The 137,749-nt window shown below is 25.3% G+C and overlaps 3 protein-coding genes across 9 annotated transcripts; 1 reads left to right on the plus strand and 2 right to left on the minus strand.

The window, feature by feature from the left end:
- Positions 1 to 5,695: 5,695 nt before the first annotated feature.
- LOC145837998 (uncharacterized) lies at positions 5,696 to 25,749 on the plus strand. Its single transcript, XM_082945513.1, has 16 exons — positions 5,696 to 5,785; positions 9,397 to 9,523; positions 9,803 to 9,973; positions 10,068 to 10,289; positions 11,893 to 12,011; positions 12,370 to 12,518; positions 14,236 to 14,495; positions 16,496 to 16,604; positions 18,649 to 18,794; positions 19,028 to 19,180; positions 19,590 to 19,678; positions 20,432 to 20,501; positions 23,493 to 23,638; positions 23,991 to 24,064; positions 24,132 to 24,252; positions 24,582 to 25,749. The coding sequence occupies exons 1-16, from the start codon at positions 5,718 to 5,720 to the stop codon at positions 24,682 to 24,684; spliced, it is 2,127 nt and encodes a 708-aa protein (XP_082801639.1). The 5' UTR covers positions 5,696 to 5,717; the 3' UTR covers positions 24,685 to 25,749.
- An 8,046-nt stretch (positions 25,750 to 33,795) lies between these two features.
- Positions 33,796 to 42,810, minus strand: LOC145838198 (alpha-1,3-mannosyl-glycoprotein 4-beta-N-acetylglucosaminyltransferase A-like). Of its 2 annotated transcripts, XM_082945757.1 has the most exons (8): positions 42,660 to 42,810; positions 40,800 to 40,862; positions 39,512 to 39,670; positions 38,157 to 38,339; positions 35,753 to 35,971; positions 35,259 to 35,408; positions 35,073 to 35,188; positions 33,796 to 34,752 (listed from the first exon to the last, which is right to left on the minus strand). In XM_082945757.1, the coding sequence occupies exons 1-8, from the start codon at positions 42,792 to 42,794 to the stop codon at positions 34,698 to 34,700; spliced, it is 1,080 nt and encodes a 359-aa protein (XP_082801883.1). In that variant the 5' UTR covers positions 42,795 to 42,810; the 3' UTR covers positions 33,796 to 34,697. The 2 variants fall into 2 exon arrangements, with proteins under 2 accessions (XP_082801883.1, XP_082801884.1); XM_082945758.1 differs by lacking the exon at positions 40,800 to 40,862.
- A 12,534-nt stretch (positions 42,811 to 55,344) lies between these two features.
- LOC145838494 (multiple PDZ domain protein-like) lies at positions 55,345 to 93,238 on the minus strand. Of its 6 annotated transcripts, none has more exons than XM_082946097.1 (48): positions 93,041 to 93,238; positions 92,833 to 92,959; positions 88,866 to 89,011; positions 88,312 to 88,447; positions 87,848 to 87,963; positions 87,442 to 87,689; positions 87,081 to 87,181; positions 84,468 to 84,554; positions 84,250 to 84,356; positions 83,463 to 83,573; positions 82,102 to 82,180; positions 81,888 to 81,970; positions 81,632 to 81,726; positions 81,342 to 81,465; positions 80,865 to 81,039; positions 80,269 to 80,369; positions 79,580 to 79,754; positions 79,299 to 79,390; positions 78,967 to 79,125; positions 78,733 to 78,853; positions 78,428 to 78,510; positions 78,151 to 78,202; positions 77,997 to 78,042; positions 76,999 to 77,093; positions 76,623 to 76,790; positions 75,879 to 76,077; positions 75,603 to 75,769; positions 75,044 to 75,116; positions 74,862 to 74,964; positions 74,221 to 74,301; positions 73,802 to 73,921; positions 73,108 to 73,167; positions 71,425 to 71,452; positions 71,095 to 71,203; positions 70,629 to 70,805; positions 70,278 to 70,327; positions 69,918 to 70,069; positions 69,605 to 69,668; positions 62,582 to 62,781; positions 62,085 to 62,272; positions 60,714 to 60,812; positions 60,422 to 60,569; positions 60,094 to 60,291; positions 59,802 to 59,918; positions 59,439 to 59,546; positions 58,075 to 58,187; positions 56,621 to 56,805; positions 55,345 to 56,338 (listed from the first exon to the last, which is right to left on the minus strand). In XM_082946097.1, exons 1-48 carry the CDS (start codon positions 93,221 to 93,223, stop codon positions 56,247 to 56,249), a joined length of 5,841 nt encoding a protein of 1,946 aa, XP_082802223.1. In that variant the 5' UTR covers positions 93,224 to 93,238; the 3' UTR covers positions 55,345 to 56,246. The 6 variants fall into 6 exon arrangements, with proteins under 6 accessions (XP_082802223.1, XP_082802224.1, XP_082802222.1 ...); XM_082946098.1 differs by having other exon boundaries at positions 77,997 to 78,039; positions 78,151 to 78,205; XM_082946096.1 differs by having other exon boundaries at positions 78,151 to 78,205.
- Positions 93,239 to 137,749: the final 44,511 nt, after the last annotated feature.

Here is a 137,749-nt window from a genome sequence, read left to right on the forward strand (position 1 = left end):
CCAAGCAAAAGTTTATTTTGTGTATTTTAGTTCTTTATATATATATATATATATAATAAGGTTATTATTCAAACTTGAACAGCTTCTACTGAGCCCAATTGAAGGGCTTTTTGAAAACTTTTGCATCTTTGTTTACCAAAGTGCTTTTTATTTTAAATTTGAACTGCCTGGAGATTAAAGAAAATCTTTTTTGTCTTTATGAAACATATGTTACAGTATTTTTAAAATCGTACATTTCAACAAATTATATATATATATACAATTATTAAATAATAATTAATTTACTCTGAAAATAAATAGAAGAAAAAAGAAAGCTACATACAGCTTTTATTATTATTATTATTGTTCTTATATTGATTTTAAAACTTAACTAAAATTTAAACTTTACCTAAAATTCAGTCATAATATTAAAATTTGATTTGTTTAGTTTCTTAACTAAAAATAATGAGTAAAAATTTGTTTTTATTTTAACTGTTTAAATGCTATTTTCCATGACTAAACCATTATTTTAGAATGTGCTAATACAAAATAAATAACTGCTTTATTTTTAGGCTAAGATTTTCTAGGCTAAGTTTTCTAAAAAAGGTTACTATAGGTCAATATTTTGACTTACTGCAGGCAAACTTTTTTTTAGCCCAATTATTGGTAATAAGCTAGTTTATGCAGGCTAAGGTTATTTTAAAAGCAACAAATTTTAATAATAATTTTTTTAAATATTTTAAGTTATGATATAATAAAAAGGCTTTCAAAAAAAGATTACTTTTTAAATATTTTAACTTATAATGAATAAAATAAGCTTAAGTTTTGTAATTCTGTTTAAATTAAATTATGATTACTAAAAGAAGAGGACAAAATAAAATTTTTTTAGAGTTTAATTTGCTCTAAAACTAATAACTTTTAAAATACCTTTCTCAAACTTTGCATTAATGCTATAAGAAACAATTGAAACTTTATATGTTAAATTAGGGTTCAAAACAGATATATTGCAAAACTATGATTCTTTTTAACTAAAAACATTAATTTAAAACATTGAAACTTTGTATTTGATTCATTGAAGGTTTATTTTATGTGTATTTCCTTCTTTATGTCATTTTACCGTTTTATAATGAGCCATGACATTTATAGTATAGCAACTCATCGTAAATTTCAGTTTTTAGCTATATATTTTCAAAAATAGAACACTACATATGTATAACTTAAACATTGAAATTTTATATTTGCATTCTTAAAGGTCTCATTTCACACGTACATTCCTTACTTTTGTCATTTGATGACATTTCTAATAAAAAAGTTTTTCAATGCATATTTCATTGTTAAAAACAGATATACACTTTCAAAAAAAAAAAAACTAAACTTATATTTTTAATGGAACTAACTGGAACGGGTCTAACATATGGAACGGATCACTTTTTTTTTTTTGGGTAAAGGGTCAAATATGCACAAAGAGACACTTTTGCACAAAAGCTCATTTTTGCAGAGAGTAAAAAAAAAACAAAAAAAAAAGTTTAAGATAAGCAAGAAAAAAATATAAAAAGATATTAATAAAAAAAAAAAATTACCACATTAACTAAAAAAGTTATGGTAGTGATTGGGGGTAGCAGTGATAGTAAAAAAAAAACTAGAAAAAGTAAATAAACTAATAAAAAGTAAAAAAAGTTACTGACCAAGGTAAGGGTTAGGTTAACAGTGATATAAGTAAATAAATATATATATATATATTTAATAACAAAGTTATTTTACCTGAAAACTTAACAAAAACTTAGGAAATAAGGTCCACCAAAAAAGGTTTTGTTTTTGCAGATAAATCTCACAGCTTATACAAAGTTAGTCCGGATAAATAGAAAAAAATAATTTAGAAAGTATTACATCTACATACAAAAATCGGAAAACAGTCTCATTGAAAATATTAATAATGAAGCAGAGGTAATAGTTATGAAAAACAAAATAAAAGGTAAAATTCCCAAACTATCTCAACAACAGAGTTACATTATTTTAAAAGATCATAAATCAAACTTTTCAATCAAACTAAGCTGTAGAATAATTAGTCCGGCAAAAACTTATTTTTAAACATGCTAAAATTTTTTTGATAAGATCCACAATTTAATAAGGTCAGAAAGTAATTTAAGACAATAGAAAATTACATATGAGGTATTCAACTGGTTCAATAACTTAAGTAATAAATTAATTTCTAGGTTTATCAAATTCGATATAGTTAGCTTTTATCCAGACATCTCAGCAACAACTTTAGAAAACTCCTTTAATTTTGCTGCAGGCCTAACTGAAAGCACGGAAAATGAAAAAGAGTTGGTCAGACATTGCTGAAAATCAGTACTTTTCCATGAAAGTGAACCATGATCAAAAAAGCATAATAAGAACACTTTTGATGTACCAATGGGAAGCTTCCATGGTGCTGTGTGACTGTAAAAATCAAGAATGCCCAGTAAATGGAAGTTGCCTAATGGAAAGTATTAATTATAAAGCGACTGCCATAACTAAAAACCAGACCAAGTTTTATGTTGGCTCTACTGGACTATTGTTCAAGAATTGCTACACAAAACACAAGTTCAGCTTCAAACATGAAAAACATAGAAATGCAACAACTTTATCACAGCATATTTGGAAACTAAAAAATCACAAAGTTAATTTTAAAATTCACTGGGAAATATTAATAAGAACAAAAAAACAAATACAGTTTAAAAAATGGATGTAAATTATGCAATGCAATAAAATTGAAGTTTTAAATGTTAAAAAATCAGAATTTCTAAACAAAAGAAATGAACTACAAACTGGCTGTATACATTACCAAAAACAATTTATTTAAAAATTCAGTAAATATTGTCTGAAAACAACAAACTATTCTATTAGAGAGTAATACTTAATTTTGTATAATTTTGTTGCTGTATTTACAAGTTGGCTTTTCATTGAATAAAATACTTGACTGAAGACGCGTATATTGAACGCAGAAACAGCTGTCCCAAGCAAAAGTTTATTTTGTATTTATACTTATACATACTTAATAAAAATTATAATCAAAAAAAAAAATATCAACAAGGGTAAGGGTTAAGCAGGGTTGCCAAAAAAATTAGAATAACCTAGAATTTGACAATTTAGGCTAAAAAACCTGGAATTTTTAACAATTTTAACATTGTAAGTACTTAAATTTTAATTTTTTATACAAAAATCTAATGTATAAATAGTTTTTTTTTCATCATCAAAATAAAAACACTTATAAAACAGCTTTACAGTATCTTTTTAATGTTTTAATATTAATTAACACAGTTTCTTACCCTAAACATAACTTTAAACTAAAAATAGACCCTAATGTATACTTTTAAAAACCTGTAGGAAATTTTGAAAACCTGGAGAAAACTTGCCAAAAACATTTGGCAACCCTGGGTTAAGGGTGATAATGATAGTAAAAAAAAACAGTAAATAAAAGTTAATAAAAAAACTAAAAGTTTTTTAAACTTGTGCAACATCTTTTGTGCATATTAGACTCCTACTTCCTACCCTATTATAAAATATTTAAGCACATTATTTTTTGCTATTTTGCAAACTTTGAACTTGTTTTTAATTCTTTGTATAACCGGTTTTCTTTGTTTTTGCTCCTTTTCTCATTTTTAAAACCAGGTATGTTGATTGTATTAAAAGTATGCAACTTACTTATAAAAGTCAGCTTGCAGTTAAAAAATATAAACTTGTTTTACTTATTGAGTGCAAAAGCTATGATATATAGCATTCAGTTTAAAAATTTTTTAGAACTATGGCGTAACTATAAACTGCTTGCTTACTTATAAAAATTGAGTTAATTGTGTATTTATAGTAAAACATTGATTTTATTTTAACTTCAAATTTTTAAGTTCTACTACCAAAATAATAATTCACTCATTTAAACAATTTAAATAAGATTTTCAGTTGTTAATAATATCTTATCAAATAAAAACATTGAATATAATGTGATATATATATTATTCTCCTTACTTTTAAGTTGAAATTTTTTATTGTAATCTTAAAATTTGGAAATAAACAAAAAGGTATGATTTTAGCTGAATTAAATAAACCTGCTTCTTGACCAAGCTGGATAAGTGATAAATGAGGACCGGATAAGTGAGGAAGCACTGTATTTTTTTTATTAGATAATTTATTTTGGTTCATTTTTACTATTACTGTTACCCCTAACCCATACCATTGGATGGTAACTTTGTTTTCTTATTGTTTATTTTTTTTTTTTTCTGCTTTTATAACTTACTTTAATATTACTTTTTTTTTACTATTACTGTTACCCTAACCCTTACCCCTGGTTGTTAATTTATTATATATTTTTTCTCAAGAGCTTAAACAATTACCACACTTTCTCCCTTTACTAGGGTAGAACAAGAAATTGAATTTATAAAATATAATAACCTACCAGACCAAAACAATGTGCGATCCAGTCTAAAAACACCTTTGCAGAGTTGCAAAAACAATGTTCTAAAAAATAAAACAGAGTTACCACACTTAAGATGCTCAGGATAACCTAAGGTATTTATATTATTTTAAAATCTCAGGGTGACTCAGGACAACTGAGGATATTATGTTTTTTAAAAAACTTAGGCTAACTATATAAATTAATATTTTTATAAACTTATGTTTTTTTTGAATAAAATATTCAGGATAGTTTTAAGATTTCGAAAAAATCTCAGGACAGACTTTTTATAGAATTTGAATAAGATTTAGTTGATCTAGTTTCTATATTTTGTTGTTTTATATAGTTATATTTATTAAAACATCATATGTAGGGCTTTTATTTCAATATTTGGAAGAAAAAATTAACATTAGGTATGAGTAGTTTGCGCCAGAGGCAAAAAAATTTTTTAAAAATTAAAAAAACTTGGATGAGTCAGGATAGTTATTTTGACTTAAATAGTGATAACCCAAAGAAAATAATCATTTTCAGTTGTGGACCAGTCTGGTTGTAGAATTTTCATTCTTGTAGTATGTAAGTATTTTTCTTGAATAAAAGTTATATTCAATAATGATAAACTTCTTAACAATTTTAAGAATAAATAAATCATTTAACACAAATCTACAGTTCATCTACAATACTTAGCTAGGAAAATAAATCTAATTTTATAATTGAGATGATTTTACATTGTTAATCCTGAGATAACTTCCTGTAGTGTTTCTCTAATATACTACAAAACTATAATAAAATACGTTCAAGTTTTACCTCTTTTAGAAACGAAAATACAATCAAGTAACAATATTTTTTATAAAAATAAAGTTATACCTTGATAAAATTTAATTATTTTTTTGTTATAATGTATCTTGTAATATAGTACTGGTTCTTGCCCTTTTAAACCCTTCTTAAAGAAGCCTTTTAAGTTCAAAATTTTTAATTTTACATTTGAAAAGATAGTTAAAATGTTATTATTTGTAAACAACAACTACTAAAAAAAAAAAGTTTAATAAAGTAATTAACCAACATTAAGATTCACCTCTTAGTATACCTAAAATATTACTTAATTCCTCAAAAATGTAAATGATATTTTAGTCACCAAAAGAGTTTATAAACTTATAAGTTTTGTAATCAAGCACACATTTAAAAATTTTGGATATACAATTCAATAGAATATTATTTTTGAGTAATACTTAAAATAGTTAGCTTGTAAATTGTTAAATTTAAAAGATAATGGAGTTACAAATTAAATTTTTCAGATTTTTTTAGATATTAAAGGATGAAGTTTAAATATTTAATTATCTTACTTCTTTTTTTATGTAAATTTTCAAAAGCAAATGATTGCAGGTGAGATTTTATTATTAGTGTATAAAGCTTTACTTAAAAAAAGTTGTATGCAGGGTTGCCACTCGGTCAGGAAAAGTCAGGAAATCTGGAAAAGTCAGGAAAAATTTAAAAAATAATAAAAATCAGGAAAAAATGGAGGGTTTTGAAAAAAAGTCAGGAAAAGTCAGGAAATTTGATAAAATTTCAAAAAAGTCAGATTTTGTCAGTTTAAATTTACAAAATTCCTTGTTTTCCAAAGTCTTCAAATGGTAAAAATTAATTAAAAGTCCTTTAAAGTCAGAAAAAACTTTTAAAAATTTTCTTAGAAATTTACAAACATATTTAATTTTATTTCCAATGCCTTCACCTGGTATAAATTAGTAAAATATCCTTTAACTTGAAAAAATTTTCTATTAACATATTGAACAAGCAGATTTTGTAAGCTTTTTAGTATTGATGATTTGTAGCTAGGACACTTCCATAGTGAAACTGTGATATATACACAAAAGATTATCTAGCATAATTTTAGAATTAAAGTGTTTTTTATTTAAATAATTGAGTTATTTATAACTAAGCAGTTAGTTTAGTATTTTATGTAACAAGTTAATGTGTATACTTTACATCTTTATAATTTTTTTAAAGTTGTTTAAATTTATAATTTAAGTTATAAGAGAGGTATATGCTAAGATTAAGTTTACTTATTATTTGTTTTTTTTTTTGTATAGTAACTTAAGTTTTTAAAGTAAATAAGAATTTATTTATTTGTTACAAATTTTGTACTAAATGATAAGAGGAAGTATTTTATACAACAGATATATAGATTACTTTTTTATGTTTTTTTTTTACAGTTACTTAAGTATATTCTTTTTTAATTGATTTTTAATTTAAGGGTTTTATAACAAATAGTTCGGGTAGTATTTTATTTAAAAGTGAACAATTTATATAAGTAAAACTGATTTAGAAAAGTCAGGAAAATTTTGGTAAAAAGTCAGGAAAAAGTCAGGAAATTTTTCTTAGCTTGATCAGTGGCAACCATGTGTATGTTTTAGGGGAATTTTTTTACAAAAATTAACTTTAGTTCCTATATAAAAGCATGAAGTATTAAGTACAAGCTAATTTTTATAGAATTTGAAAATTTTATTGAACAATCGATATACTGTAGTTTTGTAAAAATTATTCAATACAAAAGTATTGACCCAAACTTTTCATTGTTAATTTTCTAAAAAATTTACAAAATCACTAAAAATCTATCTTCTCCTTCATTTTTTGACCTAGAGACCTCAAATTTTGACAAAACATTCCTTAAATATTTTAAAAGATTTTGAATGTTGAATTTAAATAATTTAAAATTAAACATTTTAGATATAAAAACAAAAAAAAATATATATAAAAAAAAAGAAAGCCTTTTTTAATTTACATTTTTTGAAATTAAAAAAATTCCTACATTAAAAATATTTGGCTATTAGTAATTAACTTACTGTGAAAGTTAGGAGAAGACAGATTTTTAGTGAAACATCTTTTTTTTTGTGTTTTTAGTTTGCGCCTTCTATTAAAAATCTTTTGTTAAACCAACTTAGATTGCTTATATCTCAGAAGTTGTTTTGAATTTTGTTAAGCAGTTAGAAGTCTCTGATAGCCGAGATATAACTTTTAAAATAAGATCAACTTGTAATAAACAAGGTGGACTCCTATGCCCTTAATGTGTAAATTTAAAGATTTTTTATATACATATAAATATATTCTAACAATTAAAGCATAATCAGGGTTGCCACTCGGTCAGGAAAAGTCAGGAAATCAGGAAAAGTCAGGAAAAATTCAAAAAAATGACAAAAGTCAGGAAAAGTCAGGTGAAAATGGGTAGTTTTGAAAAAAAGTCAGGAAAAGTCAGGAAATTTTATAAAATTAAAAAAAAATTCAGATTTCGTCAGTTTAAATTTACAAAATGTCCTTGTTTTTCAAAGCCTTCAAATGGTAAAAATTGATTAAAAGTTCTTAAAAGTCAAAAAAAATTCCAACATTTTCCTTGAAATTAACAAAAATATTTAATTTTGTTTCCAATGGCTTCATCTGGTATAAATTAGTAAAATATCCTTTATAAAACTGCAAAAATTTTTTATTAACATATTGAACAAGTACCCTACTTGAACAAGCAGGTTTTGTAAGCTTTTTAGTATTGATGATCTGTAGCAAGGGCACTTCAATAGTGAAACTGTGATGTATACACAAAAATTGTAAAAGTTCCTTATATGTCATTTGTTTATCTAGATACATTTATGCCAGGAAATGCTAAAAAATTGTGTCTTTTTTCAGACAAGCTGTGTTTATAAGGTGATAAATACAAGTATTTTGCTGATAGACCTGTTTATTACAAACATAAATCATACACAGATGGTTTAAGTGATGTACTGGAAGTTTCATAGAATTCAGCAAAAAACTGTTGTTTTTAACCTGTATTAAAATTAGATTGAAAGCTTTATATAGTTTCAAGTGTTAGATTACGTATTTTAGAATAAGTTTAATTTAAGAGTTTGAAATAGAAAAGTCAGGAAAATTTTGGTAAAAAGTCAGGAAAAAGTCAGGAAAAGTCAGGAAATTTTTCTCAGCTTGATCAGTGGCAACCATGCAAAATACTTATTTATAGAACATCAATTAAATAAAAGCTTAAAAAAGAACTTATTTAGTTAAAATTTAGATAAATAGTCATACAATAAAAACACATGTAAGGTTTAAAATTGGGATTTATATTTTATTTTTTAAAACTGTTCAAACTAAAAATATTTTAATTAGTGCTACGCATTTTTTTTTTCAGAAAACATACTTACAGAGTTTTATAAACTTAAATTTTAAGTTAAAATTATATTTTCTATGGTTAAGTATTCCAAAAAGTATTATGGTAATTAGTATCAACTACAAATATTCTTAAACACATGTTTTTAGAATAGTTGAATCTTAGTTTATAAACTTAATGTGTAGTTTAAATAATATTAAAGTGTAATTTGTATTATTTTTAATAAAATGTGTTATATTTTTGTTTTAGTGATATCTACTTGTGTTTGTAGTTTTTGTTAGTTCCAACTTAATTTTATGATTTAAAGTTTTAAGTACGAGTATTAATAATGCTTACCTTAAGTAGGCATTGTATTTAGATTGCTAATTATTTACTTATTGTAATCAGGGTTGCACCTTTACCTTGAATCCCGGAAAAACCTTGAATTTGACAATTTAGGAAAAAATAACCTGGAAAAACCTGGAATTTAAGAAATTTTGAATGGAAAAACCTGGAAATTTGAACAAAAAACCTGGAAAAACCTAGAACTTATAAGAATTTTTACATGTTCAGTAGTAAAATTTTGATTTGACTCCAAAAATTTATCATATAGATAAAAAAGTTTTGTCATCACCAAAAATTTTTTTGTTAAAAAACACATTTTAAGTTGTTTTACAGTATCTTTTCAATATTTTTATACTGTTTAACACTGTTTCTTACCTTAAATTTAACTTTAAACTAAAAATAAACCCAAAAATGTGTACTTTTAAAAACCTGGAGGAAATTTGAAAAACCTGGAAATTTTTTTTTTAAACCAGTGGCAACCCTGTGTAATACTCATTTAAATTTTTATTTACTTCTTAAGGTCTAAGTGTGAAAATCATCAGAACTGTGATTGTAGTAGTTTGGGACTAACTGAATTTCCTGATAGAGTTCATGAAAATATAAGGCAGCTTAATTTATCGAGTAACAAAATAACAACACTAAATACAGTATGTTTGATTTTGTGCTTATAATTGTTTAAAGCTAAAAACAATATAAACTATATACTACTTATCTTGTCTGTGTGTACTAAGGTATTTTTCAAAATAGCGAGTAAAAGTCTTTAGAATAAAAACTATCAAAAAAAGCTTTTTAGCCACAAATTTTATGGTTTGGTTATTTTTTAAAATCTTGAGATTTATTTTATTGTTACAGAATGTATTAAATTTAACTAAAATAAAATATTTAGTACTGTTTTTTTTTACTAAAGTTTGTTTGAATACTTACAGATTAATTCAGTAGACTCACTAGAAAAGCTTGATTTGAGTTATAATGGACTTAAAGAAATGTCTTATGATGCATTTGACAATTTGGACAGCTTGAAGTATTTGATGTTGAGTCATAACAACATTGAATCAGTAGGAGATGATATTTTTGAATGGAATCCTCTGGGTTTAAAGGTTATTTTGTCTTGAAAAGTTACCTTTGAAGTTAAACGAACTTCTTACTACTATAAGTAAAAGTAAATTAAATTAACATGGTAAAACTTTTTAGGTAATCCACTTAGACAACAACAAACTAGAATTTATTCAACATTTCCTTTTTTATGATTTAGACGAACTTACAGAAATAGACTTGTCACATAATAAGATTTCTTTTATTCATCCTCATGCATTTGGAAAGCAAAATAATTTGATGGTACTAAAGTTAAATAGTAACAATCTACACACCATAAATCCTAGCTGGTTTGCTCCTTTTGATAAAGATACTTTTAGTGTAAGTTGGTTTGATTTACATCATACTACTCTTGCTTGAAAACAAAATTTACTAGTTTAATGAATATTATAGATATAAATAAACTAGTTTGAAATTATGTTTAGTAATGATTTTACATATGTTCTATAATAATTGCCTTATTCTTACAATCTAAACTCAAAAGTTTGCAGTTTCTCATAAATTTTCTAAAAATAATCTAAAAAGTAGATATCTTATTTTTTGTTTACAAGTAATTTGATTTTTACTTTTTTTTTGAAATTTGTTATAAGAGATTTTTATAAATATTGCAGGAATCATTTACTGAAAATTTGAGGTATTTATCTCAAAAAATGTTGGAAGTGGTAGTTTTTTAGTAAAATAGTCTTTTGCTTTTTTAGTTTGCGCCTCCCATAAAACCTATTGTACTCTTTGACTTTAACTTGCTATATCTCATAAATTATTTTGGATAAAAAATATATTAAAAGTAACTTCTATTTTAGTTTAAACTCTACTAAATAAGATCAAGTTGTTAAAAAAGTGATTTCACCCCTAGGCTTATAACAAGTTTTTAAATTTAATTTTCTTTATAGCTTAATTATATACTACTATTCTATTTGCAGATACAGTCACTTTTAGCGAATCTACGCACTCTCGTTTTGTTACGCATTTTGAAACCCAAAAAATAAAAAAAATACTCAAAAAACCTCTAAAAATCTACAAAAACACTAAAAAACCTCTTAGTTAAGTTATCTTCTTTAGTTACGCACTTTTTCTGTTGACAGAATGTGAGTAGATTCTCGAGAGGTGACCGTATTTTTACTCAGACATATATAACTAAGCTTTTAAACATTTTTACTAATGGGATTATATTGCATAATTAAGACAGTAGTTGTAAAACTGAAGAGGAGAGATAAGCAAAAAGTCTACTATGGCAAAATTTACAATTATTATTGTTTTATTGTGATAAAAGGCTGCTTTACACTCTTCTTGCGAAATCACAGAAATGCAATGCGAGTTTATAACTGCTATATAGTTATTTATATAAAATATATTTGATTTATTGAATAGCCTGTTATAAAAAATTTCATTTTTTATTAAAAATATCTTAGCCAACTCAAGTTCAAAGCCTAGTGCAACTTTGGTGAAAAACTAGATCAGGGTTTTCCAAACTTATTTTAATCAACATCACCCTGGCAAAAATTTAGAAACAATTTCCTCTTAACTAGTTAATTACCCATTTACTTTTTACCACCTTACTAGTCATTGCCCTCTTATATCCAAAATTTTTCTAAGGGTGCGATGTTGCCCACTATAGGAAAACCAGTCCTAAGCATTTAAGTTTTTATCTATAGTTTACTTAAGCAAAAAAAAAACTTCTTTTTTTAATTTTACCCAGTATTTATTACTGCCAAAAGTTTTAAAATGACTCTTTTCATCCCCTCACTAGTTTTTTTGTTAGAAATACTAAAATGACCAAAAGGGGACAATATCACCCCGTTTTTAAACCCTGAACTAGGTTTGAGTATTATTGTGTATAAAAATGTATAGCTTAAAGAGTTGGTTATGTTATATTAAAAAAAAAGTAAAGTTTCTATAATATATATATATATATACTTTTGAACAGTTTTTAGATATGGATAAAAATCCATGGTCCTGTGATTGTGAGATGGCCTCTCATTTAGATAAACTTAAAAAACTAGACAAAGTAACAACTGGATTTCTTGAAGAATTAGTTTGTTACAAGTAATAGCTGTTTTTCATAAAATAAACTTAAATAAAACTTACTTAAAAGATAGTCAAACAGCAAAAATACTAACATATGTTTTGTGTAGTTTTATTTACTTATTGTTTTTTACTGAATGTTTGTTAGTCTACAAGTAACAGCTGTAATGTTTAAAATGTTTAAGTATGAATTGGTAATAATTTTAAAACTATACATATATTTTTTAGCTTTAAGCTTACAGATTAGTTAATTACTTTTGTTGTTGGTGTATTAAAATAATAGATAAAATAACGCTGCCTAAAATTAAAACATATATTAAATTTTAAGTCGTTTTTTTATTGCTACTTAAAAAAAAACTGGAATTTTTTGACTTTTTAGGGCTCATGATAAATTTAATCAAACAACAATATGGCTATTCGATAAAGATGAAATGAAAAGTGTTTGTAATAAACCTGTTATAAAAGGAATTTCTGAAGGTGCAACAGTAAAAAAGGGACAGACATTGAGACTTAAGTGTTTATTGGATGGTAAGTTTCATGAATTTTATTAAAGAATTTATAGTCTTTACTTAGAGATCAGGGGTCAGCAGGTATTTGGTAGTCGCAGGCTAAATTTCGATAATACAGATATTACCAGCTGTCAGTTGTAGTTTTAGTTTTTACCCTTCATAACAAACCCAAAATGTCTAGTGTGAGTTTCAACTTACCCGTAAATTGTACTTAAGACCTTTTTTTTCTCTTTATTTTAAGCCTCAAAATATCTAGTATAAGTTTCAAAATGTATAAAAGATTTAGCTTTAGTTAATATAAATTTTTTAAAGGTTATTCAATTATGAAAATAGAAGAAATTTTCAATTAATTATATTATAGGTATAGCTACTAGTTTAGATAGAAATTGTTTGAAGTTTTTATAAAAGTATATTTCAGAATATGATTATTACTGAAGAGCCATACAGATCGAATCATTGTTTTGTAAAAAAAAATTCTTTTAAATATTAAATTCATATTTATCTCATTGAGTTTAAGTTAAGTACTCCAATTGTTGCCTTTTAAACGTATACGTTTAATGTTTTTTTTAATTAAAAATTTATTTATTATTCACTGCTTATTAGGAATTATTTAAAAAGCAAGAATTACTACAGTAATCTTGATTTTATTTTAAATCTTTTTTTAAAAATAAAATCAAGATTACTGTTAAAATATAATAACTTGAATATTTTAAAATATAGCTAGTTAAAACAATAAAGCTAGTAGCACATATTTGTGAAAATATCATCATGAATGGTAACATGCAATTTAGTATTTGATACTAGATTTGTTTTATATTTATAAAAAGTAATTTTGTATAATTATTTTTCTGTTGAGTACTCACTTCTCGTTTAGTAGGCGCTTTTATCATAAAACTTAATATTGAAAATACATATTTGTATTCAAAAAGTTCTACTTTCAATTAAAAAAATTAAAAATTCAAAGAAACAATTTTTATCTAAGTATGCTAGTATTTAATAAAGCCAAGCAAAAATATAAACAAGGCGTGTAAAAATACTTATAAATAAGCATTAAATTCCTAAAAGGATAATGCGGTTTACATTTAAAAAGATAATGATCCAAAAATATAAACAGTTTCTTTATTTAACTTTAAGGGACTGAGCCATGAAAAATTAAACTTATACACGTTTCTATGACAAACTTCTTGAAAAACTAAATAATCTTAAAACCTATTTTTTGTTTTTTATGTTGTAAAGACAATTAGCAATACATATTAAAAATATTCAATTAATTGGCTGTGTTAATCTTGATTTAGCTATTCATACGATCATTTAACAAACTTACAGTTAGAAGATACAAAATATTTTAAATGTTTTTTTTACAAGTTAAGTAGATAATATGAGTATTTTTTTAAATCCTACAGTTTTTAATAGCTATAAAAAATTTATTATTGAATTTGTGATCAGCTCTTAACTTTGGTGACTTTTAACTTAATTAAATTAGAATTTTTTTCAAAAGTTTTAGAGCCGGACTTCTTTAGTTTTCATTTTTAGCTGTGTTCTAAATGCGTTTTCAAGAGGAAGACTAGTGTAATTGATGATTTAAGTTTTGTTTTATATTTATTAAAAATAATTTTCTCACACTTGATCTTTAATTGTATGTTCTTTAAATCGTTTTCTCAAGTCACCTGGAGCAGGACATAATAATACAGTTGTGATACTTGCATTGCAAAATGTTGTATGTGTTATTAAAACAGATACTAAGCGTCCTTGGGCGTCAATATCTTGGCGAGCACCGAACAAAGACACTTACACCTTCCACAATGCTGACCAGTTCGATGGAATTGTGGCTCATCCGGACGGCTCGCTTGAAATTCAAGATTTCAAAAAAATTGACAACGGAACTTACGAATGCATTGCTAAGAACTACCAGGGACAAATCAAAGCAAAAACTGAAATTAAGTACAGTGAATCAGCAGAAGAAATTACAAAAGATACAGAAGACATTACTTTAGATGTTAGACTTTTACTCTATTTTTTTGATAAAACTTACATTAGTTCCACATTTACTCAAATATTATTTTTGAAAAGGTCGCTTTTTTTTTCTGTAAAATCATTTTGATTATAACCATACTAACTTTTAAGCTCATTGTTTAGTTAATTAATTAAAACTAATTATTTTTTTTTGTGTTATGAATATCAAAGTCCGAAATAGTTTTCAACACAGCACGATCCATTTTTCATATCACATAAAATTGATTTTGATAATCTAAGTACTTTTGAAAGTTATTAAGAAATATAACACATGCTTACAAAATATTTTTACAAAAAACGGAAAACTTGAGCTATCAAAAATTCAAGGCAACTTTGAGAATTAATGTAAATTCTGACTAGTTTAAAAATTTTCCTAAAGTTTGAATGAGTTGATTTCAGTAGTGAATGTTGTTATTAACTATTACTGTTTTACTACATAAGTTTCTAACTAACTGTCCATTGATCTCGTGAGATAAGCTACCTAGTTATTATTTTTTTGCGGGTAAGTTTGAAAACAAGGTTGATGTAGTTGTCAAATATGGCTTAGAAAAATGTATTGAAATCTGTTATAATTAAAAATGATAAATATCGTTCTTTATCAACTATGATGGTCAATTTAAGATGTTAAAAGTATTGTTGTTTAAACTTGTCTATTTTTTTCACACTAAAAAATAATTATTTTTATATATATTTTGCAAACGTAAGTAGTGCAATTTACAAATACTATTTATTTTATATAAGAATTTAAAAATAAAGTTTCTAGGTGCAATGCACATGAAAATTTTAAGTATTGTAACGTTATGATAAATTAAAACTTCTATTTTGAGACTTAATTTATTTCATGGAGCTTCTACATACATTTTTTGTTGTTGTTTAAAATGTTTTATTTTGTTATAATAATTAATAACAGTAGTTAAAAACTTAAGTTGCTGCTTTATTAGTTTTTTTTTACATTCTGGCTCACTCGGATAGTGGTATTTAAGTGTTGCATAAGTCAGGCTAATTTAAAGTTTTTTTAAAGCCCAGTTCAGTCTTTCAATTAAAATTGTTAAAAGTTCTGTTGTTAAATTGTTTTTAAGTGTCAAAAGTAGTATTCTACTGATCCGGCCGGATCTGACTATAGCTTGCCTAGATCTGGACTTAACAAAACTTCAATCTGAAAAAAAAAATTCTGGTCCGTGCTCGATCTTGATTTAAAAAAATGGTCTTATCTGGTTCTAGTTGGATATAGACTTTGATTAAAATTCTGGATCCAGCAAAGCTCAATTTAAATATAAACTTAACCGGATTCGGATCTTTAACCTAAACTCAGGACTCTACCAAAACCAGATAGAACCATTTTTTAAATCAAGATCGAGCAAGGGCCAGAAAGATTTTTTTCAGATTGAAATCCAACCGAAACCGGATTAAAACTCATTAGAAAAAATAAAGCCTGTTTAGATTCAGAACTTGGCAAGCTATTGCTAGATTCAATATTTGGATCTATTAGAACACCAGTCAAAAATATAGCGTATCCAATTTCTAGTTCATTAAATTTTGATAAAAAAAAACTTAAATTGATGCTGACTGAATGTTATTTAATTTTTTTAATTTTTAAAATATATAATTAAGATCGTAATAACTCAGGCTATTTTTATAAACATTCAGTGTTACCTTGGTAAGAGAACATAATTTAAAGTTGTTTTTAATAGTTATTTTGTTGCAGTACATTTTTTTTACATATTTTCCATAATACCTTGCAACAATCAAAAAAATAACTTTATAATGAGAAAGTTTGTTTATATCTTATTCTTAAGTAATGGAACTTTTGTTTATTTGTTGTTTAGAAATCTTAGATACATTTACAAATCTACGCCATGTGAACTGAAAATCATATTTGTTGTTAAGATATTTATTGCTATATTTATACATTTTTATTGCTAAGATAAAAGTTGTTTTTTACATAAACGTTTTAGTAAATTAAATAATTTGCATTTTAAACAGAAAAATCCTAACACGCAAGAACAAGAAGGCGTAATAGAAGATGCACACTGTCCAGACCACTGTTCTTGTACTGCAAGGTCCGTTGACTGCGCCAGAATCAAGTTAACATGTAAGTAAAACATGTTTATTTTGCTACAAATTTTAAAATGTTTAAACTTTTTATACATCATATTAGTTTTTCAAAATATTGAATATGATTTTTATAGCTTAATGTTTTATTCTTAAATTTATTTTTCAATATATTTTTTGTGTTTAAATGATTATTACTATTATCTATTATTACATATTTGAATAAACTTACTTTTATAATTTTTAAAGTACAAAATTAGTTTTGTTAATGCTGTATATACTTCATAGTAAGGTTTAAAATTATTTATTTTTGTTATTTAACTAAACTTAATTAAGCTAATATTTTTTAAATACTTTCTGTTTGTATTTTTATTGGGTTTTAATATATGTTAGTTAGAAAATTTCTGAATTTCAATGTATAGTTTAGTTTAAAAATAGTTATCATAACTTACTACAAAGCTTTATAAGTACTTTTATTAGTCTCCATAGCTGGCAATTTATTCTTAAACAAAAAAAGTTTACTTTCCATTTTGTTAATATTATTTTAATTTGTTAGGTTTTTTTTGAAAAATTTAAACAATTTTTTATTGTTACTCTTTAGATATGTACTGAAACTGGTAAATTTAGTTTATTTTTTCATACAGGTATTTAGGAAAGTTTATAAATTATAAAATGTCTGAAAGTTGAATTATAATATTTATAACTAAAAAGGCTGAAGTTTATTTAGTGTATATTATATCTTGTTTTAAAAAGTTTTAGATAAACTTAAGAGGCTTGAGAGAAGTTTGCATTGATTTTATAAACACTTTAATAGTCATATAGATAATTACAGTGACAAAGCTAATTCTAGTATTTTCTGTATTATAACTTTAAATCTATTGTTATTAATAGTTTTTTAGTCATGCAAATCTTAAAATCACCTATAAAAAGTTTATCAGATTAATGTCTTCTAACAAGTTTCATGTAAACAATATATTAGATTAACAACGTTATTTATACTTTTCTCACAACTTGGAATTGTCTTCAAGAAAATTAAGTTAACTTGCGCTAAAAATCTTACAGCAAGTCGATACGATCTTCAAGTGTTACAATTAGTTCGTATTTAGTAGACTTGAATTTTCTCCTGATAGTAGCCTCAGGCTCGTCACGCCACGCTAATCACAATGCTCGTCAGTATATGTGGCTTTTGTGACGTCACAGATTTCTTGTTTGTATTCTTGCGATGCTACTTGAAAAAAAAAACTAATAAGTTTTTAAGTTTTGTAAAATGGCATGGATTACTGTTTTTAGGTTAAGTTTTATAAAAGCTATCTTAAGATTTTACGTTAATTTTATGCTGTCTAAAAAAGTGTTGTATATAACACAAAGTTAAAGATTAAAATTAATTTACAGATTTGCAATAATAGTGTTTTCGGTGAGTTTTTTTTTATGCTTTTTTATTGTTGTAAACACATGCAGTTTTTATCTACTTTTGCTACGTTTAATTTGTCACAAAATTTGTTCAATTCATGTTGTGTTTTATTTCACGATTCGATTGTGGTTTGCGTAAGGAATGATCATTGTCGTTTTGTAAGTTTTTATTCGTATTTAGTTATGATTCTCCATAATCTTAAGTTCTGTGAACATTTTTTTACATATTATCAGTACTACATCTTTATTGCCCTTTTTTACATTCAGTAACTAGTTTAAGTCTTTTTATATTTGTGTACTGAGCTTAGTACTTTTAAAAATTGTTTTGTGTTTTTAAATTAATATATATAAATTAAGATTTTTTCAGTGAGTAGAAAAACAAAATATTGAAGTATAGCTAGTTACATACTTACTGTTCACTGTGTGTAACATTAACTCACTTTCAGTTTGTTTTGTGCTGTCTATTAGTATTAATGTAATTTTAAATGTTTTAATGAGTTGTGATAATAATAAAATAAATATTTTTTAAGGTCAAGTTTTAAATTTGATATTTAGAACAAGGAACACTTAAAGCAGTTTAATCTATTTATGCAACAACTTAACATTAAAGTCTGTAGTTTTAACTAAATAAACTAAAAAGGTAATCAAATAAACTAAAACAATCTTAATTTCAGCTATTCCGATTGCTCCACTTATTACACGTACTTTTAACTTGGAAGGAAATGAAATTACTAAGGTTGAAGCCACTAAATTTCAAGAACTAGGTGGTCTCACTGAACTGAGGCTCGATGAAAACTATATTGATACTATAGAATACGGAGTATGTTTTGCTTATATTTTTTAGTTTGAACGTTGGAAAGCAGTGATTTAAAACAATTACTAACATTTTGTTTTTAGATTTTACGATAAGAATGATAAACAGATAGCTAAATCAAAAAAAAAACTTTTTATTTTTTAGTAGATAGTACAATAGTTAAATGAAACTTTTACCAGATTTTTCCAATACGATTTTAATACTATAATTTGATTATAAAGTATATTATTTTTGCTTAGGCCTTCGACAAGTTAGTAATATTGGAAACTTTGTCACTTCGTCAAAATTTATTGACAAGTTTACCTAATGGGCTTTTCACTAAATTGAAAAATCTAAAGAAGCTGATATTAGATGATAACAATATTAAATCTCTGGGTCCTGATGTGTTTCAGGTGTTTTGTACAACTTATTTTCTATCAAACAATAATAACAAACATTTAATTTTTTTAGCTACCCCTAGATATTCTTATAACATTATTGAAATGTTAGACTTTTTGTTGGTTTGTTTAAATAAAGTTACCTATTGCAACTAAGCTTTTTATATATAATATAAATTGTAAGTTATTATCTCAATGGAAAAAATAATTAGACTAAAGCAAAATGTTTGAAGTTTTAATACATAACACAACTTGCTACTTTTTTGAATTTTTCACTTAAAAATTATAAGCATGAATTAGCGTTTAAAGTGTATATGTTTTGCTATGTAACTTTCAAATATTTAAGTTTGGTTGTTTTTATGTTTTATATTATTAAGTAAGTTTTTCAGATTTAATATATCTTCAGTATACTTTTAATTTTTAGGGTCTGCAAGATGTCGCTTGGTTGTATATAAGAAATAACCAACTTTTAGAAATAAAGGAGTCTTCGTTAATGGGTCTCAACTCATTACAGTAAGTAAAACTATTTAATTTTTTGTTGTTGTATGTAGCTGTATTTCTAGAGAACAAAAAATAATATAAAATTTATAAGATAAACATTTCACAACAATGTTTCTCTAATTATATTCGTTTGCACAAAAATGTGCATATAAATTTTGTAACTCTTCACAAAAAGTTTTGACTGGTATTGAAAAAAAGTGTTACTTCATACTTTAATAAAAAACCTAATGATAACAATTATAAACAACTTTTAATATTTATATGCTATTATAGACAAATAAACCAAAATGAGGTTAGCTTTTTTAATAAAAAAATAAATAACCGCTGTTAACCAATTTTTTTTGTCGGCTGTTTTTATCTTTAGTTTTCACATATTGTTTACAAAACATTTGTCTTTCACGTAAAAAAATTAAATTAACTTTTATTTTTATGAAAAAAAATGCAACATAATTGCTCATTTCCTACAAGAATATTTATTCTGTAACTTGGCTATCAATTGTATTTAATAATTGCAAATGCTCTGTTATGAATCACTCTTATTGTAGTAGTGATAAACACCAACAAACTAAATCTAAATTAAGTAGTTATGTTATATTTATATATATTTCAAAACAAAATGTGAATCTTTTTGTTTTACGAATTTTAAGAACTTATGTTGTTCGTTCAGTTAAAAAAAAAGAGTTGAAAAATTGTTTATTTTATACAGTGTATTTTCTTACAATGACCTTAAATAAGTCGGTTTGATTTTACTTGTGTTAAACATAGGTTCCTTCACTTGGAAAACAATAATCTTCACTATTTTCCAGTTGGTGGACTTAGAGAGCTTACTGTTGATGTTAGTACGATAGTTGTTCAAATAAAAGATATTTTATATTTTAAGTAAAAAAAAATTATGGATTGTTTATTTACTACAATGTTTTGTTTAAAACATGAGAAAAAGTTTGATACGTTTTTTGAATAGTTTAACCTCTATTATTATTAAGATTTGTTAGTTTTATTGTAACAGGGTTCGTGCGCGTCAGTCTAAATCAGGCTAAGTCAGGCTAAATCAGTTTTTTTGAAAAAAGTTTAAAAACGTCAGGCTTAATCAGTTTTTTATTTAAAATTTTGATATTCTCAGTTTTTCACAGTTCAAATGCTTTAAAATTTTTGACTAAAATAATTGAGACTTTTTTTAAAGATCAAATTGAGATGTGAATTTATTTTTAAACAAAGATTTAGTTATTAAATACAAAATTAGTCAGTATTTGTAAAAATAAATGCTTAAAAGCTTTAGTTGAATCTTTAAAAAAAATTAAGAATCTTCATTATTTTGTTTTAAGTAGATTATATACATCATAATTATAAAAATTCATAAAAAAATACTGTTTAAACATTACAGTTTAGTTCAACAACTTAGCTGTTTGTTTGAATATGTTTACATCAGCTATGTTTTTCAGAACTTAGTTGGTTGAACTGTTTTAATTTCTATTTAAAGGGTTTATACCAAATACTTTTTAGATTAAAACTCTTAGCAGTTTATTCATATATTTTACTGTTTTTTAAAGTTATTAGAAGTATTCACAACACTAAAACTTAGCTTTAAGATATAAGTACAGTAGACTACCGCTTAAGTACGCACTTTTTTTGGTACGCACCCCGCCTTAAGTACGCACTCATCCAGAAAGACAAAAAAATTCTAAATGTTTTATAAATTTTTCATGTATTTATATTAATTTAAATAAACAAATAGCCTGAATAATTGCTTTTACAAATTGCGAGAATTCATTCTCATTTCAGCATTGAAAATCCTGAGAAGTTCCCTCATATTATCACGGAAGACATATATGTTGGCTTTGGTTGTGCAATTTTTTTTTATCTTAATGTGACATAATATAAAATTAGTTAACCACAAAAACTATTTACAAATTTTATAAAGTCAAAATAAACATATAAAAAGAAACAACAACAACTTTCCCTCTAACAAAACAAAATATAGAAAATATGGCTTAATATTCTTTTTTATATTACTGACTGACATTGACTTTCTATATATGATGTATGTATTAATTATATGTAGAAACATTTTATATAAAAAAATAAATCATTTTAAAATCTATTAAAAAATTTTGCAGATTAGAATTATGTATTAAATGTTATTTAAAACAAAAAGACTTGTTTATTTGGCTTAATTATTTGGTGGCTAGTTGTAAGAAAGAAAACAAACAACTAAATTTCATATTATACTATGTCGTCAAAAAGTACGCACTACCCGTGCTAAGTACGCACTTTTTGGTCGGGTTCAATTTGCGTACTTAAGCGGTAGTCTACTGTACTAAGTTTTGTAGGAGTACAAATTTTAGCTACAATTAATTTTGCTTTACAAGAACAAAATATTACAAGTTTTTTTAGATTAAGTGTAAGCTTTTTTAAATCTGACATGACATCAACAATCACTGTATTTATTTAGAGTTTATGATTTATAATGATGTATCAATTTTAAGTAATAATCAAAATACTATAATAAACACTTTTTAATTATTTTAATACCCTTGTAAGCGTTTCATTTTGAATATTAATAAAACACGACAATGCACGTTTTTTTGTTATAAATCTTTTTGTTATAATGTTTTTACTAAGTACTTAATTAAATTGAACAATTCTGTTTAGTAATATATATTACATTTTTTCACTAGTAATAATATGATATAACACTTACTTTAAAACTTATCACCAAATTTGTTATGCTAAGGGCATAGGGGGGGAGGGTTCAATCACCTTTTTCACAATTTAGTCTTATTTTATTGAGTTGAAACTAAGCTATGAGTTTATTTTTGCAGATTTTTAAAGCTCAAAATATTTTTGAGATAAAGCTGGTTGAAGTCGGAGACTACAATAGTACTAATCAAGACTCCCCAATACCTAAAATGTTTTCTAAAGGGGATTTTCCTTACTTTAAAAAAATGTCAGGCTAAATTGATCTCAGTCAGGCTAAATGAAGAAAATTTCGCGCACGAACCCTGTTGTAATAAATCTTGAATAGTAACAAAATTTTTAACAATGCAGTTTCCACTCCTAGCTTGAACCCATAAAAAGCTAGTTTGTAGTCACTTCTTGACTAACTTAGTTTTGTTGTTTTAAATGTAGGTATTTCTCGTATAAGGTTTTATTACTAGACATTACAATTTAGTATTTGAAGCCTTAAAGCAGAGGGAGGGATTGGAGAAATTTTTTCGACAAAAAATTAAATTGGTTCTTATTTGAAAGCTTCAAATATGAACAAAAAGTAACTGTTTGTAAATATAACAGTTTCATTATTCCGACCTTTATTCATTTATTCTAAAAAGTTGTTTGTTCAAGCATACAGGCGGTAATTGTTTCTTAATTATTTTTTAGGAAATTAAAAAGTTCACTGAAAGTTTGTTATGTATAATTGATTCGAGCTAAAAAAAACTAAAACTTTTAGCGAATATTCTTCAAACTAATTAAAAATACTTTTTTTTAATAGATTTAGTTCATACTTGTAAAAAACTAAACAAATTAGCAGAGTATCAATTGTAAAAAATTGAGATGATTAGAGTTATAGATTTTAGGAAGGTTAAGCTTTTAATGAATTAGTTATTCTTCGAATTTTTAGTTCTTACCTTCTATACGATAACTGTTGAACTCTACAGCTTTGAACACTAATATCTAAAAGCTTTTTTGAATTCAATAAGCTGTAAAAAAATAACCAATATGAAATTATACGAATTAAGATAATCTTTTTGAAAACAAGAATATCCATCCTTTAGCTTTAATTTTGGAATATATAAAAATTAAAAATGTTAGTAATCTATTATTTATTTAGAGAACACATTCTGGAAGAATAAATATTGAAATCCAGCGTATATTTCTTACGGGCAATCAATTTTACTGTGATTGTCGTACGATAGATTTGTGGAAACTTATTCATTCCAATAGTACTATTACAGATGTTTTTGGCGGAGAATTAAAGTTAGTTTTAAGTTGAACTGACTGTATTTGTTTTTCTAAGTTTTCCAACTTAAAGCCCTATAAACAAAACTGGTATCACTGTTTACATAAGGTATACTAAAAGTTGCGGTTCTTATGTCGAAGTTGCGTTTTTTACGTCGATTATTAATACAAATTAAAAAAAATACACATTTAAATAAAAACTCTCAAAAATGGTATATACCTTTACTAAATATGTTTCTCTTAGAAAAAATAATTAAAATTCATAATAATCAAATAAAAAATTAGGTTTTGTGTCTGATCTGATCATAGCTAATTATAATATTTACTTTTACATGCAATACGTTGCTAGAAAGAGTTTAATTTTTTCCAGATGTGGATATCCTGATAACCTTATCAATAGAGATCTGCTAAGTTTGTCTGTTGACGATCTAAAATGTGACTCAGGTTTTTGTTGACAATTATTAGTTTTAAGAATATTGAGAAAAAAATTCAAATGAATAACTTGATACAGCGATAACGGTGCAAACGCAAACTCAATCGTCGCTGACCGGCCTGTGGTTCGGCGGAATGATACTTGGAATTGTTTTGTGCATTGCTGCCTTGTACGTCCTTCAAAAGAGAGGAAGGTCATGGTAAGTTGGTCTGAATGAACTTTTGTTGCTGAAATATTAGTTTTTGTTTGTATTTTTATTTTATTTAATTACTTTGTTTCTCAGTAGAGTTTTATAGTAAATATGATTTTTTTTAAATGACAACTTTTTTTCTGGATTCTTTTTTATTTTGTGTACTAAACATGTTTTTGCTTACTTGAATAATGAATTAAAAAAAATTACAAATTTTTGATCTAGCTAAGTTATAAGGAAAGAACTATTATTACTTTTGTATGTAAAGAGTTATTGTAAATTATTCTTTTTTATTTTTCCGAGAGTTTTACTATAATTTTGTATATAAATTACAACAGCTTCCCGCGTAGAACAACAAACTACGCCAGTTTAGGAGATTCCGACTACAATTCGCTCGTTCAATCGCAAGGGGGCGGTAGTGGCACAGAGGCGTTTGTCTGAAAAACTGCAAGATTCTCTAAAATAAAACTAGATTTGCAGTAGATTTGGAAATCAAAGTTCGCCCTAACGAACTAAACTTTGTTATTTCATTGTTCAATTTTCATAATGAATAACTAACTTAATTACTTAACAAATTATTTGATTAAAATCTACATTTACTACAGCTGTACTGTATACAAGTGTTTAGTTTTTTTAAACATAATTTTAAAGTTTTAACTTACAAGTATAGTAAAAAAAATAAAACAAAATGCATATATGTGTTTTTTGAAGTTTATAACTGATAAAATCTTTAAGAATTTTAATTACTAATTTTAAATTTACCTTAAACTTTACAAGTTACTTTTATCAATCAAGATACGATTTTCGTACGGTTCATTATTTTTTTGATAATTTGTACGCAATTTATTGTTTTTTTTTTGATTTTTCAATCATTTCTAATTACTCTTAGTTTCATTTCAATTGAGTAAAAGAAATTACTTATATTACTGTTTTGTACAGAATTTTCATCAACGTGTCATTGTTTAATTATTTCAATTAATATTTGCACCATTTATTTAAAACACAAGCTTGTAAGAATTATTTTGTGCTTGAATAATTGTATTGTTCTGCTTTTAATATTATCCACAAATCTATTTGGCTTTATTATATCGGTTTTAATTGTAATTAAGTCATTCGATTTTTTCTATAATAAACTTGCTGTAACTTTTTGCACTCATTACTATGCATTTAATCCTGTTTGGTTTCTATTGTATTAACAGTTTGGTTTTATAAATTTCAGCTATTCTTAAAACTACTTATACTGGTTTTACTAGTACATTAATTAGCTTGAGCTTTACATCTATTTACTGATTTTATTAAGAAAATTAACTTTGTTTATTTTTGATAAACTCCTACAAAGTTAGAATTCCTTAAAAGATACTCACTTATATACAATTTTGAAAACAATTGAATTTTGTGAGTTTATCGTTAATTCAATTAGTTCTAGCCTTTTTTACGAATGTTTCTTTTCAACGGTACAATGTTGCTTAATAAAGAAGAAAATGTTCCTTGTTTTTAGTAAAAGTTGTTTGTCTAATACTTAAAGTAAGGCTCTTTTTATTACAAATATTAATTTTTAAAGACTATAACTGAATGTATTTAAGTTCATGATATTACTTTTGCACAATAAGACAGTAATCTTGCTTCAAAGTTTAAGCTATAATTAACCATGTTATATTGTTAAAATTATTGCGAGTTGTTCATGACGAAAAAATAAAGAAACAGCACATAAAGTTAATAAATTTAGTCTTACTTCATGTTTTTACTGCATTTATAAATATCAGTTCGTAAAAGAACTCTTTAGAATGGAGCTAAGCTAATTACTTATATGAATTATAATCTAATTAGAAAATTTTATAGTATGCGTTCTGACTAAATGATTGAAATAGTGATCACGTTCGATATCTTTCTACATAACTTTTATATAAAATTTTAGAAGTGTATAGTTTTTGTAATTATTTACCATCAGAATTTATTAATAGGAAGAATCATTTTTAAGAATAAATTTGAAGAGCCTATAGTATTATATAATATAAAACTTGTTCTATTAATAATGTTTACGCTTAGTTTTGTACAGAACAGTTACCTCCCGCGAATTTACGCGCTCGTTTGGTTACGCGCTCTCGTAAAATAAGTTCTCAAAAATAGTTTCTCAAGAAATACTAATCAAAAATATCTGTTATATTGTAAATTTGGTGCAAAATTTATTGAAAAACTACAAAATGAATTTTATTCAAGGTATGCTTTTTCTGAAAAAATTTTCAGCTTCTATATACAGTTGTTTGGTTCGAATATATTTTAAAATGAGTTTTAATTAACGCATTTAAACTGATCCTTTGTTGATTAAGCTCGATCTTAAATAAATAATTTATTTCTCTAAGCGCAAAACTCTTTACTATGTGTTAATTAACATAAAATAACAGCTCTCATCTTAATTAAAGTTAGTAAATAATATGTTGCATTAGGTTATTATTTTACAGTAAGTATGTAAGCTTAGCAAAAAGCTTTAAAGGTTTAACAAATTTTTAATACCTTTATAGAAAAACATACACAAATGATTGAAGTATTAAAAACTAAAGCAACCGTGAACTCACACTGCAAGTAAGAAGCAAAACAGAAATAAATAAAGTCAAAAGTAGTTTACAATTGTACAAAGTAGTATAACAACCAATATAATAGGTTTGTTTTCTACCTCTCGTTTAGTTACGTTCTCTTGTTTAGTTACGAACTTATGACGTGGACAAAATGTGCGTAGATTCGCGAGAGGTGACTGTAATCAAAGTTTTATCTTTTAAGCTAAAATAAAATTCATTTAAAATGCTTATTTGTACACTTGTTTTAAAAATTAATTGTTATTTAAGTTTCAGTGATTATTTTTCTGTAAAACGTTTTATAAAAGCTAATTCTTCATGTTAGTTTACAAGTACTATTTTTTGTTATTGTCTGATTAAAACTTTTGAATTTATTCATCCCAATGTATTAAAAAGGGTTCCTAATATATATACTTTAGTTGTGGCATAGCTTATTTTTTTAGTATAAAAGTTTGGTTCCCAGGGTTGATAAATTCTTTGTCAAGCTAAATCTTTTTTTTTTCAAATATCAGTTTTCGTTAGTTCAAGTACTTTAAAATTTGTAAATTGTGAAAATTAGTTTGAAAAAAAGTTTATTCTGAGTAAATAAAAAATTATGAAAATCTTTCTTAATAAAAAGTTGTTTTAATAGCACTATATTTTCTAAAATTAAGACCAAATTAGCAAAACTTAAGTAATTGCTAGTACACACAGTTTCTGAGATTCCAAAGAAAATTAAGAACTATTTTAGCTTTTCAAAGATTTTAAAATTAGGAATTTATTCTTAAATTAGTATTTGGTTTTTGTAACTAAACACTCTGTGAGCTAGCCCTTTGACTGTAGTGGTTACATGATAATTGAAGTTCATACAATGTCGTTCAATAAGCTACAGAGTAAAGTGTGTAACATTTAAACATAATTTAAGGAAAGCTTCAATTATTAAGTACGAAAAGTTATTGAAGTAGCTCAAATTTAAGTAGCACACTTTTCAGATACAACTTTTAGAAAGTTTTATTTATGGAAGTTTTAAATAGTATTTTCTCTACCTTTAGTTTGTGTAGTTTAGAAAAAAGAAAAAAAAAACTAAAGAAGTATTTTCTTATTAAGTTTTAGTCACTTTTTTATATGTTGTATTTTTAAAATTTATTTAACAAATTAATATTTAGTCAAAAATGAAATACAATGTTATAATTAATATTAGTCTGTGAAATTAAATACTGTTGGAAGTTTTCTTGAACAAGTTATTTTGAAAATTAATAAACTTGTTTAAATGAGTAACTGTTTTAGCACTTATATAAAACAAAACGTCAATTTTGTTGTGAATCAGTTGATAAAATATTACACTAATTACAACCCCAAACGTTTACTTGAGCTTTAACGAGTAGCATTACCTTATAAACCAAACGTAAAACAATTCAACATTATTGTCCTTAGATGCAACTTTTGTTTTATACTTTAAACTCAGCTTTCATACTTTATTTAGATACTTTTTGTTTTTTTTGTAAGTATTTTTAAATGGCTTTATTAGAAAAACAGTTATAAAAGTTAACTTTATTTTACAACAAAAAATAACTCTTATTTTTAATATTATTAAAAAGTTGTTATTATTCACTCATAAACACTTACAGTTTAAGCAAATAATATATAACGTAACGGAAATAACACCAAAAGAAAACAAAAACATCTTATACTTCACACCTAAATTTGTTTGTCGGTAGAAACAAGAATCGGTAAACGATTACTGGAAATCGTTAGCCGAAACGTTTCCCAACGCGCCCGTACCATAACAGAAAACTGTTAAAAATTTTATACTCGTGTATTCCAAATATGAAGATTCAGATAATGTCTCTTAATCGCAAAATGTTAGAGGTTAAAGTAGAGGAACGAAATCAATGCAACTGCAGAGATAAATGTATGGTGGATGGCAATTGTTTATTAACAGATGTTATCTATAGAGCGACGGTAAAAACATCAAAGAAAAGTAAGAAGTATGTTGGATCATCAGGTTTATCGTTAAAAAGTAGGTATACACGGTATAAATGTTCCTTTAAAAAGAGTAAATATAGACTAAAAAGTACGCTTTTGAAGTATAGTTGAGACCTGAAAGATAAAAATGAATATTTTAGCGTTAACTGGGAATTTTTAGCACGAACAAAAAACTAATTCAATTTAAAACATGGCTGCATTTTCTGCAATTTAAAAAACAAGAGATCTCTAAATTAAACTCAAATCTAGCTGTAAGTAAACTAAACGAATTTTTAGTAATTGTAAACATTTTTCTACACTTTATTTTAAATAGTTTTTAATGTGTACGCAAATTTAGTGTCTTATATTATTTTTTGACTTATTTAGAGAATTAACAGTCCTTTTATTTTTTGCTTAATTTCATGTAAATCTTGACTTCGTGTAATACACTATTGTAATAAACTAACTGAAGAGCTGTTCTACCTAACAGAACAGTGAAACATTTGTATTAGTAAAACGTAATGTTTAATAAAAAATATTTATTTATTTATGATGACAAACTTACACAGTACTGTTTCTTTATTAAACTAACACATGTTTCTGTCGACGGAGCTCTGTAAAAAAACAAATACTGTAAGGAAAGAATAGAAGCTAAAGTAGGTGTCTGTATGTGTTTATTAAAAATAAGAATAACTGCTACAGTTTATTGTAGATTTATGATTAATTTTAGATACATAATATAATTTTAAATCCGAATGTTATAAAACTATATAGTGTTTGTAATTATTTAATCTAATCAAAATTTAAATTTAATCGTTTGTTAACAAAAGATCCTAGTGAAACAAGATCACTGGAATATGTAATAATAACAAATTTTACAGTATCCTTCTTTTATTACAATAACACATGTTTCTGTGCGTTAACGGATTAACACACTTCAACGTAGGTCTGTAAAAAAATAAAGACTGTAAGGAAAGAATAGAAGCTATTCTTTATTATTTAGCTTCTATTCTTTATTATTTAATATATTTATTATTTATTTATAGTTTAAGATAATTAAAGCTATCTAAACTTGTTTTAATGTATATCTATAAAATTTTAATGTTGTTCAAGTCTAAATTATAACATAAATGAAAATTAAAATAACTACACAAGATTGTCAGATTTCTTTTGGCAGTATTTGACATTAAGAGGTATAGTACCAAACCAGAAATGGAATGGAGCAATAACAACATCGGTGGCGCCAATAAGACTTGCCAAATATGCGATCTTGAACGAGTGGCAATTGCAGCAGAAGTTAGTAAACAATTATTAAACAAAAGACATGACATTTCAAAAAATGTGTAAACAACCGACGGTTCTTCTTCAAATAATATCTTGGTGCTTTCTTACCTTTCATTTTTCTTTTACATGAACACACTCTTTTCATATAGTTGTATATCTTAAGTTAATATATAAATATTTTTAATTTTTTTATACAATTTTTTTTATACAGTTATTTTTTAAATATCACTTTTCATTCTTCTACCTGGTTTCTGCCTCTTACTCAACTATAAATTTCCTATTTTCCTTTATGTGTTAAGTTCCAAGTTTAAATGATAGCCTGAATTAAAATAACAGTTAAGCCGTGCTTTTTTACCTACAACGCCCAATAGATTGTTGCGAGTTTTTTTATACTGCAGGTTTATACTTAGCACATAACCACCTTGCCATTTTACATTTTACATTCATATTATACATAAATTCGTAATTTATTATATTTTTGTATATCTGTATAAGATCTATTGAGTTATAACACTCGATTGCTGTTTTCTAAAGTAAAGATTAATTATCTTCCTTAACATGTATTGTATATGCAGTTTAAGTCGTGGTGTTTTTATGCACGGTGTTGTAACTTAATTATTGATCAGGGTTTAGAATAAATAACAGTTTTAGTTTTGTGCTTTGGTGTGTTTCTGGTCCGTGTGTAAGTAATTTAAATTTTTAAATGTTATTTTAATTTTCCTTTTACTTTACTTATGTTATAATTTAGATTTAATCATTATCAAAATTTTATATATATAAACAACCCCAAGCTTCTATAGCTTTAATTACATAAAACTATAATCAAATTATAAGTATACAGCATTTCGTAGAACTTCAATTTAAATTTGTTAATTAGTATGTCAATTCAGTAACTAATGTTTGTTGTTTTACTTCATTTTATTTATAATAAATAGACTTAATAATAGATTTTCTTAACTTATTATGTATCTGAAATATTTGTGAAAACTATGTTTAATTAAAGTTCCCGGCTGTTTTTATCCTAGAAATAAAGAACAGATTATCTATTTTACTGTACCGCTTACGCGGTAATTGTCTCTTTTTTACTTTCTTCTTTTTTCTCAAGCGAGTATAAATTCAATAGTCTCGAGTAATAGGGGGGCTTTTAGTTTCTACTTCATGGCAGCAGTGTGAAGTCAGTGCAGCTTTTCGCTGCACTAAAGTTTTAATGGTTTCAATCTTGTTGTCGAATTGATTTCGATTTTAGAATACTTTTTTAGTTTGGTTTAAACATTTAGTTTTTAGTTTCTTTTATTCGAGTATTGTCGTCTTTTAAAAGAATTGATAATTTGGTTTATTAGTGTAATGTTGTGCAGTTTTTTATCATCTTTTCGTTTCGCAAATTCATTGTAAATATAATCATTATCACAGATTCGAACTCAGTTTAAATTAGTATAAGTAACTGATTTATTAAACATTTAGTAAATAGTAAGTAGTTCATATTAGTTTATTTAAGTCAACTATAATTTAAGCGTTATCTTGGGGCATCTACTATACAAGTTAAAGCGCACGTTGCGTTGTAAACCAGGCCACTAAAAGTGTATAAGTAGAAACCTTTTGTTGATAGCGACATAACAATATATTTAAAGGAATTTATTAAATGTTAATGTATTAGAAAATAGTATCGTGACGTAAATGGTAATTAATTTTTTGCGAATACTTAAAGACCATTTAGTCTTATGAATTAGTATTTCTTCAACTTTCATGTAAGTAGTTTATACTTTGATTTGTTATTTTGTTTTGTATTTTACTTTACTTTATTAAAAATTAGGTTTAATAATTACAAATATTATTAAGCTTTATAACAGTCGGATTTAACATTATATACTGTATCTATTATTAACCATTAATTTACAATAAACTGTAGTAGTTATTCTTATTTCTAATAAACACATACATACACCTACTTTGGCTTCTGTTTTTTCCTTGCAACATTTATTTTTTACAGAGCTCCTTTGAAGTGTGTTAACTTGTTAACTAACAGAAACATGTGTTAATGTAATAAAGAAAGAGTTCTGTGTAAATTTGTTATATATATTCTTGTGAACTTGTTTAGCTAGGATCTCTATTAGCAAACAATTAACTTTATATTTTGAATAGTTATATTTATTTATATAGTTCGCTTAATGAGTACTTATTTTAAAAAATATATATTTAAGTATATTACAAAATGCCTGTACTTGTACCTGTACTGCACATTTAAAAATAAAACTTTGTTTTCTTTAACAATCATACAAAATAGCAATTTAATTAACAAATTAATTTATTAATAGTAAAGATTAAATTGGTATATAAATTTACTTCTAATAAACTTGGATATTGGGTCTATCTAGTTAAGTGCTAATTATGAATCAAAATAAAAAAAAGTTATGATTTAATGGCAAAATATTAACTTCTAATTATTTGGTTGACGCTTTTTTTAATAAATACCGAGTTTTTGCTGATTTTTTATTGATATTTATTATAAATTTAATCTGTTTATCATAGAATGTTGACAAACATTACTTTAAACGTTATTAAAAATTTTTAAATACAAAAACTTTATTTATTTATTTTTATATTTTTGATTATAGTTATTTGAGCTGTAGTTTTGAAGTTTATGATGCGGTGATAATTTATGTTAGAGTTGATTTTAACTAATAATAATGATTAATGATCTATATTTTATTTACACTTAAAAGTACACATTGATTATGTTGATTATTTATTTTATTAAACTTTAATTACTTCTATGTTGTTGTATAATTTAAAGTTTGTTAATTTTTTATTTAAACTACTGAGGAAAAAAGCAATAAAATGTACTTTTTTTTCGATGTAAATTTCCTCGATCAGGTTGTTTAGTAACTATAAACTAACTTAAAACTTCAAACTTAACTTACTCATTAAGTTATAAATTGGCTATACATTACAAGACTTTAGTCGTTAAAAAATGATCAATGTAATTTACTATAAAAAACTAAACATAGCTTTTACTAATGGTAAATTAAATAAAAACATATTAGAATTAATTTAAAATAATTTTGTTTTAGTTTATTTTTTCAAAAAAAAAACTCCGCTGAAACGACAGTCTTAAAGTGTTAAAAAGACATGTCATCTTGAACAGTTTACGAAAGTTTGTACTTAAATATCAACTAGATTGTTAAAAAATGTCTTAAGTTTTAAAACTATAAAAATTCAACCTATAATTTTAAATAACAAGTTTCGTAAGCCAGAAAAATTGGTGATTTAAAAGTAAATACTTGTCTTTTTGTTCTTGAATTTTAGTGAACAAAGCTTCTCAAGTTATTAAGTATACAAAGACTATTTTTAGTATAAAGTTATAGCAAAATTTGACACTAAAGTACTGTTTTTGAAATTTTAAGTTTATTAATAAAGTTATCAAGTTCGTTATGTAGCTGCATGTAATTTAAACTAATGCTAAATAACCTACGAAAAATAGTTTCAATATAAAAACGGTAAAAGAAACAAATAAAATTAAAATTTAATTTCATTCAAGTTTTAAAAGTGACTAAACAACTAATAAGATCACAATAGAGTTATGTCTTTAAATGTATTAAACTGTAACTAATTATTTTTTGTTTTTTTTTTGCCAAAAAAAAGTAAGAGAAAAAAAATTATAATAATAATTGTTTATTATTTTTTAACTAATAGTAAATACTATCAATCTGTATGTCATTAATTACATACCAACACATAATAAAATTTAGCTGCAAGTTAAAAGAAATAATAGTTAAACTAAGAAATGTTAGAAAAAATATAAGAGAGGCATCACATAAAAACTTTAATTTAAAAGTTTTAAAAAAAGTAGTACAATAATTTTATTTACATATGATCGAAAAAGAGACGAAAATCCAAAAAAGTACACAAGTTCAAAGTAAGAATTAAAAAAACTTAGCTAAGTAATTAAAAACGTAAGGCATTATTATTTTAGGCATTAACGAACAGTAGTGAGAAAAAAAAAACTACAACGTTTGTAAATTTAAAAATTGGTTGTTACTTTGGAACTAACCTGGTAGACTAACCATTTAAGTAAGTTCCAATTTTTTTACTTTGCTTAAAAACAAGGCTTTAGTAATTATAAAGTTTATAAAGTTTTAAACTAATGTGAAAATCGAAGAAAATAAAATAATCGAAAACTAAGCTTTATTTTATTCTAAAATTTAATAAGTTTTACTACTATCTATTTCGATAAATATTTCTAATACTGCATTTTAAAGTTTATCATTTAAAAAGGATATATGAGATTTGAAAACTAAAGTTTTAAAAATAAAATGTAAAAAGGGATATTTACTAAACGTTAGAACTTTTATAGACTAAAAATATTGCTCACAGTACATCATATAAAATAAAAGTTTTGAAATGTAAAAAATAAAGTAAGATAACCAAGCTTCATAATAGTCAGTATAGAAGTTATTCGTAAAAGTATTAAGTTTTACTTATCACTAGAAACGTTTTATTTTTTTCCATATACAAAACTCTCTATTTAAAGTATAAAACTATCCTCAAAAAATGTCTTAAATATAATAACTTAATTTTTTGAAAAACTGTGACATGTTAAATGTTTTCCACTATTTAAAAATAAATAATATAAACACAATTAACTTATTTTTACAATACTTATCTAAAGGAATCATCCACCAAAAGTTGTTCTTTTCCTTCAAGTGAGGATACTCTGTATAAATCTTATAAGTAAAAAATGTATTGTAAAAACTTAATATAACACTTATTGTAAAAATAAGTATTTTTAAAACCTACTATACAAACTTTATAATAGTACATCTTAATACTTAACTCTCAACTTTTATCATTTTACCCTTGAGTTTTGGTATAGAACAAGTATCTACAATCATTAGTCCTGACACTCTTAAAACTTTTAGTGACAGACTATTGTATCTTTATACACCAAATCACAGACACGTTATTTATTAAAGGTTTTAATATCATAAAATTCAAGTTTTTGAGTTTATTAGTTGCAAATAATACTAAACGTACTTCCCCATATGTTGAAATATTGCTGGTCTTCTTTCTACAAGCCTGCTTCTTAATTTTTTATTGCAAACTTCACAATGTTCATCATAACTACATACCTCATTTGCAGCAAAACTCCACTTTAAAAAAAATAAATGTAAAAACTACTAATTTCCACACATTATAAGTTACGATTATATATAAACTAACTTGTAACCAATCTAATGGTTTTCTGTTCCAAAACGTATGAATAAAGCCACAAAAGTGCGGCAATGTTTTTCTTTTAAATAGTTTTCCTATAGATCCTAACTGACAGTATGAGAGGTAAAAGTAGTCTTTGTTTTCATTCTCATATGCAAACTGAAAGTTTAAATCATTAGTAGTTAAGTAAGTATTTTTTTCTAAAGAAATAAAAGTAATTTAAGTAAATGTAATTAATTTTCTAAGTAAAATATGTTTTTTGGTATTCAAAAATTCTAGCTTTATTAAAACAAAAAACATTTCATTCTATCATTTTTTTTTAACTTATACCCGTACAGTTTTTAATTCTAAGCATTTATTTTTTAAACAATTAAACAAGTTTTATTGAATAAATAAAACTTAAATAGTAAATTTTAATAATTATATACTAAATAAACTAAGTAGACTTACAATACAAAAACTAATCGAGCTTGTTAACCATCGTTAGTTTAAAAAAAACTTACTTCCATCATGTCGTCAACATAGCCTCTTTTAGTGATGACGTCATCCTCCATCATTAGGTAATAATCAGGTTGCAAATTGTATGCGTACATCATAAGATATATCTGGTCTAAATTTTCTTTACTCCGCCATTTAACTCTCGACGGTGGGTCACCAAAAACATCAGGAAAAAGTAGCGACTGGCTCCAGTTTGGATAAAACTCGGGTGGTGGTGCTATAATCTATGTAAATAAAAAACATTTTTTTTTGGCTAGCTGATTTTCGTTACATGTTTCTTTACAAATTTTTACAAATTTATCTTTAGAAATTTATTTCATTTAAATATATATTTTTAACGTTTCATTTTGATATCACGAAGTCTATTCGTGATACAAAGATTGTTTTTTCAATACTGGTTTAATTTCTTTTTTTGAAAATGAATACCAACTTAATGTTTACAAATATTTGTAGAAAATTCCATGATTATATATACTATAATGAAAATTTTTAGATTAAAAAAAATGTTTAAACGCTTTAGGGCAAATTTTATAAAAGAATTATTAAAATATATTCAATAGATAAAATCGAACTTTTTAGCTATTATAATTGATTATTTTATATTTATTTACTTTATATTTATTGATTTACCTTATACATAGTTGGAATAAGTTTTACTTCTTTATCAAAAAGTTTACATACGTAATTTTCATTTATTTTTTGGGTTATTATTGTAAATAAAACTTTTTGATAGTTTGAAAAGATGTGTTTAAAATTTATGTGACGCTTTTACATAAAGAAAAAATAGTAAAAAGGAAAACTGTTTATTGCTTTTAAATTAAACCAGATGTTTTTTAATTCAAATGATTTCTTTATGTTTGCAAATAATATGTACGATCAAACTTTGTTGAATATTTTAGAGAACTATGAGGAAGTTCATGCTTTAAAGCATTAGGTTTTATTTTCAAGTTAACACCAATTTTAAGTAGCAATACACTTTGGAGTTTTTGCACTGTAGAAAAAAATATATATATATTGTAATTTTGCTTACATAACTTTATAATTTAAAATATTGTAACTGTAGGGTTTATTAATATATTTTATTTGTTATTTCAATAGTTAACATACTTTTATGCTTGATATTGTATCATATGAAATAATTTATGTCAAAGACATATTTAAGCAAAGATCAACAACTCTTTGTTTATTAGATATATCTCTATAACAATTCGTGCAAGAAAAAGCTTACTCTTGTAAGCACTGTATAGTAGGACCGATACAATAACTAAATTATTTAAGTTAGATGCATAACATTGTATAAAAAATTAAAGTAAATTTATTTAATGTCAAACAAAAACTATTTATGTACCTAAAATTATATTATAATATGTATTAAGGATACTGGAAATTAATATTAATTGTATAAAAATAACCTATATAACTACTATCGTCTTAACTATTAAAAAAAAAATGTTTTCTATAAACTTTGTATCAAAATTAGAGTGATTTGTATTTTTTTTACAAGGATTACAGTTTTAAAGTTTAAGACACATTTATACACCTATGCATATTTAGTATAAACAAATTTAGAAACATATAAAAAAGTCTATAAGAAACATAATCATATACTATATATGCTTTCAATTGTTTCATTGCTATCACAGCTTCTTTAAGAAATAAGAAGTTTATTTTGAATTAATATTTACAGATATATATATATATGTATCTAATTTACAGATATATAAATAACTTAATTATATATATATGTATATATATATATACTATAGCAATGACGTATATAACACATAAATTAATAAACACAAGCTAGCTTTTTCTGAAAATTCGTAGTACAAGTATTTAAAAAACTTATTTTGTGTTTTGATTTGTTTTTTTTCATTTAATCCATTAAACAGTTGATACAACTTAATCGCATAAAAGCACTCTTAATTCAAAAAAAAAGCAATATGTAATGTATTTCTCTTAAAAACCTCATTAAAATGCTAAAATTATTTCTTCAATTAATTTTTACATATATAGCCATTTAGAAGCACCAGTTAGTTTATACAAATGTTTGGTAAACTTAAAAATTAATCATAAAAGTATATGAACTATACCTAACTGTTTAAATATAATTACAGGTTTTAGTTCAGTTTAACTAATGCATTTTTTTAAATTCAAAGAACAGAAATTGATTAATCTTCGGCTTATTCTTACAGCTGTAATGCATAATAGTTTTAGATAGAACTAAAAAAACAAGTGTATAACTTCTTTAACTTTTTATCTTAACTATTAGTGTCTTAAATAAAAACATATTTAATAAGTTTTAGTTTTGTGCTTACATAAAAACAACGGTTTTCCAAAAAATCAAGTGCATTAATTATTGATTACTATAAGCATTACTATTTAAAAACAACAGTTGTTTAAACTTACTTCTAGTAGATTGCTCTCTACTTGAGAAGTAAAGTCTTTGCTTAGTTGTTCAATTCTTTCTTTTACGTAAACCTCATCAGTTTCAGCAACAAAAACAATAAATTTGATATTGTAATCATTATTAGGGTTAAGGTTTGTAAAAAAAGAGTTCAATGTTTCTTCCAAATAAGAAGCGCCGACTCGCTGTAAGTTCATAGTTTTAAATTAACTTTTTTAAGACAGTAGTACTCGCCTATAAAAATTAATGAAGTGAAAGTTTAGAGGAGTAGTTTTCACGGTATGCACATGTGCACACTACTGTGCATTAAAACTATTTTACTGTGCACAGAAAGTTTAGTAAAATGATAAAAATTATTAATTTAGATGGCGTTTGTATAGTCGTTATCTATCAGAAAAAGTTAAGTATAACATAAATTAAAAATTCTAAATGCGTTTTTTATATATTACGACACTTTATACATAATATTTTTTTAGTCTAGTGTGCACAGAGTTTCATTAACAGTAATTTATTTTGAATAGCTTTGGAAAAAGTTGAAGACCACAAAAAATAAAAGGTACTCATTTAAGGAAATTTAAGGAAAGAAAAAATATTTGAAAACGCAATAATTTATTCTTAAAAACATCAAAAATACGATTAAAAATATTTTTGTAAAAAGCTTGATTTCATTTGTTTTCCACAAACTTTTTTTGAGTTAAAGTTACGTCGTGGCCATAAGTTTATGCTTGATATACCGGATCCAGCCAGCGGACAGTACGTTTTCTACCCATAATCTAGGTTGTGAATTTTTTTTACTGGCTGGCAAAGCAAACTAACATTTAAAAATTTAGTTTTAAGGAGAAAAAGTTGAAAAAAGTACTATATTATTGTAAAGCTTCTTAATTGTGTAGTTAAAAATATCCTTGCTATTGAAAATAAAAGGGTTGATCATATCAATGCGATCATCAGACCACAAATTTCGGTAGACTGAGACCGGTTTCGTCCTTATTAAGAATCATCAGTCAGTCACTAACTTTCGGTCTGATGATCGAATTGGCATGATCAACCCTTTTGTTAAACTTGAGCTTGTCTCACGGCATACGAAAGTTTAGGCTTCTGCTCTGCAGACTTTCGCCGGTGTTTTTATTGAATTTATTAAAGTTTTTGCTATTAAGCATAAATTCTAATCTTAATTTTGAGTACTTTATTTAATTTCATAGTTTATAATTTTCATTAAGAGTCATTTAAAAAACAAATGCTGTTTTACATAACATACTAAACAACTTTAAATCAAAGTTTCAAACCGGTAATTCAAATATTAACAGTTTGTTTTTTATTTAGTTGTTGTGTTTAAAAATTACTCCTAACTTTATCTTACCTTTACAGTTGGTATTCCAATTACAACATCAGCTCCTTTCTCAATACTGCCTTTTTTGAAAAGAGGTTGTGGGTTGTCTAGTCCCCCTGACAAAGGTCTTTCAGAGTGATAAGGCAACTGTACTATTCCTTTTTTAGCATTTTGTCTTTCAGGTTTTTGCTATAAGAATAGTTACAGTAAATACCACAAAATTTGTTTTAAATTTCAACATTTAAATAAAAACTTTTAAGTAATACTCTCTTTTTTTTTAAATACAAAATTAGTATATGTCTTATTATAATTGTTTGTTGCTAATTAACTTGATTCTTTTTTGAATGATTCATTTTAAATATATAGTTTGTATGTTAGTTTGAGTACTTTACCATATGTTTAAATGAGCATATACTTTTTTGTTCTAAAATATACAGAGTCCTTTTGTAAACTTAAACAATTTTATATTGTGTGTTGAGTAACTAGAAAAGGGCATTGCTAAACAAAAAGTATTTTTACATTGTAAAATTTAAAAGTAAATAATACAAACAGCTTTCATTTAAAAACATTTTTATGACTATTATAATATTTTATAAATGTTAGCATCAGTCTGTCAAGTTGCGAATAAAAACTATGTTACAATTAATATTGTAAATAAGACATTTTGTTTAAAATCGTTTTTTATACTTAGTTTTTCTCAATTACTACTAAAAGTAACATAGGTATGAAAGGTTTTAAAACAGAAAATAACTTAAAAATAAAAATTTAATATTTTTATTACAAAATACTACGACTACGATTTCAAAAATCTGTTTTCATATTGATATTAAAAATTTATCATCAGTTGATTTTTTTAAGTTAGTAAACACATGCAAATCAAAACAGTACAAGAACACATTTATAAACACATGCAAAAATTAAAAAAAAAAGAGACTATAATAGGAAACAGAGAATTTTTAAACTAACTGTATTATACTAAAAAGGCTTATAATATTCTAACAACACATATCTCCTCTAAAACAACAAATAGTATTCTAAATTTGCATGACATTATTTCTAAAAACAGTTATATTTATAATGTTCGATTTAACACTAAGTTGCTACACGTTACTTGACAAACTACACAATTTTTCATGTAACTACATAATCCTTTTTTTAAAAAACAGTAGATTTTTCCAATCATAAATATTGAAAACATAGAACGAATTGTTTTAATTATGGTAGTAAATACTATCAAAGACTGCACCTAAAACTATATACTTTTTATCTTTAAGTTAGTCTCCACCAAATCTAAAGCACAGTAAAGATTAAAACTCACTAATGCCGCAAAGTTTATCAACTGAACGGACTTTGGGATTTCGTTAAGGGCATAATAAGCCTCCTGTAAAAATTACAGTTGCTTTTCTAAATTTCATTCCATTGAGACACATAGGTGTTCTTGAATAAGGATTGTAATGATATACTAAGAAAAATCTATTAATATAATTCTTAAAAATAGATATTATTTAACACATATATACTTTAGGGCTTCCTAAAATTTATAAGCTCAAAGTTATAAACATAATTCTCATGAGCAACATCAGTAAGTGTTTTCATGAATTAGTGAAAGTCAAAACTAGTTAAACTTTGTTTAAAAATGTTTTTGTACTAGTTTTTAAGTTAAAACAGCTAAACTTTGTAAAGATAAAGATGACAAAAAATTACAAACTAAACATATAACGTATATAAAATATCAGTGTGTAATGTATATTATAAGATAAATTTGACTAATTTCGATGTTTGAATACAATTAGTTCTTAGTGATAAATAAAATGAAAATCAGACTTTTTAAAAAATTTGTACTTAATATGTTATCTAAGGGTTAATTTTCAAAGAAAAAGCTGCTCTCTGTGTTTTGCAAGCCACAACTATTAAAAATAGTTTTAGTATTTTGTAAGATATTTATTAATTTAAACAAAAAATTTGCTTAAATAAGAGATAAAAAGCACCAATAATTAACGAATATTAATTAAGATGTTAGTTATAGGTTTTTACCACGGAAACTTTTTTAAGTTTTTAACATAAGCCATAAAAATTCTAGTATTTAAAATACACTTACTTAATAAAAGAGTACAAGGAAGTCAAAAGAGATAATTAGAAGCTAGAGAAAGTATAAAAAACTGGCATAATTAAAATAAAACTTTGTATAGTAGAACTTTTGAAACAACTTTAAAGCATTAACTTTCGTATCTGTTTGTTCTAAGCAACACACTTTTTGCTTTTAGACTTCAATTGGGTGTTGATAGAAATATTAGTTTTATCAACAAGTTCTAATATTTTACTTTTCGAATGCTATAAAGTTAATTTATAAACAAAAAAAATAAATTTATTAAGCTTGTTACACAATACTATAGGTGTTTGTTCGTAAACTATGGACTCTTAGTTACTTTTTAGTATTTTGTGAAATTTGTTACATATAATAGTAAATGTAAGTTTAAAAAAAGCTAATTATAGATTTTTGATATCTAAAAAACCAAAAATATATATGTATTTCTTTATTACGTAATAAATGGATTTTCTTAATTGTGAAATTTACAGTTTTTAAACTATTTCAAATTCAAATAAAGTTTTTTAAATTTTACATTGCATATATACGAAGGTTTAACTAAAACAAAGGCAAGTCACCTTTATTACAAAAGATCTTTCGTAGGCCGAATTAAAAAAAGCTTTATTTGGCTAAGTAATTTTGAAAAGTTGTACAATAGTCTTTCTTGTTTTAAGTTGAAAAGTTAAGTAGGTATTAAATAGCTATTTCATTTTTTTGATTAACACTATTATGTACAAAAAAGGAGTATATTTTGAAACATTGGTTATTTATTTCATTATATTTGCACAATGTGTTTTTAAGCTAAAAATACGTTGCGGGCCAGATGTTTCTATTGGAGGCCTGGATCTGGCAAGTGGGCCGGACGTTGACACACCTAAACTAAAACTATGTTATATAAGATTTTTTACGTTTAGTTAAAAAAAATACATATATAAACATACATGTTTTTAATGTGCAGATTATTATGAAACTCAACATTTTAAAACATTGAATAATTTATTTTATTATAAATTTTTAATTTTTTAGTTCAGAAATATATTTTAGTAACTTTGATACAAATAAAAACATCAGGTTTACAGTTTTAGTACTAACCTTAATTATAGTTTCTCCATCATAGTTGTTTTTAATTTCTACCTTATTTTGAGTATTGATATTGTATACGGAGACTATTGTAATAATGACTAATAAAGTCAAAGTTGCCACCTTAAAAAAAAAACTAGTTCTCATTTAAAATTTTCTTCTAATAACCTAAAAGAAAACATTAATTATTATACAAGCTTATTATAGTTGAAGCTAGAATATAAAATGCACTTTTATTGTTTTAAGTTGCTTGTTTTACAAAAACATTACAATTAAAGCATAAAACTTCACGTAAAAAACGTTTTACAACTGTTTTTAGAACAGTTTACAAAATATTGACATGTTGAATATATACTTCGTTATGAATACACTATTATTTTTCGGTAAAAGTTTTGAAAATTTTTACAATATTTAGCTCATGTAGGCAGAAGAAAAGTAAAAAAAAATTTTAACACAAAGGTTCTTACAATTTTGTTTTTGATTTACATTTACAGTTTAAAGAATCTGAATAGTTTTAAGATGAACACTTAATTAATATTTGAAAATAAAAAAAAGTTTTTTTTCATCTCTAAAAATCATAAAAAAATGTAAAAATAATTTTTTATAAAAAAAAAATTTTAGTGACTTAGCTTTTTTAGTTTAGTTTTATAAAAAATGAAAAAAAAAAAAAAAACAAGTGAAAACATGGCACAAAATAACTGAAATTAGTTTAAGCTCATAAGTATATAAAACTACAAGAATAAAAACTATAAGAGTATACGGCTGTAAGAACGTAAAAAGATAATAACATAAAACTTTAATCATTGTAGATTTTTAATGAACTAAATTAAAGAAGAGTAAGCTTATCAAAAAATAATTAAACATTTTCAAAATATTAGTGAAAAGAAATGCAACTTTTTTTTTCTGTTTTAGTTACATTAATCAATAACTAGATAATAAAGTTTGTTCTGACTATAAAACATAAGCAAAAGTATTTTAATACGTTTAAACAGAATAATATAGAGTTATTCGAGTTTTCTACAGTCTACAACTTTGATTTATACATCTTTTTATAAAAATAAACTATTTAAAAAAGAGATTTTTGATGCACCTAAAGTAAAAAAAAAAACTAAACAAGGCTAAGCAAACAACAGGCTCTATATAAGAATGTTTGTTTATGATTTTAACAAATAGTATTAAGCTAAACATAATTTGTTTTAAAGCATAGTTAAGCCACTTATAATAACTTAATACTTATAATAATTACTTATAATGAAATAATAACTTCATACTTATAATTACTTATAATGAAATAATAACTTAAAACAATAAATCTCAGTAGCTAAAAAGTGCAATGTATTACTTTTGCATGCACCATGTTTTAAGTATCTCATTATTAAGCAAACTGCTTTTCATTTGGTAATAAAACTTTTTTTTCAAACTTACATTTAGTATGCACTATCGAGAATGTAATTTAAACAAATTATTTGAATAAACGTTTTGAGCATTAAGTAGCTTATAATTTTCACTTATTTTATTATGACTGACATTACAGCTTTACGGAAGTAAAATATTAAAAAAGCCTATTGAACATAATATAGCGATTAGAAAGATAACATATACACTTTTTTAAAGCACGTAAAAATAAAACTATTTAAAAACACCAATAGAATATTCAATAAAGTGCATTTAGAATTATCATTGTATTAAATACAAATCCAATAAAATTTTTCTTTTTGAAACAAAATTAACAAAAAAAATACAAAGTATCTTTGTTGTTTTTATATGTAGAAACATCAAAGTTTTATTAAAAATAAAAGCACAAGCTACTGAAGTTCTTTGCTAATATTCAAAATGAAAATTACCTGTGTACTTTAACAAATTCAAAATAATTTAAAATAATAACTTTGATTTTTCACTTTAAAGTAGTTTTAATTTTTTTATTAATACAAATATTGTTTAGTTTATCATTCATTATAAACAACATTTAAGTTATTTTCAAAAAAAAGTATACATAAAAAGTTTTAGTACAAACGTTAGTGACTCAAATTAATATTTTGCATATACTCATAGACTTTAACTATTTATTGGAATGTTTTAATGGTACTTGTAAGATATTGTTTGATGTACTCAACTCAAAAACTTTTAATATTTGTGTTTTTTAACACTTGAACCGTGCTTAGTCAATAAAACAATGTATTAAAAAAATTACTAACTTTTAGAATACAACTTAGCTTAAAATTTGTTTGTAAATTTGTTATGTTTTTAAATTATACTCTATATAACTATTTTAAAAATAAAATACACAAGTATAAATAAATGCTAATTGTAAGATGCTAGTAATGTTGAAACTATAAAAGTAAAAAAAAAATACTGCTAACTGCTGATTAATAAAACTCTGCATTTCTTGTCTCATACCGAGAGTGTAAACAGATAAAGAAATACTTTTTGGCATTGCTTTACCGCTCGTAAGAGAGAAAAGACGATGTTGAAGAAAAACTATTTAGAATAAAACTCGGCACTAAACGAAAAAACCAAACTTTCAATCAACCGTAAAAAATAGATTTACATCATCTAAATAAATTAACTAAAACATTGGTGTTTTCAACAAAAAAAAATTTGTTTAAGTTTGTTATTAGAAAAGTTCTAATATTTTGAAACAAAACACTTAAATATCAAAATCAAAATTTCTCATACTGACTTTAAGTAGAGATGTGCAAACTAAACATTTTATTTATAACCAGGTTTCGGTGACCAAAAAATTGTGACCTCTTCAAGTAAAATAAGATAGTAAACTGCACATAACAATGTTGCTTATCTATAATGAAATTTAAAAAAATATTTATGCATGAAAATCTAAACAAAACACTAAAATGTTACATATTCAAAAATTCAAGCTTATCAGTATATAATTAGGTAAGATTAGTACTTATTTTAAAACGAGTTCAATTTAATTAACATAGTGAGTCAAAACTACTTGTCATACTGAGTCATACTGACTTTATAAAAAAAAAGTAATATTAGTTTAATTAATTTTAACTATTGATTATATTTTTTGTTCGATTAATTACTACTTCAAGAAAACCTAGTTACAAGCATAGACTAGTAAAATCATTTTTATTTTTTTGAAAGGATGTAATACCTTAGTTAAGTAATTTTACAGTTTTTTATCAATTTTTATAAACAAGTAAGTTCATAATTAACCTTAATACTAACTGCCAATCTTTTTAGATGAAATTTATATTATACTAAAACCAGTTTATTGTTACTATTATTATTGTTTAGTGAACGATAAAAAAACGCTAAAAAGTTTCGTCTAAGGACTTGGTGTACGAAAAAAACCTTTCGGTTATCGAGTCGTACATCACATGCTTTTACAATTTCTTACGAGCTATTACATATAATTTTTTAAAATCTAAATATTTAAATCTTTAGTAATAAAACAATAACTTAAACATCAAAAAAAAAACGTAAATTAACTGAATTTAGTTTTTAAAAATGTACTTTAAATCTTTTCTAATAACATAACAACTATAAAACGAATATATAATTTTTAATTAAATTGTAAATGGAGATAAACAATACTAATAGAAGACATATGAATACTTCAATGGTAGGTTACAACTTCTTTAAAGAAGGTTAAAATGTAATACGTTCAAATATTTTTACTTTAAATTTTATCAGTATTTTGTGCTTAAAGTGTATTTTTTTATTACTTAATAATTTTACTTGAAAAGAAAAATAATTTGACATTTGAATAGACAAAGAAACTACTGAACTAAACTGTTTAAATGAATAAAATTCTACTATAACTGAACTTAACTTTTATAAATGTAAGTATAAAGATAAGTATTGTTACATTTATGCACTTAATGAGAAAAAGAACACAATAATAGTGAATAATAATAATAACAACAACAAATTTCCTTTTACTTTAAAATATACTTTTTTATATTTTTAATACTTGTCTAAATCTAAAATTTTAATGATAAAAAGCAAACAATATTTGCAAACATAAAAAAGAAGATTTCTTTTTGATTTCCTTAGAAAAAGAATTTTAAACATAAGTTTGTTTGAAACAGTTATCTCAGCTTACTACTTTATTTTTTGTTAAAGTAAATACATCTATAACTATTTTTTACATTGGCATGCTTAAGAAACAAAAAATAAACAAACAAAAAAGAAAAAAAAAAACTTTGTAAGTATTCTGAACTTGATTAAAAATATTAATCTTAAAAATAATCTAAAGAATAACCATGTCTGCTCGAAGGGCTTGGTAGCGTCGGCGGAACAGCCTAGGAGTCACTTGCGACCCTAATAGTTGCAAGGCTCTAGCTAGTTTTCTTTTCTAAATTGCGCGTCATCTTATGCATCTCTCACTCATTGTAATATAAAATTATACTTAAGAATATATAAAAAATATAAGAATGACAACATGAATATCAATATGAGGATTTAACTTTCAATATGATGATGAATATGAATATGAAAATGAGTATCAATAACAATAAGAATATCAATAACAACTACTACACCAACTATTTTAAATAGTTGTTAATGATAATAAATAAATACTGAAAACTTAAATCTTAAATATCACTAAAATACTACCAAAAATCACTAATAAATTACATACAACTATAAAATTACTAAATTTTTTTCAAAAAAATTAACTACGAGGTTGCAAATAATAAAATGTAAGGAGATAATACGTGGTATTATTACCAGGTATTATGACCATTTTGTCCTTTTAGGAAAAATATCCTAACGTTACAACCAAATAGAAAATGCTGCAATCTAGACTAGACTAAACTACTGTCATTGTAACCAAACAAATCAACTTTTAAACAAAAAAAAAGTTTGGTATTAAACGACAAATACTATTAACCATTTAAACAATAAATAATAAATAAACGAGTAGCAATGATTACTAATGAACATGATAATAATTATTAAATAGATAACTTTCAAGTTAATCCTAGAACTTTCCAAAATAACTTATATTTTTTAAACATAATGGTAGCTTAGTCCATAACTTACTACTTTGGTAGGATAAAGATTTATGACCTATTTTGCTGTTTAATATAGGTAGGAAAAAAATTGTTTTTGAAGACCTCATATGATAATTATGGATATTTTTTACACTTTTATAGTAATTATTGAAGTTAGCTGGTAACAAGTTATTGTTAACCATAAACAGATCTAATTCATATAGATACAGACTTTCAACATCTAATATTTTTTTCTGAGTTTTTAATTTTCTTACACTATCATCATATTTCTTATAGCGTATGCATCTAAGTGCTCTGTTTATAAGAACATTGATATCATTTATACATTTTTTATTTGCTCCACCCTAGCACAACAAGCCATATCTAACATTGCTCATAAGCAAAAAGTTAATGATCAAATATAATGCTTTTAATTTAAAAAGTGTCTCGTTTTTTATAATACATATTGTATTACTAATATATTACATATTAAATTGAAATGTGTTTAAAAGAAAACTTTATTTCAAATAAATTTGTTACGATAATAAGAAATGTATACTAATTCTATAATTATTATTTTTTACTGTATTATAAATACTTAGTATAAGTAAATAAACTAAGAAGTTTTTATCTACGTAGGAGCTTTTATTTTAGAGGTTTGTTAAAGTCAAGAAGTTATTAAACTTGTGCTATATAACTTTTAAAGCAACAAAAAAAGTATAAAGAACTAAGAATTTATATATTCAGTTTGTGCAGTTATATTTTACGAATAACTCGCTTTTCTTTAAAGTGTTTTTCAAGATAATCTTTGTATGAATAATTCATCTCGAAAATATTGATTTAAAGAATTTAAAACGTTTGTTCTTTAAATTAGTTTTTATTTAAAACAAAATATACATATGCAATGCTTAGATTTAACTTGTAAACGTTTGTAATTTACACTATATTTTGATTTAAAACCATAATAGCTGGAAATACCATACTTGCATGACATTTGTATATTTTTGTGACTTAATGATTAAATTAATAATTCATAAGATTAGTCTAGAAATATATCTGTAACTTTAACTGAAATAAGTTTAAACACTATAAAACTAAGTTTTAAGTTTAACATCTTCAAGAAAACGCATAAATCTTGAAATGGAACTTTACATTAAAAACAAAAAATTATTTAATTTTAATTAATATTGTCCTTTAAAAAATACATATTTAATGTTGTTTTTTTGTTGATCTAGGTTAGGGGTTGACAGTCTTTAATATGCCACAGTAAAATTTGCTGAAAATAGTTTTTTGGGCCACATTCAAATGAAAAAATTCTTCAGGGCAATAATTTTTTAGTGTTTCACATTTGCTAAATAAATAAAAGATATGAAAACAAATGTGTAATCAAACTTGGCAGCAGTTTATTAAGAATAAATAAAAGAAATAAAATATTTTGATTCTACTGCATCAATTATTTCAAAGATAAAGAGAACGTCCAATGCCAAAAATTTTTGCTTATTAGGTGACATCTGGCACGCGGGTCGCAGTTTGCAAACTCCTGATATCTAAGTTGACTTTAGTTTAAAATAATAAACAAAAAAGACAACAAACTGATTATTCCACACTAATACAACAAGTTATGTTGTATTATCGTATATAGAAAAGCTTTTTTTAAACTTAAGTTTTATGTTTAATAATATATAAAAAAGGACTAACAGAAACAACTTTGATTTCTTAAAACTAATTTATAAAATTTGGTATGAGTTTCAGTGATTTCCAGTGTTTTAAATATAGTAAAAAAATTTTGCTTGTAAAAATAAGCTTATTTTTAAAGCGCAGTTTTTATACAAACGTAAAAAACGCAGTTTAATTTTTTCAACAACCTTTTGACATTAAATATGTTTTTACTGGTATAAAAACACTTGTATTATAAGCAGAAGTTTTTAACGCACATAAAAAAATACACAAAACTACTTTGAAAACTCAGAAAACCAAGTGAGAGCCTTATGTTAGGATAATTCTATTGACTGATATAATATAGCTTATTATCTTTTTAGTAAACTATTAACTATGTATTTCAGTTATATTAAGATAAGAGCACAGTTTTAACAAAATAATTTGTTTCTGATGAATTCTAATAGTTTTTATTGCTTATTTGTGACTGCCTGAGTAAAACCTAACATTAACAACTTTAAACTGTTTTCAAATCTAAAACATTCAAAACAAAATGTACATTTTTGACTTGTGAGTTTTGAAAACACAAAAAGATGTTATTATATTTAAAAACAAAAAAAAAGTTATAGAATTGTTATAACTTTGTATTGAAATGTAAACATTTTATTTTCAATTAGATAATGTGTTAGAATAATCATTTTTTTCAAAACTATGTATGTAAAATTCTAAAATATAAACAATATTAACAGAAGGCGTCGATTAAAAAAGTACAAGAAATTATTGAAGTAGCTCAAACATATTTATCAATATATTTAGACATCAAAAAAGTTTTAATTTTTTATACTCTACTTTTGATTTGTAAAACTGAAAAAAAAAACTAAAAAAAGGAAGTATTTTTTAAGCTTGAACTTTAGTTAGGTACTTATTTTGCGTTTATGGATAAAGGCCTAGAACTTGATAAAAATTAAAAAACAGTGTAATAAAAACTGGTACTTATTCTTTGAAGTTTTCTTAAACTGGCTTTTGTAAGTATAAATAGTTTTTGTTCTAAGAAAGGAGTATTTTTTTAGCACCTTTATAAGACGAACATTATTTTTTTCTAATCAATCAGTTGATAAAACATTATCTAGAGTGCTGAGTTTTGAAACTTTTATTAATTTGAAGTGATAAAATTTAGTTGAAATTTTGAGAAGAAACAAATTGTTAGTTATCGTGTTTGTACTTTGTACTGTTCTGTGAATTAGCCTTCATTTATTAGTAATGAAGTGTTCATCCTCATATTTTTCCTTAAGTACAGCCCCTAACATCTACTTGTATTCTAATTGCCGTTACTTTAAAACAAAACGTAAAGCTTTTCAGTATTAGCATCCTCAAATGTAGTTTTTATTTTATATATTATTTTTAACATTCATACTTTTGTTTGGAAAAAACTTGTGTCTTTAGAAATTTTTTTTAATGACTTCATTAAATAAAAAGTTATAAAAATGTATTTAATTTTTCAGTAACTGTAAACGAATTTATCTATAAAATTTAAGAGCATCTAATATTCGTGATTGGTATTAATATTTATCATTAGTTGAAATTGTATACATTAAAAAAAAGATATTTGTGTCATAATCAGTCTAACATTATAACTAATTGTCTGAGGACAACATTTAAACTATATATAGAATAACTGAGATCTTTTGGCCATTATAAAATAAGTATTGTTTATTGAAGGATAGAAAAGAAGCGTTCAAAAAGTTTGGTCTAAGGACCTGGTGTACGAAAAATCCTTTCGGTTATCGAGTTGTACACCATACAATAAGCACTAGCAATGCAATATACCTTTTTTATTCATAATACAAAAGTAGCAGTTTTTTTTAATGTTAAACTAGAAAAAAAAGTGTTACAAGTTTTTTAGCTATTGAAAAAAAATATAAATTAAAAAACATGAGACTGTTGCAGCAATGAAAATAATCAAAATAACATTATTAATAAGGTAAAAATAATTACCATATCGTTTTCAGTCAAAAACTGCCATGCATGTTGTACCCAGAAGATTTACCAGTATAAAAAACAAAATTAAACATAAAACAAAAGTAACAAAAAGTAAATACAGTAAAAGAGAAACAAATTGGTAAAAATAAATAGACAGATTAGTTGAATCTGATTCCTGTCTTTTAAAATATTGCTTCTTTCTTTAATGCAGTATTTTATTAGAGATCATCAATTTTTGTATTCATTTATTAGTTTTCACTACTAAATCCACATTTAAGTTCATTACATCGCGCTTGCAAACGTCTATTTATAGTACGGACGTTACTTCTTCAGTTTTTTGAGTGACTCTGATTTAACGTTTTTGTTTGTCAGGTAACTTATTTTTAGCTTAGTTTTGCTATCAAAGCTATTTTAGATCGAGAAAAGTGAAATGTGGCAGAACAACATCTTCTTAGCTAAAGGCTGAGTCGATTAAAGCAAGCGATGGTTGACGAGTGAAATACGAGTCCTTTTCTTACCGATAAAAGCGACCCCTATATAAGGTTCTGGTAAAAAGTTTTAGACTTAAAACCGGTAACTGTTGTCCTTCATGTTGTATATACGCGAAAATCCCGCTAACATGATGAGGGATCTCTTATGCACAAAACCAGGGTATAAAACAGTTATAAGTGAAGTTGTTTTAAATTTAAGAATTGTCTAAAGAAGGCAGTAATAACGGTACAATCGAGACTTGTCATCGTCCAAGAGCTAACGGAATGACACGAAGTAGAGTAAAAAGTCACCTTCGCGGCACTAACTACGGTTAAGTTTGCAAATTTGAAAATTATTGATTCACTTTTCATAACTCTTTTCAAAATTCTAAGGAGCTCGCTCAGCACTACATTTTTTTACATATTCTTTTACAATTTTCTCAGCCTTTAATCTAAAGTTATTAACAAAGTAATGAGGACCAGATCTAAAAATTTTTAAATAACCGGAAAATAAAAACAGTTAACGATGTTTTGACAAATAGTTATTATTGTTTATTGAACGAGAAAAAATAAACTGATCAAAAAGATTGGTCTATATGTTTAAAGCATTGATGTTTTAATAACTACTGCTAAGATTAGTTAATTAACATAGTAATACAAGCAATTTTTTACGTTTCCTTTTTGACTTTTTAAAAATAAAAGCTAAAAGTTTTATTTAGTGTTTTACAAAACTTCTTAGCAGGATATCAATCAACAAAGTTCTTAAATGAAGTTAAAAGTTTAAAAAAAGATCTTCATACTTTTATAATAACGTTTTTGCATTGGTTACAAATACTTTTTAAACAAAAAGTATTCTAGTATTATAAACAGCTGTACATTTGTTTGATTATAGTAATCTTTTTCCCATATTCTTTGAGTGAAAATTCATAGCCTAGTGCAGTGTTCGGCACGCTACTTCGAATCCGTGAACCCTAAATCACAAAATTAAAAATCTGTGCACCCCAATTTGCATTCTTTAGCGCCGCTAGTGTTTAAGAATATGTAAACACTTTAAATCGTTTTTTTTTACTAATAATTCGGTAACACCTAGTTAATTTTTACACGCTAAATTTAAATTTACCAGTTTACCCTACCCAAGTTAATAAATTTTTATTATCGATGGTCTAATTTTATAACAATATTATACTTGTATCACCCAGGTCTAAAATACTAACTAGATTAATTTAATACATTGCCACTACCCCAATTAACAATCAGTAGTATTGGTACTTTTTATTGAGTGGTAAACTTAAATGAATTTATTGAATGGATTTTCTCACTTCGATTTTTCTTTGGGCGGCTAAGGGTGGAAGAATTTTTACATAATGTAGCAGAATAGAACTAGGAGAGTACAAAAATGGTCGTTTTATTAACAAAAAAATGGTTAATTAGATATCAAGGTTGAGTATGTCTTAAATGTAGAAAGATTTAAAAAAAAACTTAAACTGCAAGAAAAAAAAAATTCATGTACCCAAAAATAAGTTTCATGCACCCCAAAAGTCTCGTGCACGCTAAAAGAAATTTCATGTAAACTAGTGTGCACCAGTGTACACAGTGCCGACCACTGGCCTAGTGTCCAAAAAAATAAGTTAAAACTTATTTAAGTATAATTACCGACACTTTTCATTTATTCAAAATTTTGTATAGAAAAAAAGTTACTTAAAATCTAATAGATTTTTGAACATTAATTTTATATATGTTTTGATTTTTTGAAAACAATGTGTAAAGATCTCTACTTCTAGAAAAGAATTAATATAGTTTAGTTTTTCAAGACTTTAATTAGTAAATAAAGTTTCGGTCAAAGACCTCGTCAGTTACATTTATTGAAAAACTTTAATAACTGCATAAAGCTAATATTACTAAGGAAAATTACAAAATCAAACTCTATTTCTGAAAACCTTATACATTTAAATACAAAGCTACTGCATTTTAAAAAGTTTAAGTTTCCAAAAAAGTGCTTTGAAGTTTACAAAAGAAACTGTACAGAAAAAAACAATGTTTCAGTCAATTTTTTGTAGGTTTTTGATAAATACTGAGCCAACAAAAAAATCATTGTAATTTATGCCAGTAATGAAAACCAAGTTCAGATGATTTAAAGTATTTTTCACTGATGTTTTTACTAAATGAAAAAAAAAACTAAAAATAACAAGATGAAAATTTAATAACCACCGTTACACCTTGAGGTTTTGCTTGTTTTTTTATATGTCATTAACTTTTGCATAGATACGTAATTAAAATGACTTATAAGTTTTTACAATAGTGATAGTATTTATAGAAAAAAAAATCTTTTGTTTGAATATTCTAGCTTAGATTGTTGAAATAAATTTTTTCTTATGTTACATTAAAAACTAAAACAACGGTTATACAAGACATAGAAATATTTTTTTTAAGAATTACAGGGAAATTAAGTTTAAGTATTGTAAAGAATTCCTCTTTAGATATTTGTATATGATCAGGGTTGCAAAAAGTTGTTTGTAAATTTCTTCCAGGTTAAAAAAACAAAGTTTTTGGTCTATTTTTTGTGTAAACTAAAATGAAGGTAAAAAAATTGTTTTAATTGCTATAACCACATATGAAAAACAACTGTAAAGCTACTTTAAATAAAAAAAAAATAATGGTACAAATTTTTTTGTCTTTATGAAAGATTTTTCGTTTCTTATCAAAATTTTGTCACTTTCATGTAAAAATAGTTGAAAGTTCCAGGGTTTTTAGGTTTAAACTGACAAGTTTCAGGTTTCTTGGCAACTTTGATTTACACATTTATTTAGTGACCATTCTGATTAAATAAGAAAAGCATTATATTAAACATCTTGTATACTATTTTTTATATAATAATAAATTATGTACTGTGAGCTTGTCGTTGGCAAACTTAAATTTATTCGCCAAAGATCACGTTAATAGACTTCTGCAAACACGACCTGAATTTTTTGTTATTGAAAAGCTAACTGATTTTCACAGCAACTGATGCTATCTCATTAGCACTCTGACTGATGAAAGGAAGACATTTTTAGGAGACCCAACAGAACGACGAGGAAGTCAAATTTAATTTATTTTGAATTGTTTTATTTACTTTTTTTTTATTACATTCTATCTTTCTAACTTTATTTAATCTTTAATTGAAAGTTTTAACATACTATTTATTTGTTTGCTTTGTGCCTTGTTTTGTTACTTGATAAAATCCAGTGAAATGAAAGTATAACCGTTTCAGCTGCATTATTGTATGATTATTATGAACAAAAAACTGTTTTACATGTGTTTTTAATAAACAAAGCTAAAACTATTAGTAATCTATTAATATAGTTCATAACCTAACATAGATCATTAAGTTAGATAAATAAACTTAACAGTTCTAGTTCACTTGTTCTAGTTTAAAAAATTTACGATTATATTTTTGCTGAAAGTGATAGATAAACTATTTTGATGACATTTATACTTTAATTATCAAAAATAATCAGTAAAACAGTAGTTTTCAAATCTCATTTTAATTCTTTTGTAATAGAGATTTCAAGAGATCATAAAAATGATGTTTAATACTTCAAAAAGTCTTTAACACTTTTGTAAGTAAAAATGTAGGAAAAAAAAAGTGTAAAAATATATATATATATCGCAACAGTTTATACTCGGTGATATTTAAAGTACTTAAAAAGATTTAACAATGAAAAAAAATTCAAAAATTTAACTTTTCTTACTTTTAATGAAACGATTATTTAAGTTTTTGGAACGCATTACTGTTCAAATAAACTTCACTAATTGATGTTGCTATTCTAAAGCTCGAGCTCTTCAAACAGCATAAATTTAATGCTTTTTTTTTAGTTTTAAATTGTTTATTTATATTAGTAATCTTAAGAAGTTTTAACAATTAAATCGAGTTTTGAAGCACTTTTTTTTAATCTTAGAAATTTTTAAAAGTACATTAATAGAATGTCTCCAGTATATGCACACAAATTTTAAGTGATCTAAGTTAAGTAATACATAATTATACTTAAAAGACTTGATTTAAAAAGCGATGAACTAGCTAGTTTAGATTTTAAAAGTACAAAGCTTTTTTATTTAATTATATTTAACAATTCGAACAAATAGTTTTAGTAAACATTATTAAAGAATTTAATTTAAGCAGAGTATGATTTAAAAATCGTATGTTAATATATTAATTGAACTTTAGTTAAGTATTTTTTTTAAACGAGCAATTTAGTACGACAAAATTTTAACTTTATAATAAAAAAATAAATAAAAACATAATTATATTATTTCACCAGCAATAATTTTTCTAGTTTACTTAAAATAAAATTATACAGCGGAACTTTTTTTTAATCTATGTCAAAAATTTTGAATTCTTTTTCACGAAGTATACTTTGCTGTGATCTGGTTTCTAAAACTTGAAAAGTCAGCAAACCAAACTGTCAACATTTTCTCACTATGCCAAAATATATATGGAGCGAGATAGAAAGGAGGTTGTGCGGCAATTAAAGTAAGAAATGTGACTTTCACTTGGGAATGACATGCAGGATTATCAAGTTGCTTTTCCTTTTCAACGCTTCTGCCGCCTCCTCGTGGGTGTAACCATACAACTCCTCGCCTGTCAACACGATAAGATTGTTTAAGTTTTTTATTACATAGCAACAGTAGTGAAAGAAATCTACTTACTAATATATTTGTTTAGTTTACCTAAACATAAATCAAATATTAAGTTAACTTGTTTACATACCGAGCAATTAAAAGAAATTCTTCAATAAACTCTATTCTTATCGAAATTATTAAAAATGATGCATAGAAAAAAAAAACTTTACATACTTACACAAAACTGTGTTCTTAAAAATTCATCACAAAAATACTTTTTTTTTATATAAACGAATCTCACCGTTTACAGAGAGTATTTGATCGCCAGCCTTCAGTCTACCTTCGTCCGCAGCTGCTCCCTTGCTAGCTACTGATTTGATGAATATGGGCATATTTCCCTGGGCAGACCCATATCCTCCTGATATGGTGATTCCTAAACCTTCGCCGTTTCTACGAAGTTCGACGTCAATGGGAGGTTTATCGGACCTGTTACAAGGTTTTCCTTTTCTAAACAAATTACTTCTATAAATTGAAAACTGTCAAGTTAGTGCTCTATATAAATAAATAAATAATTATGCTTCTATTCATCTTCTTTAATTCTAAACTCACGTTTTTGTCAAAACAGATAAAAGATATCTAAATTAAAAATAAAAATAAAATAAATAGATATGTGAAAACTAAAAATATCAGCTAAACCTAAAAAATATAAAAATATAACACAATCAAACAACTAAAAAAAACTTTTTAGATAAAAACACTTGGCGCAAGAAAAAAGAAATCGCGGTCAATAAATGTTTGTATATTTAGAACTCTAGTAATGATATGTTAACATTTTAAAGCAAAATTTGAATAAAAGAAGAGTTGAAAGTAGCTTGAGATGCAAATACGGTTACATAAGTATATGCTTGCTCTTTCACTATTCGACGACTATCTAAATCTTATAACTAAACTAACAAGCGCAGTCTATTTGTAAAACAACTTGTTTTACAATAAACGTCATATAACTTTTGTTTAAACTTTACACAATAAGTTGTTTATTAAACGAATATATATAATGAACCAAAACATTTTTATTTTAATTAAGGATAATACAACACAATTTTTTTGAAAAATGAGGCATAGTTATTTGACTAAAGTAAGTTATTATTTTAATGTTGAAAACTATACATAATAACTTGACTAAAAACAGTAAGCTAGAATATTTATATAAAACTAGTAACAAAATGAAACTACTTGAGTTTTTACTTTATACAGATATTGCGTAAAAATTAATAAAATATGCTAACTCCGCAAATTCATACTTAAAAAATGCAACTACTTAAACTAATTTATTATAAAAGTTTAAAGCTTAATAAAAATTACTATTATCAATTATATAAGTAATGTTATTTTAGAAAAAAAAAATTGCTATCAAGGTAAGATTAAGAAAAAAAGCTTTGTCGGCATTAAGGACTTAAATAAATTGTTATTATTTTTTTCTAAATTTTTTTGTAGTGTACATTAACATATATACACAATATACAGTTTTAATTTTTTAGTAAATCAAATTACTATTGATCAAAAATGTTCATAAGAGAAAGTTTGTTTATTAAAGATCATTTTTGGATAAAAGTAAACCGTAATAACAGTTATTTTTCAGGGCACATGTTTCAAAATCCAATCAAGTACGAACTCATTCTTCAAAGATAAATCGCGGGACAGATTTTTAAAAGTTTGAGAAGCATAAGTAAATTATTTAAACATAAAAAAGCTTACTTTTCAAACATAGGAAGATTAGGATCCCACTGAGACATGATTTCGTTCACTCCTGAAGTTGTCAGTTTCAGATATTCGTTCAGCTTTTTCACTTCATCACCCCCTTCTCTTACCTTTTATAAATTGTTTATACAAAACTATACGCAAGCAATAAATGTGAATTATAACAATTAAAACAACAAAACCTCTCGCAAATCTACGCACTCGTTTGGTTACGCATTTTAGAATTTTCAAAAAATAAAACATATATAGGTTTTTACGGACTCCAGGTTTTTTGGAACAAAAAATTAAAGGAACATTTCAAGAAAGTTTTAAGTAAATATTTTGAAAAAAATAGGAGGAGATAGATTTTAAATAAATTGATATTTTTGTATTTTTAGTTAGTGCCTTCCAATTGGAACCTTTAAAATCTCTGGCTTTGCTATATATATTTTAGGTGTCTCAACCCACTTAGTACTTTTAAGTCAAACAAGGTACGATGTTGATTACTCACGATTTTTATGGTATAAATTTTCATTTTAACTCAATAAATCTCTTATTTTTAGCTAATTTGTTCCTTGCCTACCTAATATTAAGATTGTCTTGTATAATTTAAAAAAAATATCTTTATCTATTACCATGCAAGCTAAGTGTAATTATAGGCGAGCAGGAACAAAGTAAAAAAAAAGTATACAATAATCTTTATTAAAAAACTTTTCACATATACGTAAAACTTAATGAAAACTATTTTAGTAAACTAAAAAAGTCTGAAAGTTTCCAAAATATGTTTAATCAAATGAGTTATATAAAAACAACCAATGTAGTAATTATGTTTGTTCTCTCTCCTTTAGTTACGTTCTCTCGTTTAGTTACGAATTTTTGCTGTGGACACAGAGCGCGTAGATTCGCGAGAGGTGACTGTAGTAATGTTGTTTTTTATTTTTCAAAGCCTCATTCACATATTTTTTACTTCCTTTTAAAATTTAACTTAGAAAATTAAAATAATCAGTTAATTACATTTTGGACATTGCCTCAATAAAAATTTTAGACTTTTTTTCAAGTTTATTTTATATTTCTTTGAAATCTTTTGTTAACCTATAAGACCAAACAAAACTTCGACTACAACACACTTTTCCTGATCATCACACAAGGTCTACTACATAAATTACGTTCAGATTTTATATTCTTACTCTTGATGTATAGGCTAAGTTTGAAAATCTAAAATATCTAAAAAAAATTTGAATTTTACCTTTGGAAGCCAGACTAACTTTAAGTCAATGCTTCAATTTGAAAACCATAATAAATAAATAACTATAAAAAACAGTAAAGATCTCAAAAATTTATTTATTTTCATATAATATTTCAAAATTTTTGAAAATACAAACCTGCATGAGCACGATGGAGTCGTCACTTCCCTTCAGCATCTGCACAACGTCATCGTGAGTCTTTCCATCTGTAGATCTTCCATTGACACTCAATATTATATCCCCTACCTACAATTTTATTCTAGTGTTTACTTCCTTAAAATATTTTAGAACTCTGATTTTACAGAGCTTTCAAATATAAATATACTTGGAAATAAACTATAAAAAACTCTAATATAGATCTACTTATATTTTTATAACCTTATACAAATTTCGTTGTATTTTAAATAGTAAAACAAGTACTATTCATTTTGTATACTAAAATCATATCAATAGTTCACGCACTCTTACAAATAGTTTAGTGTAAATATAGTAAATTTAAACCTTAAGTTGTTCGGCAGCTGGGGTACCTGGATTTACGACAGCAACAAATATTGGTACATTACCTAGTGGCGAACCCAAACCTCCTGCGACAGTCACTCCTAACGGTTGGTATGGTAGCTGTTTTACAAATGTGATGTTTCATCGATTAGCAAATACATGAAATCCAATGTTTTATAAAATAGTTCTTACTTTATCGATTAAAAATATTTTCTGCTTAAGAAAAAAGGAGTGTAACTGTAAGGTTGGTTTTAGAATAAATAGTTGTGAACTTTTTTAAAAATTTGTAAGCTACCTTGTGGATTTCAACAAATCTTATCTGATGCTCTTCTCTGTCTTTGGCAGTGTAACTAAGTAACAAAAGCTCTTCCTTAGCAATATTAACTTCAGGTTGTTGCGGCAACAACAAACTTAAAGGTAAATTATTGTCATCATTGGTAGCTTCTCCAGCCATACTTCTTCCTACCGTTACTGTTACCTCAAGTTTAGCATTCTATAAAAACAAAAAAAAAAGTAATCTTGATGTAAAAAATGAAAAAAATATTTATATATGGTTCTTTTTATCATAAGCAATAATTAGTAAGAACATCAACTTTTTCCTTCATAGTCTTAAGTTCAAGTACCTTGAGTAGTGATGCAACAGTTTCTTGAGATGCAAACTTGACATCCGTGTTATTGATCATGAGAATGTGATCTCCCTTTCTAATTATTCCTTCCTTCCACGCAACTCCGCCTTCTATCAAATCTTTCACATAAACTCCCGGATGGTTTCTACACCATACATTTTTTCAAATTTATGTGTTTTTTCATTGTTCAAAAGTTTTACTGTTCTTACAAAAATATGGTACAACGTAAAAATTTGTTGTTAATAAAGCAGTAAATGATTTATCAAAAAAGTTTTATTTTTCAACTTACCGTCTTCCAATTATGGATAAACCAAGTCCCTTCTTCTTCACGAGTCTTGCTTCATGAATATCATATCCTTGACTTTCTTGCTCATTGTTGATCACTTCCCTATAATTTTTCATGTATTTTTCATTGTTGATAAAAAGAAGAAGAAATTAAACAAACAAGGGGTAAATCAAATGAGATACTATACATTAAAGCTAATGATAGTAAAAAGTGTAAAATAATTACAGATTAAAATATTTTTTAAGCACGAGTTTACTATAGGGAAATTTTTATTTTTGTTACAAGACTCTTATTAATTAAAAGACCTTCTTTAATTAAATTACTAAACATGCTTATAAAATAAATTAAAGTTTAGAGCTGGTTTATATATATAAAAAGAATATTTAAAAAAAAGTATAAAAATATAAAACAATGGTTCTAAATACTTACTAACGGTAGTAATTAATAGATTCAGTTTTTAATCAAAAATTTATTATAGCAATATAAATTTTAGTTGTTAGACTAAATACAAATGTTTGATTTGTTCAAAAGTTTAGCTCTTACATTGTTAATAGAACTTAAACAACAATATTTTTTAAAGTAAATAAACTAGGTGTCATTCTAAATAAATTTGTAGACTAAAGATTCTTTAAATTTATATAGTAAGATCAAAATATTTATTTTTAACTTATACTTTTTATTGAAACAACGTATTAAAATCATTAGTAAAAAAATTATAGTGTTACCGAAACAATTAATTAAATTGTATTCAGTTAAAAAACCCAACATACTAATAAATTAGATAGCAAATTTTCAAATTACCTGAAAATAATTTTTAGTACATAAGCCTAGTTTAAAAAAAAATTGTTTCAAACTTATTAATTTTAAAACAATTACAAGTACAAATAGCAGCTTAAAAATTATGATAACATTTTTACTTATTGATCTACTTTTAAATGCTACAATTAAAAAAACTATATCAAGTGATTTCTAATAATAAAATTAATTCCGGCAATTGGCAATCGCTATAAAACTTCACCAATATTTTTGAAAAGGAAGTCTACTTTTTCTCAACCATTTTAAAAATCGCTTACACCTGTTTTAAAGAATATTTTCCAAGTATTTATTTTTGTAATAAAAGCACATAAGTGCAAATTACTAATGTTGTATTTCGAGTACGAGAAATTAATTATATTATGTGGCTAATAAGCAAAAAAAATCAAGAGTATTTTAACACAAACTATAAAAAAATTACATGTAAAGAAAACATGAAAATTTCAGTAAAAATAAAAAGGAGCAGTAAAAGTTAATTTTAGGAATTTTATTTTTAACACTTTTGAACTTAAATAGTTTCAAAAGGGTTATTATTTAGTCAACCTAAAACGCCTAGTTGACCTGTTTTCGTCGCGCAACACAAGTAGCCTGACTCTTCCAACACACTTCAACAGCACTTGTATGGCTTCATCGTGAGATGCGCCTCTGATGTCGAACTCATTCACCTTCAGTAACTCGTCACCTGGCCACAACCTGCCGTCTTTCGCAGCAGCTCCGTCCGCGTATACAGAATGAACTAGTATTTTTTTCTATGTAGAAAAAGCAACTTTCAATTAACCATGCACGTGTAATGTTGTCAAAAATATTATCTTAAATCTATTTTCAAAATAAGTTTTAAAGCTTATAAAAAACATATAACAAAATAAAAAACTAAACAATTCTATTTAAGTTAAGTAAGAAGTTCTAAGCTTTGACTTAATTTTTAATATAATACAACAGTAAACACACATAAGTTGCTGTAACTTAAAAAATATTGGAAAGTTTTTCAGACTGATAAAGCATGGTTTAACATTAAGATTTTAAAAGCGTTCAGCAAAACTAGTGTTTTTATAACTAACCAGTAAAGAGTCTCTGCCTCCAACAATACTTAATCCGAGCCCGTTTGCATTTCCTTTATTTATTTCAATAAAAGTTTCTTCTCCGGGCCGAATAGGACAAGAAAGCAAGTCCTTTTTACTGTAAGACTTCTGCTTCCTGGCAACTTTTTTCTTTTCATCGAGGCTTTGCGACTTTGTGCTGACAGATGGAGCTGAGTTGTCTGTTGAAGAAATTGAGTAGTTAAGTTTGGTGGAAGAACTTCTACTGGAAGAAGTCGGGTTAAGCGAAAAGAATATGCGCTCGTCTTGCGATACGGATGGCTGCAGGCGCAGCATCGATTTCGAAGCTCGCTTGAACTTGTCTTTTGCGGTGAGCGGGGGAGCGGATTCGCTGCTGGCCTGCTTGTTCAGCATGCTCGTTCGCAGCTTCAACACCACGTTCTCAACGCTCTTCGAACTTCCCGCCTTTTTCTTTTTTCTTTTAACAGACCCAGGGCTGATTGTTGCAGTTTTGTCGTGGGCTAGCAAGTCGTCGGCCGTCAGATTTTCCAAAGCGGTGCTCCTGCTCTTAGGGGTTATTCTAAAGGAACCAGGGGAGGAAGAAGCAACGGAAGAGCTGGAAGTTATTGATATACTTGAAGACTTTGGTGATTTACTACTTTTGTGGGATGAATGAGATGAATTGCTTTTAAAAGAAGACGCTTTTGAAGCTATTAAATCTTGCTGAGATCCGGACTTTCTGCTTTTCTGAGAGTTAGAAACAGCACTAGCGTTTACAACGACTTTATGTGAAGTTGTCGTGGTAAATTTATCGACACTAACAACATGTTGATCGGCTTGATCCTTGATATCAAGTAGCGAACTACTTTTTGTAACTTGATGCTGCTCATCGATTTTCAGACGTTTCTTTGCGGTAACTTCAGAAGAACTTTTTTTGACATGCTTTTTAGGTAGACTTAAAGACTGCATCTGTGATTTTTTTAAAACTTTTGAAGTAGTTACTGAAGAGGTGACAGTAGTAACTTGGTGACTTGATTCAGTTTTGCGGAGTTTGACTTCGACTTTTTTATTTTCATCTCCAGCTACAATGGTTCCTACATGCAAGGTATCATCTTCATGCCTGTTGTCTACTACACTGAGTAACGGCATGTTTTCATTAATATTCATATTAAGTGTGTGGAAGAGTATTTTAGATTTCAAATGTATAGCTAAAATTTATGCTTTGTAAATGAATATTATGCAAACTTTTATTTAGACTAAGTTTTTTTATTTGTTAAATAAAGACACCCGCAAAACAAATATACAAAAACACGTTGTAAAAAATACTTACATAGATAATTTCTCGTCAAACAGTAAGTATTGAAAAAAAATAGTATTTAAGTTTTTCAAATAAGTTATTCAGTGTTTGTCAGCTCAGAACTTTTTTTGACTTAATTGATTTTTTTTAAACTACTATATTTTTTACTAAAGTTTATTTCAAAAAAAATTTACTATTTCGATTATTTATCTTTAAAACTAAGCTTGTTATAAACAAATAAAGAATATTGTAAAAATAGTCAGTTTACTAACTTTGATCTCAAATTTAGAGATAAAAAAAACCACCAGTTTTTTTTTTAATATTTCTTTAATCCGTTTAATAAAATATTATAACATATAAAAAATTGTTCGTTTTCAGACATTCTTTCTCTTTTTAAACACATGTTAGGTCCCTAAAAATGATTTTAAAAGATTATCTATCATCGTTTCAAAAAATAATTTTATTATCAACTTATAACTGTTATCTATGTGTCAATTAATTTTTAAACCATATCTGATTTTACATGAAACTAACTGCCTTCTTACTTAAGAACTGTTGTTGTTAAGACACTTCTAATATTTTCGTTATTTGTGTTTTAATTTAAAAAATTTTCAACGTCTAAAACATTTAGCACTAAAACTAGAATATTAAGTCTGATAGATTTTAAATGTAATGTAATTTAAATGTTATTTTTCAACTATGTTTTAAAAATTATAACACAAAGTTTTAAATACCATTGTAGTTAATGTTTAACCAGTAAAACTTTCATTGTAAAAGTATTTTTGATTAAACAATGTGCGTACTTTTAAGTAAATAATCTTAAACTATTTGTACTAGGGGACATTATGTCAATAAAATATAAACAAAAAAGTTTTTTAATAAAAATTACAAATGAATATTATGCTATTCACTTTATTGCTTAACTTAAAAATTATCATAAAACAGTTAAGTATTCTTTAACTTACTGTTTAATAAAGATTATTCGAAACTATAAAACATCTATAAAGTTATACTAGAATTTTAATATGATCATTCTGTCTCAGTATGTAAGTAAAAATACTACACATTATTTTAAGTAGTAAGTTTAATGTACATGTACAACAATTAATAAATCTAAGAAAATTAGAAATAGCTAATAATTTAAAAAAAAAAAATTATGCTGAATAAATTTTAAAAATATTTAATAAGGTTATTTAATACATATTAAGGTCGAATTAAATCATTGCAACAATCGCTAAGGAATAATATATTAACAATTTTAATTTAATTCTTTAAGTTAAAACAATGACTTGGCCATCCAGCACAACTTTTTAACTTTTGAGGAAAAAATTATTTACTATATAATAACACCAAGAAAAGTTCAACCAAAGGGTTATTATATTATAATTATAGCTTGTTATAAGGGGAGCGGGTCAGAATAGCACGGCATCACTTTAGCACGGTGCGTCAATTTTGCACACCGTCACTTTAGCAAGGTGAGTCACTTTTGAACGGCCTCATTTTAGCACGATGCATCACTTTAGCACAGTGGGTCACTTTTGCACGTCGTCACGTTAGCACGGTGCGTCACTTTAGCACAGTGGGTCATTTTAGCACGGTAGGTCATTTTTGCACGCCGTCCCTTAAGCACGGGGGGTCACTTTTGCACGACGTCATTTTAGTACGGTGTAACACTTTTGCATGGAGCGTTAGTTTATCACCGAGCGTTATACATTACATCAGTTTAACATTATACATTCATTACAAAATCAGTAAATAATAATACAATAAAAGTCTCTAAAAGCAGACTTTATTTGTTTTTAAACAACTTTGCTACTTTGTATTCTTGAGTTTTTTATAAAATTTGGAAAAACCTCAGCTTTCTTTTAATTAAAAGAATATTATCGTATTAATTATTTATTACCTTTACTATCTTATTATATTATTTATTTAAAATGTATATGATTACTAGTCAACAAACTTTAAAATTTTTATATTTGATTATATTACTGTTTAAAAATTAATACAATAATAAGACTTGTTAGTACATCTACAAAGCACTAAAAATATAAAACAAAGTTGTCCTTAAAAACTATGGACAAATTAAAAAAAAGTAATAATTTAAGATTAAAATTCCTACAAATTTAGAGTATCAACATTTATTTTTTACCAGTTGAAGAAAAAGTTTCTTAAATCCCCTCCTACTGAAAAGCTTTAGTTCGTGCAAAATTGACCTATCGTACTAAAATAGGGAACAGGTCACTTTTGCACGAGGGGACACTTTTGCACTAAGGGTCATTTTTGCACGAGAGTAAAATAAGTATATAAAAGAAAATTAAACTATTAAATAAAAAAAAGATATAAAATAAAATAGAAATAATTACAAAATAAAATAAAAACTAGACAAAATAAAAATAAACTAATAAAAAAACAAAAAAGGAAAAAAAATACTAACCGAGGGTAAGGGATAACAGTGATAGAAAAAAATATACTTACTAAATTAAGATTATCAAAAAAACAAGAAAAAAAAATTGTAGAAATATACTAAAAAAAAAAATAAGTAATTTTTTTTGTGAAAAAGTGACCCTCCGTGCGAAATTGACGCTCGTGCAAAAAAGTCCCCTCGTGCTAAAAAGACACTCGTGCAAAGTGTCCCCTCGTGCAAAAGTGGTACCCACCCGCTAAAATGACCCACTGTGCTAAAGTGAAGCCGTGCAAAAGTGTCGCTGTGCCATTCTGACACCCACCCATTATAAGAGAAAAAGGTTTGAATAAAATATGATTTATTATAACAAACTACTTTTACACGCTCCCTGATACCAAAATTTTGTACTATTTAAAAAAGTTTTAGAGACTAATCGTAAAAACTTGAACATATTAATGCTAAATTATTTTGTTTAAAATTAAAACAAAATTTATACTTATATTTAATAATTTGCTCATGAATTTATTAGAGGATCGGAAGCTTCAAAGAAATATCTTAAAATCAGCGTATTTATTTTTGCAAAACTTATTGATAACCGAATTTGTCACACATAAATGATATGTTAAAAAAAAGGCAAAACAGTTAATCCCTATCTGCTTTACAACTTAACAAATTTACATATAGATGTAAAACTAGGTGTCTTGTTATACTTTTTAAGCAACTTATTTACCTTTTATTGTTTCATTTTATCAGATTTATACTTATATAAAATAAAACTTTCTTACTTCTCTAATTCCTTTCTCACAAAGTATAGAATCTATAGTATATATTTCTCAAGTATAGAAAATAATGGAACAAAAATTAAAAGATAGTTAAGAAAATATTTAAAAAATTTATACCTTTAATCAAAAGCTTTAGGTTTTATATAGGACTTTTTTTTCTAAAAAGTATAATCATTTGAGCGAAAATCTTTTAAAATCAGACTCCTCATTTAAATAAGTTATATGTCCTTAAGTTATTAAATTTAATCGTATTATTATTAAGGGTGATATTAATCCTTAGTTATTGACTCACTGGTATACGATCTATTATTTAAATAGCAGCTAATATAGAGGAATATAAAATAAATCTATTTATACGTACCATTCTTTGTATAACTAAATTTGACATCTTAGATCAAAAAATTAAAAAAATATTTTGTCTTTTTTTTAACATGTTCTTAGTTAATTAAAGTTTATAAACAAAACCTACATATACAAAATTTTATTAAAAGTAGATGAAAATTTGGTCTAGTCTGAGTATAAAATATTTACTTACTTTCAAAAATTATTTTTATTCTTAGTTTGGGAAGTACCTTTGGAAGTATTTAAAAAGTGAAACTTATTTAAACCACTACATAAAAACAATTTAAAAATACTTTGAGTATATTTGTGTATCTATTGAATCTAACGACTATTAATTTTTGAACGATAATAGTTTTACATAATATAAACGGTTATTACAATCATATAGAAGCTAATATTTCAAAAAATAACTTATGTTTATACATAAATCAAGTAATTGTATTTACTAAAAATTTTAGAATATTAGTATTAGTTAAAAAATTACAACTACATAATTAGTATTACTTTGTTAAGTTAAACTTAGGAAAAATAATCTTTTTTTTGTCATTTAATTTATTACACTCTGCATTTTTAATGTGTGTGAGAAATTATACAGTCATGGAAAAAATGATTTTGTATATAAAATGGTAATATTTAATTGTAAAAGCTTAATTAAACTTAAAAATGATAAATAACTAACACATATTTTTTTTACTGACAAAATTACAACAAATAAAACCATGAAAGAGATTTAACATAAACAGAATAACTGTTTAAATATTATTCTAAAATTCATTAACTAACAAAACTATAATTTCAAATTTTCGGCATTACATGATTAACATGCAAATGATGTAAAAGATTAAATAAAATATTTATAATAAAAAAGTTTAACATGCGGAAACTTAGTATGAAAGTAAAATTTTTTGTTAAAATCATGCGAAGATAGCATACAAGTGAAATCAGACGTATTCTATGGTCAGTGGAGTAAATTTTTCAACAAATTTTGATTTTAGTCCAAAAACTTTAATTTTATGAGTTTTTTTAACTTAAGCTCCATGCGCATAATAGAAATATATTAGTATCTCAGGGTTGCCACTGGTTTTTGAGAAATTTCTTCCAGGTTTTTGAAAGTACACGTTTTTGGGTCCATTTTTCATTTAGATTTAAGTTTAAGGTTAAAACTATGTTAAGAAGCTTACAAAATTGAAAAGATACTGTAAAGCTACTTTAAATGTTTTTTGTTATGAATTTTTTTGATGCTGACAAAAAAATGTAATCTATATGACAGATGTTTCGTGTCCAGTCAAAATTTAGTACTTAAAAATAAAATTTGTTTAAAGTTCCAGGTTTTTAGTGATTTTTGTTCAAAACTCCTTTTTTTTTAAAGTTTCTCAAATATCAGGTTTTTCAAGGATTCCAGGTTTTGAGGAAACCCTGCTATCTACAACTTCGTGATACTATTATAATTTATTTAATGTGGTAAAGTAATAGCTTTTTATTTCTTTTTTTTGTACGTCTAATTTTTTTTTTAATTTTACAATTCTATTTATGTAAACAAAATATGTTATTATAGTTGAAAAGAGAAGTTTTTTTTAAGATAATAACATTCTTATTAATTTCAAATTTAAGTTTTCAAAGGTTGTCTATACACAAAAATAAAAGCGTAAACACTTCAAACTTTATAAAACATTATGAGATCATATAGAAAAGCTTTTACGAGACCGACTTGAAAAAAAAACTAAAGCAACAATTAAAATTCAGTTGTTTGAAAGTTTATCTCAATAGGCTCAGTTTCAACAACTTTACTTTGATTGGTTCTACAACCAGATGACTTCACACTCCACCGACCAATTAAAACGTGTCACGACCTGAATGATGAAATTAAAGATGTGTACAACATAAAAAACTGATCATAAGTACTGACTGTTTAAGACTAAAATGGTAGAAAATTAATTAAAATGTAATAAGTTTGTGATAACTTTGAACTATTCTAATATTGGACATGTAAAAAAGTTTACTTTTAAGGTGATTCATTTTTAATGACCAGTTAAAGGTCATTTATATTTTATAAAGGCTAAAAAGTACAACTATTAAAAATTTGCATAGCTTTATTAATTCATTTTAAGATGATCACCAATGGTTGGGGCTAAAACAAAGAGCAAGAAAATATTCTAAACAAGCATCAATTTAAACACTAAAAGCAGCATGTCAAACAGAAGTATAAACAAAAAACTGACCGTTGGCAGGTGATTTTATTTTTAGCTTGACAACTCCTCGAGATTGCTTAAGTATTTGTGTTGCCTGAAAAAGGTAATACGCTTAGTTAAAGGCTTAATAAAGCTAAAAGTAGGTTTTATTTTGAACACTTTTGATGATTTTAAAAAGTATCCTAAATAAATGTTATCAATAATTATCTGATACATAAATAAATTAATTTAAAAGTAACAAATTTAAACTTTTCAACTTAAACTAAACAACTATTTTAAAAATGCTTTTTGTTTAGATCATTATAAAAACTACTTAAGATGTAAAATTAAACTAAAAAATTACGGTTTCACAAGGCACACCACTCAGTGAATGTCCGTCAACTGCAATTATGACGTCATTAGGTTGCAGTCTTCCGTCTCGGTCTGCAGTTCCGTCACGCGCGATTGACTTAACACATATTCCTTCGTCACATGTTGTGATTGAAAAACCCAATCCTAATTGATGTTTAAATTTTCTTTTATAAGGTAATATAATATTGCTATTCTGTTTTGAAACTGATTTTTAAAATAAGTTGAACATAAACAGTCTATGTAAACTTAATATAGTTTAATTAAAGTCAACTACTTTACAGCGCTTAAAAATATTTAGCTGCTAATTTTATTAAATTAGTAAATCGTAATATAAGGAATTAACAAATCTAACCTTTAAAGTCTTTCACAAGTTTAATTGTTTTAAATTCTCCGTCATTTTGCCTATAAAATTATATTCGAATAAATACATTTTTAGATCATAAAAAAAAACTTATTAAAAAAAACTATGCAAAAACAAAGTGTTATGTTTATTTCAGAATAGCATCTAAACTTATTAAAACTATCTTTTTATACTGATAAAAAGTATAAAAAGTGTTTTTATTGTATTTTAAGCATTAGGATAAAAAAGAATCTTTTTTTTTTTTAATTGACACACCAAATTTTAATGATAAGTACTTTATTCGATATGAAAATAAATGAAAACGCAAGCTAAATTGTTCACTTGGAAATAAAATAAATTTACCGGCAAACCACCATGGTCAGTTGTGACTGTGAAGTGCTGATGAGCTGTCTTGCTAACTGCTGATTGTTATCGCCATCAAGTGGACAATTATTTATATCCAGTAATTGGTCGCCTACCAAAATTTTACCGCTTTTTCCAGCCTCTCCATCCGGCTTGACACCGATGACAAACACTTTTCTAAATTAAAATTTGATGCCGTTAATTAATCTTTAGAGACAATAAAAAACTTATAAAATACAAGGTGCAAAAACTTGTAAACCAACTTTTGAATATAAAGAAGCATTTCATACTATATATAATGTTTCAACTTTTAAATTATTTAGAAAAATTGTTAAACAAGATGTGTTTTTGTAAATAATACTTGTAATTAAAACTACTAATAAAAAGTAATTAGACAAATTATCAAAAAAAACAAGTTAAACCTGAAAGATAAATTAATTAATAAATATAAAAATATAAGATAAACTTTTCTTTGTTTCCAGCCATGCTAATACCAAGACCGTTTGGTCCTTTAATTAATCTGACAATCGATTTTTCTCCGGGTACATGCGAGTATTTTTGTAGTAATTCAATATCTGGTATTGAAAAGTAGATAAACAATAATTTAATTGAGTATTTCTGTTAACTTTATTTTAGTACTTTAATAAAAATAGCTAAATTTTATAATGAATTACTATTTTTTGTTTAAGATCATAGATAAGGTTTCAAAAAACTTTCTTATCCCAAAATGTATCTAATTTTCCTACTGAATACTATTTAAGCTTACTATTTAAAATATATAGATAAAAACATTTACCTTCAGGGTTGTATTGATCGTCTTGTTCCTATAAAAAATATTAACTAATTACTAAGACAGTAACATATTATTTAAACACCAATAAGTATATAAATTCACACCAAATGACTAAAACGTTTGTTTATAAAACACTTCCAAGACTTTTTTTTTAATTAAACAAACTTATTACTTTATCCTTTAACCTTGTTTTAATTAAACCTTTAAACAAATCTGAACTTTTATTTACACACACTACCGTGTAAATTCTTCATTAAAGCAAGCTTTCATAAGCAATATTAACAAAAAAAAGTTATGGATACTCTAACATTTTATTATACGTCGTTAACTAGTATTTATTTAAACATAACAAAAATTAACATTTTACTCACTAAAACTTTTTTATTCATAATGTTACATTATATTTTTAATAATACGGGGAATAAACATGCATAGAACAAGTTTTGATTTTTTGACAACAAAAGTTTTTACGCCCTTTTAAACAAGCAACTTTTTGAACTTTTTGTTAGTAGAGTTTGAATAAGGTTTAAAAAAATGGTCAGTTCAAAAAACAACGAATTTTATGATTTAGTAATTTAATTAAAATTATTTAAGAGTAACTAAAAGTTAAACGCTACGAATATTTTTTTAATAATTTTATTATTAGTATGTTATTCAATAAATAAAAATCAAGTAAAACATTTATAAAATTTATTAACATAAGTTTTTTATTTAGTATGTTATTTAGCTTTTAAGTTTTTCAATATTTTTACATTAATACCCGACCTACTATTAATTGTAAGCAACACTATCATTTTACCATGATAAATAGTCACTGGCACAAACTATCTATATAGTGTAGCTAACTATTTAAGTGTATAAAATTCCATACTAAAAATTTATAAAAATAACACAAATGTTTGTTTTATTGTTACTAAAAAATCTTAGAGCTTTAAATTTGACTTCTTATAATATGAAAAATATTACTTATATAAAGTAAGATCTAATTGTCGAAACTTCAAAAAAAAAGCATATGTTTAATAAATTTTTTTTATAACAAAAACTTTTTTTTAATTAAAGTAAACTTTGTTTTGAAAAATGTGTTTGATAATAAACAGATTGTAAACAGATCGATACTATATACAAACTACAAACGCATTATTTTTTACTTAGAAATAACTCCCCAGAAGATTTATCATAAATTGTTTTTTATTCAACTTAATCTAGCCTAGCTAAAGTAAATAACATCAACCAAAAGGTTTTGTAGTTACACTGGTCTACCAAAACTATAAAGAGTTTTTTCTTAATAAGCGTACATTTTAAGATAGTAAAAAACATAAAACTATGGTTTTTATAATAAATAATATCAATATTGAATATTTTGCGAAAACTAAAAACTTTACAATGATTTTTAGTTTTAAAAGTTTTTGAAAAGTGAAAAAATATTATTGTCAGTAAATACACACTAAAAAACAAACTAAAATACCACCATTTGTGTTATACGCATTTAAAGTCATCATACATTGCACAATAAGTAATTCATTGATGAATATCTATATCCAAGAAATACAAAGCTAAGTAAGTAAATTATACTTAAATCTACGTGAATGCAACTACAGAAAATGCTATATGAGGTCTAAATACAAATTTGAAATCAGTATTGTGACATCATAAGTAAGCCCACCATGCATTGCATACACAATTTACCTTTTGATGCTCCTTATAAGTAACCCGGTGGTATCTCAATGATTCAAAAATCGATGAAGGCTGATGAAAATTATAGTAAAACAAATTAACATCATTCTAATAATAAGATGCTTAATTTTTATATTCATATTTATTGAAAAAGATCAGAACAAAATAGTTGTCGCACGTTTTTTTGAAATTATAGGTATTAATGGGCATTTTTTAAATTACTGGCGTTAGTTTTTTACTGTTTAATACTAGAGAGTTATGAATTTAAAAACAATACTAAAATTTAAACACAGCTTTATAATATGAAGATTTGTGATATTGTTATTGTATTTTCTATTTAATTTAGACAAAATATACTGTTTTGAAATATTTCATAAAAGGTGGCTTATAACAATTAAAAGGTAGTTAAATTTTATTTAATATTTTATTTTTAATAAAAAATCAATTAAAATAGTTAAGAAACAGTATGCATATTCTTATATGAGGTTTTACAAACAAACTACACAAATTGAAATTCTAATAAATTCATGCTTGTTAATATCACTAACTTCTAAAAGTATAATCACCTTGAACTAAAATCAAAGAAAAGTTAATATAAACAAAATATTTTCATTTAGTTTGATCTAACTAAAACAATAATTAGAATCAGTAATAATAAGTATCCGACTACTAATACTAATTTTAAAAGTTTATAAACATAAAATACCTTGAGACTTTTTGAAATAAAAGATTGAATGATTAAAGAAGTTCTAATTGATTTTTGTTGTTCTTCGAATGCTTCAATTGCTTCTTGATGACTGGCATTTGTCAAATCAAACATTCCAACCTGATTTATATGTTTTAATTATATTACAGCTATTTTTAAACGTTTTACGGTTACTTTCTTCTTTGTTAGTAGTATCATAGATTTAATCAAAATAGTAAAACTCACAGCAAATAACATTAAAAAAACAAAAAACTAAAATATTTTACCCTCAATTATCTTCAAAGTGTGTTAATTTGAGAAATTAATTTAAAAATCACTGTTTGTTCACTTTACTCTTTTAATTACTGTGAACATTTATAAAAACTTAATATTAAGCTTACTTTTAATCTAACATAAAAGAAAAATTACAAAGTACTTACTTTCAAAATTTTATCACCGGGTTTAACTCTTCCGTCACGGTGTAAACAGCCTCCTTCTTCGACTGACGAAACAAAAATTCCCTGTACAAAAAACATGATTTGCATTATTTCTAACAGTATAAAAACCAGCAAGCAAAAGTGTTTTACATAAGAGCAAGCTTGAAATATCAAAACACTAATAAAATAGTCTTAAAGATTACCGGGTCTTTAATTTTTACAGCTAGATTTTGAAAACGAAATTATCTTTGATAAAATTCTTCATCTAATGCTAGTTTGCCTTTTAAAGTGTTTATAAACTATAACTATTTTTTAAATAATTTAATAAAACTTAGAATAAATAATTTCTGACTTAAACTCATAAATGACGTAGTTATCTTTGAAAATTGTTAGAAGACTTTTTTTTCATATTTGAATAGCTTAAAATATTGTAATGTTAGCTCTTAAATCTATAGATTTCAAAGTATATTTTTAACGCAAAACTTAAGTAACTAAACCTTTTTTATACAAGTTTGAATCAATAATAAATAATTTTTATCGATACTTTTAAACAAAATTTTGTTAGTATTCAAAACTTTCGATCTACTAGCACAAAAGTGAAAATGAAATGAAAACATAAAAAACCTTGCAGTTTAACAATATACCTGCAAAGGTTCTCCACTGGCCAAAAGTGGCATTTCTTCGCCTCTACCTCCAACAATTTCTAATCCCAAACTATCGTTGTGGTGATCTTTTACAATTTCAACTCTGTAGAGAATATTGAACATAAAAAGGTGCTTTGGTTGAAATTATTTACAAGTAACTACATTAAATATAAACAACTAACCCTTGATATGTTCCCCACATTGAGGATGACAGCTGAGCTGATTCTATCTGTGATACTCTTGGGTTTATGTCATCTAAAAATTATACAATAGTTTTTACAATGCAATTGTTATAATCATTATTACTTTAAACGTTTATTGTCCAACTTTGGCAAAGAAAACAAAACCTGACCTTATTGAACAGAACGCACATTAAGATGAAAAAGACAACGAGTTATAAAATATACACTTAGATCCATAACTAAATAAATTAAATCTTATAAAAGATTAGTGATCCTATCATTTAAACTTAAAAATAACGGATTGAAATTTTAAACAAAGTCTGAGTACATGAAAGAGCAACATATTAAAACAAATAAAACCTGTAAGAAGTACAACTAAAAAACATAATAAACAGTTAAAGCAGTTTCGACTTCAAAAGGACCGTACAAGTATAACAAAAAAATTAATAAGATCTTCAAGATTTAAGAGTACAACATCAATTAATTCCAATAATGAGTCTAAAAATGAAATATAGGTTGTTAAACGGTTGTAAAAATAGTTTTGAAAAAGAACAAACACCTTGTTGATAAGGTGCGGGTTGCTCAAAAATAGACTTTATAGCAGCAAACTGTTGCCATCTGCTTGGAGGCTCTTCGTTCACCGATGTTTGTTGTTGTTGCTGATTATCAAAATAGGGAGCTCCTGATTTAAACGCTTGGATTTGATGAGATGGAATGTAAGAAATTCTGTTTACAAAAAAATAGCTCTGACTATGTTTAAACTACACTATTCAGAATTCTTTTAAAGGGATACAGTTAGGGACAAAATGAAAAATTGTGAAAATGAGTTATTTACGCAACATGTTGGCTGTATTTGGAGTGATTGATTATGAGCGATCTTGCCTGCATCGATCCCAACCCAACTGCTGAGTCATGATTCATCTTTCTAATCATGTCTCCCGGCTGAGGCTCTCCGGCAAGTGAAACTGCTCCACCGTCGGTTACCTTGACAACCAGCAAGCCGTCCCCTTCCTTATCGGGTCTGACCGACAAACCTTTAATGAAGTGTGCAAAATTAATTAGTATATTAAGAATAACCATTTAATTAATTTGTAAACATTCAACAAACAATACTGTAATTAATTTCTAATTGTAAGTATCGCTTGGAAATACCTTATGCATTAAATTATAAGCAGTTTCTACATAAAACAGCTAGTAAATTTGAAGTTAAGAACACTAATTATAGTTTAATTTAATTTGAAAGACATGTTTTAGTTTAAAGCATAGCTAAAAAACTAATTTAAAGTTTTTAGAAGTAAAACAAAGGTGTGTTTTATGTGTATTTTGTAGTTAGTATTATATTAGTGGTACAAGTTGGTTTTCAATAGATTAATGCTTAATATAATTTTAGACCCGAAACATAAAAAAAAGGAGCTTAACAAAAAACTACAATAGATTATTTATACTTGTAAACATTGAGTTCAGAGTATTTACATAATTTTAAGGAACAAATGTCCTATAAAATGTATATCATCGGCTATCAGTTCTATATTGTTTTTATATTATCTTTGATATACAACTATCACAAAAATATCTAAACCAAGCGAGCTTTCTCCTTTGTTTATGTGAACCATTCTTTCGTATCCTTCGGACTTCTGATGGTGTAATTGGTGAGAATGCTGCCACGAAGGAGCGCTGTTGTAAGTTGGATGGTAATTTTGGGGTTTGGGCGGAACTACAGGGGGTTGGGGAGACGGCGTGTTTGCCCCTGATAAAAATTTTAATTTTTTATACCGTATAATTTATATACAACTAAAACTACTGAGTCGTGTAAAAATAAATTATTTCTCAACTTCAAACGTCAATCATGAAGTAAACCATACATTACAACTTTATTTAAAAAATACTAGTATTATGAATTGGTATGTTGTTTATACAAAAGTATTTATTCAAATATTACTATAACAATCACAAACTTATATCAGCTTGTTGATTTGCAGTAGACGGGTTAGTTGATGTTATGGCGATTGCTGTCATTCCTGACATTTTTATTTGTTTTACTTCGTAGTTACTGTAAATAAAAAAATGCATTAAAAAGACTTAAAACTAATCTCTAAACAAAGGGTCGGCAGCCTTTTTAAAAGAAACGGGCCAGATTTACTATAAAAATTCTTTTGCGAACCACCGTCTTTTTGAAAAACTATAGTGAAAACTTACTAATAGCAAAATTTAATGAAATGATCATTATATACGCATTAACGTTTACTTTTAATTAACTAAGAACATATTTGTTGTAGAAAGCTTAAATTTGCTGGTTTCTACAAATTCGTCTTAAGCTAATAAATATTTGCCGTTCAGAAATTTTTGTTTTGATGGACGGATCTGGTTTTCCGACGCCTGCTCTAACTATCATTTTGAATAAATAAATTATTCTTATAGTAGTTATAGATATATCAGAAAAAAAGTATATAAAATTAAATTATTCCCACAGCCTATACTAACTGTATGCAGCAAACTAATTACAAAAAAAATTAGTTATCATTTATAATCACTTTCATTTAAGAAAAGTTCTAGAGTAAAAATACAGGAGTGTAATTGAATACTAATACTAAATATTTACTAACAAAAATGCTTCTTTTATCTAGATAATTAGGATTTAACAAAGAAGCAAAGTTTTAAAGCTATACTTTGACATGAAAATAAATATTTTAAGAAATTTAATTAAAACAATATCTTATTTATTTCTTAAACACGTAATTATTAATTTTTAGATAATTAGAATATATTTTATTCTACGTATAACTAACTAGTCGTTAACTATAACCAAACTATACAAAAAGTTTTTTTAAATTATGTATGTCTATAGCTAGCTCTTATAATAAATACTTTTAACTACATATTATTTTTTAGGAAAAAAAACATATAAATAAAAAAAGCAATTTAAACAAGTTTGAGAAAAAATAACAAAACTAACTTATTTGAGCTGGTGCTGTTTTGTTTTGGCAGGCTATGCTCAACTTCTAAAAATATAACTTTTTAAAACGTATTAAATATTTTCATTGATAGATAAAATTTCTTTTTTCTTTAGTCTTAAGTATATATAAAGGTATGTGCTACAAAAACAAAACCTTGATAGCTAGGTGGCGTGATTGATTGTTCGAATTCTTCATGCTGCGTTTCCTGCTAATTTTTTTATCATGTTTACTTATAAAAATTTCAAAAAAAATACTAACTTTTACCACACCATAAAATTTATGTAAAATACTTAAAAACTTTTTACGAAACATTTGGTTTTTATTACAAATTTCTGTAAACTAATAACAGCACATTCGGTAAGTTTTATAAAAATTGCAGGGTTTGACTGAAATTAACTTAAATATAAAAGAGTTAGATAGAACAACTAACCATCACTTCTTCCATCTCCGCTTCGCTGTTTGCATCTTCACTGCTTAGAGATTCTTCCACAGCGGTTACAACATCAGGTATATCTACAAATTTGCTTTTGTAAAGAAATATTAAAATTTTAATTAAGCCGCTAAATTTTTAGCACGAATTTTTAGTTTAGAAGCTTTAAGTAAACACATGGAAACATAAAACACGAAACATTCTTTCTGAATTTCTAAAGTCAAAAATTATTGAGACTTATTCAATTTATGCCAGTATATATTATATCCACGTTAATTAATTTAACAAACATCATCACAATGTACCTTCCACATTTTCCTCTTCTAGTTCTTCATCTTCTTCTTCAATGTCTTCATTAAAAAACTGATCTTTGAACTGTGGTTTGGGCTTCACTATGCCTATTTTCACGTTTCCACTCGGTATAGACTGCAAAATTAAAAAGAACTCTACAAATGCAAAAAAACATGAATTATATTTTTAAAGAGTCATAACGTAAACAATAACGGAAAACTTTTTAAGCAAAAACAAGAAGTATAAACTTTCAAAGCGTCGACGGCCTGATCGAGGTCGCTACTGGTGAGATCGATGTTGTTGACGAAGACAAGTCGGTCTCCAGGTTCCAATCTTCCGTCAGTGTGAGCAACTCCCTCTTCCAACAGTCCGCTCACAACCACCGCTGTCCGCTCATACTCCTGTTCCTGACATTAGTACTAGTTTTTATTTGCACTGGAACACAAAACTATCTGAATGATATTTTAAATAAACTTAATACTTGAAAAAACTGAACTTTTTTGATAGAAGTTGTTGACTAGTTAGCAAGTATACACTTGTTTCAAAAAATATAATAAGAAAAACATCTTAGATAGCTTACTGGTAATTCGAGAATGCTAAATCCAAGGCCTGTGTTGGCAGTTTGTTTGTAAAGGTCTATGTACTCAATATTGCTGTTCCAATGCTCGCTTACTAAAAATAGTTTTTTTTAATTAATAAAACGTGAACTATAAACCTTTGATTAATAAACTTTGTGGTATTAGAACTATTTTACTCAGTATAAAATCAAAGCTAAAAACAAACACATTATAACAACATTGGTGTACATAATTTAAAATGCAGCAAATATAATTTATCAAACCATAAACAACGCAAAGCAACCTTCAGCAAACAAAGGTAGAGGATGATGTGTTTCTTCAAAATTGTCAGTTGCTGTTTCGCTCGGTCTCGGTGTAATGTGGCTGCTGAAACTTCCCCGCTCCATGCTCACCGGACTTTGTGACATTGGTTCAGGTCCAGAAGCTTCCAATCCAAGCTGGTCCAGACCGGGTAATTTCTGTAAATGGTAATTTTGATGGCTAAATCTTACTTCAAACGAATGGTTTCCCTTGAAACAAAATTTGTTAAACATTTTGGTATTACTATATCTAAAAGATAAAGAAAACTTGGGATTTTGTCATGTAGAATGCAAATCCAGTTATTTATTTCATTTCAAAATATTAAAAAGTCCAGTAGATGTTTAAAACGTTACTAATATGAAAAAATAATAATACCACAACAAGTAACAAATAATGTATATACTAGTAGAACACTAAAATAACTTAACATTTATTAACAGTACAAACTTATTGACAGAGTAAAAATAAAATTTACAAATTTCAGTAAACAAAAATCAAAGTATATGTCAAAACAATAAAAACCAAAACAAAGACATTTTACATTGGATGAAACTTAGTGACTTACAAATTTTATTAATAGAAATATAAGTTATAACCTTATCTTACTCTAAGTGAAAACTAAGTTTTATAAAAATTGAGTAAGTAAAAGTTTTATAATGTTCATGAACTCACAATATGGGGGGTTGATGAATGAATTTCAGAGCTAGATGATGATGACATTGACGACGTTTCAACTTCATGTGACAACGCCGATGATGTAACAAAATCTCCGGCTTCAAAACAAAACAATCACAAACGACATGCTTTAAATGTTTTTTAAAGAAGACATACTGATAGACATTTTTTAGCAAACAGCTTGCTTAACATATTTCTAAAAAAGCAAAATGTATATTACGAATTTAAGTCTATATTAGTTTACTATGTGGCTGAAGTTTCAAAGAGAGACACTATTATTGTGTTTGAAAAAAACGAAGCATTTTCTCTCTCAAAACTGCAGTCACATATTAAACTCATATTTACATAAATTTGTATATATACTAAGGAAAACAGAAAACTTTAGTGATTTGAAAGCTTGTAAATGTTAAATTTATTGAAAATAACAAAAAAATCGAGCATTTGATGTTTTTTTAGAACTTTAAATACTCTATCAAAAACACCTTTATTTGTGAAAAAACTTAAACACAGTTGATTGAAAAACTAAAACTTATCTTCAAGTCAAATTAATTATAACAATACTGCTTCAATAAACCACATGCTTAAAACCAAACCTGATGACTCCCATTGTTGCTGGTTTAAATCACCATCTTCAGAGGGAGGTTTAAATTCTACCAGTTCACCTTCTTCATTTTCCTGTAGTACAACGGAGTCTCTAGCAGCATCTCTGCTATATTCGGTGATGGTGAGCGGACGCGCACAAACCATACGTACATTGATTGGTAATTCCTAAAAGATTAAGAACCGTGGGGTGAGCTATATTTTCAATTGTAACTTTTCATTGGTTTAAATACGTTTGATGTTTTTAAATGATAAATGTAAACTTTTTAAACTCAAAAAGCTAGATAACGAATAATCACTCTAATGAAAAAAGTCTACAAAGTTGATAAAGTTTTTAATAAAAGAAAATATAAACTTTAAAACAGTTGAATTGAAATAGGGTAAGTATAATAGAATATTACATGAGCTTGGAAGAAATGAAAAAACTTTTGCAAAAGTCTAAATTTATTTTTTGCATTTGACTGACATACCTTTAGAATGACAACGACTTCAAGATGGTTTAAGGTAAGAAGACGGTTATTGTTTACTTCTAAGAGTTCATCTCCAACTTTTAATTTACCGTTCAATCCGACTGGGCCTTCAGGAAGTATCGACCTTTAGATTGTTATAATAAGTTTTTAGAAAATCTTATTAGAAAACTTTTTAACTCATACTTACTTAAAAATAAGTTTAAAAAAAACAAATTTAACTACGTTTATCATATCTAAGTAAACAATTCTTTCTTTTTATCTAAAAAAATATACTAATCTTATAAAAAAACCTTAAATAGTGGTGCGGGCAGTCATTAATGTCAACTCTTCCTTCCAAACTAATTCCCAACCCACTGCTTATATTAAATTTTCTCATCTCGGCAACCTGTAAATAAACCAAAAAAGTTAGGTAAGAATGCTTAACTTAACATTTTCAACTGTGTTTACATAACTTATTCTTATAAAGCAATTGAAAAATATTTAGTTTAATTTATTTAGGTCATTAATACGTACTATAAACGAAACACAACCATTATAACAACTAACAATGATTTCATAACCATCTCCCATTATATTTTTCCATTTATCAATAACTACATCATCGGGGTCTTTCTGGCTTATGACATCAACTATCAATAAAAAAACTTCAACATATACATCTTAGGTAATAAAAATTAAAAATACTTTTTTTTTTATTATTACAAGTTTAAATTTTAGTATTACAGTTCATTTAACCGATAGTACTGAAAAATAAACTTACAGAAATCTTCGTTACCTCCACTGCCATCAGAAGAAGCAATTTCCTGTGAATCTTCATCCTCTTGTTGTTCGTGATTAGTCTTTAATTATTGAAACATTTTATTTTAAAGTTGAAAGCAAGTTAGACGCTCAAATGCAAAAAATAAAGTATTTTATAATGATATAAGTTATTAGTGTACAAAAGCTAGTTTAGCAAACTAAAACTACTTTAAACTAGCGTAGTAAATTTGAGTTTGCTCAGCAGAACATTAGTGTTAGCTTATATAAGTTAAAACTTTAGCCAGCATGAAAACAATTAATTTGCAAAAAATATGGTATTTGCAAAAATTGATAAAAACTTTTACAGCTAGATGAAACACTTAAAAAATTTGAGTTATATGTTTTCAATAGTTATATTTATGTAACTGATCAAAGTTAGTTAAATTTAAAGCAACGAAATTAGATTGTACATTTTATTCTATATTTATTTAAAAATACTTAATAATTTTCCTGCGCATTAGCTATCACTTTATCTACAGATGCAAATTTAGGACAATATAATTACTTTAAAAAAATTGAAAATATAAAGTTTTTATTAAAAATATTGTCGGTAACGCGTGTGAAACAAGCAAGTATGTACCATTTAGTTTCCACTTGAACGAGTAAAGGCGAAAAATGCACTAACAAAGAATTTCTCCTCACTTTGATGATACGACAGCGTTATAATATTTCGAGTATTTTGATTGTGATAAGGAAAAATTAAATTTTTCTAGATATATTGTAAATGAGTTTCAGGTAATAACATTTTGGTAGTAGATGATTTTTAATTGATCAACATTTTTAACTAAATATAAATGATTTTAAAAAAACGTTAAACTTATATTGTCTGTGAACAAAAATTTGTTTAAAATAATACTTTTCTAAAGTAGATAAAAATGAAATTTAAAAAAACACAAATGATAAAAACTTATTTTGTTTATTTTTGTTTTTTTCAATTGCTGAATTTTATAACTGCCAAAAATTATCACGTTAAAAACAAAAACTTAAGAGAACAACTATTTTTTTAAATTTTATTGAACTTTGTAATAATAAATAAACATGTTATTCATTTTAGAACTGAATTTTAAACTACTTATAAAAAATGAGTAAAAATTTGTGTTTATATTCATAAAAACTAATTTTAATTATCTACAAGAAAAAAAATAAAAGATTAGTTTATACAGGCAATTATCAAACACAAAATATTTGCTGTTTTAAAACTAAACTAAAAAAATTAATGAAACTAAAAGCATGCAAAAAAAGCTACTGAAAACAACTGCAAGCTAAACAAAAATCGAATTAATTAAACAAACTTGCAACAAAATTAATTAAAAATTAACTGACAGTTCCAGGTTTAATTAATCTGGCCATGGTGAGCCTGACTACCACCCCTGTGTTTCTGAGAATTTGAACGGCCTCCTTACTCGACATCCCCTCAAACTCATTACCATCAACCTGAATTTTTAATTTATCTAGGCTAGTGTAATTATTTTTTTGGCTCAAAAATGTGTTTATCGTATCTTTTGACGATTATTATAAGTGATTCAGAAAACAGCTAAAGATTTTTTTTAAATACACACTAATGGGACAAAATTTACTAAACTCAACTTTACGCATAACATAATACAATAATTCATTAATAAGTATATACTAACTATTACTTGTAGTAACTAAAAATATCTAATTCAAAACAAGCAACTTTTTCTAAACTAATTAACTTTTCAAAAAACTATTTATTGTTTATTTATAGCTCTATGAGTTATGAAGTTTATCTTATTCAACAAAAACTAACTTTGTTAAGCAAAATTATACAAACTTTATATGATGAAATCGTTTAACTTTACTAATAAAATTTGCATTTTTTATTGTTCTTTAATCTAAAATATACACTTTATTTTCATTTCACATTTTAAATTTAATTTAAACTTTTAAACAAGTCTTGTTTAATATTATAAATGTTTCTATGCTTTAACTTATTTAAATTGTATATATGCTTTACTATGTGTTCAGAATGACTTAACTTTTTATAAAGTTTATTGTATCATATTATAATACGTTTAAGTTTGAAACTTAAATATAAGTAGAACTTAGAACTTAATTGTGCATGGTTAAAAACAAGTTATCTTCTAACAGCAATTATTTGATCTCCTTCTTTAATTTGTCCGTCAATATCGGAAGCCGAGCCTGGTTTGATACCGTTAACAAAAACACCAGTCTCATCAAAATCATCTGCATCTTCTGATAAAATACATCATTTATCAATAGGAGTTTATACTTTTTAATATAAAAACTTTTTGTTTAACTAAAATGCTAAGTTTTATTGCAATAAAAAACAATGATTATGGTTACCTTGCAAACAACCGCTTATTGTAATACCTAGACCTTTTGTATCTTTCACCAGTTCAACTTCGTATATTTCTTTAGTAGGATTTTCAACTGTAAGTACAACTAATCAAAGTAAAAATAAACACTAATTAAGGCCATAGAAAGCTAAGGTACTTTTTTACATGTTGATCTTATTTTAAAGATGTTTAACTTAGCTAGCAGTAACTTTTTACCGTTTTGTAAAATTTATTTATTTTTTGATATCAGGGTACAAATTCGGATAGTTAAGTAGGTTTTTTATGGAAGAACCAAAGTAAAAAGGCAAAAAAGACTATTTCATTAAAAATTTATCTTCTACAGTTTTTTAGCAATCTTTTTCAAACTTTTATAGTATAGTTTTAACTCAATAATAAACAATGCTATTGCAGGAAATTACAAAACTTTGAGTTTTTTTTCTAAAACTGAGTTTTTTTTATTCTTCAGTGTGTTACAATTGTTAAAGTATATTTGTGTTTAGTAAAAGACCTTGTCTGTTTTTATAAAGTACAATAGCAGATTAATGTTTAATTTTTTTATTGTCATAAAATTCTTAAATATCACTATTTTCTAAATAATTACAACTGAATTTTTATAACTTGTGCAAGGAATACCTTCTGAAAATTTGAAGTTAATTCACCAAAATATGAAGGAGAAATATAATTTCAGTGGATTTTTGAAAATTCCGAAAAAATTGGCTATGATTTTATTTTCCTCCATACGATTGTATCGGAAACATTTTACACAACTGACTATATCACAAATGTTAATTAATATAATTTTATTCTGACCCTATTAAGGCCTTTTTAAGATCGTTAAAGTGCAAATTAGTGAACTTGTTTTAATATACTATTCTTAGTATAAAAATATGTATTTTATATAAAAGCAATTAAATTTTACTAAAGATTTTGTTTTAAGTAATCAAAAAAAATATCTTAAACTATTTTATTTACAAGCTTTTTCTAACTACTATCATTTCAAACATAATCTAAAAATAATAAATTTAGCGATTTCTAGTTTAGCCTATATTGTCTAAGCATCAACAATATATTTTATGACAAAATTTGTAAATAGTTTACAAAAAAAAAACAACAAAAATATATGTTATATGTTTGCTGTACAAAGACAACTCAATTTGCCTAAATGCGTTTTCGATTTGCTGCTTTAGATATAGTAGTATTTGTAACCAACGTACAATTTTACATTATAAAAACTATTTTGACTTTCTTGCAACAAAATTACTAAGAGTTTATATTTTTTGTTGAAACACTAGTCCGTATTAATAATTGTAATTACTGTTGTTTTATAACAACATGGAATTTCTTTAACACCTTTTAACAACAGTTTGACAAAGACTTTAAATTATATTTTGACTAGGGATTCCCAAAATAAGCGATATCGCCCCCTTTTGGGGCACTTATAGCCTTAAACAGCTCAACAAATAATAAATGGGGAAAAGATAGCAATTTGAAGTTACTAGGGTTACTACTATAAGGGTTAATTTCTAATTTCATTCAAATCGCAACATACTAACTAGTTTAATTTTTTGAGATAAGTCCTAAAGTATAAACATCAAATTTTGTTAAAGTAAAGTTGCTAAAACTTTTCTATGTTTTTATCAATAAATCTAACTTTTAAACATAACATCTCTAAAAATTTCCCAAACAAACATTTTATGATATCTAAATATAGGACTTGTGTTATAAGAGGTATACAGCTATTTGAATTTAAATGCTGAGGGAAAGTATCTTATTGCCGTAATCTTTTCGAAACATATTTAACTCTAAGCTATATTTTTTGTGTTGCTGTTTAAATATGTTCTTAGTATTTTTTTTTCTACTTAAGTTCCTTTTTTGCTGTCGAGACTATTACTTATCTTTGACGATCATACCTAACACCAAAACAAGTGTATATAAAGAATTACTTTCTAAGAACAGAAAAATATTCAAAACAATCGTTTGTTTTCTAATCTAAACTACTTTAAGCACTATTTTGCTGCTTATTTAAAATTAAATTATAAAAGCTTTTGAAGTATTTAAAACAATTTTAAATTGTCTATGTATTAAAATATAACTTTAAGAACAATTCATATTTAAAAAAGTACAAGGAATTGTTACACTTTAAATATTCGTCTAAAATGCGAATTTAGTTTTTCTATTTAATTAAATATAATATTAATAATATTATTTATGTTAGAATAACCCTACAAAGAATTATTATATTTTAAATTTTAAGCTAAAATACTAAGGAAATAGAATTTTTTTTAACCTAAAATTTGGCGATTTTGCGAAATCTTTTAGAAACCCTAAACTCAATTTTATAAAGTAAACTAATGAAAAAACTTTAGACTATTTAAAAAACACAGTAAAATTTAATTTATTGAATTAAAAAAATTATAAAACTTTAAAACTAATCTATCTAATAATATACCCAGGGTAGTTGTTTTTGTAGTTTTCGGTAAATTACCAAACTATATTTGCATAATTCAATAGATTTTGTCTTATTTTAAGTTGCAAAGATGATTTACTTATTATAAAAAATTATTCTAAACATTAAAAAAAATTTTAAGGCAAAGAGACAGTAATTATTATATATACCAACAATTTCGTGGTTGAATTGTTGGTGGTTTTATTTCAGTTTGGATGTCCTGGACATCATCTTCCGTGTCGTCTTCTGTTTCCTCCCTTCTTGCCACCATTAACCTTTTTAAATAAGATTTAACACAAAACAGCTTTAATTAATCAATTTACTCTTGTACTTATTTATTAAACTTTAAAATCAGTAAGAAAATATCAGCATATCATCAATTGAAAAAAATCAAATCAAACTCAGTTTTGATATTTTATTTTGTAACTTCAGCAAACTTCATTTCCTTCAAAAACTTTAAAAAACATTCTTTGATCAGTATAGCTGCTTACGAGATGAGGCTACACAAAACATTATTCAAAAATTCAAATTCAACCTGACATTGGTTCCGCACTTTCTCAAAACAACAGCCACTTGTTCCGAGTTCATGTCCTGCAAGTCGGTGTCCTCAATCCTCAGTATGTGGTCACCCGAACGTAACCTACCGTCCATGTCTGCTGCTCCACCGGGAACTATCGTTTTCACTACCACTCCTCCAGTTGCTCTGCCTCCGACTATTCCGAAACCCAGCCCCCGGCCCGTGTTGGTCAGCTCAATTGTTTCAACGTGCGACCAGTTTATTTCCTGTGTAAGTTCAGTAGAAATTTCAAACAAAACAATAATTCGATGGACATATTTTATTTACTTTTAAAAATAACTAAAATTTTAACAAATTTTCAACAACTCACTAGTTTTGAAAACAGCGTATGAACAACATTATTTTACTAAAAACTTTTACTAACTGCAGTTTCTTGAGTGAGGGAGCTGAGGTCGGAAGTGGATGTGGATGATTGTGAGCTTGTGGCTTTTGCAGCTGCTTGCGGAAAAGCCCCTCTTGCCACTATTAGCTTCACTAACCCTTAAAAGTTTTAAATCAGGTAGCTGTTATGAAGAGGTTTTATGAAACCTTCGACTTGTTAATTAAAACAGTTTATAAGTGTTGTGTCTTAATTTAAACAAAAACTAGTTTTAGAATTCTTATAAGAAAGTTTCTTAAAAATTGTAACAACTTTAGTTTGTAGTACATAATTCTATGTGGATGAACTAAAAATTAATTCTATAAAAAACTAACAAATTCTTATTTAAGGCAAAACATATTTTTAAAATTTCAATTAACTAGTATACTGCATAGATTTCATTCCTAGCTAATCATTATGTTAACTTAACAGTTTAAGATTTAGATGACTATTAATTTGATATGTATTACCTTTACAGCTCTGTAAAAGCTGTATTGCTTGCTGGTGTGAACCAGTGGGAGAAAGAGGTGTGCTGTTTATTGCTAAAATTTGATCTTCTTCTTTCAATCTGCCATCTCTGCTCGCCATTCCACCAGGTGTTAGTTCCTACTCATTAAAAAGTTTATATCACATAAACTAATAAATTGTCTAACTATAAACAGTATATTTTTCTAAAAACCGTAAAAGTTATCTTGAACAATATTTCACTCAGCAAACACAGAACAAATAAAATGTCAGCTTAAAATTAAGCAATTTTACATGTCAAACTAAGCAATTCAAAGTGAACGTTTTAATTTTTATTAACGATTATCCTAAAATAATAAAACTGAATAGTATATTATTTTATTACAGAACATCTAATCGAAACATATAAATTATAAGTAATCTATTACAAAAAAAATATCTAACAAGTCCTTTAGTAATATACTAGACTACAATTGTTTTACTTTAAATCAGGCAGTTTGTATCTAGCTTGATGTACTTATACTTTACATATAGTTATAAAAAAAACAATTCAACCAACATTTACGAAAATTCCAAGGTCACCACGGTAGTCAGATCTTAAACCTATTACACTAAAACCAAGACTTTCATTTGGATATTTAAACAGCTCTATTTCTTCAACAAGCCTACCATTAGCTTCTTTTTTTATATACTCTTTTAAAGTTTCTGAAATTTAGATCATTAGTTAGTTCTCAATTAAGGCAATGTCATTAAACTACTGTCATAGTATTAACTATGTGGTTAACAATTATTTAAGTAAAATTGCTAAAACTACCAAAAATTAGGCTTAGTCACTACAAACTACTCCAAGTCAGCCAGATTTGTACTTAAAATAAAATAATAATTTTGTAACTCTGGAAACTTTTGCTTAAAGCGAATTATAAATAACATCTTATTTCACAGATAATGAGAGTAAGTAAATAATAATTGTTTGCAAAGTAGCTGGAGAACATTATAAAGTTTAAATATTAAATTAAAAAAACTTATGGAACAAAACTTTTAAATAACTGCAGTTTCTAAATAACTATGTTTTAAATTTTAATATTAACCAAAATAAACTTTATGTATTAGGGTGCTTACAAATACGGCGGCGACCTTTGAGTTTTCAGCCAAATTAATGTTAACACTTTGTAAATATCACAAAAACACCCTGTGTAAAACTTAAAATGATTTGAAGAAACTTTTACCTTAGTAGAATTTGATTTTCTAAAACCACTCCAATGCAAACTGCATGGGACCAATAAAATACAACCTTAAAGTTTTTGCTCGAATTTTTTACATGTTGCAATTATCACAATAACCCAATTTGCACAGTTTAAGACAATTTAAGGGCATAGGGGGGGGTTCCACCTTTAATTTTACAAGTTGATCTTATTTTATTGAGTTTTATCTGAGCTACCAGACATTTTTAACCGCTTAAAAAAATTCAAAGTAATTTTTGAGATATGAGCGACCTCAATAGGTTCCTAATTTAAGGCGCAAACTAAAAATTTTAAAAAGACCATTTCATAAAAAATATATCTCCTCCTTCATTTTTTAAGCAATCTTATTCAAACTTTCACAGAAAGTGTATTATAAAATTTTAAAAAGATGGAATGCAAGAAATTTTTTTATTTTAAAAAATAAAAATTTTATTAACAAAAAACTACTTTTTTTTTGTTTTATCAATCTAAAATTTTTAGTTGATAATATTTTTGAAAACCAACATTCAAAGTCTTTTAAACTATAAAAGGAACGTTTCCTGAAATTTTGAGGTCTCTAGATCAAAAAATTGAAGGAAAAGATAGATTTTTAGTGATTTTTTTTTTAATTTCCAAAAAAAATGACCCCAAAAAATTTGTGGTCTATATGTTTGTATCGGAAACTTTCGAATTCTGCAAAGGCAAAGCTTCTTTAAATGACCTAAAATTTTGAACAGCGTGTTTTTGTGATATTTACCAAGTGTAAAAAAAATTAGCTTTAAACTCAAACGTATTCATAAGCACCCTAATAATATAGATAAAAAAAAGAGGTAATATTTTAAATTACAAATTAAAAAATTTAATTCATACTTTCTTATAGTTTGTTTAAAAACTCAAAAATTTAGTATAAAACATAAAAACAAATTTAAATGCGGTTTTTTAAAATATGGTACTAACAAACAGCAAGTAGCAAAAAAGTGGCTACATAACAATTTAAACTTGTGCAAAAAAAAACTTAGGTACCAGGTTTCATACAAAACTTGAAATTCAAAAAGAAAAAATATTTAGTAGAAGATTTAATTAATATAATTTATGATGGTAAACAACAACTAAGAATATTTTCTATGAAAACATTCAATATAACTAAAAAATAACCATGTTTTAGCAAGTTTTCTTAAGTCATATCTCAAAAAACTTATTTAAATTCAAAAAATCAGAAGATTATCAGAAGTTCTAAATAATAAAATAGTGATGGCAAAAAAATCAAAAAAAAAAAAATAATAATTTAAAATAACTCAGAACTATAGGAATATGATATATCGGTATTTGAATTGTCAATTAAGAATGATTGTGCATCCCAAAAAATTAAACAAACTTTTAGACAGCTAAAAACTGAAAGTTATAAAAAAAACATAATTTTTTTAAAATTGTTATTATAAGCTTTTTTTTGTCATTTTATGTCATTGTATGATTTGTGTCAATTGAGTCAATTTTAGAACTTACAAAAGCAAACAATAAACTTCAAACCTTGGGTCAAGTGAAAATTTGACATACAAGTTGAACTATAAAAATAACAAAATGTTTTATTAATATTTCTTCATTAAAAATGCTTTAGTTAAAGTAACAAAACAATGCTTTAAACTTAATAAGTTGAAAATGTTTTCCTTAAAAAGACATTAAATTGCTTATAAATTTAGAGTGTTATATTTAGTTTGTTGCAAAATTTAAGTAAGACTATTTAAATATAAACTTCACATATTTAAATACAGAATTAGCTTATTTTACACCTACTCTGATTTATTTTTAAGAGTTTTTCTGTAACTGACTAGTTTTTTTTTGAATGAAAAATTGTGTTATAATAAACTTTAAAACATTAGAAAAAGTAACTAAAAAATAACCTTATATAATAGATATTTTATCCATTTTAACCGTATAAGGGGTAAACTTTGTTAACCGTACGTTAGCTACCTTTTTACAGTTTAAAATCTAAAAAGTTTCAAAACTAATAGACTAAACCTAGTAGTTTAATAGATTTTAATACTATACTTAATCTAAAATCTAAAAAAGACTACTTAATTAAAATGAGATACTCTTTTAGTTTTGAAAACATAAAATAATAAAATGAACACTATTCTCACACTGCTCTCACACTATTCTAAACTTTTAGCCATTATAAATTATTATTTTTTACAATAATTAACATTTGTTTAAATGAAAGCTTAAAATTGTAATTAAAGTATATTAAATTAAAAAAAAAATTTAATTGAACTTTGAGATAAATTCATTTTATAGAAAATTTTTAATGAATTTGCATGGAGAAAAATTACCATTGTAAATTTTCTTGGAATTTTAAAATTCACTAAAAATAAACTTTTGTTTTCAGTTTTTTAACTAGAGACTTGAAAATTTTTTTAAAAATTACTTAAATGTTTTTGTATTTTTTTTTGAAAAAAAAAAATATGTTTTTAGTTCATTTTTCTGGTTACTCTCAACAAAAAATAAGGATAAAAATATAAAAATTTCTCCCTTAAAAAATTTAATACTGAGAATGTATGTAAACAACTGCTTAAAAAATTGTAGGAATAATTATATTTTTTGTCATCTTTGTTTTGATTTTTTAGTTTGCGCCTTCCATAACAAACTTATGAAGTTATCAAATTTTTATTACTATGTATATAAAACGCTTATTTGAAATTTTTAAATTGGTAGAAATCTAACATTAATTAAGAAATGTTAATTTCAAGAAAAATGATATAAACTTTTCTATTCTATAGCTTTAATTTAAAACAATATGAATGCCTGATAGTTGTTTTTTAATGGTTAATAAATGTTAATTCTAAAACCTTTGTTTTTACAATTTCTAATACATTTTTTTTCTTAAAAAAAACTGTGGTAGAGTTATCTAATGCTTGAAATTTAAAATGCAATGTTCAGAAAATCTTTGAGTTATAAAATTAAATTCAACAGAATTTTTTACTTTCATATTTGGAAACCTTTTTCATTTGATTGTTTTATCTAAATAAAATATATTTCTTATACATAAAAACTAGATTAAAACCATTTTGTCAAAAATTACACTGTTATCACAATTTGAAGAAGGTATTAGTAAGGATTTTTCAAATAACTTTTTAAAAATCAAATAAATAAAATAAAGAAATATAAAAATCTAACATATTTTTGTTATTTTTACAATTCAAATCAACAAAACTTAAGTAAAGAAATCATTGACATTTCTTAGTGTTTTTAAGATTTACAATATCTAAGCTATCAATAATAAAACAGATAAAAACTATATTTAAAACTAACTTGTCGGTTCTTTTACTAAAGCATCAGATAAATCATTGTTATCAGTTAGTTCTTTTCCTCCAACTACTAAAGTTCCTGAATCAATAGAAAAATCTACATCATTTGGATTAAAATCTTTGTTTTCAGCCTATAAAATAAAGTAAGTTTGAATAAAAAAGTTTTAAAGCTAATTAAAAACTTAATTAATATTTATCTTGAACTTTGTTACCTTTTTATTTAAAGTATCTATAGAATTTCTAAGCTGCACCATTTGCCTAAATATAGGACTTTCAAACAAATCTATCATTGAATTTAGGTCATCATCATGCTCTTCAACTCCTTTTTGTGCCAAGTACTCCTGAACTCTTGCAAGAATGCTAGCAGCTTTTGATATATCACTTGTAGATGGCATAGTTTAACTTTTTAAGTATATCTAGATGAAGATATTCTGATAAATTTTAAAATTTAAGTTATTAAGTTCAATTATTCTTAAGCTTTTTGTTTTTAGATAAAATCCTTGAATAAGTTTGAAATACTGTTGCAACTATTGGTTATTATGATCAAAAGGTGTCACTCCTGTTTTTAATGAAACTATTTTATTTTTAGACCTTTTTAAAGTATATTATTTTCTAGATAAATCATAGTTACAGTAATTTCTGAGAAACAAAAGATTTCAACATGTTCCTTACAGATAAGCAAACTAAAATGAAAAAAAAAACTAATTAACAAGAAAACTATTTTGATTCTGTTGTTCTGAAACAAACATTAAAAGAAAATTATTTGAAGGTTGTATGATTTTTTTGCTTTAATATTTGTTCTCTTTTTGTTAAAAAATGTAAGTTGCATGTGGTGAAATCATCTTAATCCATTTTAATTATTATATTAAATTTTAGCTTGCTCTTCTTAGAAACTCATATTATCTAATTTATTCAATGTAAGCATTGTAAATGTTCAGTAGTCATTAATAAAGCTAATTTTCTTGCTTTATTTTGCTATGAGTAGCGCTAACTACTATAACAAGTTTTATGGGCTAGTAAACTTAAAGGTCAGTCTGAGCTGAAAAAAAGCTGAGTCAACAAAAAAAGAAGCTTTTTTTTATAATTTTTGATTTTAATTATTTCAACTTTGTATTTTGGATATTTCTAAATATTAGTTTGCTATAAGTTCACTGAAAACGGACTTTTGTCTGAAAGCGTTTTGAACTAAACTAATATGCAATAAATATGTAGATTTTTCAAACTATCTTTTGATTTTTTCTAAATATTTTGGGTCAGGTGGGTTAGCGTTAGGGATAAAGGCTATTAAACTTAAAGCTTAGTCGTGACCATAACAGTCACTCAAATCTGCTGAATCAGCAAAAAATAATTTTATTTTGTTGTTATTTTTAACTTAATCTATTAGAACTTTATTTTTTGATAAGTTTTCAATATTTTTGGGTAAGGTGGGTTAGGGATGACTGATGAGGGTAAAATGAATTAAAAGGAGCTTTAACAAAACTTCTGACTCATCAAATATGCAAACTATACTGAGCTTTAGGTTTACTTTTCGGGATAAGGGCATAAACAAAAAAATTTCAAAGCTTTAAAAAAAAATTCTGACTTAGCTTTTTTCAGCCTAGAATCTTAACTTTAAGTATACTTACCGTTTTATGCATTTAAATAAATATAAACAGACTTTTTAAACTTATTGTATAACTAGTTAAACTATCCAAAGCTGTATGTTTTTTATTTCTTACTTATCAATATATAATAAAAAGTTAGATATCTAGAACTCTAATATAAAAATTTTTAACAATATATCACAAAGTTGACCCAATTTTTCCTAAAAAAAGCTCATCAGAACATATAAAGGACCTTAAGTTATTAAACATCTTAATATTTAAGCTTATATTTTAGACTAAAATGTGGTTTTAGGGGTTTTGATGAGTTTTTCTTTATAATTTTTATAAAAACTGTAATAGGAAGTGCATCAATGTAAACTGTGTCAAAACTCAAAATTAAGAATTATTTCAAAATTCATAAAAAGTGAGCTTGAGGTAAGCCTTATAGCTTAGAACCAATCAATGCTAATCAAAATTAAAAACCGAAATTAAACAAACAAGTAGCTGCAAATGGAAAATAGCTTAATTTACAAAATATTGATTAAGTTTCGTTTCTAATTTTTGTTTAAACAGCTTGATTTTTGTAACGTTGTATAGTTCGTTATAATGAATTTAAAACCTAAACATTCTTTTAGATAATAATATTTTTTAGATGACTTTTGAAAAAAATAAAATAAACACAGTTCTAAAAGTTTTAAGTATTAAATGTATCCAGTTGTTTTTGATTCGAATAGTGTTGTTTATTGAACGACAAAAATGCGCTCAAAATATTTGGTCCTGGGACCTGATGCACGAAAACATCTTTTGGTTATCAAATTACAATCACTTTTGTACATTTTAGCGTCTTTCCCAGGACAAAGGCAAATGTTTTTTGAAAACTACTTTTGATTTAGCAAGCTGAGACAAAACTTGACAATTTAGTGATTGCGGGCGAAATTTGAAAATGGGCTGCAATTGTAGTTTTGCTTTTTACTCATCATTATACTTAATTATTTGCCAAAAGTTAAATGAAACTGCTTGAAAGAATATTAAAACAGAATAGGACGTAAAACATACAAGGTTATAAAAAAGCAAGCAATTTAAAGTTTGAACCGAATATAAGTAAATAAAACGTAAATAAAGCTATATTTCCATTAGCGGCTACTTGTAAGTTTAACTTTGTTATTTTTTTAATTAGCATTAACTCTATACTATTAAGTTCAATTCGAAAACACCTCTAGAAGTTTCAAGCTGTTCTTAATGTTTAGTTTTGACACGGTATACATTCGTGCAAGTGATCGAAATTGGCACTGAAAAATAGCAACCCTTCGAAAGATTTGTCCCGATGTCTTTCCTATGCAGGAGATGCTCTAACCTAGAGAGCAGGTATACTTGTTTATGACATTTGAGTCTAATATTTTGTAATATTAGTATTTGAACACTTTTTTGTAATAATGCTGATATTATTTTTACTTTGTGTTTTCAAAAAGCAGTTATAGTTCGTTTTAAGTATATTAACAAATAATTTTCTAAATAGATAGTTGTTAAGTACGAACTTTGTTGGGTTTGAGAGTTTTACCAGTATTTGGTTTTTAATACCGTTTGAAAGTTAAATTATCGATTTCATGGGTTTCAGTCATTTTTAAAATATAGTTCATATATAAAGTTTTTTAAGTATTTATGACTTTTTGTGACTGCATTATCATTTTATAGCTTCTAAAACTCTGATGCATTCACGTTTCAAAAGCAATTAAAGTTCATCAAAAAAACATAAGTACGATTGCTATAGACAGTCAGCTAATTTCAATTGTAAATGATCAAGGGTTCATAGAGCTCTTAGCTGAATTAGATCCAAGATACGTAATTCTGAGTACTAAATATTTTAATGAAACTATGCTTCCACAGGCTTATGATGATCTGAAGCTAAAAATGTCTAATGAGTTGTCACATGTTTTGTCTTTATCATTCACAAGTGGTGTGTGTAAAAATTTGAAACTAATGTATCAGATATTTTTTTAATACCGCAGCAGAGCATTACAGGTTGAATGAAAGTTTTGAGTACAAATATCGTGTTTTGCATTGCCGGGAAATGGATGGTGATCACACTGACCAAAACATCTGTAATTACACTCAGGATATGCTAGTTAATTGGAAGATTACCTCGGATCGTGGTCACGTTTTTTTGCGAGCAACATTAAGTTGGCAGTATAATTGTTAATATCCTCTTTAATACCCTGTTATATCTATACTCTTCACTTAGTTTGTGAACGATCGTATAAATTTGCTATTAGCAAATGCACGAAAATTAGTTTGCCACATTAGCCATTCTTCTAAAGCAGCAATTCTTAACCAGGGGTAAATTTACCCCTGGGGGTAAATTCTTTACTTTTAGGGGGTAAATTTTCTTTTTTACAAGTTATGCATATTAATATTTATCAATTGTCTTTTTAATTTATTTATTGATATTTAAATGTAAATTTTTTGAAATTAAATAAAATCTGTAAACTTTACGATTTGTTATATTTGTTAAGCTTGGAGTTCAAAAAATTTATTTTTTTTCCTCAAAATTAAATTTTGTTTTTTATATTGGGGGTAAATTTGGTAATAATCTTCCAAAAAGGTGTAAAACACGAAAAAAAGGTTAAGAAAGTTAAATTTTTACCCCTAACAAAACAAAAAGCCTTGTTTTGTGTTCAAAAAGTGGATACAAGGTGGAACTAAACTTACCGTATGCTCTAAAATACTGGAAAAGCTAAAATCAAATGTCTAACATTAAGTGACTAACTATAAATTCGATTCTGAGTTGATTATTACAGCTGAAGAATGGGAATTGGTTCATCATTATTCTAATTCTCCTTATAACTTTTTTTCATTATAATAAGAAGTGTAGTATAGTAAAAACAATGCATTGCTATCAAGTGTGATCCCATATGCACAATCACTGACTAATTTTGTTAACTCTTATGAAAATCCAGAAGAAGTGTCAAACGTTTGTAGAACTTTAGTCAAAAAAAGGAGATGCTTGCGAAAGAAGGCTCTATAACGATAACAACAACTTAGACCTGAATGACAACAAATTACTGTTAGTCGCAACAACTTCTGATCCAAGATATCGACTTTCCGCTTTTCCTTCTTATCTCAAAAATAATGTTAAAGAGCTGCTAAAATTAAATGTAAATATCATATTTGTTGTGATGCTGATCAAAGTGGTGATTTTTCTATGTTGCTATCAGATAAACCAAACCAGTACCTTCTGCAAATTTAATCTAAAGCAGTTTTCAACTTACTATTCTTTGTTTATAACATAAACAAACACAATTACACAAAAGAACGAGAAACATGATTTTATTGATATAGAAATTGAAACAGTAATTAAGGGCTTTTTTGCTACAGAAAGTTTGAATGCAGAAACTGAAGAGGCTAAAGTCTTAAATTTGTAGAACTTAAACAAAACAAAAAAAATCACGTCTTGCCAGGTTTGCAAGGAAACATCTTTTTTTGCACAATCATCTTCTGTGTATTCTGAAAGATTATTTTCTGAAGCTGGTAATTTGTACGAGCAATACCATAATCGATTACTTCCAAAGCCCGGCGAAATGCTATTATTTCTCTACAACAACTTGAAAAGCTCAGGTAAGTTTTTTTTGAAGTATAAGAGTGAAGAGATATTTTTTGCAATCGTAGTTCGTTTTATATTTTTAACAGCTGCTTAAGTTAAGTTATATTGTTTCTTATTGTAAAAGCGTAATCCTAAGTCAAACTAAAAGAACTCTTTTTTACAGTTGTAACTGATATTCTTTTGTAGGTCTTTACTATAGTTGATACTATATTTCAATTTCTTATGACTCCATGTTATTTTCAATCGTACTTTGTTTCATAATTATTAACACTTGCGAAAGTTAATGTTCTAATCCACTTTTGATAAGAGTAAAAATCTCATCTTTAAGGTAAAATACTTTAACTTTTTATGTGTTTTGTTTTCGGCTTTAAGCATTTATTAAAATCAATATTTTATTTATTAAAAAACAACTAAAACAACAAAATACAAATTAACTGTTAATGTTGATTGCATGCATATCAAAATATTTAAATTGAGTTCAAATGTATGTAGCTTTATTTTTTATTCTTTTTAGCAAAACGTTTGTTTTTTTGTTCGCTATCAAAATAAATTATTTTTACAACAGAAATGGATTTATTTTTTAACACGTTAAAAATATTGTTCAAACCTTTATTACGAAATAATTAATAATAAAATACATAACTATTATTTTTAAACTTGTATTGTATTCACATAACAAAGAACTTAAATCTTAAAAATTACAATTATTAAAATATTTTGATTCGAATCCAGATTTAAAAATGAGATTCAAGTCTGGATACGATCAAATCCTATTTTCAAAACAAGATTCGGATTTGCTAGATCACTATCTAAATTTAAAAATTGTATGCAGAGTAAAAATATATTTAAATTGGTAGTTTTTATTTGCGATTATGAAGAAAAAATAAGCTAATCTATTTAATTTAGATTGTAAAAATATAGATGATAGTTCATTCTGAGTTTAGCATAAGCACTTTAGTTAAAAACATTGTGCAGTTATTTCAAATCTAAACTTATACAGATAAATTTCAAGATCTAGTATTATTTAAAACTCTTTTTTTTCAAATTTAATTTAATGCCACTTTTAAAAATTAATTACTAATAGTCTACATAAACTAAAATGTATGTACAGCTTTAAATTTAAATATATTTTAATTTTACTATTGTAAAAACATTGATGCTTTGTTGTTAACAGTTGAAATAAAAATTATGTTATAATTTTTTCTTGGAAAGTTACAATCAACTTAAAAAATTCTTTAAGAAATTTGTATAAGTTTTTTGTTTGTTTTAGTTTATGTAGTTTGCTAAATTTTATTTTCATAGCAGTTTTAATTAAGCTTAATCGTATTTTATGCCAAAAAAACATCAAACTACACTAACTATACTTTTTTTTACAAATTATTTAGTAAATAATCTACTGTGCTTAACAAATACAATTTAATTAATCCTCGGGTAGTTTCTAAAAGGTTTAAAACCGTTTCTGTAAAGGACAATAATAAATTTTTTCCAAAAATAATAGTTTCAGAAGTATTAACCCCTCTAAGTTGTACATGGGTTATGGTGTAACAAAAACTTCACGCAATATTAAAACTAAAAGAACTAAAACGGCTCTTTTTCAATAGTAAGTTATCTAAAAAACAGAATTCTTCTACTAGGTTGTAGAATGTAGATAAACATAAATATTTTTTTTTAAACTCCTAAATTACAAAATTTATCACATGTTTTATCTATTGCTAGTAAAAGCAAAAACAACACATTTTAAAGAACTCATATTAAATGCCAGCAATCCTTTTCGGGATATTATCAAACCTGAAAGTAATTTTTTTATGAAATAGTAGCTTTGTTGTAGATTTTAAAGCTCAATAAAAAAAATTACACCAGAAACTTTTTTACACTAGCTAAAAAAAGTTTTTACATAGATTACAATCCTACTAGTTCAGTATCTTTGAGTATCAGCTTTTTTAAAAAAAAGTAGGATGTTATATGATTAGAGGTATATTAGTAATAATACTTTGTAACTTAAAAAAAAAAGTTCTACTTTAAAAAATACTTCATTATAGTTAGATACCGTTTTTAAACTATAGTTTATAATAAGTTTGATGAGCCCTTTTCTAATCACTGTATAGTTTTATAAGTAACAGTAATAGATAACATATATTTAAAAATTGTTTGTTTGTTTCATATAAGTTGATTTTAGTAAAGCGACTGATCAACTTTTTTTTTTATAAAGCTAATGAAAAAGTTTATCACTAAAATTGTAGTATATTTACAAATTAGATAATGTAATATTTATAATTATGTTACATTAAAACTAAGTATAAACTGTTTTTTAAAGTATAAATTTTTTACTAAAAAAAAAATTAAATTCTAAGTTTATACAAAGTTTTTTTTTCTTTCAAACTGCATACAAAAGCACTAATCAATTTTCAACCTCAATCAATGACTAAAGTTTCACATTACTTTATATAACACTATTTATTTTGTTTAATTGATATTAAAAAAAATATATCATGAATAGATTTTTCATTCTGTTTATATTTTATTTTTTTTTTTATTAGTTTATTTTAATTCTTGTAAGCTGATTTTTTTTACTTATTATTTCATTAGTTTTTTTAATTCTTGTTAGCTAATTTTTTTTGTAAAACTGAAACAAATGCTTTTTGTAAGTATTGTTTTTTTTTCAAGAAGATTAGTTTTTATGCAATGAGTAGTAAGAATTATCTCTTTATAAATTCATAAAGTTTTCCTTTTATATATCTTTTTGTTTCATACCTCTAAACTTTACAAATAATGTTTACTTATTTAGACAGGGTTGGTATAACTATTTTTTTGAAACTTATATATTATTGTGTGACTTAAGTATTTTATATTTACGTAGTTATTTTCTTTACGTAAGGTACGTAATTTACTATAACAACTAAATACAGGAAATCTACAAAACTTATTTCGTTAAAGGCTCCCCGTCGGGATACTATATTTCTATAATGAATAGTGGTTTATTGAACAAAAACGAAAAATTGCTCAAAATATTTTGATTCAAGGACCTGGATACGAAAAAATACCTCTCGGTCATCGAGTTGCATACCCAACTTATTCAAAATTATAATGAATATAGCTATAATATAAAGCTACAAAAAAAAAAAACTTTACAGTCAAAATTTAAACTCTAAAACGAAAACCTGTATGAAAAATCAAACTATTAAACTTTACAACATTAAATACTTTAAAAAAAAATATATGTCAAAGGAAATAAAATAACTTTTATACACACATATATCTAACATTCAAACAACAAAAGACACACAACAGAACTAGCGAATTACATATGGAACTTAAAAGATAACAATACAGACTACAAAATTAAATGGGAAATATTAAACAGGACAAAATTAAAATTCAATACTAAATTCGGCTGCAAACTTTGTAACTTAGAAAAAATAGAAATCGAAAAATCAGATAAGAACATAACACTAAACAAGAAAAGCGAAAGACAAAACATATGCATCCATTATCAAAAATACTTTTTTAATAAAATTAAAACCAATTAAAAATTAAAACAAAATAAAATCGAAGCGGCAAACACGAGTATTTTATAACATTTTTCCCAACAGTGTAAAAGATTTTTTCTAATAGCTTAAAACATTTTTCCAAAATAACCTATTTAAACTTTCCTAAAAAGCATAAAACAACATTCACAGCGTATTTCAAATCCAGCTAATCGTACAATAAACTGTACCATTACTACGTCACAATTATTATAAAAATATTAAAATCGAAATTTTGGTTCACTATTATAATAAACTGTAACTTACTGACGATCACATGAAATTTTACATTTTAATGTGTGAAACAGCTGTTTAAATTATAGTTTTTATATAACTATATAAATAAATATATCTAACATTATATAAACATAAAATACATATTGAACTCTACGTCAAAAGGTAAAGTTTCTATCTGAAATGTTTTTAATTTTAAAACTTATCAATAATTTTAGCAAATAATTTAACTTTTTTTATAAGTTAAACAAAAGAAAAAAAAAATGCTAAACAAATTTGAATTTTTTTTTATGTATGTTTAAGAGTTTAGACTCTACTATCAACTTATTTAAACTAAGATATTTATTTAAACAAGTTTAAACTTAGTTTAAAACAAACAATAAATATTTAAAATAAAGCTGCAATATTCAAAATAAAAATAGTAAATCAAAGCTATATCCAAAAATTTTATTTTTGCTTTATCTAGATAAAAAGTATAAAATAAATATATCCTTTTAATTAAAACTATAGTTTTTTATAATCTTTAATAAATGTCTTAATATAAAGTTTAACTATACCAAAACAATAATGTAAACAACCACAAAAAAAAACACTTAAAGTAGTAAATAAGTTTTTAAAAAATAAAAAAGAAAAGTAATAATGATATTAAAAAATTAATAATCATAAAATAACTCAACCTATTATTATTTTTTTATTTTATAAGTGATTTCAGCTCATGATAAAAATATTTTACTTTCTTTGTTTTCTAGCAAAAATATATTTCCACACTAATAATTTTATTTACACAGATAAAATGTAGACTATCAAATTGTTTACTAATACACTAACAAACTACAAACAACAAAAAAATTAATATATATATGTATATATTAAAGGTTTTATATAAAAGTTCTGGTCGATAGTGCTCGACAAATTAAATTGGAGCTAAATATTTATCTAGTTATAAAAAAACTATAATTTATACAGCTGTTTCACAGATGAAATGTAAAATTTCATGTGATCGTCAGTAAGTTACAGTTTATTATAATAGTGAACCAAAATTTCGATTTTAAAATTTTTATAGTAATTGTGACGTAGTAATGGTACAGTTTATTGTACGATTAGCTGAATTTGAAATACGCTGTGAATGTTGTTTTATGCTTTTTAGGAAAGTTTGAAAAGGTTATTTTGGAAAAATGTTTTAAGCTATTAGAAAAAAATCTTTTAGACTGTTGGGAAAAATGTTATAAAATACTCGTGTTTGCCGCTTCGATTTTATTTTGTTTTAATACTTAGTTGGTTTTTATTTTCTTAAAAAGTATTTTTGATAATAGATGCATATGTTTTGTCTTTCGCTTTTCTTGTTTAGTGTTACGTTCTTATCTGATTTTTCAATTTCTATTTTTTCTAAGTTACAAAGTTTGCAGCCGAATTTAGTATTGAATTTTAATTTTGTCCTGTTTAATATTTCCCGTTTAATTTTGTAGTCCATATTGTTATCTTTTAAGTTCCATATGTGGTTCGCTAATTCTGTTGTGTGTCTTTTGTTAATATTGTTGAATGATGATTTGTGGTTTCTGTATCTTTGTTTGAAGGTATTTCCTGTGGATCCAATATACTGCTTTGTTGTTTTATTTGATGTTACTGTTGCTTTATAAATTATATTTGACACTAGGCATTCGTTATTTAAAGGGTAAGGTTCTTTACGGCAATTACAAAGTTTATCTTTTATGGTGCTTTTATCGTCTATATTGCTTTTGTTTAATATTTTGTTGTTGTGAGCTATTATTTTACTTCTGAAATTATTTGTGCAACTGTAAGATATTTTAATTGTGTTTCAATTGAATATTTTATGGAATGGGTGGTTTTCGTCAAATGATGTGGCAACCAGGTTTAAGAATTGTTTGCCTATTTTTGAGCTACATTTAGACTAAATGGTGGGTTGAAATATATTATGTCTCTTTTTCTTTGTTTTTTATTTCGTTCTGGTAAAGTAGTCTTATCGTATTTTAAGGTGTTTTTATAATTGGCCGAATTTAATGCTTTTTGGTATTCATTTTTTACATTGTTAAAGGATTCTTCGTTATCAGATAGTTTTATTAGTCTTCTGTTTATTGTTTTGGGTAGTTGTTTTAGTATTTTTTGGGGGTGATTGGAGTTGTAGTTTACGTATAAAATTGGTGAGTTTGGTTTGTTGTATGGTTGGTAACTTGAGTTTGATATGTTGAAGGATACATCTAAGAAATCTGTTTGGAATAATCCGGATTCTATTGTTATTTTAAAGCCGTTTTGTTTGAATAATTTAATTAAAGATTTAGCAGTGTTTTCAGCTGATCTCGGTGATTTGCTTCTTGTTATCCCTAGTCCGTCATCTCTATATAATCCGAATTCTTTATCTATAAAAATCTTACTTTTTTGATTTCTTTTAGTAAAAATAACCCTATTAAATCGCAGATTTCTGCCCCGTTAAATGATCCCATACTTACATTAAATAATTGGTCGGAATTAGTTTTTTCCCAGGTTTGGTTTTTATGTGTTAGAATTGTTTTACAAGAGTGTATTATTAAATTCATTTCTTTGTCTGTTATTGGGGTAAAATTTTTCAGCGAATTCTAGTGCTTTAATTAAATTATTTTTGGTTATACTAGGGTAAAATTTAGTGATATCGAATTTTATGAATCTGTAGTTTTTGTTCAGTTATTAGTGATTAAGAATATAAAACAGATAAAAATTTAGAATGCCTCGTTTAAAATTTCAAACAAGCAACAGCTTTGTCATGTATTTATACTATTCCTTGCTGGTTTTTTTTTATTTTAAGTTATGTGATTTTAAGTAGTTATTAGGCATGAGCAGAAACATCATCAATTTATAATTTAATGTTACTTCATGAGTTATACTTTAATTAATTAATTTTACTATAAGTATTTTTTAAAATTTATTTTCTCTAACTAAATGTTTTTTTCATTAAGTTTTCAGAGTAGAATTTACTGATTAACCTTTTAAACAAAAACAACAGTTTAAATTAAACGATATAAAACAAAGAGGTATGTGTTATGAAACAACTTCCTATTTCTTTTAAAAATGTTTGCTTATAAAAACTAACTATTTTTTAACGAGTTTTATTTATGAAATAATTAAGTGAAGATTTATTTTTAATTAATAAGTAAAGATTTAAAAGAAGAACTAAATATTTGAGCTAATAAATAACACAACTTAAAAAAATCTAGTATAAGCAATTAAAAGTTAATTAAGCAGCATATTTTATTGTTTTTTTTTTGGATTTAAAAAAAAAATGTCTTAAATATTTTTTATATTTTAATTCATCCCCAGAGTCTTTCTTGGTAAATTCTTCTGACCTTTCTTTTCGGTATCTAAAAGTTTAAATATACAAATTAAAACTATGTTACTTAGAAGTATTAATTAATATAAACAAGTGTTAATAAAAATTTGTTACAAAGTTTATTAATGAACTGTTTCATAACTACATACAAAAGGTTATATTGCAACAAAAACTGTTTCAGTTTTTGATAAACATTTACAAAATTCTAGTATTTATACTCGATCAACTTAAGTATTTTAAAGCAAAGCGTTTTTAATATAAAGATAAGTTTAACTTATTTATAGTGAATAATTAGTTATATACTTTACATTTGAATAAACAGAATAAAAAATGCAAAAAAAAGCATTTTTGTTTATAACAGCTAATATAAATGTAAAAAATGCAACACAAAAAACTTAAACTAAGTTTAAATGTTGATATTGGTATAGATATCTGGTAAATTACTCATCATATCGGGTATACATAAAGGTTTTTATTTGACTAAGGGACTTTTACAAAAATACTCACCTTGACAACTCCTTCTTTGAATTTTTTTACAGTAATTTGTTTCTTTTTTTGCAATTCTTGTATATTTTGTTTGTGTATTTTTTTCTCCATCTTTAATTTTCTTATTTCGTTTTCTTGTTTTTCAAGCTTTTGCTTTAAAAGCTGTTTTTTATTATTAAAGCGTTTCAATTGCAGTCGTTGCTAAGTTTAAGTTAAAGCTTAAAACTTTCAGACCATCACTAAAAAGTATGTTGACAAGCCAAATATTAAAATTTCTGATACTCATTGCACTTGTACGACTTAAAACTTAAAATAGTTTGTATTTGTTTCTTTTTTAATTAGCTGATAAATATTAGCTTACCTTTTCCTTCTTGTCTTTTTCTAAGTCTTCTATAAGTTTAAAAACAGCCTGTTGATAAAAATAAAATAAATAGATAAATATAAATTATGTTCATACAAAATTTTGTAAAAGGTAGTTTATACCAGCTTAAATATAGTTAAATATAGCACATATTTTTTATTGGAGTACATAAAACATTAGAGAAATTATAGTTAAAAATATATTCACCTTGACAACTCCTTCTTTAAACTTTTTTTCTTTTTTATGCTGCTCACCCTAAATTATTTTATAAGTTAATGATCTCTTTAAAACATTGTAGTTAAGAACTTTAAACTAAAGTATAAGCAAAAGTTTACTTTTACAATTACTAGTAATAATAAACTTTTAGATTTAATTTAGTTACAGTAATGTCGCATTATTATGATTATAAATATGTTAAGCTATGTTTTTAGTTTACTTTACTTACGTTTGCCAAAATTGTTAAGTATTCAAAAGTTAATTGTAATTTTTACAACTTTTTAAGGACAAAATAGAGTTAAATATTTGAACAAATAATAAAAATACACTAAGACTTACATCTGCGTGTCTTTTTTTGTACTCATACATCCATTTTTCTTTTTCTCGTTTCATACGCTAAAAAAGTATATTCTTTAAGTTTCAAAACTAACAGCTTAATGTAACACACTTTTCACAATAATTTTATTTTCGAAAGCGTGAAATACTTTTTTTTGAAATATAGAAACATTTAACATTTGGATACTTTTTATAAACGATAAAAAATAAAACTAAATCTAATATTAAACTAATTTATCAAAGTATATAAGAATAAATACAAACCTCATCAGCTTTAACTCTTTCTATCTCTCTCATATGATCATACTTAACTTCATCAAAATTTGACGTAAGCTCTTTTACTTCTTCTTTGAAAGTATCCATCGCCCATTTGGCTCTCTAAAAAAAAAAGTTTACAGCTTATCAAACAGCAAACATTAGCTTAACGATAAATTTAGATATTGGTTTTGACTAACTGGAAACTAACTTTACACTAAACACAGTTCTGTAACTTAAGTTTAGTTGATTTTTTTTTTTAATACTTTAAATAACATTAGTAAACAAAACATTTAAAACAAATGACATGCTGGCTATCGAATAATGTTTCAATGATAATTTTGGAAACTTTGTTAGTGTAAGTTTGTTGTTTAAACTGCTCGCAAAAATTGAAGTTTGTTTGTTACACAACACCATATTTAACTGTTTAAGTTTTTTTATATAAGTAAAATTTTTTATAAATCAATTTTGTTTTGAATTTTTTCAATGTAATATTTTCATTACTAACGATAATTCTCTCATCTCTTTTCTTTATTTCATGTATTAGAACTGCTTTTTCATAATCCCTTTCTATCAGTTTCTGTTTTAAATACTTAAGTAAAGCTGTTACTTAAGTGCAAGTACAAAATCTTTAAAAACGTAAAAATTTTTTTAGTTTCATACAAATAATAAACTGTTTATTTTTTGACGTGCATATGTCATTTTGACAACACTTAAACACTTACAGATTTTAGTTCCTCGAATGTCCAAGATGAATAATCAACCTAAACGTTGAATAAGAGTTTAGTGTTAGCTTCTTCTTAGATAAATATTGAACTTTTTTTAATTATCTACACACTTTAATAAGTTGAGCTGCTATGTTAATTAAAATAAGGCGTAGTTTATAAGTTTTTTAATAATAGTCTTAAAGTGCTACAATACACTATTTAAAGCTAACTTAAGTTTTTTTATCACTTATTTAAACATTAGAATTCAAGAAACATATCCTTTAGATATTAAAGAAGTAGTTATCCATTTTAATAGTTTTTTACAAAACTTAAAAGTTTATTTTTTATTTAAGTTAGACAATGAGAATTACTTTTAGTTAAGCTCTTCAGTGTTATATTTTAGCAAATAAATATGTAAGCAAATAAGAGGTACATATTTAAAGAAGCAATAAAATTATTTAACATAGAAAACCTAGTAATGTAGTTATTTGAAAATTTAGTAGAAAATCTACTTTTTTATAAATTTTATGTAATTATTTGTCTCTTCATTTATATACTTAATTGCTTACTTTTAGCTAGTTTTACTACAATAAATACTAAAGAGCTTGGCAAAAAGTACTTATGTTTGTTTGACAAAAAAACTATAATATCTCTACGTCAAATGTACTAAAAAGAAACAGAATTGCTAAATCCATGAAAAATTAAATTCATCGAAAGAGCTTTTAAGTCGTTCTCTTTTAACTCTTTTAAGAGTCGCGAGTGTGTAATTTAATTCTAATTAAACTGTTAATTATACCGTATAACATGCAGATACAGTATAATAGTTTAGAAATTTAACTAATTCATAAGTAATTTAGATAATAAATCTAATGAATGTAAATGATAAATATAAATGGTTAACAAACAATTGAAAAGAACTGTCTTAGTTATTTTAAGTAAAAACACTGGGCAAGAAATTCTTCGTACATTAAAAAATTAATATTACTATTTTCTTGGTAGTTATGTTAAACTTTATATTTATTAGAATGTATTAGAAGTTAAAAAAAAACTGGCATATATGGTTGCTGGTCAAGAATTTAATTAAATATCATATAATGTGTAAGGACTCTAATTTTAAACTGTTAGAATATTTTTATCTCAATAATTTTACTTTTCTTTTGATGATTTAGGACTAAAGTTATGATTTTTTAAAATAGAGTTAAGCTGTTTTAAAACACATAATAAAATAATAAATTACTTTAACAACTCAAAACATTTTTTGTTTAATATTCTTATAAATGTTAAAAACAGTTACACTTACAGAAACTATCTTTTTACTGAAACTACAAACAAAAAAAGTTTTCTTATAGCACTAAATCAAAAGAGTTTGTTCTTACTTTTCCAGTTATGTAATCTCCAAATGACTTGTCTTTATTTAGTGCTGGTTTTAACTGTATAGATAAATACATTAGATAATGTTTAAAACTTCTTTTAACATACTTTTATTAAATTTTCAAAGTTTAGTGTGTATTTTGAACATGCTATAACACATTTTAAATAATTTCTTAGTTTGTTTTTTAGATTGGCAAGTGTTTTTTTAGTAAATCAGTTTTATTATATTACGTAAAGTACAATAACAAAACAGAGTTATCTAACTAGAAATTTCAAAGAAGAACTTTATAACATTAAGTGACATTTTCTAAAGAAACAAATGATTTCTTTTTAGGACTTAAATTAAAAAATCTAATAAAACACTCAGGCATATATTTATTTTTACTAATTTTATAACTATAGTCTGAAAACTTAAAAAAATTGATTAACAATTACGACATTAAATTTATGTTTATAATGCTTTAGAGACTAACTTTTAAATGTACTTTTATTGAAGAAATATCTTCCTCAAAGTCTTCTGAATATGTATAGCTTCTATTTATCTTGTTTTTAGTCTAAAATAATCTTTAGTAAAATACAAGAAAAATACTTATTGTAAAATAAGTTTGAAACAAGTTTTTTAAATAAAACTTTTGTAGATGACTTATCAGAAGAAGTATCTTCTTCAAAGTACAGCCTACTTATTAGTGTCTTAGTTTTTAATATCTTATTCGTACTGTTTATCAATTTTTACTCTGTGTATAAAATATTTTATAAAGCTTAACTTGTTTGTTTTTGTGTGAAACTAAAACGTTAAGGTTGTAATTTTTAGTAGTGCTGAAAATGAATTATGAGAAATTAGTCTAAAAATGTTAATCATTAAATAAGTAAGTATTTTTTTAATAACATGAAACTTCAACTACTTTTCGTCGTTGTTGTTCGTTTTTTAAGAAATTGTTTCCGTATTTGTCAACCTCACTACCGGAACATGCTCTACTTTTAGCATTTTCCTTTCTTGCTAAGTTGTTATTCTACAAAATTATAGTTTTTGAACAATATTATAGATTTGTACATTAATCAAGCTTTAAACTTAATAAATACCTTTTTTTCGGTTGTGCATCGATTATGTTTATTTTTCACAGACTTTGTAGAACTTCTTTCAGAAGAAGAACTTACATCCGTAGAAGAATTTGTATTATTAGGATCATTCTGTTCGTTTAATATTTCATTTGGTACTATGCGTTAATTTATTATTAATACTGGTTTATTTATACACAGTTTGTATAAACCCTTTACAAAAGTAATAAACGCCTAAATCAGTAAAGCGTTAGGCTAAGTAATTCAAGCTGTTCTTTAATCTAATTAACTAGTTTTTGACATGTATCCGACTATTTTAATATTTTATAAGTTATTAATCGTTATGCTTATCTATACATTTATAAAAAGTAGTAGTAGTTGACTTTTTTTTTAATTACGCTTTTGAAAACTATATTTTTTATTTAACGCTTACTGCTTAGCTTAAATAAACTTGTTGGCAAAACTAATATAAAAGTTAAAATATTTTCGATCAAACGAAAGTTTAATTGTATTTAGTACATATTTTTGAAACCACACTATTTTCTGGTAAAGCTTTATTGTAAACTGTTTTAGTCTTTGTACAAATAAAGTGTTATATAAGGACTGTCATAAGTTAATTAGAAAGTTTTTTCATAGTCTTCAATTGCTTATAATATATTTATAAAATGACTCTGGTATTTTTGGCAGGATTAAAAAACCAACAATCTAAAACATCAAAGTTTTTTGTAGATCATAATCGTTCTTAAATGTTTTGCCTTTATTAACTTGGATTGGAATCTTATAAACTGACTTTTTTTAAGTATTTGAAATACAAAAAATGCAATAAACATTTTTTTGCAAAATGTGTTTTATTTTGTTTAAAATATTATGGTTTGAGATAAAATATTTTTTAAACTATACTTATAAATGTGTTTACGTTTTATTATAGGTAGATTAGTACGTGTTTCTATAATATTTTAATTTTGAAATATTGTGTTATGCTTTTGTAGTTTTCACACTGAAAAAAAAAAAAAGCTATAACATAAACTATAAAAACTTTTTGTGTATCTTGATTGTTCTATGAAGTTATATTTTTACAAACTTATTTTATTTTTTGTATGTAAAATAAATTGCTTTGATTTACGAAAAAAAAACATTTTACGAAGTTATGAAAAATAAACGCGTTTGTTAGTCAGGAATCGTGTATTATTATTTTTTACATATAAATATAGTAAAATATATTTTTTAACTAACATAAGTCTCTTTTTTTGGTTTTTGTTGTTTAAGTTCGTTCTTTAACAAACTTTTTGTGTGTTTGTCAACCTCATTACTATTGCGTGTTCTACCTTTTGTATTTTCCTTTTTTACTAAGCTTTTTTTCTACGAAATTATAGTTGTAATAGAGTATTATGTATTTGTATACTTATCACGTTTATAATTTAACTAATAAATACCTCATTTATAGTTGTGCATCGGTTATATTTGTTTTTCACAGACTTTTTGGAACTTCTTTCGGAGAGAGAACTTACATCCGTAGAAGAGTTTCTTTTTGATTTGCATTTACTAGAGCTTTTCTTTATATTTAGATATCGATTTTTACTATGTTTTTTAGTTTTATATATACTTACACTATTTTTGTGAATGGAGCTATATAAACTTTATGAAATATATACTATCATATATACTTACACATGTCTAAATTAACTTCAATGACTATAACACAGCAAACTTAAAACACTTCAAGCTGTATTGAGCATCGATAAGATAAGTTTAAACTTTTAACTAGTTTTAATTGAGTTAAATAAAAGTTCATCAAACTTTTCTTTCAAAATTTAGTTTTTTAATTTTTTTTAATTCAAAAAACTAACTATTGAGTATTGATATATTTTGTTAAAATTACGCTTATAAAAACTATTATTCTCGATCTTATCATTAATACTTATATTAAACATTAAAGATGGTAATATAAGTTAGAATGCTTTTGATACAATGAGTTTTGATTACTGATCTTAAACAGAAATGATTATGTTAATTAGTTATATAATTTTTATATTTTATTAAATAATCTATAGTTAGGTTATTCGATAGTATATTCTAGTTTTACTAACTTATGACTATAAATTCTATTCTACTTCGCTTTAATTAAAAACTTTAAACGTTTTCATCAACAACTACAACTAGTTAAATTTATGTTTATTCTACTTTAGACTAACTTTTGAAAGTCTTTTTGTTGAAGAAATATCTTCCTCGAAGTCTTCTGAATATGTATAGCTTGTATTTGTCTTTTTTTTATTCTAAATTTTTTTTAGTAAAATAAGACAAATAAAAGTTTATTAAAGTTTTGAACAATTTTTGAAAGAAAACTTTTGTAGATTACTTATCAGAAGAAGTATCTTTTTCAAAGTTTGCAGAGTACAGCCTATTTACTAATTCCTTTTTGTTCAACATTTTAAACACTGATTAAAACTTTTAACCTATGTATAAAATGTTAAATAACGCTTGATTTGTTTGTTGTTTTGTGAAACTTAAGTAATAAAGGTTGTTTTTTTTAGCAGTGTTAAAAATGAATTTCTAGAAAAAAGGATTATAAGTTAGCTCATAATTGTGAAACATAATTTTTTATTCAATGAATAAAGCAATTAGGTTTTCTAAACTAACATAAGTCTCTTTTTTTGGTGTTGGTTGTTTAAGTTCGTTCTTTAACAATTTTTTTGCGTGTTTGTCAACCTCACTACCATTGCATGTTTTATTTTTACTTTTTTCCTTTTTTGTATAAAATTGCTCCTTTTTTATTAAGCTTTTTTTCTGCGAATTTATAGTTGTAATAGAATATTATATCTTTGTACATTTATCACGTTTAAAACTTAACTAACAGATACCTCTTTAACAGTGGTGCATCGACTATATTTATTTTTTACAGACTTTGTGGAACTTCTTTCAGAGAGAGAACTTACATCCGTAGAAGAGTTTCTTTTTATTTCGCTTTTACTAGTGCCTTTCTGTAGATTTAGATACCGATTTTTACTTAGTTTTTTGAGTTTTATGTATACTTACACTATTTTGTAAATAAAGCTATATAAACTTTTTGAAAACATGTATACATGTTTAAATCATTTTCAATGAATATAACACAGCGAAATTAAAACACTTCAAGCTGTATTGAGCATCGAAAAGATAAGTTTAAACTTTTAACTAGTTTTAATTGAGTTTAACAAAAGTTCATTAAATTTTTCTTTTCTTCATTTCTTTTTTTAATTTTTTTTAGTTCAAAACAATCACTATTGAGTAGTGATATATTTTATTAAAATTACGCTTATAAAAACTATTATTCTTTATCTTATCTTACTACTTATATAAAACATTAAAGATGGTAATATAAGTTAGAATGCTTTTGATATAATGAGTTTTGATTACTCATCTTAAACAGTAATGATTATGTTGATTAGTTATATAATTTTTATATTTTATTAAATAATCTATAGTTAGGTTACTCGATATAATATTCTAGTTTTACTAACTTATGATTATAGATTTTATTCTTCTTCGCTTTAGTTAAAAACTTTAAACGTTTTCATCAACAACTACAACTAGTTAAATTTATGTTTATTCTACTTTAGACTAACTTTTGAAAGTCTTTTTGTTGAAGAAATATCTTCCTCGAAGTCTTCTGAATATGTATAGCTTGTATTTGTCTTTTTTTTATTCTAAATTTTTTTTAGTAAAATAAGACAAATAAAAATTTATTAAAGTTTTGAACAATTTTTGAAAGAAAACTTTTGTAGATTACTTATCAGAAGAAGTATCTTTTTCAAAGTCTGCAGAGTACAGCCTATTTACCAATTCCTTAATGTTCAACATTTTAAACACTGATTAAAACTTTTAACCTATGTATAAAATGTTTAATAACGTTTGATTTGTTTGTTGTTTTGTAAAACTTAAATAGTAAAGGTTGTTTTTTTAGCAGTGTTAAAAATGAATTTCTAGAAAAAAGGATCATAAGTTAGCTCACAATTGTGAAATATAATTTTTTATTCAATAAATAAACCAAATAAGATTTTCTAAACTAACATAAGTCTCTTTTTTTGGTGTTGGTTGTTTAAGTTCGTTCTTTAACAATTTTTTTGCGTGTTTGTCAACCTCACTACCATTGCATGTTTTATTTTTACTTTTTTCCTTTTTTGTATAAAATTGCTCCTTTTTTATTAAGCTTTTTTTCTGCGAATTTATAGTTGTAATAGAATATTATATCTTTGTACGTTTATCACGTTTAAAACTTAACTAATAAGTACCTCATTTATAGTAGTGCATCGACTATATTTATTTTTCACAGACTTTGTGGAACTTCTTTCAGAGAGAGAACTTACATCCGTAGAAGAGTTTCTTTTTATTTCGCTTTTACTAGTGCCTTTCTTTATAGTTAGATATCGATTTTTACTATGTTTTTTTTAGTTTTATGTATACTTACTTAATTTTTGTAAACCATAATGGATTTTTATAAAGTTTTTGCATATGTGCTGTGCATACATGTCTAAATTAAAGCCAATATAATATAATACAGCGAAGTAAAAAAATATATAGCTGTATTGAAGATAGAAAAGACAAGTTTAAACTTATACAACTTTAAGTTTTAATTGAACTTATTAAAGCTAAAATATTTTTGCTTTAATCTCTTTATCAAAGCCAAAATTAGTTTTTGTCTTATATTTTTTAAACTACGCTTATAAAAGCAACTTTTTTTTAACTCATTGCTCATCTTATACAACAATGATGATATTGAGTATGTAAATGTTTTTAATACATTGAGTTTACTGTTTTTAAAAAATAATCTAGTTTTAATTAATGAAGTTTTGAAAATAGTACTGTGTATGTGATAATGTTGTAATTTAAGTTTTATAGTCATTATACAAAAAAAAACAGTTTATCAAATTCATTATAGGTATATTAAATTATTTATAATTTTTTAAACAAAAATAAGTTACAGCAAATGAAATGAATTAAACAGTTTTATGTTTTATTAGTCTAGCAAAAAAAAATTCTAAACTAACACAAGTCTTATCCTTTTGTAAACTTTCTTTTGTGACTTTTTGAGAACATTTTTTAGCTTTACTCGCTGTTTGATTGGAATGCTCCTTTTTGGTTAAGCTTTTGCTCTATATGTTTATAGTTTTGACTGAGGATGTTTATTTATACATTAATTTTAACTAAAAAACTATAGATTTTTCACTTTTTGAGTTCAAAAATAAAGCAGCTTAGCTAATTTCCTATATAAATTTATGATTGGTTGAAAAGTATTACTAGTACAAATTGTTCTATCTATTTACCTTTTTTTAAATTTAAATATGATTTAAGTAAATCTTTGCACGTCTTGTATTAAAAACTTTGTTTAATTTAGAAGTTTTCGTTCATTAAAAGTAAGTATTTTTTAATAAACTCAGAAGGGTTACTCTGAATTCATCTGAAATGAAAAATTTACAAAACTAACAGATCTATTGTAATGTTTTTTTTTACAATTAATTTATGACTTTTTGTAGTAATTTACAACTGAATGCAAAAAAATCTTTATTAATCTATAAAACTTTATCATAGTTGCTATAGTTTATTAAATAAAGGTTAATAGAAAAAAATTTCGAATAGTTAAATTAAATGTTTTTTTTCAAGGTTTTACTTAACGTTGAGTTTTTAAGAGCCCCTGACAAGTTTTAAAAACTACTTGATTTTTTTTAAGCGTTCTACAATTTTGTTATTGATTTTTATCTTAGTAAACGTGTTTTATAAATAAACACGAATTTCATGAAAGCAATTTCAGTTCTTCTAATCTAGGGGTGGGCAACGTACGGCCCGCGGGCCGGATTCGGCCCCCGGAGTCAAAATGACCGGCCTCTAAACTTTTTTTTTAATTTAAATGGAATCCGGCCCGCGAGTGGATGATCCGGCCCGCTAGGCATTTTCAAAATTTATATGAAATCCTACAAGCCAATGTAAATATTACAAACTGTAAGACTTTATCCTGAAAACGTTTTTTAAAATAACTTTTAATTTTTGTGGTAATAAAAACATTCTTTTGTTATAGTATCTTGTTCTGTTTCAAGTCAGTTAAATTAATTCTTTCTCAAATTATCCAAAAAAAAATTGTTTGCTGAACTAATTTTGATGATCTTACCTACCATAATTATTTTCATTAAAAATGACGTGTAAAAAATTGCTGTCTTTCCCAGATGTGTAGTGAGTTGTTCTTATAAATGTTAAGAAAAGTAATTTTTAATAACATTGACACTCGTTAACTTTAAGTATGATTTGTTTAGGAAATTTATTTGTGTATGTTTGTAATAACAGTTTACAATCTAACAAAACTTGAATGAATCTTTATAAGTTTTTTTTAATTAAAAGATAGTAGTTTAATATTGTAATGTTAGTAAATTTGTGAATAATATTATTAATGTAGCCTCGAGCCAAGGATTACCAAAATTAGATAATTTCGAATAGTTAAAATTTTTTAATGTTTTAGTTTGAAATCATAGGCTCGAGTAACTTTTAGTAAATAAGTTATTGTTTATAAAAATTAACTAGTATTAATTCGGTCCAGAGTTGAAATAAATATAGAATAATGAGTACTTAATAAAATTTAGCTTAAAATTTTATACTTGAGAACCTTGATAATTAATAAATTGATTCAAAATTTTAAAACACCAGATCAATTAGCATCCAGCCGGATCCAAGTCTTTTGAAATTAGTTCTATTCGGATACGAAACCTTGTCTAAAATTAATATTTAGCCGGATCCGGATAACATTTTTGAATAAAGTTCCGGATCTAAAAAAGGATCCAACTGAATCTAGTAGATCACTTACTCAAAATGCTCCGGCCCGCTGAGGACTAATTATTTTTGGATCCGGCCCGTCAATTATTTACGTTACTATTCTAATCGAACAAAAAGTTTAAATAGTATTTTATCTCCTTTTAACTAAAGGAAATAAATTTCTGTGCCATCAAATGACCTAAAATTTAACTAGGTTTATTATTCAGTTATATTATTAACAAAAAAGTTATAAGTATATACCTCTTCCTTGTCTTCTGAGAGGTTACCAAAAAAGTCAGCAAAGTTCACAATATTCTGTAAAACATAATACTAAATTATGAAAACTTAAAGTTTTGAAACTTTTGTTAAGTAAAAGTAAATAACGTTTGTTTTTTAAAGTTTGAAAAACAATTTTGCAAAGAGTATTATATACATACTTTTTTTTCTAGAACACAATTAATATCTTCTTAAAATAAGCTCTAAGTAGCTTTTATTACTTAAAATGTAAGTTTGTATATTCTATAATACTCTATCTTTTTAAAGATTTTGTACAAGTTCATTTTACTATTGCAAATACTAATATTTTTAAAGTTTACCTCGTCTTGCGCTTTACGCATCTCAATCAAGTTTTCCTGAAATTTATATTTTGTGTTTAGATTTAATCTTAAATTTTTGAGCAGTTTTTCAGTAAATGAATTTTTACGATAAACATCACAGCTTGTATTCAATTTTTTTTTCATAATAAGTTTTATTTAATATTACAATCAGTTATAATAAGATTTTACTTTTTATTTTTTTTAATTACTTGTAGTATATTTTTAGCTGGACGTATATGATTTCTAGTTAACTTAATCATAGCGAATATATATTTACATTCGAAAGTTGCTAGCTTCGTAGTAAGAAGACTGGTACATTATCAGTATAAGCAAAACAAATTTACCATTTTACGCTTTTGAATAACTTCTGTATTTTTGACTTTTAATTTGCTGTAGTCGATTAAGTTTTTTTAATAACTATTAGAATAGTTTTATATATCGACAGTGGCATTGATACCAAAAAATATCACTATAGCAACGTTTAGTTTTTTAACAATTTTTAGCAGGTTATAAAAAGTTAAAAATTAGTATCCATAACTATTAAGTTATACAAAACTGAATAAAATTGCGTCTTTTTGTAAATAGTTGCATTTTTAATGTCAATCAGAGTTTTTTTGTTTGAATTTGATTGAAAGCATTAAGTTAAATTTTGTATAAAACTACATAAAGATTTTTTAAAATAATTTAATCTAAAGTCAATAAAAAAGCAAACCTAAGAATGAACTTTAGAAAAGTACATGCTTTAAAATTTATAACCTTTGTATAATTGAATTAATTTTTTAAACTTTAAAATTGCTTGAAAAAAACTACTGGTGTAATTTGAAGAAAACGTTTACCACAACACATTGCATAAAAACTTTTATTAAAGTATACTTTCTACCAAGCCTCGTCAGCAGAGTTTCCATAGTTCTCAAAAAAAAATTCTGAATACTTAATTAATATTTGTTTGTATTCACTAAAAATTTCATGCTTGAATAATTATGTGGCGTTTTACTAGAAATCTGGCAACTACGCTCGTTTATACAACATATTGGTAAAATAATATTAAACTTAAGAATAGATAAAAAAAGGAAGTAAAGTAATATTTGTAGAAATTTGTTTGTACAACTAGGGCTTTTTTTTCTGAATTTAATTAGGAAATTAATAGCACTATTTTTGCTAACTTTTTAAAGGAATTAAATTTGTAAACTATGTGTTATACTTAACAGAATTAACAATACTATAAGAAAAGTACAATGAGACATAATTAACTATTTAAGTTAAAAAAATAATCGACTTAATACAGCGATTAAATACAAAAAATTTGAAAGTGTAGATTGATAAGCAAACTTCTTCTTTTTACCTAAATAGAACTTTAGAAATTGTATAAACGAAACATCCAGAATAATAGCATAAAAGAGTTTTCAGTTGACAAAAATAGAATTATGTTTATAAAATAATTGTGAATGCAAAAACTTGATAATTTATATAATTTATTTAATACTTAACATTCCTTTTGCTTTAGTAATTTTACAAAGTCCTTGATATAGTTGTTCTCATAAAAACTCAGTAGTTGATTCATTAACTGAATATTCTGTTAGAAATTAAAGTTGTTATTATCTTTAACATATATTAATATATAACTTATAATTTATAAAATGCTTAATTGTTCTTAGAATAAAGCAAAAAATAACAGTTTAAGTTGTTTTCTTGTGTCCTCTTTTAAATGGTTTATCTCCTTATTGTTGAATTTGTAAGTACAAATATACACGTATAGTTGTTAAAATTGAATTGCTGTATAAAGGTTAAAAAAGTATCTTATTTTCTAGAAGCACATGAATTAAAACTTTACTAATTTTTCGTTTTCGTTTTTATAATAAGTCAATAAGCCTTCTAAATTTACAATTTTTTTTTGTTATCAAAGCTTGTCCTGGACTAAACATTAAAAGGTATCCGACATCCGTGGTGTGCGACTCGATAACCGTAAGGTTCTTCGTGCACCAGGTCGTAGGACAAAATATTTTGATCGTTTTTTTTTATCGCTCAATAAACTATATTAACTAAATAAAATAACTTTAACATTTTAATCTTTTTATATGTTAAGTTGCTCGACTTTATCAGTAAGTATCAATTCATTTATTGGTTTTAATAAACTACCACACCAATGACCAAAGTTGCCCGAGTTTTAGAAATAATGAGTTCTGAACACAAATAAAAAGTTAAGACGTTTTTACTAAAATAAAATGCTCGAGTACTTTTATTGATATTTTTTATATAATCTAGCCGATTACTTACGACTATATTTGCTTATAATATCAGTTATTAGCTATATTCATACTATAAAGTTTGAACGTATTGCTGGACATGCAGTACTTTTAAGCACTTCACTGAGTAAAAAATCGAATGTTTTAAGCTTTTTTTAAACAGTTTAAACGGTATAGTTTTAAAGTTTTTACTTTAACTATTAACTTAAAATTTTTTAGTGAATTACAAATTTTGAATTTTTTATCGTTTTGCACAAGCTTGGTTAGCGGTTCACTTTGAAAATTTATAAATTATGTAAATTCACATCTTTAGACAAACACTATTAATATAAACCAAGGTTTTCCAAAAAAGGCCATATGATCTCCTTGTGGGCCATTATAGAAATTTAGGGGGCCATAAGAAGCAAAGAGGCCACAGAAGACTATGTTTTAAAACTTGTGCCAGTTATTCTTGAGTTGATGATCGAGAGCAAAAAAAAGAACTGAGGCGTATTTTAAGGTAGTTTTGAAAATTACATATTATAGAAAATTTTCAGAAGTTTAGGGGGCCATAAGCTGTATAAGGGGGCGTCACAAGGATTTTGCTCAAAACTTACACTAAATAATGAAACTGTAAAAGAGAGAGCAACTAGGCCATATTTTGAAACTTACACTATATATTCTGGACTTGATAATGAAGAGCAAAAAAAGGTCTTAAGCATTTTTAATTGTAGTTTTTTTGAGAAATCTTGTCGGAGGGGACAGTAGTTTTTTTTATTTCCTTAAAGGGGGCCTTATGTAGAAAAAAATTAAACTCTGTTGTAAACAGTCATTCACAACCAACCTTACCAAAAAAGCTTAATAACTGTAGCTAGAAAAAGTATAATATTTTGAAAACAATAGTTAAAAAACCATCTTGAAGCATTTTACTGTGCTTAATATTATTACTGTTTTTTATAAATTTTGTACATACAGCTTTTTATAAATTTTTTGAATTAAAAACGCATTCTAAATTATTTTTTAATGTTTATATGTTGAAATTTAAAATATTTTAAAATGTCAAAAAAGATTAAATTAATTATTAAAATGTTTAAAACATAAAAAAAATATAAACTGTTGTAAATTTGCTTGAAAAGTTTCCGTATTTGTGCTCAGTAAAGCGCTGTGATTTACAGCTTACCTAGTAAGACTCTTTTAAAGTGTACAGTAGGTAAAGATCTAAATTCCTTATCTTTGATTTACATCGTATATTGTTTTAGGAACGCCGAAAGCTAAAAAAATATTAAAACAATCTTATCGTATTGTAGCTGTTTTTAGTTTCGTCAAAAAAAGTAACTAACTTGGTGCAAAAGAATGTATTAACTTATAACTGTAAAGTAAAAATGGATGACTTTTTTGTAGAAAGTTGCAACTATAAAGTAGATTTAAGATGAGCTATTTTATATAAGTATGGACTAAAACTAAAAGCTAAGCTAACCAGTTATGTATATAATAAAAGTTTTATCTTATTCATGTCATTTAAAAATCATTCCGTTGTGTGAAAAAGGTTCATTTCACACCAGTTCAGTGCACCAAGCTTTTTGAAAGCTTTTTTTTGTTGTTCTTAAACAATTATGACTTTGCTATTGTTTACGTTTAATTGTTTCTAAAAAAACAATAATTATTCTTATTTTACTACGAGAAATAATATACAATTTTTTTTACGCAAACGGTGTACCTCTCAAAGAGCTCATCAGCAGTGTTTAAACTAAAACTCTTTTTTAAATAGACATAGAACTTTGCTATACACTAATTTAAGTTAGTCCCATGTTTTGGGAATACCCGCACTTGAATAGATAATTGATTTTTTAAGCTAGAATAAAAATAGTTATTATATTATTGTTTATTGAACAAAAAAAAAGCGCTCAAATATTTGGTCCAAGGACCTGGTGTACAAAAAACCTTTTGGTTATCAAGTCATACACCAGGATACAGTTTTAAGTCATGTCCAGGACAATACCTGTTATTTAATAATGATTATTTTTTACCATAAACAGAGGTCTGGAGTACTTACAGTAGTTTTCCTTGATTTTGATTTTTGCCTAGTGTTGGACCATAGTTTAGTTACATAAACATAATTTGGTAATTTCCTAGGATGGTTTCGCACCAATATCAATGCAAAAATATTGTACACTTTCTAATTTTACATTCTGATAAGACAAACATAAATTTGAAATATAGGGAACACAAATTTGATTGAGATCTTAATTGGCTAAGATTTTTTTCTGGCTAAGATTTAAAAAAAGTCTGAAAACGTTCTGCTTGAATAACTTCATCGCGGCTAATGTTGCTAAAGTAAAAACTGGCTAATGTTGGCTAAAGTAAAACTTGGCTAAGATTTTTTTCTGGCTAAGATTCAAAAAAATTAATAAAATTAATAAAAAGCTTTGAAAAAATAAAAGCAAAAAACATAAATAAAAAAACTCAGTTTTAACTAATTTAAAACTTGAACTAAAAAATTAAATCATAACAATTTTTAAAAAATTCTAAACAAAAAAACTTAAGTTTTTAAATCTTATTAAAAAAAAATACTGTTGATAGTTATTTATTAAACTAAAAAAAGCTTTGAGAAAAGTCATATCACTATTGACGATTTTAAAAATAGTAATAATAAAAGTAAAGTATTTTACGAAGTACCTTTTATACATTAAATTTCTATTATTAAAACTTCGCGAGTAATTGTTTTAAGAACCTTGCATATGAGGCAATCGAGTCATACACTATTGATGAATTTCAAAATAGTATTAAAAAAGTAAAGTATTTTACAAAGTACCTCTTATACATAAAAAATCTAACATTAAAACTTCGCGATATCTGTAAAAGTATATGTTTTAGAGCATAAAACTGTTCTTGCATGTAGAGTTTAAAAAGTAAGAACTTTATACAAATTACTATTTTAAGATAATAGAGTTTTTTTTTTCTAAATTTTAAGAGGTTAACTATATCAAAGTAAAAATAATAAAAATAATTTGTTTCCATACGCCATTTTTTATAAATTAAGCTACATATACTTGTATCCTTTGTTTGATATAAACGTTTATTACCTAAATTTTATAAGTTAAGGTTTTAAATCTCTTTATATCTTGTATAAGTGAACACATAATTTAGTTTCTAAACAACTTAACAACTATTTTAAGTAAACATTAAAACTTTTAAAAAATATATATATAACTGTTACATAAATTTAAATTACATTATTTAATCAGTACAGCCATTGACATCCTTAAATTTAAATTCGACGAATTTCATTAAAATTTAATCGCGGGCATATTTTATTTAAAGTATTTTAAAACATTTATAAAGCGTTTTGTAAAATATGTTATTAAAATTACTTTTGTCACATGAATAATCTGCGTTTAAAACTTAGTGCTGTATTAAAAAGAATTTGTTCAAGAACTAAACACTGTCCTTGCCATTATCATAACTTCCACAGTTATACTTGAAATCTTGTTAAACTATGTAAAATCGTTCTTAAATGTTACCTAACTTTACCAAAGAAACAAAAAATTTTCATATGTTGTACTTAAATATAGTTGTAGTGTTTTTAAAATTACCATTTTTACGTGAATTATCTGCTATTAAACTTAGCGCTGTAACAAAAAGCATATATTTAAGAACTTAACACTTTGTTTCTAGGGTTCATAACTTCTATGTTTTTACTTGAAATCTTGTCAAACTTTATAAAATTGTTTTTAAATGTTAACAAAACGACCCATTTAAACAAAATTTGTATATATATTGTACTTAAAAAATTATAGTCTTTTTAAAATTACCTTTTTTACGTGAATGATCTGCGTTTAAACTTAGCGCTGTAACAAAAAGCATATATTTAAGAACTTAACACTTTTTTTCTAGGGCTCATAACTTCTATGTTTTTACTTGAAATCTTGTCAAACTTTGTAAAATTGTTTTTAAATGTTAACAAAACGACCCATTTAAACAAAATTTGTATATATATTGTACTTAAAAAGTTATAGTCTTTTTAAAATTACCTTTTTTACGTGAATGATCTGCTATTAAACTTAGCGCTTTAACAAAAAGCATATATTTAAAAACTTAACACTTTTTTTCTAGGGCTCATAACTTCTATGTTTTTACTTGAAATCTTGTCAAACTTTGTAAAATTGTTTTTAAATGTTAACAAAACGACCCATTTAAACAAAATTTTTATATATATTGTACTTAAAAAGTTATAGTCTTTTTAAAATTACCTTTTTTACGTGAATGATCTACTATTAGCTTAGCGATGTAACAAAAAGCATATATTTAAGAACTTAACACTTTTTTTCTAGGGCTCATAACTTCTATGTTTTTACTTGAAATCTTGTCAAACTTTGTAAAATTGATTTTAAATGTTAACAAAACGACCCATTTAAACAAAATTTGTATATATATTGTACTTAAAAAGTTATAGTCTTTTTTAAATTATCTTTTTTACGTGAATGATCTGCTATTAAACTTAGCGCTGTAACAAAAAGCATATATTTAAGAACTTAACACTTTTTTCTAGGGCTCATAACTTCTATGTTTTTACTTGAAATCTTGTCAAACTTTGTAAAATTGTTTTTAAATGTTAACAAAACGACCCATTCAAACGAAATTTGTATATATATTGTACTTAAAAAGTTATAGTCTTTTTAAAATTATCTTTTTTACGTGAATGATCTGCTATTAAACTTAGCGCTGTAACAAAAAGCATATATTTAAGAACTTAACACTTTTTTCTAGGGTTCATAACTTCTATGTTTTTACAATCTTGTCAAACTTTGTAAAATTTTTTTTAAATGTTAACAAAACGACCCATTTAAACGAAATTTGTATATATATTGTACTTAAAAAGTTATAGTCTTTTTAAAATTACCTTTTTTACGTGAATGATCTGCTATTAAACTTAGCGCTGTAACAAAAAGCATATATTTAAGAACTTAACACTTTTTTCTAGGGTTCATAACTTCTATGTTTTTACTTGAAATTATGTCAAACTTTGTAAAATTGTTTTTAAATGTTAACAAAACGACCCATTTAAACGAAATTTGTATATATATTGTACTTAAAAAGTTATAGTCTTTTTAAAATTACCTTTTTTACGTGAATGATCTGCTATTAAACTTAGCGCTGTAACAAAAAGCATATATTTAAGAACTTAACACTTTTTTCTAGGGCTCATAACTTCTATGTTTTTACTTGAAATCTTGTCAAACTTTGTAAAATTGTTTTTAAATGTTAACAAAACGACCCATTTAAACGAAATTTGTATATATATTGTACTTAAAAAGTTATAGTCTTTTTAAAATTATCTTTTTTACGTGAATGATCTGCTATTAAACTTAGCGCTGTAACAAAAAGCATATATTTAAGAACTTAACACTTTTTTCTAGGGTTCATAACTTCTATGTTTTTACAATCTTGTCAAACTTTGTAAAATTGTTTTTAAATGTTAACAAAACGACGCATTTAAACGAAATTTGTATATATATTGTACTTAAAAAGTTATAGTCTTTTTAAAATTACCTTTTTTACGTGAATGATCTGCTATTAAACTTAGCGCTGTAACAAAAAGCATATATTTAAGAACTTAACACTTTTTTCTAGGGTTCAACTCCCTCTCTACAACAATATTTTTAAAATCACATAACTTTTTAAAATGCAAATAAAATTTACAAACTTAAATGCTAAGAATCTCAATTAATAATGAAACATATATTGTAACCTATTTTCTGCCACGAATCCAAGCACTGTCATAGCATTTTTAAATTGAGCTGTCTTTTCTAAAAAATACAAAATGGTTAACTAAAAAATATGTTTAAAGTTAAGTTATATAGATACACAGTAATATATTGTTTGAGCACGCTTTTGATAAACTGCTTTTACAGAAGTGCGTATCTAAGATAGCTAGTTTAAATAAAATGATCCTGTTGAACTCGAGTATCTTGGTTCAAAATAACATATTCTATGAGAGTTGCGCACCTAAAATGACGTAATAAAATTAAAAAAAATTAAACACGCTTACTTAAGCTTAAAAGGACGATGCAAAAATGTTTGAATATGAACTTTATGACTTCGTAATTTTTGCAAGTTACCATTCGACAAAAAATTTTCATGATGAATGACTTGACTTCGTCTTTTGCACCAATACTTTCGCACTTTCTTTTTATGGAATGCATAACGTGTGAACAACATAAATGAATCGTGTTGTTGATCATTGATTCAAAGAGTTCTTTTTGTTCTCTTTCTTTAAAAGAGTTGTTGTCAAGATGAAAAAACACATATACAAACATATATATATATATATAACATTTAGTATTAGTTGCATAACAAACCTTCATTATCTAAAATATGGTACGCCATATTCAAATATATTTTAAGTCCGGTTTCGTTGAATGCAATTGATGCTGCGTGTAAGATTGGTATTGAGCAGTCACATTCTACACGTCTTATTGAAACTTCTATAAAGGTTTTAAAAACATATAAGCCTTTTTAAAGCGGATGTATAGAAAATATCTTTAATAGAAAAGTTAATTGAAACAAAATTGAAACCTGAAGAAAATTTTTGCAAATCGCTTTTGATTAGGTTTAACCATTGGCTGTAGTTGTTTTAGTCTAAATGTTGAGAAATCATGCTACTTACGACAAGTCCTGGGAAGTTGTTCGATGTCGATAAACCAACTGTTGATTCATCTTTTCCTACATTTAAGTAAAAACATTTATAACAAGGAAAATAATTTAGCCTTACAATAAATATTTTACTAACCACTAAATAATGCCACTAAATAAGACAAGTTTTTGTCATCCAGCTTATCGAAAAAGCCCATTATTGAATCAACATGCAGAACAGAAAAAGGATACTTTTTAAGCTTTTCTTTTGTGAACGCAGATCATTCACGTTAAAAAGGTAATTTTAAAAAGACTATAACTTTTTAAGTACAATATATATACAAACTTTGTTTAAATGGGTCGTTTTGTTAACATTTAAAAACAATTTTACAAAGTTTGACAAGATTTCAAGTAAAAACATAGAAGTTATGAGCCCTAGAAAAAAGTGTTAAGTTCTTAAATATATGCTTTTTGTTACAGCGCTAAGTTTAATAGCAGATCATTCACGTAAAAAAGGTAATTTTAAAAAGACTATAACTTTTTAAGTACAATATATATACAAATTTCGTTTAAATGGGTCGTTTTGTTAACATTTAAAAACAATTTTACAAAGTTTGACAAGATTTCAAGTAAAAACATAGAAGTTATGAACCCTAGAAACAAAGTGTTAAGTTCTTAAATATATGCTTTTTGTTACATCGCTAAGCTAATAGTAGATCTTTCACGTAAAAAAGGTAATTTTAAAAAGACTATAACTTTTTAAGTACAATATATATACAAATTTCGTTTAAATGGGTCGTTTTGTTAACATTTAAAAACAATTTTACAAAGTTTGACAAGATTTCAAGTAAAAACATAGAAGTTATCAACCCTAGAAACAAAGTGTTAAGTTCTTAAATATATGCTTTTTGTTACAGCGCTAAGTTTAATAGCAGATCATTCACGTAAAAAAGGTAATTTTAAAAAGACTATGACTTTTTAAGTACAATATATATACAAATTTCGTTTAAATGGGTCGTTTTGTTAACATTTAAAATCAATTTTACAAAGTTTGACAAGATTTCAAGTAAAAACATAGAAGTTATGAACCCTAGAAACAAAGTGTTAAGTTCTTAAATATATGCTTTTTGTTACATCGCTAAGCTAATAGTAGATCTTTCACGTAAAAAAGGTAATTTTAAAAAGACTATAACTTTTTAAGTACAATATATATACAAATTTTGTTTAAATGGGTCGTTTTGTTAACATTTAAAAACAATTTTACAAAGTTTGACAAGATTTCAAGTAAAAACATAGAAGTTATGAACCCTAGAAACAAAGTGTTAAGTTCTTAAATATATGCTTTTTGTTACATCGCTAAGCTAATAGTAGATCATTCACGTAAAAAAGGTAATTTTAAAAAGACTATAACTTTTTAAGTACAATATATATACAAATTTCGTTTAAATGGGTCGTTTTGTTAACATTTAAAAACAATTTTACAAAGTTTGACAAGATTTCAAGTAAAAACATAGAAGTTATCAACCCTAGAAACAAAGTGTTAAGTTCTTAAATATATGCTTTTTGTTACAGCGCTAAGTTTAATAGCAGATCATTCACGTAAAAAAGGCAATTTTAAAAAGACTATAACTTTTTAAGTACAATATATATACAAATTTCGTTTAAATGGGTCGTTTTGTTAACATTTAAAAACAATTTTACAAAGCTTGACAAGATTTCAAGTAAAAACATAGAAGTTATGAGACCTAGAAAAAAAGTGTTAAGTTCTTAAATATATGCTTTTTGTTACATCGCTAAGCTAATAGTAGATCATTCACGTAAAAAAGGTAATTTTAAAAAGACTATAACATTTTAAGTACAATATATATACAAATTTTGTTTAAATGGGTCGTTTTGTTAACATTTAAAAACAATTTTACAAAGTTTGACAAGATTTCAAGTAAAAACATAGAAGTTATGAGCCCTAGAAAAAAGTGTTAAGTTCTTAAATATATGCTTTTTGTTACAGCGCTAAGTTTAATAGCAGATCATTCACGTAAAAAAGGTAATTTTAAAAAGACTATAACATTTTAAGTACAATATATATACAAATTTTGTTTAAATGGGTCGTTTTGTTAACATTTAAAAACAATTTTACAAAGTTTGACATAATTTCAAGTAAAAACATAGAAGTTATGAGCCCTAGAAAAAAAGTGTTAAGTTATTAAATATATGCTTTTTGCTACAGCGCTAAGTTTAATAGTAGATCATTCACGTAAAAAAGGTAATTTTAAAAAGACTATAACTTTTTAAGTACAATATATATACAAATTTTGTTTAAATGGGTCGTTTTGTTAACATTTAAAAACAATTTTACAAAGTTTGACAAGATTTCAAGTAAAAACATAGAAGTTATGAGCCCTAGAAAAAAGTGTTAAGTTCTTAAATATATGCTTTTTGTTACATCGCTAAGCTAATAGTAGATCATTCACGTAAAAAAGGTAATTTTAAAAAGACTATAACTTTTTAAGTACAATATATATACAAATTTTGTTTAAATGGGTCGTTATGTTAACATTTAAAAACAATTTTACAAAGTTTGACAAGATTTCAAGTAAAAACATAGAAGTTATGAGCCCTAGAAAAAAAGTGTTAAGTTCTTAAATATATGCTTTTTGTTACAGCGCTAAGTTTAAACGCAGATCATTCACGTAAAAAAGGTAATTTTAAAAAGACTATAACTTTATAAGTACAATATATATACAAATTTTGTTTAAATGGGTCGTTTTGTTAACATTTAAAAACAATTTTACAAAGTTTGACAAGATTTCAAGTAAAAACATAGAAGTTATGAGCCCTAGAAAAAAGTGTTAAGTTCTTAAATATATGCTTTTTGTTACAGCGCTAAGTTTAATAGCAGATCATTCACGTAAAAAAGGTAATTTTAAAAAGACTATAAATAACTATATTTAAGTACAACATATGAAAACATTTTGTTTCTTTGGTAAAGTTAGATAACATTTAAGAACGATTTTACATAGTTTAACAAGATTTCAAGTATAACTGTGGAAGTTATGATAAAGGCAAGGACAGTGTTTAGTTCTTTAACAAATTCTTTTTAATACAGTACTAAGTTTTAAACGCAGATTATTCATGTAACAAAAGTAATTTTAATAACATATTTTACAAAATCGCTTCATAAATGTTTTAAAATACTTTAAATAAAATATGCCCGCGATTAAATTTTAATGAAATTCGTCGAATTTAAATTTAAGGATGTCAACGGCTGTACTGATTAAATAATGTAATTTAAATTTATGTAACAGTTATATATATTTTTTCAAAAGTTTTAATGTTTACTTAAAATAGTTGTTAAGTTGTTTAGAAACTAAATTATGTGTTCAGTTATACAAGATATAAAGAGATTTAAAACCTTAACTTATAAAATTTAGGTAATAAACGTTTATATCAAACAAAGGATACAAATATATATAGCTTAATTTATAAAAAATGGCGTATGGAAACAAATTATTTTTATTATTTTTACTTTGATATAATTAACCTATTAAATTTTAGAAAAAAAAACTTTATTATCTTAAAATAGTAATTTGTATAAAGTTCTTACTTTTTAAACTCTACATGCAAGAACAGTTTTATGCTCTAAAACATATACTTTTACAGATATCGCGAAGTTTTAATATTAGATTTTTCGTGTATAAGAGGTACTTTGTAAAGTACTTTACTTTTTTTAATACTATTTTCAAATTCATCAATAGTGTATGACTCGATTGCCTAATATACAAGGTTCTTAAAACAATTACTCGCGAAGTTTTAATAATAGATATTTAATGTATAAAAGGTACTTCGTAAAATACTTTACTTTTATTATTACTATTTTTAAAATCGTCAATAGTGATATGACTTTTCTCAAAGCTTTTTTTAGTTTAATAAATAATAACCATCAACAGTATTTATATTTAATAAGGTTTAAAAACTTAAGTTTTTTTGTTTAGATTTTTTTTAAATTGTTATGATTTAATTTTTTTAGTTCGAGTTTTAAATTAGTTAAAACTGAGTTTTTTTATTTATGTTTTTTGCTTTTATTTTTTCATCAGTTTGTAAGCCTTTTTATTGTTACTTTAGCTTTTTATTAATTTTTTTGAATCTTAGCCAGAAAAAAATCTTAGCCAAGTTTTACTTTAGCCAACATTAGCCAGTTTTTACTTTAGCCAACATTAGCCGCGATGAAGTTAATCAAGCAGAACGTTTTCAGTCTTTTTTTGAATCTTAGCCAGAAAAAATCTTAGCCAATTAAGATCTCAATCACAAATTTGGACAATAAACTTTTGTTTAATAGTTTTTTTTTTCACTGTTACCATTAACCTTTACTCCTGATTGGTAGCTTTTATTTTTATTTTTTTTTATTTTTATAATATTTTTTATTAGTTTATTATTTTACTATCACTGCTACCCTAACCCTTATTCTCGATTGGTAGTTTGTTTTGATTTTTAATTAATTTACCTTTCAGTTTTGTTTTGTAAAATAATTTATATTAGTTATTTTTATCTTAACTATCACAGTTACCCCTAACCCTTACCCTTGATCGGTAGCTTTTTTTAATCAAAAATTCATTTTATTCACCTTAAAGTCTCAATGATTAAGGTATAGTTTAGATATAGAGCTTTTCAACTCTGTACTTGTCTTATCAGAATGTAAAATTAGAAAGTGTAAAATATTTTCGCTTTGTATTGGTGCGAAATCATCCTAGGAAATTACCCATAATTTTTGATAATTTTTGTGTTTTAAATTCCATTACTCTTTATAATTCCAATACCCCCAGAAAAAATTTATTGTTGCAAGGGGTAGAGTTTGAGACTGGTGTTTTTTTTACCAAAAAACTCTTTAATGTTATGAGTGTTTAATATAAGCTTGCGTGTACAATTTATATGTTTTGAACAATTTGATTTTACTGAGGCTGTGCGGGCTACCCTTACAAAACAATGAAGTTCACAACTGAGTATTAGCAAATATGGATTTTATTATTTTGTAGTGGCAGTATGCTCACCCTTATGATAAAAGCAGATTGAGTTAAACTGAAATAAAGATCATTGTATTCCACACACATGTATTTTGGGCACATGCAGTGATCGCATGTTGACCAAATTTATGAGCCTCAAAATATTTTGTTTAGTGTATTTAGTATAGTTGTTGTCATGTCTTCATTCCTAAAACATAATCAGTTATTAAAATTATGCTTTTATAATAAATCAATAAGAGTTCTGAATTTGAAAAAGTTAAGTAAATAGTGTACAAAACTTATTTTTATAAAGTTTAGTATATGTTACCTAGCTTCATTAACAGCTTATCAGTTAAAAAAGTTGAAATTTGAATTAAACAGGGTAGTTTTTTACTGGAATAGCCTGGAATTTTAAATTTTTAAAAATAACAACCTTGAAAGTAAGTAATTACCTAGGACAATGTCGCACCAATATCAAGCTGAAATTATATTGTATTTATGTCTTTTTTAACCATAATTTTAGGCTAAATATCAATGTTTTCAGTCAAAGATGTTTAATCTTAGATACTTTGTTTTAAACAAGGTGTATAAATACATAATAAGAATTAAGTCTATTTGTTATAAACTAAAATATTTAACAATATATTTAACCAGGATCATGTTGCACCAATATCAAACTGAAGTTATATTCATATTTATTAAATTTCAGGTCTAACTAAACTAAAATTTTATATAGTACTTTTAACAAAATAAATACATTGATAAGCTACGAACTTTTAGAAGTAGTCACCCGCGTAAGGTATGCATTAAATTCTTACTATGAAAGGTTGTGTTTGTTTTAAAATAAAGTTAAAACAAAACAAGTTCGTAACTTGGGTAACTATAATTGCATATGTCTTATTATTTGATGCATTATTATCTAACACATAAGTAAACAAACTAAAACAAACAAACTTACTTACTTAATAAACCGTTTTATTAATGAATTTAAAAAGGAACACCAACTAATATTATAAACTATATAAATTAAGTTAAATTTTTATAAAAAGTGTACTAAATACATGAATTAATGCGTTTTATAATTCTACCGATTTAATTGTGAAAAGAAATAACATGTTAAAAAGAACAATAAGGAATTTATAACAAAACACGCTTGTATTATGATTCAAGCTGGGATTAAAAAACAAAATCAACACGTGATTATTTTGCCTATAATAATTTGATTAAGAACATCAAAAAAGTTTACTTGCTTAAATGAATCTAAAATAGTCAGTTTTCCTTTAAAACTAAAGCGTAATTTGATTAAAGTTTTTGATTACTTGTTATTCCATGTCTACAAACAGACGCAATATTTATGCTTATTAAAACAAAAAATAAAGATTAAATTGTTTTTTATCCCTATACGTTTTTGCGCGCACAATATATGTGCTTTATTTAACAAAAGTTTTTGATTATCCTGTTTTATTATCTCTACAAGTATATGAAAGTATCTAATTTTATTAAGAGTTGTAATCCTTCCCGTTAGTGTTTGCTTTTAAATAAAACTAAAATTAGTAAAAAAAATTCATCACTTTAATATTTCAGGGTTCGTGCGCGTCAGGCTAAATCAGTTTTTTTATTTCAAGTTTTGAGAATCTCAGTTTTTCTCAGTTCAAATGCTTGAAAATTTTTGATTAACAAAAAAGAGAAATCTTTTTAAGATCAAATTGAAATGTGAATATATTTCTAAACAAAGATTTAGTTATTAAAGACAAAATTAGTCAGTATTTGTAAATATAAATGCTTAAGACTTTTTGTTGAATCTGTAAAAAAGTTTAAGAATCTTCATTATTTTATTTTGAGTAGATTATATACGTCATAATTATGAAACTTCATAAAAAAATACAGTTTAAACATTACAGTTTAGTTCAACAACTTAGCTGTTTGTTTGAATTTGTTTACGTCAGCTTTGTTTTTCAGAGCTTAGTTAGTTGAACTGTTTTAATTTCTAATTTAAAGGCATTATACCAAATACTTTTTAGATTAAAACTCTAAGCAGTTTATTCATTTGTTTTACTGTTTGTTTAAAGTTATTAGAGACATTCACAACAATAAAACTAAGCTTTAAGATATAAGTACTAAGTTTTGTGGGAGTACAAATTTTAGGTACAATTAATTTTTCTTTACAAGAACAAAACATTAAGGGTTTTTTTTATTTAAGTGAAAGCTTTTTAAATCCGATACGACGTCAACAATCACTGTATTTATTTAGAGTTTAGTATATATAATTGTGTTTCAATTTTAAGTATTAGTCAAAATAATATAATAAACATGTTTGCTTATTTTAATACTTATACTCGTGTAAGCGTTTTATTTTAAATTTTAATAAAACACGGCAATGCACGGGGTATAGGGGGGTTAAATCACCTTTTTTACAATTTAGTCTTATTTTATTGAGTGGTAACTAAGCTATGAGTTGCTTTTTGCAGATTTTTAATGCTCAAAATAATTTTGAGATAAAGCTGGTTGAAGTCAGAGACTACAATAGTAGTAATCAAGTAGTTACCAATACCTAAATTGACTTCTAAAGGGGATTTTCCTTACTTTGAAAAAATTTCAGGCTTAATTGTTCTCAGTCAGGCTAAATGAAAAAAATTTCGCGCACGAACCCTGATATTTATCTGCCATATTTATTTTTTTTTAATCTTAATTTAACATTACTTTGTTGATAGGTAATTTATTTACATATCTTAGTTTTTCTAAAAAAAATATTTATCATATTAAAAACGGATAAAGTCTTAGTCAACTATTACCAAAGAATAAATAAATTTAAATGCAATATATTTTTAAATTATTTGTCAGGTTCAACTTCTTTTCAAGTTGACTTTTTCAATGCATATTATTCAACTAAATATAGATAAACTAATTATGTGGTGATATTTTTTTATTGCAGCTAATGTCATAATACAAGTGTTTTTTGATATTTTTTGTAAAGGTTTGAAAAAATTTAACTTAACTTGTATAGTTCATGATATTAGTTAGTGATCTTTTTTTAAATTCATTCAAAAGTTGTTTTATTAAGAAAGTTTGTTTGTTTTATTTTTTTTAGTTTATTTACTTACGTGTTAGATAAGTACATTTTATGTAAATAATAATATGTTATTTAAGTTTTTAGATTTTTTTTTTCATTATTACTTTAGCTTGAATTAAGTACAAACTTTCATAGTGAGAATTTCTATTTATGTTACAATAAATTTTTGCATGAAGATAAAATGTCAAGCGTGGTTGAAATGTCACCAGAAGTTATAGTATTATATCTTTGCTCTAAAAAGCTTGTCTTCATCTTGATCTGTAAATAGTTGTAGTTATTTAATTTTAATAAAGTTATTAAAACACCACTAAATATAATAAATAAGCAGGGTTGCCACTCGGTCAGGAAAAGTCAGGAAAAATTAAAAAAAATTACAAAAGTCAGGAAAAGTCAGGAAAAAATGGGGGGTTTTGAAAAAAGTCAGGAAAAGTCAGGAAATTTGATAAAATAAAAATAAAAAAGTCAGATTTTGTCTGTTTAAATTTACGAAATTCCTTGTTTTCCAAAGCCTTTAAGTGGTAAAAGTTAATTAAAAGTCCTTTAAAGTCAGAAAAAAATTCCAAAATTTTCCTAAAAATTTACAAAAATATTTAGTTTTATTTCCAATGCCTTCAGCTGGTATAAATTAGTAAAATATCCTTTATAATACTGCAAAAATCTTCTAATAACATATTGAACAAGTACCCTACTTGAACAAGCAGATTTTATAAGCTTTTTAGTACTTATGATCTGTAGCAAGGACACTTCCATAGTGAAACTGTGATATATACACAAAAGTTTATCTAGCATAATTTTAGAATCAAAGAGTTTTTTGTTCAAGTAAACAATTGAGTTCTTTATAACTAAGCAGTTAGTTTAGTATTTGATGTAACAAGTTAATGTGTATACTTTACCTCTTTATAATTTTTTCAAATTTGTTTAAATTTATTAAATAAGTTGTAAAAGAGGTATATGCCAAGATTAAATTTACTTATTATTTGTATTTTTAGTAGAGTAACTCAAGTTTTTAAAGTAAATAAGAGTATATTTATTTGTTACAAATTTTATACTAAATGATAAGAGGAAATATTTTATACAACAGATATATAGTTTACTTTTTTATGTCTTTTTTTACAGTCACTTAAGTATATTCTTTTTTATTTTTTATTTAAGGATTTTACATTAAATAGTTTGGGTAGTATTTTATTAAACTAAGTGAACAATTTATATAAGTAAAACATGTTTTAAGTAAATACTTTTTACTACTAGATATTTTTAACTTATAAGCTAAATTTTTATTACTAGATTTATTGTACAACTTATATGCTAAATCTGACTAAAGTTTACTTTTTTAGTTAAATAAATAGCTTATTACTGATAGAGAGTAAATTTATTTTTCGTATTAAGGTGTTAGATTATAATTATTTGTACAGAAAACTATTACTTTATGTATTGGGTTTTTAAACTCAGACTAACCATTGTTATTTTTTTCAGATCAGTATTTAATTGTTTTTTTATATTTTAATTATGCCAAAGTTTACATATTTCAAGAATTCTTGGCTTTCTGAAAAAGATTTTTCTGAATGGCTCATTAAAGATGATGATGATAAAAAGAATTTTAAATGCAAGTGGTGTTCATGTACTCTGTCACTGTCAAATATGGGAAGAAAAGCACTCACTGTACATATGAATGGAGCTGGACATAAAAATAAAAGACCAGGAGCTCATCGAATCCAATCATTTTTCTACAATGCTGGATCAAGCTCCAGTTGTGTAAGTTGTGAGAGCAGCGGCAGAGTAACAAGTTGTGAGAGCAGTGGTGTAAGCCCATCAATAGGTTTGGTAAGTAAGTCACAAACCACAACCGCTGAAATTTTATGGGTATTACACACTGTCAAGCACAATTACTCAGGCAGTTTGTGTAACAAACTGGCGGAGCTGAACAAAAAGATGTTTCCTGACAGTGCAATAGCACAGTCATGTCAGATGGCCCGAACAAAATTATCATACATGATAAATTTTGGCCTCGGACCATATTTTGAAAACATATTGCTGGAAGCAATTAAAAAATCCAGGTGGTACAGTGTATCTTTTGATGAAAGCTACAATGACATTATCAATAAGACCCAAATGGATATTGTGGTTCGATACATGTTTAACAACAGAGTGGTTTCACAATACTTAACTACAAAGTTTTTGGGTCATACCACCGCTGAGGACCTCAAAGAAAGCCTTCTTTCAGCTTTACAGCCTTTAGATGAATCAAAACTGGCCCAGATAAGAATGGACGGACCAAATTCAAATTGGTCCATGTATAGAAAAATAAGGAATTATAGGAAAGAAAAGGACCTGAGTGAGCTTATAAACATTGGTAGCTGCAGTCTCCACATTGCTCATAGAGCTTTTGAGCTTGGAGCTGACGCTACCAACTGGAAGCTGGATGACGTTTTTAAAAGTCTTTATAAACATTTTAAAAAAGCTGGAGGACGGAGAACGGACTACAAGTCAATAACCGGTAGCAAACTTTTTCCTTTTTCGTTTTGTAAAACTCGTTGGCTTGCGATAAGATAGTGGCTGATCATGCAATCGAAATTTGGCCAAACATTAAAAAAAATTTCAAGTTTGGCAGTTAGGTCCAAAGAGTAAATGTCCTGACAGCAGATGTTACCGAGTCGTAAGGGATGCAGTGGCTGATTATCTTATCTTAGTAAAGATACATTTCTTTAGTTATGTAGCATCTCTCATGCAACCTTTTTTAACTCTATACCAGAGTACCCAGCCTGTTGTTGCTTTTATGCATGAGGACATTTCGTGCTTGGTAATTAAACTGCTATGTATCTTTATGAAAGACGGGGTAGTTTCGAACCTCAGCCTTCCCAAGTTATTCAAGATTGAATTAAATGATCAAGCTTTCCTGAAACCTGCCCTTGATCTTGGTTGTGCAGCAACCAATTTGCTTTCAAATTTAAGGAAAAAAGACCTAGTTGAGGAACAAAAGATCTTAAATTTTAATAAAGAATGTAGAGTATTTATTAAAAAAGCCGTTGAAAGTCTCTGAAGCAGAATGGCTATTGGAACTACATTTATTAAAGATGTGTCATCCCTAAATCCTCATAACCTAGACAAATTAGGAGTCACAGTTCTGGTTAAGCGTTTTGTCAGTATTGTCCACACCTTAACGAAACAAAAAATGTGCTCCAACACTGAAGGTGATGAAAGCATCGATCATTTTTAGAACTTTGATAAATTGCCCAATTAATGTATTAAAGTTTAAAAGTTTCAAGTGAAGTCAAGATCGTTTGGATCAGTTTTACTTTGAAACATTGGGAGTTTGTACCAAATCTTCTCTCGGAAAACTACTGCAATCATTGTTTGTTTTGCACAATGGACAGGCGTAGGTTGAACGAGGGTTTAGCATTAATAAAGCTCTGCTTGAAGAAAACATGAAAGAAGAAAGTATTATATCAAGAAGAAGAATTAAACACTACATGTATGCTTACAAACTAGAACTATATCAAGTAAACGTCTCAAAAGATATGCAGATGTCGGTAGCCACCGCAAGATCAAGGTATGTTGTATATTTTAGAGTGTTGTGTTTTGGTGT

Source organism: Thalia democratica, chromosome 6 (assembly GCF_965202585.1).
Source record: "Thalia democratica chromosome 6, ktThaDemo2.hap1.1, whole genome shotgun sequence".
NCBI classification, from domain to species: Eukaryota; Metazoa; Chordata; class Thaliacea; order Salpida; family Salpidae; genus Thalia; species Thalia democratica.

Excerpts from the sequence above, each read along its gene's own strand:
- LOC145837998 (XM_082945513.1), top strand. The coding sequence starts at position 5,718 with ATGAAGTTTAAATATTTAATTATCTTACTTCTTTTTTTATGTAAATTT. Across the intron at positions 12,012-12,369 it reads GAAGAATTAGTTTGTTACAA|GGCTCATGATAAATTTAATC; the intron begins GTAATAGCTGTT and ends TTGACTTTTTAG. Across the intron at positions 14,496-16,495 it reads CAGAAGACATTACTTTAGAT|AAAAATCCTAACACGCAAGA; the intron begins GTTAGACTTTTA and ends CATTTTAAACAG.
- LOC145838198 (XM_082945757.1), bottom strand. The coding sequence starts at position 42,794 with ATGAGAACTAGTTTTTTTTTTAAGGTGGCAACTTTGACTTTATTAGTC. Across the intron at positions 40,863-42,659 it reads ATGGAGAAACTATAATTAAG|GAGGCTTATTATGCCCTTAA; the intron begins GTTAGTACTAAA and ends TAATTTTTACAG. Across the intron at positions 35,409-35,752 it reads ATGTTGACGACATGATGGAA|TTTGCATATGAGAATGAAAA; the intron begins GTAAGTTTTTTT and ends TTAAACTTTCAG.
- LOC145838494 (XM_082946096.1), bottom strand. The coding sequence starts at position 93,223 with ATGCCATCTACAAGTGATATATCAAAAGCTGCTAGCATTCTTGCAAGA. Across the intron at positions 73,168-73,801 it reads TTATTTCAAAAAGTCTCAAG|CCTTCATCGATTTTTGAATC; the intron begins GTATTTTATGTT and ends AATTTTCATCAG. Across the intron at positions 60,813-62,084 it reads GTGTTGCGCGACGAAAACAG|GGAAGTGATCAACAATGAGC; the intron begins GTCAACTAGGCG and ends GAAAAATTATAG.